This window comes from Anguilla rostrata, chromosome 5 (genome assembly GCF_018555375.3).
Source record: "Anguilla rostrata isolate EN2019 chromosome 5, ASM1855537v3, whole genome shotgun sequence".
Lineage (NCBI taxonomy): Eukaryota > Metazoa > Chordata > Actinopteri > Anguilliformes > Anguillidae > Anguilla > Anguilla rostrata.
In genome coordinates, this window is record NC_057937.1 from 1517054 (window position 1) to 1657286 (window position 140233).

The following is a 140233-nucleotide window of genomic DNA, read 5'->3' on the forward strand; positions in this document are numbered from 1 at the left end:
GCCTCTATGATAAGGGCTGCGCGGCACACGCTTCAGACCCTTCCAGTGCCCGATCTCCCAGATGATTCGTGCCACTATTACCAGGCAGGGACGCAATTTGCCAGACTAAACGACACCGGCCCGCGGTCCTGGAGCCCCGGCAGAGCCTCGATCGCGCGTGGCACAGACAGAAGCAGAGACGGACCGCACGGCAGACAGAAGCAGAGACGGACCGCACCGCAGACAGAAGCAGAGACGGACCGCACCGCAGACAGAAGCAGAGACGGACCGCACGGCAGACAGCGTAGAAACGCCCATGTGCCTTTCGGTTCTGATGATGGCCCACGGACGCACAAAGGGCTTTCGCCTTATTTAGTGTTTTGTCCCTCTGCAAAGCCAGGGTTATAAATACTGCATGTGTTTAGGAAACATGCTATTTGGCCCGAATGCATTTTAAGCCACTGTGGATCTCCAGTCTGCTGCAGCCAAAACTCTCTCGCCGCGACTGAAACAGACAGAAACGAGAGGATTTCTCTCTCTCTCTCTCTCCCTTTTTCTCAACAGATGGGCGATACACAACTGCCAAAAAGAAATGAACAAAAAAAACACACACACAGAAAATGGGCAGGGATAAATTATTAAAAACGAATGTAAAAAAAAAAAAATGTTTCGTCTTTTGTTGGATAGGCTGTAAAGACCCTGGGGTACATCCACATGACTCTTTCCGGCCATCTCTGGGGCAGACATCCAAAAAGCATATATGGCTGTTTACACAGGGAGGTTTTCCAAAAACCCTGCGTCACTACAAAAATCTCCCTGACAGGCATCCAAAAGCACTGTATCTCTACAGCTGACTCCAGATCAGTCATCATAAAAATCCTCTACCTCCATCACCGTCTCCAGATCAGTCATCATAAAAATCCTCTACCTCCATCACCGTCTCCAGATCAGTCATCATAAAAATCCTCTACCTCCATCACCGTCTCCAGATCAGTCATCATAAAAATCCTCTACCTCCATCACCGTCTCCAGATCAGTCATCATAAAAATCCTCTACCTCCATCACCGTCTCCAGATCAGTCATCATAAAAATCCTCTACCTCCATCACCGTCTCCAGATCAGTCATCATAAAAATCCTCTACCTCCATCACCGTCTCCAGATCAGTCATCATAAAAATCCTCCACCTCCATCACCGTCTCCAGATCAGTCATCATAAAAATCCTCCACCTCCATCACCGTCTCCAGATCAGTCATCATAAAAATCCTCTACCTCCATCACCGTCTCCAGATCAGTCATCATAAAAATCCTCCACCTCCATCACCGTCTCCAGATCAGTCATCATAAAAATCCTCCACCTCATCACCGTCTCCAGATCAGTCATCATAAAAATCCTCTACCTCCATCACCGTCTCCAGATCAGTCATCATAAAAATCCTCTACCTCCATCACCGTCTCCAGATCAGTCATCATAAAAATCCTCTACCTCCATCACCGTCTCCCAGAGTCAGTCATATAAAATCCTCTACCTCCATCACCGTCTCCAGATCAGTCATCACAAAAATCCTCCACCTCCATCACCGTCTCCAGATCAGTCATCATAAAAATCCTCTACCTCCATCACCGTCTCCAGATCAGTCATCACAAAAATCCTCTACCTCCATCACCGTCTCCAGATCAGTCATCATAAAAATGGAGTGGAGTGCCTCCACCGCGGCGGCCATTTTGTGGCCTTTCAGCTTCTAATAATGTTTCACCCCCTCCCTCTCTCTGTCTCTCTTTCTCCCTCTCTCTGTCTCTCTCACACCCCCCTCCCCCTCTCTCTCTCTCATTCCCTCATGCACTTATTTCCCTTTAAGAACTTCAGACACGTCTGTTGTTTATCTGTTGTTTCCTCCAGGTCAGCGGGCCTCCGTGATGGAGAGAGTGTTTTGGCGGGGGCATGTGGGAGAGGCGGGGGGGCAGTAAGGATCCATTTGGCGCTCACCTGCAGGACTCCCCCGATCCCTCCTCTCCAGCTCTCACCAGGGCAGCAGTTGTACCGGTAGACATGAAAACCGGCCAAGCAGCAAAGGTCAGGGGTCAAGTTCTCACAGCGAGGCAGCGCTCCAATGAATGCGCCGCACAAGATGGAGTCAAAGCGGGAAGACCTCGGCAGAAAAGCCTCAGTGAAAAAAAACTGTTCCTGTGAAAAGGTGCCAGTGGTCTGGGGCTTCCACCGAGACCTTCAACTCCAGCCCCCCCAGGCTGCGATGGGGAGGGGGTGGGGGGATAATGTCTGGACAGCTTCCCACTCTATGTCAGGAAATGGGAGTTATAAATGGAAGACATGTCCACTCAAATTCAATTTTCCTGTTCTTCCTCTCCGAAGAGCTCTCTAAAGACCTTATTCCCCGCTCGCCATTGATTTCTCCGCCCTGCAGCATGGCGGGGGATGAAGCCCACTCACACTCATCCTCTTCAGCGGAGCACCATCAGACCACCGTCAGGGGGATGGGGAGGCCCGGCAGACAAAAAAACGCATTTGAGAGAGAGAAGAAAAAAAAGGAAGTAGAAAGTTGCACCGGGGAAATCACTTCTTTTAGAGAAAGAACTGAGGGCTCTTTTTTTTGCCCAAAACATATAAATATATAAATGTCCAATTTCCGTGCTCCGGCCATCATTTCTGTGGTTTATTCTGTCAGTTTGTTCTTCGCTCACAGGAGGCCGGGGTGCTTGTGTTTTACAGAGGAGAGTGCCGCCGCGGACGCTTTCAGAATAAATCATATTTATTTTTCTTCCCTTTTTACCGCCCGTCCCGCGGTCCGAGCACCGCGCCCCCCTCGCGATGCCAAGGGCGACCCATAATGCGCTCCTAAATCTGGCCGTGAAAAGAAACGCCCGCAGCCCGAGCCTTTCCTGCCCCCAGAGGGTGCTAAAAGAGGGCAAAGAGGGCGAGGTCTAGCCCTGAGTGAGCGGGACGGAGGGCTTTTGAAGACCTTCTGTAGAGGCACCTCTCTGCGGTTCACCTGGAATCCTCTTTCTGCTTTTCAGCACAAACTCCTCTGCCGGAGTAATTAAGTCTCAGGTCTTTCTGGGCTGGCGGGCGCAGACTCTCTGGGTGTCTGAACGGCGCGGAATGACTTCAGCTTAACAGACAGCTCAAATGCTTCAGCTCGCATCTCCCAACGGCTGCTTCTCTTCTCTCTTTTTTTTCTTTCTTTTTGTTTTAATAGCTTGAGTTTTCTATTAGACCTTGGCATCCAAAAGATGCCAACCTTGCAGTGCTGCCTGACACCGTAGCAAGAAAAGCACTTAATGTATGTGGCTGGCAAAAAAAAATGGCACAAAAAAAAAAAACATGGCATTTGGCAGTTCCTCTCTACCGTTTATTTATTTTCCCTAACCCTCCTCACACTGAATGAGGTCATCAGAAATCCTCGTTCTCTGACGTGTTTGAGGTCTCTGTCCTGAGGGGGCCCCGGGGGGAGGGGGGGCCCGGTTAATCTGTTGCTAGGCGAAGTTGGCACCCACCGAATACCGGGGAGCGTCCTCAAGGACAGAAACACCAGACAATGTGGGGAAAGGAAAGCTGACGGAAATAATAATAATAATAATAATAATAAAATTCCATTAAGGAGGGAGAAGCTGTGTGTTAATTCCAGGGCTGAGCAACATGAATTTTGCAAAGGGAAAGAAGAAGACTGTCAGCAAAAATGACTCAAATTAATTTATGAGTTCAGATTCAGGTCAATGGAGTCCAGTTCAGTCACTTCTTCCTGCACAATGCAGGGTGGCGAAGAATGAGCTTTTGAGCAATGAGGGATTGTGGGGCTGGGGGGGCGCAGTGGGGGGGGGGGGGGGCGATTCAGCAGATAGCTTCTGTCCAACAACAGCAGCGCGGCTAAATAGCGCCTTTATTTATCGCCCGAACCCCCAGCCGTATTCACCCCCAGCGCTCAGGGGGCCTTAATTGAAATTTGGCGGGAAAATGGCGCACAGGCCGCCGCATTCAGAGGCAGAGATAATCAGGCAGACTCGTTCCTCTCTCGTCCGCGCTCGGAAGCGATTAGGACTCGGCCCGAAGCGCCGGTCAGAGAGCCGCCTGGCTGAAGGCGCGGGAGGAAACACACGAAAGCAAATTTGGCGTAATTTGCTTTGTGATGCAAATAGTTATTTTAGCAGCGCTTCCCGCCTCCGTCCCAGTGGCGATATCGACCGGTCCCGCTCCACCCCGACCCACATCCGCAGGAAGCAGTCTTTCAGTGGGGGGGGGGGGTCCTTCTTTTGTTCGCCCTTACGCAAGAGGAACGGTGTCTGTCTGGTGTCTCTCTCTTTCAGGCGAACAAACTACGATAGCAGGCGTGTTCTGTAGTCATGTCGATTTTCACGAGATTAAAGCTAGGGCGCCCAATCCTGTTCCTGGTTAGAATCTATAGCAGGCTGCCCACCTGTTCCTGAGATCTCTCCTGTAGTTTCACTCCAACCATAAGAAAGCCACACATCATTCAACAGCTAGAGCAGGGCTGCCCAACCCGGTTCCTGTAGATCTACCATCCTGCAAGTTTTCACTCCAACTTTAACAAAGTTCACCTCAATTCAACAGTTAAAGAACTGTTGAGCTGCTAATCAGTAGAGGTGTGTCAAATTAGGGTTATAACCTGCAGGACGGTAGATCTCCAGGAACAGGGTCGGGCAGCCGTGGAGTAAAGGACAGGAGCAGGTACTCCCTGTACGGGAAGTGCTGTTCAAAAGCCCCCCCCCCCCCCCGCACCCCCACCCCCGCAAAAAAAAGCTCCTTGCCAAACAGCTCTACCCAAATTTAGAGCTCATCAGCAGAGCTTCCTCTCAAACTCCTGATTTTGTTCTGTGCCAAAACAACCTTGTTTGTTCTGGAAAATTAGGTAGAGAGCAGTTTTAATTCTTGTAAATCCTCTTCAGCTAGCGGGAATTAAACACGCGCAGCGGCAGCGTCGTCTTCCGCCAACTTCGCCTGTCACCCGCCGCTCGCCGCCGCGCGCCGCCACCAACCAAATCCAATTTCTACGAGAGCAACAGGACACGTTTATTAAAACGGCGTTCCACGGCAGCTCCGGCTCGCGGAATAAAAGTTGGGTATTTTTAGAAAGGGGATCTCAGTGCGCTAATTGCATTGGGATGCTGAACAGACACCAAACCAGACTCTGCACCCTGTAATGGGACATCATGAAATATGAGGCTTTCAGCAGCCCTCCTTTAAGCAGTGGCACGTGTGTGTGTGTGTGTGTGTGTGTGTGTGTGTGTGTGTGTGTGTGTGTGTGTGTGTGTGTGTGTGGCATGTGTGTGTGTGTGTGTGTGTGTGTGTGTGTGTGTGTGAGTGTGTGAGCGCGTGTGAGTGTGTGAGCATGTGTGTGTGTGTGTGTGTGTGTGTGTGGGAGTGTGTGTGTGTGTGTGTGTGCCTGTGTGTGTGTGTGTGTGTGAGCTCAGTATTGTGGGTGTGAGGGCTGTAATGCAGGATCACTGGAGCATGTGTGTGTGTGTGTGTGTGTGTGTGTGTGTGAGCGTGTGAGCATATGTGTGTGTGTGTGTGTGTGTGAGCTCAGTATTGTGGGTGTGAGGGCTGTAATGCAGGATCACTGGAGCATGTGTTTGTATAATGAGCCGAGCGCTGCCACATCTGCCTCTGTGCAGAGAGGAGTGATTCTACATCAGGCCTGCTTCTCTGCCATTTGACATTCATTAAAGCTACTGTGTGTGTGTGCGTGCGTGCATGTGTGTGTGTGTGTGAGTGTGTGTGTGTGTGTGTGTGTGCGTGCGTGTGTGTGTGTGTGTGAGTGTGTGTGTGTGTGTGTGTGTGCGTGCGTGTGTGTGTGTGTGCGCGTGCGCGTGAGTGTGTGCGCGTGTGCGCGTGGGTGTGTGTGCGTGTGCGTGCGTGTGTGTGTGTGTGTGTGCCAGTGAAATGCCATCCAGGCATTCAGGTAAAAACCCGGGTTCATTTGGTTGAAAAGCGAATGTTTTCTAATTGAACAGGACGTAGTCTGGCTGTATCCGGGCAAAACGTGAGCTATACTGGGGTTGACCGAGTCGATTTATGTCAGAACGTGTCTCAGTATAGATTTCCACCCCTCTAGACGTCCAGATTCTGGCTTCGGCTCACTGGGGAGTAGAGGAAAGGGAAGGAAAGCACTGGTTGGCAGAACAACGAGACGCACTTCTCTCTACCGTCTCCGAACTCTTACCGAGGGCATTACAACCAGACAGCCCACGGGAAGTATGTTTAGGCACTCAGAAAATTATAATGAAGCAAACTGGGGATAAAATCAACAAGAAAAACTGCGGGTTGTTTCCCCTCTGAATTCCCCGCTGGGGTCCTGATTCCTGCGTCGGAGCCTGTGATTGGACAGGGCCTGTGGGCCGCCTGTGGTGTGGCTGAGTCCTGAGAGTGGGATCTCGGCTCAAACGCGCGCCCGATTTGAGCTACCGGGAGCTGCCACGAAACCGTGCAAACGCCATGCAAACTCTCCCCACGAACGCTGCAAACCGCCACTCCAAACTCATCTCCACGGAAACCGCTCGCAAACCGCCACGCCAAACTCATCTCCACGGAAACCGCTCGCAAACCGCCACGCCAAACTCATCTCCACGGAAACCGCTCGCAAACCGCCACGCCAAACTCATCTCCACGGAAACCGCTCGCAAACCGCCACGCCAAACTCATCTCCACGGAAACCGCTCGCAAACCGCCACGCCAAACTCATCTCCACGGAAACCGCTCGCAAACCGCCACGCCAAACTCATCTTCACAAACCACTCACAGACAGTGAGTATCCAGGCAGACACCACCCAAACTCATCTCCACAAACCACTCACAGACAGGGAGTATCCAGGCAGACACCACCCAAACTCTTATCCAGAAAACTGCGACTAGCAGACAGCCTTTTCCTCCTCGTCTTCCTCTTTACGGCGCTGCGGATTCATAAATTTCCAAACACAATGGCACACACCGTGGTGTTATTAGTATTGTAATTAAAATGAATAACGAGCAACTTAAATTTCACTGATGACAAGCGCGGACGGAAGACCACCCCGAGCTACTAATTGTCTTTTTTATTATGACTTATTGAGCAACGCTAAATCACTGGCTTAGAGAGCGGTTGCCAGGTCCAGCTCTCTGACACCCGTAGCCAATCCACACGCTGCTTAGCACTGCACAGCAGGTTATGTGCTGTTAAACCCCGCCCCCTGCATGCTTTACATTGTATGGAATGCAAAATCCATCAGGAAAGGGGAGTCTTGGAGGCCACTTACAACTGAAAAGAAATCATGGATCATGTTTACATGCACGCCATATTGCATATTCCATATTCCGATTATGCTGTTTAAATGGAACATGAAAGAAGTTCCATTATTGTGAAATTGTTTGAGTGAATTTGAATGGCGAGCTGTGGTGGCACAGGGTGTCACGTCCCAGTGGACAGCACGTGCTTCTCTCTCCTGAATCAATGACAGACACTCCAGCAATAAGCACTCAGGAGGCATAGAAAAAATAGAAAATAACTTTTTTTAAAAAGAAAGCAGGAATTTATTTTTATTTTATTTTATTTAGTTTCTGGCAAGTTTTTTGGTCTGCTGCACAGTTTCACAAGTTCGGCTAAACCAAGTTTGCGGGGGAAAAAATGTAATTAAAGTGCTCATTAAAGTCAAAATGTATAAGATGTGTTTATTGAATATGGGCCAATAAGGAGACTACAGCAATGGAAAAGAAACGGAAGACCTCCACTGTCTCCATCCAAAGGTCTACAGCAATGGAGATAGAGAGAGAAGTGCTCCACTGTGTCCATCCAAAGGTCTACAGCAATGCAGATAGAGAGAAGTGCTCCACTGTCTCCATCCAAAGGTCTACAGCAATGGAGATAGAGAGAGAAGTGCTCCACTGTCTCCATCCAAAGGTCTACAGCAATGCAGACAGAGAGAGAAGTGCTCCACTGTGTCCATCCAAAGGTCTACAGCATGGAGATAGAGAGAGAAGTGCTCCACTGTCTCCATCCAAAGGTCTACAGCAATGGAGATAGAGAGAGAAGTGCCCGCCCCATCCAAAGGTCTACAGCAATGCAGACAGAGAGGGAAGTGCTCCACTGTGTCCATCCAAAGGTCTACAGCAATGGAGATAGAGAGAGAAGTGCTCCACTGTCTCCATCCAAAGGTCTACAGCAATGGAGATAGAGAGAGAAGTGCTCCACTGTGTCCATCCAAAGGTCTACAGCAATGCAGACAGAGAGAGAAGTGCTCCACTGTCTCCATCCAAAGGTCTATAGCAATGCAGACAGAGAGAGAAGTGCTCCACTGTATCCATCCAAAGGGCTACAGCAATGGAGATAGAGAGAAGTGCTCCACTGTCTCCATCCAAAGGTCTACAGCAATGCAGATAGAGAGAGAAGTGCTCCACCCTCTCTTTTCATTGGTAACTGATCTGCAGCGGCAGCGTGATCACGCTATAGGCGCTAAGCGCTAGTAAAAGTCGCCATGTTTTTTAGGAGCCGAAACGAGTGGCGGCCTCCTCGCTCCCGCCCCACACGGGCCCGCGCCTTCGCCGAGACGGATGACGGATTGCGGCGTGTAGGCGCGCGTGTGTGTGGCAGGATCTCGGCCAATCCCGGCGCTCGGAGGGAGGGCAGAATGAGGAAATATGACAGAGGGATTGACAGCGGTGCTGCCGGGGGGTGGGGGAGGGGGAATGGCAGTGGGAGGCGGCAGACACAATGAAGATTAATCAGCTTGCGGGCCGAGCGGGTGGTGGGGGGGGGGGGGGGGGGCGGGGGGAAGGGGGGTACCCCGCACACGCAGCCAAAATTTCATTCGCCTTCCTCTGCTTCCTTTCATCATCAGAGCGAGAGGAAAAAAAAGAGACAGATTTCATCTTTCCCGAAAGCCTTTCATATTCACACTCAGAGTTAATAGATGCTTATGAGCTTTCTCTCTCTCTCTCCATGTTCACTGAGGAGCAACAGGGGGGCGGAGCATGCAGTCTGACTCCACTGCACACCACACTTCCATTTACGCTGCAAACTAAACGATGATGATCACTGCAATGAGAAGGATAAGTACCAGACAAGCCTTTCTTTAGAGAACCCAGTGTGTTTTCATATTTTATGATTTTTGAAACTGAAACACCAACACCCAACCTTAAGATGACCCTTTAATCCAGCCGTCAGATATTGATTGGATAAGCAGTTACCCTCCCGGAATATGGGTGGCCCCATCCCGTTGAGGGGATGTTTCCCGAGCCGAAAAACAGGGAAGATGTGGAGGCCTGTAATGGGACAGAGGCCCTATTGGCTGAGATGCACAGGCCCTGTAACGGGACAGAGGCCCTATTGGCTGAGATGTACAGGCCCTGTGATAGGTCTGCTGTGAATGTGCTTTAGGTACGTCACTACAAATGATCGCACAACGCAGGGCAAGTCTTCAGCCAGAACACAGAGTGACGGTGGGTATTTACCCCATCGCAGGGCAAGTCTTCGGCCAGAACACAGAGTGACGGTGGGTATTTACCCCAACGCAGGGCAAGTCTTCAGCCTGAACACAGAGTGACGGTGGGTATTTACCCCAACGCAGGGCAAGTCTTCGGCCAGAACACAGAGTGACGGTGGGTATTTACCCCAACGCAGGGCAAGTCTTCAGCCAGAACACAGAGTGACGTGGTATTACCCCAACGCAGGGCAAGTTTCAGCCTGAACACAGGTGACGGGTATTACCCAACGCAGGGCAAGTCTTCAGCCAGAACACAGAGTGACGGTGGGTATTTACCCCATCGCAGGGCAAGTCTTCGGCCAGAACACAGAGTGACGGTGGGTATTTACCCCAACGCAGGGCAAGTCTTCGGCCAGAACACAGAGTGACGGTGGGTATTAGACGAGAGACAGAGCAAGAATAGTCGTGGCATACAGCAAGGTCAGCTGCCAGGTAGCAAAATTCACTGCTCATCGAATCCAGTGCTTAAACAACCTTCGACAATCTCAGATAACCGACTTTCAAATTCACGCAGGACAATCAGAGGTCCAAGAAAAGGAGACCACTGAAAAGAGGAAGCGACTCTTTTTTTCCAAACAGATAGAATTTTAAACTGCAGTGATAAGAGCAGGTCTTCTTTCAAAAAATGCTTTTGGTTATTTTCTCTTTTTTTTCTTGTAGGTTTCTTTTTTCATGGTTGTTGTCGTCGGGGATTTTTTTTGGATGTCATTTTTGTGGCTGGAGCACCACCCAGAGGCTGAGCTCAGAACAGCGTCCAGCGGGATCCAGAAGCAGCGGGGGTGTTCCTCCTCATTTGAGGGTGGACTGCTCAAATAATTTATTTATTCCCCTTTAATTATTTATTGACCAATTTCTCTCTGTTTACTCTAGGGTTATTAAAAATTGCTTCACAAGTTTAAAGAGATCATTGTCAGAATCTATCTCTGCCTTTTAATACCTGCAATCTTCCCCGCCCCCAGACCTCAGCCCGGATGCAATTATGAAAATGCTTAATCAATTTCCAAAAAAAGAAGCAATATTTATATATATATATATAGTATTCATGCAAAGTGTAGATATTAAAGAATGTGAGCACTGCAACACACATTAAGACCCCATATGAGAGGCATATGAGAGAAGCACAGCACAGTTTTCCCTGCTCATCCGAGCTTCTCACTCTGGGCTCAGGCACCAGCATTTAATAAGCATCGATTGAAATTTTGGAAGCGTGGCTGAGTTCTCTCACCCACAGTGAATGGGTTTGACTGGGAAGTGAGGAGATTGAGCGCACCATTAGCAGTTACTCCCTCACTGAGTACAGGCTAACGCTACGGTAGCACCATTAGCAGTGCTACTCCCTCACCGAGTACAGGCTAACGCTACGGTAGCACCATTAGCAGTTACTCCCTCACTGAGTACAGGCTAACGCTACGGTAGCACCATTAGCAGTGCTACTCCCTCACTGAGTACAGGCTAACGCTACGGTAGCACCATTAGCAGTGCTACTCCCTCACTGAGTACAGGCTAACGCTACGGTAGCACCATTAGCAGTGTTACTCCCTCACTGAGTACAGGCTAACGCTACGGTAGCACCATTAGCAGTGTTACTCCCTCACTGAGTACAGGCTAACGCACGGTAGCACCATTAGCAGTGCTACTCCCTCACTGAGTACAGGCTAACGCTAGGCGGGTAGCATCCAGTTAGCTGTGCCTGTAACTTCCCTCACGAGTAGGCTAAGCTGGGCCCCTGAGTGTATCCCGCCTGGTACAGGCTAGGGATGGAGGGGTTTGAGCACATTGCAGTGCTACTCCCTCACTGAGTACAGGCTAACGCTACGGTAGCACCATTAGCAGTGTTACTCCCTCACTGAGTACAGGCTAACGCTACGGTAGCACCATTAGCAGTGCTACTCCCTCACTGAGTACAGGCTAACGCTATGGTAGCGTTGGTGAGTCGCGTTAGTCAAGCAGAGTTGTATTGACTTTGTCGTCCTTTGTAAAACTTTGCGGTCCTCTGCGAGTGAGCTGGAAGCGTGGGGCGGACTGGACGTATCCCAGCTCGTGGGATAACGCAGGGGCTGGGGAGGGGGATGGATGGGGGTGTTTGGAGAGAAGTTGGCGTGGGACGGAGGCGCTGGAGCTGATTTTTGAACAAACTGCGGTTCGCTTTTTGGGCTTGCAGACGGTAGAGGACTGAGGGCGACTGCGGCAGTCACTGTCCTGTCTGCTAATCCTGTGAGGAGCTGCAGCTGAAATGGCCGTCAGTAGTCTCCGCAGATAAGAGGCCAAGGCTTAGCAAGGCAGGAATCCAGCCACTCTGCTGAAAATTCCAGTTTAAACCGGCCTAGGCTAGTTTAAGCGGTGTTCTCCACACTTTTAGCCGGTTTTAGCCGCTCAGCTGACCAGCCTGCAGTCAGCTAGTCCACCAGTTTGGCCACCTGCTTACTCTACCAGCTTAACCAGCTTTGCCCAGCTTCACCCAGCAGAAAATTCAGGCTAAGACCAGCTGGGATTCTAAGATGGGCTTAGCTGGAATTTTCGGCAGGGTAATCTTTTCACAGGGTAGAACTGCGAATTGAATTGTTTTGAATCACAAAGGAACCTTACCAAGAGCACATGTTTTAGAAAATACTTTTTAGTTTTTCTTCACCTAACAACACCGATGAGGTTGCTTTTGATAATATTTTCCATGGATAGCTCACTAGCAGAAACATTTGTGTTACTCTATCATTAAATGTCAGTAAACACAGAGTGCAATTATCACATTTGTTTTGCAGCAGTAGGATAGACCCCAACTGCAGGCATTAAAATCTACCTAATCTTGATGCATCAGATATGTGAGACAGTATTAATATGATTGTTCACTGTGAAAGTACACATACATCTCCTAACATCTTGATTATCAGTTATTACCTAATAAATATGCAATTGCATATGAATCCTCTCCTGTCCCCCCCCCTAAGATGTTCAGGTGGATCTAGTCACACTCTAAAGGTAAGCTGTCCTCTGTTCCATCGAGGGGCAGCTGAGGAGATCACAGATGTCCAGTGAATTCTGCATGTAGGCACACCCTGAGAGGCATCGATCTGTCGCTATGGGACAGCTGAAGCTGATCGCCTCGTTGGGGAGAGATTTGCCCTCACGGCTGTGCAGCGGAAACACACTGTGTGTGTGTGTGTGTGTGTGTGTGTGCATGTGTGTGTGTGTGTGTGAGTGAGTGAGTGTGAGAGTGTGTGTGTGTGTGTGTGTGTGAGTGAGTGAGTGTGAGAGTGTGTGTGTGTGTGTGTGAGAGAGAGTGTGTGTGTGTGTGTGTGTGAGTGAATGAGCGTGTGCGTGTGTGTGTGTGTGAGAGAGAGAGAGAGTGTGAGTGTGTGTGTGTGTGTGTGTGTGAGATTGTGTGACTGTGTGAGACTGGCTTTGAGAAAGAAGGACCCCAGAAGGTAGCAGAGGACAGTATCACTGTAAGTCAGGAACACGGACAGATAGGCATTTCTCTGGCGATGTGGATTCCTTTGTTGCAGAAGAGTTTCAGATGAAGCCAGGAGACACAGAGAGACCAAACTATGAAAGGAGAAGCATCTGAACGTCTATGGTGCAACACTCCCACCTCCTGGAGAAACACTTCAGTCATTCGGTTTTTTTTTGTGCTTTTTTTTTTTGGAAGTCGACACAGAAACCGAATACCATGTTCTTTCACTTCGGGGAGCCGTAATTGTATATGAAGGAATAAAGATATTTCAGGGGCGCTCTTGGGAGCGCCGAAGACATTCCGAGCCGATTTCGGATTTCCAATTGGAAAATGATTGAAGCCGTAATGTCATTGCTTTGATCTGCTGCTCTGACGGGTGGGCGGACGGGGCTCCAAATACCAATAACGCTCAATAGGAAGAGACTTCCACCGCGCCGGCGCCCGAGTTTAATGGGCATGTGACCGCGTAGCTCCTGACTATTCTCCCGTAAGAAGGCCTTTGAGCACGTGCTGGTAGTGGGTGTGAAATGATCAGAGAGGTGGGGGGTGGGGGAGGGGGGGAGATTGTCATTAACTTTAGATTTTTTAATTATTTATTTATTTATTTTCGTCTCGGAGGGCCTGTCAGGGCAAACGGAAGCCGAGTGCAGCCGGGCTCTGCGTCACTAAGAATAACACCTCTGCATTTTTAAACCACACGTGTTGAATTCCCACGCAGCTAATTCCTCGCGTCTGCTTTGAAGAAGAGCGTTCCTAATTATTCTCCCCTCATTGTGCCGCGTTTATTCCACCGTCGCTTCTGGGCGCGGGCGCGGGCGCGGGCACGAGAGCCATCTTCCTCCCAAAGCGGCTTTTTTTCAGGACGATCTCATCATAATAATAATAAGTAGTATTATTATTGTAATTATTATTTTTTACTGGCAAATGTATATGACAACTGTATTAAGCAAAGCTGCTGGCTAGCTCTGAAAGTATTTAGTAAAAGTCAGGTACATTTATTGTTCTCGTAGCGGCTTTGAGAAGCGGCACTATAGATGTCTCCAGTGCTTTCATGGATCGTGGAACACCATGAAGAGTCCTTCGCCGTCGGTAAAAACCGCAATTCCACCAGCAGAGCACCGGCCAAACAAGCGGAAACCGCCATAGCAACTGTCTTAGCAACAGAATCACGGCAAACCTGGCTGCGGGAGGGGAACTGTCCCTCTCGAAACTTTATTAGTGCTTCCATGAGCCAATGGGCAGGCAGACGGGGGAGCCGGAGAGGAGCCGGGCGATGAACGCGTGAGAAGAACGGCGCTTCGTGAAAGCGAGCGGTTAGCGGTTAGCGGGTTAGCGGGCTCCTCAGCGGAGCCTCCAAGAGCACTTCAGGGAGCAGGGGAGGACGATCCATATTGTTCACTCCAAAAAAAAGACATGGAGGGAGAGAGAGAGAGGGGGGGGTGAGGGGGCGGGGAATCGGTTTTCCTGGTTTGTTTCCAAATGACGACCGAAGCGAAGCCAAGAGCCTGCTCATCCAAGCTCCTGCTAAACTGTCCTCGGGACGCCTGCCACCCTTAAGCTAAATTATCCCTGAGATTGGAGCGGGAATGGCGGCACGTCCAGGAAACACGCTGGCAGCTACGGGCCCTCCTCAGAAAGGGTGGGGGAGGGGGGAGGAAGGGGGGAGGAAGGGGGGCTAGCTCAAATCAGTGTGTGGGCCCAGATCAATAAAAGCCCGCAGGTGTATCAAAACCACCGGGGCCTCCCTTTGTTCTGCGATACGTGGGTAATTACTGATTACACACCGCGGATTAGAGAGGGGAAGCGAGCCGTGCCCCCACCTGCAGCGAGCGCGGTGCTCACTGGCACGCTCGCCTGCTCGTCGCCGCGGCGACGGCAGCCTGGACACAAAGCCTCTTCCGGGGTCCTTACAGTCGCTTGTTTTATCCGGAAGGGGAGTGTGGGGGCTGGGCTCACTGTACCACTGAAGCATGAGAAGGCCACATTAAGCCATCGTCATCACCATCTACATCACCATCTTCATCACCAACTTCATCACCATCTACGTCACCATCTTCATCACCATCTTTAGCATCATCTACATCACCATCTTCATCACCACCTACACCACCAACTGACAGTGGTACCTGTATAACGCTTTGATTGGTTTAAGACAGCGGTGCATCCGGACCCTGTGACTGATTAAGGTCTGCATGCATACTGTCTGTCAAAGACCGACTAAGCTTCCTGTCAACAACGTGATGTATTATTTATGATTTTTCTGCTCTTTATTCCACCATACTTGATATATATGTCAGATTAATGGTGTACAAAATCTAAATAATGACATTCATTATTAATTGTAACTCGTATTTGTTCCTAACTGTAATGACAGAACGGGTCCTGAACGTCGTTCTTCAAATTTCACCTGTGATCAATTACACCCTCAAAGGAAACGGCGTAATCATCCTCTCCAAAGGCCTCAACGTGAAATCTGCGACGCTGACATCAATCAAACAAAACAAACCTCAAAGCATATTAGACGAATATCTGAATTGATTTAAATCGTTCAAATCGGCAAGTGCAGTTATTAATTTCACAGTAGTACCTGCAAAATATTCTCTTTTACATATGTACATATACCAGCTTACACCAGCTTTACAGGTATTTAGCAGACGCTGTTATCCAGAGTGACTCACTCAGATTTTTTTAAACACAGTATCCCTTTATACAGCAGGGTATTCACTGAAGCCGTTCAGGTTAAGTACCTTGCTCAAGGGTACAACGGCGGTGTCCTGCCTGGGACTCGAACCTGTGACCCACCCTCCCGCTGCCACTGGGCACGCACAGCTTGAAAACAAAGGCGGTATGTGTTCCTAACAGCAGTTCCTAACTATGCACTCAGCTGTGCAGAACAGCATCGGTAAACACCTTTTGATTACCAGCCAATCAGCTCTCCCGGATCCACTTCCCCGTTTTAAATTTCCCATTTTCTCATCCCTGTGTCAGTGTTGCTTAGCAGCACGGAGGACCAGCTGGCAGCTTCTTTTTGAGGCAGGCTCTGTATCCTCAGGAGTTTGAAATGCCCCTTTTGGTTGTTTGGTCTTTCGTGCGGCTGTGGTTGTTTCCCCTGGCCTCCCCCACCACACGCCACACGTCACACGCCACACGCTACACGCCACACGCTACACACCGCACGCTACACGCCTCAACCAGCCTGGAGGATCACTCAGAAAGCATTCTGTCCTTTACTTCTCTTTTTTTTTGTTTTTTTAAATTATGACTGTTATTGTTCTGCATGCATGATATTTGATCATTTTAGAGCAAGTTTATGAGTTTTATGAGAGTCGTGCTAAATTAAACCAGCGTCTTCCTTATGTGTGCGAAAAAAGTTCTGAGATCTCACAGAAGCGCAGATCTGTTGCAGGATTCCAGCCGACACAGAATTATTAACGGGCTCGAAATGGAAGGTCGTGCACTGCCATTGGTGACGCTTTACAAGAAGTAAGTTTAGCTGAAAGAGAAATATTTGTAGATGAAGGACTTGCATTTTCTGAACCCGTTCCAGCTTCACAACGCAAGAGACAGGCGAGGGGCCACACAGGAGTAGGAATATCTATCGCTGATTTGTCAGGCTGCCGTCTGAGAGAGTAATTTCACCTGGTTATTAGAGAAAATTTGTCGACCCCAACTGACATCATTAAAGAGGAAAGTGTAGAACAAAAAGTAGAGCCTGAGAGAGGAGAACAACGTCTCTGAGTGGATGATGGTTTGATTTGTGTACGGGTGAAAATAAAAAGGTCAGGCTTTCATGTAATTTTACAGGCATGGTTTTAAAACTCACTCTTGAATACTCTTCACTTTAATCTATCAAGCAAAAGGTTACGTTTTTAAACCGAGTTCGAGTGAAAAAGCAAATTCTGCGGGGCGGCGCTTTGTGCTCGTAAATGGAACAGGAAAGGGTGTCAGTGACAGATGTCCCCTGCGCCCGCCACATTAATTACAGCAGCCGTCTGCAGATTTCTGCCGCATTTGTATGTTGTTTGTATTTGTCAGGCGCAGTACTGTCGCGCGCCGGGCCCTGGCGGTGCTCGGAAGCTGTGTGCGGCTGCTTTGGCCTCATCAGCCCCTGACAGCTCCGCCCGCATCACCCCGTCTGAGTCAGCACGGTATTTATCATCACGAGCAGCCCGCGCCTCTCCCGCTAATACAGATTTAATGACCCACGGAGCGGGGCAGAGGGAGGGGGAGGCAAGGGGGAGGGAGAGAGGAGAGGGGAGGGGGCTGGCAAAAAAAAAACACTTTAGAGCTTTAGAGAAAAGTACAACTTTCCAATCGTGGTGCGGCTATACAGTGTACTGAAACAAATCTGCTGGTGGGGGGAGGCGGCTGCCCTCCTGTGAGCCCCCCCCCAGGCAGGAAGAGGAGCGGGATACGCCGGCGAGCGCAAACTGACAGGCGGTCGTGGAGGGGAGAGATCAAACAGGCGCGTGATTGACAGACGAGGCGAGTAAGTGAGACAGGGATACCCCAGACTCTGCCAAAAGAAAAGAAATATAAAGAGAATCCACCTCCTTCAGCTTTCCTGTTAACTGAGATGTGTACCTCGACATTCATTAGACTAATAATCAAATTTCCATCGACCTCTTCAGTAATGAAGATGTGATAAAAAAAATTCTGCGCTTTTACATTGACAAGAGAGAATACCGGTTGGGATAACATCCCCAGGGCCCTCGAACCCTGAGCCAGGGGAACCACAGGGCCTGCTGGCCTTCCCTGTCACTCAGCGCTTAATTGATTAATGAAAGCGGTTAATTACACAGCTTACTCAGCTCTCCTGGCTTCTGGGCATCGGTGGCAGATTTTAAGGAGGGGAAACACAGAAGAGCCCCCGGTCCTGTGGACTAGGTCTTCTGTTGTTGTTGTAAGCATTCGGTGTACAGTGAGAGCTCCATAGCTGAGGGAGAGAGCGGATCGTGATGAGAAGGCTGGAATATGAGAGCGCCCGTGCGGGGATGGTGGGGAATGCGTTAGCGCGTTCGCTTCGTCGAGCGCGTCTTCAAATAACATGATTAATTGCACGCGCGGAAAAGCAGAACTGCATATCCGCGCGGACAGATGGGTCCATGCATCAGCCGAGGAGCAGACGCTGTCGGCTGAATCCTCCCGTAAGCTCCTTTTCCTCAGGAAGGACTCGCCAACACTTCAGAATCACCGCAAACGAGGTGAAACGTTTTCCTCAGGAAGGACTCGCCAACACTTCAGAAGCACAGAAAACACAACCCGGCGAGAATGAGCTGTAACCTTTCGGTGCGCTGCACGCGCCCTCAGAAAAAGCTTCAGCCTTTACCTTTCTCCCGCCCCGATGCGCTGGGGGAGAGCAGAGGCTCTGAAAGTGCGCGTGAAACACTCGCGTTCGTGATTTGCGGGCGCCGGCCAAGAACGAAGTGCCGCCGCGGGCCTCGACCGGTCGAGCCGGAGCATAACCGAGCGACGGGCTGGCCGCGTTCCCGCCGCGAATCAGCCGGGGCGGTGCCGTACCCGCGTCCCGCACCCCCGCCCCGCTCCGGTCGAGCAGCGGACGGGACCGTAGGGATCGCACGCTAACCGCACGTCGTCCTAAACGAGGCCGACGACAAACGCAGAAAATCTCCCCATTAGCATCGATCTTCTGCCAAAGCTCATCCCGGCGACGTGCGCCCCTTAACCAGCTGCGGGGCGCGGCGCCTCGTTCTTCAGCCTTGTTTTCAGTCTTAAGCAGAAGGAGGATGCGTCTGAATCAATACCCCGGCCAGAGTTAAATCCAGCGTGCAAACAAGGCCTGTTAGCATCGGGAGAGCGGGGAAAATGACGGGTAACTGCAGCACTGTGTGTGTGTGTGTGTGTGTGTGTGTGTGTGTGGGCTCAACACGAGCCTGGAGCTAGCCAGTGTCTGCTTTAATTGCACCCCAAAGTCTAATTTTGTCCGCGAAAACAACAAAGAGGAACAAAGCAAAAACATTGGAGAGGGAGTTGAAAGCCAAAAAAAAAACGTGTCACAGCTTTCTTTAATGACTAATTAACCTTCAGTTCTGTAGAAAATCAGCAGAAAATCATTTCCTGTCCTGTGTTCAAGGTTTATAATACACATCGATTTTCCAAAACACATAAAAGTCTAGGACAGCACTAGTGAGGTTATCAGGATCAAATGAAAATGACACCCCCTCATGCCTCTGAGTTTAGACCTAAGAGCAGAGGAAAGTATAGAGCTGCTGGGGGGGGGGGGGGAGTGCGTGAGCTGCTTCAAACTGCACAAACCAACCAACAGAGCAAACGACTCAAACATAGACGCTTACTCACTGCTTCAGATCAGTGATAGGAGGGGAGGTATGTGTGTGTGGGTGGGTGTGTGTGTGTGTATGTGTGTGTGAGTGTGCATGTGTGAGTGTGAGTCTGTGTGTTTGCGTGTCTGTCTGCGTGTATCTGTGAGTGTGTGTGTGTGAGAGTGTGTGTGTGTGTGTGTGTGTGTGTCTGTCTGTGTGTGTGTGTGTGTGTGTGTGTGTGTGTCTGTCTGTCTGTGTGTGTGTGTGTGTGTGTGTGTGTGTGTGTGTGTGTGTGTGCGTGTCTGTGTGTTTGTGTTTGGGGAGGATAGGAAGGGGAGGGGGAGGAGAATTGTCATGGGGCTTCCAGATCAAAGTCAGGCATCATTACACACAGCGAGCGGAGAAGAGAGGACCCCGGGGCCGGCTGTGTTTGTGCCCGAGCAAAAATGTCACACTGTGGAGCGGGAACAGAAAGCTGTCCCTCCCCCTCCCCTCCTCCCCGTCTTTCACCCAAAATGGCCGATGACGCCGCACTGCGGCGTACAGCACCGCGCAACCCATTTACCGCGCACCTGACGCTCCGTCGGACGGCCCGGGACGCCGCCGCCGCCGCGGCAGATGCTCGGGGACCGGCGGGAACGGCGGGTCCTGGCCGCGGAGTCGGCAGAGGGAGAGCGAGGCGGCGGGTACGCCACTCAGGACCCGCGCGTCGGGAGCGGGACCAGCTGTCGCACGCGCCCGGGGGCTCCCCAGCGCCCTCCGGCCCGTTCGCCGCCGAGCGGGGCGGGGTTGGCGGGTTCGCTCATCCGTAACCACGGAAACGTGGAGCGAGGCGCCGGGCTGGGCTGGCAGTGGGCTGGCGGGCGTCCGGCTCCGGCTCGATGGCGGTTTTCGCCCCAAACACCCAAAATCTCAGGAGCACGGCCCTGTGCCTGCGCCAGGGCGGGCGCTGAGAGGACGCGGGGTGGAACATGGCGGCGGCCGGCAGCGGAGGCCAGATCAGCAGCTCGCTGAGGTTTCAGAGATTTGGCGGGACTCGGGTAAGGCTCAGGGTGAACTGCTGATGGAGTTCTGATTCACACTACCCTGAACGAGTCAGTTCTCTCCGAGTCTGTCTGGGAGATCTTCAGTGCCTCATCCCTGACCTGCTTTAAATCCTAAAAGCAAATATTCTCAACTCTGTGTTCCGCCAGAGCCTAGTCCTGACACACAATGTCCCAGTGACTCGCTCTGAACCCAAAACTATGACACGACCACAAATAAAAATATTCTCCGGCATAGGCAGACTAAGGGTTATGGTTTTGGAATTGAAGGAATCCACCTATTCTATCCCTTCTTAGAATCATTCATTTTGGGACAGAAGACTCGATTGCAGCATCGACGGAAGTCCCTCATTCAGGAACGATTTAGGCCCTCCTTCCGGCCTACCACCAACATCGCCACGAACACCGAAACCACAGCTTTGTTCTGTGAGACCAGTCATCCGTAGCTAATTTCAGCTACCCACAGCAATGTTATCCTGGACCAACCCAGGGTGAAATACAGTAATTAGCACTGGAATGCCTGCATCTACATATCATCCCAAAACAGCATTTTTCAGCCAGAAACTTCCCCGGGGTTCTGAGTGGGTTCAGTGGTCCATCCACACTTGGCTGGACTTCGCCCCGTCAGAAAAACAAAAAAACCCAGCGCTCGCTGTGGACCCGGCAGAACCCGAAAGCAGAAACGCACCGCGATGAGTCACGCGTCCGCGCACATTGGCTGCGGAGTTCTGCCGTTTCTTTTTTTATCTTTCATATTTTTGTTTTCCTCTCTTTTTTCCTTCCTGCCCCCAGTGTTATTGACAGACACAGATGGGCAAAACGTGCTGTTTGGGTAACCTTGAGAATAAAAGAGGCTGGGAACCGGAGAGACTCGGTGCACGTTTGATTCCTGCCAAGCAGCTACCGCGTACATGAGCGGGGGGAGGGGGGTCGGGGGAGAGGTGGGGGTGGGGGGGGTTTGGGTTTTTGGGGGGGGGGGGGACGGTTCTGGGAGAATGCACATCTGGCAGACGTGCTCATTTCAGCTCTCTACATTTCATCTTCCACAACACCATCCCTCCATCCTCGTAGTCTTTCCCCACAACTTTCATTAACCGACAGACAGAGAAGCACACCAGGGGTGATTTTAGATCTGGGGATGGGAGGTGGGGGGGGGGGCAGCAGGGTGGGGGGTGGCGCTCAGCTGTAAACGTGGGGTGGGAGGAGGAGAGGTACCGGCTCAATCTCTCTGTCTCAGTGGCCTCTGTGTATTACCACATTTCAAAAGCAAAGAATTAGATTAGGTCCCCTGATTGAAAAGAAAAATACCGCCTTACACTTTGTCTATGTTTTCTCTAACAATCAGAAAAAATAAGAAAGAAACAGATTCAGTAACACTGCCCAGTCTTGGAAATAAGATTAAAATATAATCAGCTGCACACCTGCATCCTGTAACTAGGAGGCAGAGATCGCTCCGAGGAGATATTTCTCAGTCCAGATACACACCTGTCAATATCCCAATGTGCTGCCTTCTATGTTTGCCTTTTCTTCTTTTTTTTCTTTGTTTTTTTTTGGCAGGAGAGAGAGATAGCGGGAGCTCGCTGAACCTTTCTGGGGGGGGGGCACGGACCCGCACCTATCAATGAAGTTTGCCCAGCTGACAAAATGCTTCATACTTCACAGGGTAACAAAAGCCATCCCCTAATTACTAGCATTTATAACTTAGGTACAAAGAGAAAGAGTAATCTGCCCCCCTCCTCTCTCTCTCTCTCTCTCTCTCTCTCTTTCTCTCTCTCTCTGTTTTTGAAATACAACAGTGTCTAAAGAGTGCCACCAAGTGGAAAACCTAGAAATGGTTTTCACTTCACACTGTTTCACCGCTGCGTGATTTGGAGGGGCGTGCTGTGTGCGTTTTGTGTAAAGGGACGTTTTGTGTGTGTGTGGGGGGGGGGGTGGTTGACTGGAAGGGGATGTGTATGCATGTGTGTGTGTGTGTGTGTGTGCGTGCGGGGGGGTGCATTGCAAGAGAAGGGGTATGGGAATCGTTATGGGCTTCCATTGTGTGCGTGCATGTTTGCACAGAGGGATGAAACGCACAGCTAACCTCAGCTAAGCCCTCGGTAATCTCATTACATGGATGACCTCTCCTTAGAGTAACTTATCTATACATTCACCGCTGCCAGTTCTATGGTTTCTCAGTCCTAATGTACATTTGCAAAAATTACAGGGACCAAATTTTCATTTGCGAATTTGATGGGAATAACACAATCAGAACTATGCAACATGTACAGTTTCAGCAAATCAACTACTGAGGTTCAAGCGCAATAGATTGCTGGCCTGTCCAGTGTGTATTCTTGCCTCTCACCCAATGCATGCTGGGATAGGCTCCAGCACCCCCCTGCCCAGGATAAGCGGGTATAGATCATGGATGGATGGATGGATGTCCGATCACAGCATTCATGTCACATCTGATATCCAGTGACAGCAGATCGGCAGGAGCAGCAGGTCACGTGTTGGCGAGTTCAAAGGTCATGAGTATCTCACCCTGATTGACAGAGACTGGTCTCGCACCCTTTCCAAAACGTAATTGAAAACAATAATATCACTACATATCTAATATCACTAAAATAACCCTCTCTCTCCTGCTGCGTGTCAGGAACACAGAGATAAGGCGATTCAACCATTATGACAATTCCCTGGCAGACCACCAGCACCCTCCCTGACCATTTATTTTTTAAAATAAGCACTTTTTTCATTTAGCGCTTTACTGTTTTGGTAAAACTTTTTGCAGACTCGGCTAATACTTCTGTTTGTACCAGCGAGAGGAAAATGGAAAAAAGTAAACAACATAAAAGCCTCTGCAGCAAGACAAATTGTCGATGACACGAGGAGAGACTGGGGAGAAAGTCTCCGACAAGGACAGCTTCTTTGAAACCGCAATGCCAAGGTTGCAGGGAGAGAAACTGCACTCTTTTAAATGGCATTGCAAATGTGTGCGTGTGTTTGTGTGTGTGTGAGTCCCTGTATTTGAATGTGTGTGTCTGTGTGTGTATGTGTGTGTGTGTGTGTGGGGGGGGGGGGGGGGGTTCGGGCACATTCCGGAGTGATTTATGCCCCAGCAGAAACCCTGCCCTTAAAGGACAGAATGCGTAAAAGCAACCGCTGCTCCAACAGGGATGTGCGCGAGGCTCCTGAAATGCTTTCCATGGTAACGCGGGTTTCTGTTAACTGCGCGAGCGATCCGCGAGCTCGGGACAGAATGTCCGAGCGGGAAAAGGAATCTTCCCGAAATAGCCCCGCGAGCTCTCCGCGCTTATTGCTTACAGCGGCGTGCCACCCGACCTCTCCCCGCGTCAAACAGCGACCTGGATGTCACGGAGCCGTTGGCTTTATTATTATTTTTTTATTTCTCCCTTCCCAACTGTAATAAACGGCGGCAATAAGCCCCCGTTTACGACCAGGAATTTAAGAGCCTCCAACATTATCTTCGCGAGACAGAAGTGAGCTGCATATTTACAGGCAAAATATACCGAAAATTTGTTGCAAGAACTTGACACGCTGTCATGTAAATCCCCTGCATCCCGGTGCGTTTCATTGCGGGATGGTACAAACTCCATTTTGAGTGGAAGAGGTTGGCAATAGTTTATTATTATTATTATTATTATTATTATCATTATTATTATTATTATCAAAGCATTTTAAAACACAAGCACACTGTGGGTGTGATGAGAGATTGCTTATACGTAATTAATCAGTAATACAATGATCTTGTCACTGGCATCATTGCCGCTATGAAATAGAGTAATGGTCGTGAAACCATGATAATCCTGACCTCAAGCAGAGACTGACAGCAAAAGCAAAACATGTTAATGTGCCCAATTAGTTTAGCAAATATCTTTTTCTTTTTGTTTATTTCTTGTGGTGTAGGTGTTGAGGTCATGTGACCACCGTGAGAACAACAGAATGGAACATTGGAGGCTACTAAGATGAATTGTCGCTAAATACATATTTCATAAAAGTGATGGATGTCTTGTACAAAAACAGGTCACTGCTGCTGCATGGCCCTAGTGACATGTCTGCCAACTGCCTGACTGACGTGTTCTTTTATCAACCCGAGGTTGAGATAAGACCGAGCCGGGCTGGTCGTATTGACTTTACATTACTGTACCTGTCCCCCACCTGTACACCTCTGAAGGTAATCTGACATTAAAAGCGGTCAGCTGCTTATTGATGAGTGAGTGGTGACAGATGTGACAGATCTCTGCGCGAGTGTCACCAAATGACAAACTGTTTCTTTACTGGGGGAAACTAAAATCTGCGGATAAGTTAGGCTGTGCCAAATCACATTGTCTCTATACTTACAGGTATCATTCTTTATGCTCAGTAGCCTATATAACTGGTCATCTTGGTTAGTATATACTTGGCAAGAACCATAAATTCAATTAAGGATTAAAGCCAATTTGAAAATATTTGCATGTCATGAGAAAAGTTTGAAAAGCATTTACAGTATATGCTATTGACACAATAATTGCTCATTAATAATAATTTAATTGCTACGTGGTGAGATGTCCAGAGTGATTTGGTACCACATTCCAGAGTAGGGACCAAATGTTATCTGTTAAGAGTTGAATTAACACCGTTAGAGTTGAATTAACACTGGACATTTTACCGTGCAGGTCATGATTGTTTACAAACCTTGCAGATATTTAATTTAAAGAGCCCTCTTCATCAATTCTACGATTCTCTGTTTCACCAAAGCCGTGTGGACCGGCCTGTCGGGCAACGTGGTGAAGAAGAGGGAGTAAATCACCTGGTTGAGCGCAGTGAGTGAAAGCACCCAAACAGCCGTCACCTAAATCGCCCCGCGGCGGTTCGGACTTCCGCGGCGTTTGGGGCCAACGTCCATCACCCAGCAGCCTGCTATCGCGCGCCAGCCTGACAGCGGGGAGGACAGGTCTCTGAGATAAAGGTGAACGCTGTTTACACTTCCCGGCACAAGCAGCTGGGACGGATTTAAAACGTATTAAAAATGCTGCGCCGGTGTTTTAAGAGTGTAAAAGAGAGAGTGGTGAACCCGCACATGTGCATCTTGGCATCAGATTATACACCGAACTTTGTTTTAAAAAGGCCTGGAACAGAAGGTATAAAAACTTCAGACTTTAAACATTTTGAGCGATGAGGTCAGAGGCTCGCCTTTAAAGGCGGGTAACAGAGGAGCCAAAGATGGAAAAACAGTCCGGGAGACAGCACACAGGCCGCGCATTCTCCTATAATCTCGGCCGGGGACCGAATCTCTTCATTCACACCTATAAACGAGGCTTCCGGAAATCCTGGCAGCCGTGTTATCCGCCGACTTTACTTTTCATTTCACAAGAAAGGGAGGCTTTAGCCCGCGGCGCGGCTCGGCGCGGCGCACAGAGGAAGCCGCTCGCGCCTCCAGAAGGGGCCCCGTAAGCCGGGACACGGGCACCGGAGCGCTGCGCGGATTTCGATCCGCCCCGCCCCGCCCGCGGACCTTATCGGGGGCGTCCAGAGAGCGCCCTCCTTTCACGGAGGGAGCACAGCGCCCCGCGCCCCGCCCCGCATCATTTCCCCCGTATGAAAATTAATTTCACGGCGGCTTAGCGCCGGAGGGGGCAGCGGGACGGGGGCTGCGACGCGTCTCCCCAGATCCGTATCGAAACCCCGCCGCCCCCGTTTCTTATATTCTCACCAGCCCCCCCCCCCCCCTTTTCTCCGGTGGACAGGCGGCGGCGAGCGTGTAGAGCGTGATGGGCATGGGGATGCGTAAAAGATGGAGGACAGGGCAGACACCTGCAGCAGGGTCGGTCCCTCCCTTGGGGATTCAAATAAACTCTAATAAATTTAGTTATCTAGATATTTTATGTGTTAAAAAACTCATTGAAACTAGGATGGAACACGTGCTAGCTTCTAGCTTTCGTTTATGATTCACTTACCAGACAGACACTCTCAGCTGAATTTGGACATTAAATACATATTACAGGAGCTATGCTCACAATAAGAAAACGGGTAAGAAACAGGAAGAACAAACAGAGCTTAAACTGCAAAGATGTGCTAAAACAATATTATAAAAATCGCAAACATAGCAAGTGCCTCCTAAGAGCAGCACGCTTACTTCCTTCAAATATGCAATGTACAGCCTGACCATTATCCACGAAGGCAACATAACCTGAACTCTCAGGGTTCACCTGGAGCTAAACAGAGTCCCATGGGAGCGTTACGAATCCCGTCATCGTTTCCCTAACAACAGTCTTCTGCACGGCACTATTTCAGTTCATCTGAGAACCGAGAGAGCCGATCCTTTGGGCTAGGCATGCTGCAGGAAAGGACAGGCCCCAGAAATCAAGAAGAAAGCCCTTTCTGGCGAGCCACGCTTTGGAACATTCGGTCTGAATGCTCAAAGAGTGAACGCTAATTTCGGTGTGCACATCCACCGCACGGCAAGTTAATGATTGTGAAGGCTCAGAGGTCGCTCATAAAAAGCTGCAGGTATAGGGCTTTCCAGCGTGTTTACAGAAATGGGCCAAGGTCGCGGGAGAGGTCATCGTTTTGTTCTCCGGATTCCGTATCCACCCACGGTGTGAAAGACGGCACTTTCCCACCAGCTGGAATGCCTGGCAGGTAAAAGCAGGAGGAGTAACACGTCCAGCCCCCCATAGCTGAGAGACATTATTCAGAACAAGCCACATCTCACTTCCTGCAAAGGCGCTGTTAGCTGCTTTTAGCTCGGGAGAACGGCTGCAGAGATTCTCTGGGTGTAAAAGTTTTATCGATTCACCATCACTGTCTGTCGTTTTTTGATGATAGGGATTCAAATGCCCTTTGAAACTAAAAAATGGACATAGTATCTCGCACCTTCGGCCTCATTCAGCTTTCACCGGCAAAGAGCATTCACTAGGTTTCGTTGTGCTATCCTTAGAAATGGAGCCTCCAGCACGACCCACAATGCTTTGCGCCATTAGTAGCGCAGGTATATAATGTAAACTTGCAAGGCTGCCGTCGATCAACGCTTCCTGCCTACGATGCCCAGCGCTGAGGTTGTGAAGAAGTGGCGTGCTGAAAAACATGCTACTCTTCCCAATCGTTACCATTACATTTTATTTCTCTAAAGCTTTTTTACATTTGGCATTTGAACCACAGTACAGTGGATAATTATGCCGTCAGATTAGTATGTAACTAAGCAAAATAAACAAATTTTACTAAATGTCTGTGACAATGAATGCTATTCAATGGCTTTACCATATTCCAGGTAATGTATTCTGTAGGGCATGAATTATGTATGCGTATTTGTATAGCCTATCCATCTAAAAAATGTGCTAACTGAATACATATTTAATGCACTGAAATTACAATGATTTACAAGGGCTCTGACGCGCCGACGCTTATGTTTATGCCATGGAATATAAAGTACTGTAACTGCAAACTTGATCATCGCTTGGCCGCTTGAAAGAGGTCCCCGCTGAAGGGCATGGAAGGCTCTTATGGATGTGAGAAACACGAAAACTGCTGGCGCCAAAACATCGACCTTAAGATGTGCTTCTTTCACACGTACAGCTTCTTTCCGTATTCGCTGTTTTTACTTTTTGAAAGGTGAAAAAGTTTGCGCAGGTCACGTGTATTTTTTTATTTATTTATTTATTTATTTTTTACATATAAAATGTAATATAGTTACATTGTGATATCTCTTGGGCAATGTGCCTCCCCTTGCATCACCATATTTCAGCACGGATCAAAGCAAATGGCGAAAAGATGGGCATTGCGTTTGACACTTTTATGAGAGCTGACCCTCCGGTAATAACACCGCCACGCGCAGCGTATCTGGGGCCATGCGTGTCACTCGAAGCGACAATATAAGGCAAGACTCGCTCAGTCCCATTTCAGAAGATCCAGGACCCCATACGTTTGCATTATCAGAAAATATGCCACACTTACTGTGAGAAACAAGCGAGAAAAGATACTTCATATAAAAAATAAATAAATCCCTGATGGATAGCTTTGAAAACAATACAACCAACAACTTAATCTGTAAAGGTATCAAAATGAGTGCGCTCTCAAGTGAGTGCCTTTGTAAAACAATTTTTTTTTTTTTAAATCCTTAATTGTTTAATAAAAGAGACCCGAATGATCTCAAGGAGGATTATGATTTGAGTTCCTATCCTGATGAAAGATGAAATAATGGAGCTGATAATTACATAATTAGTTCCGTTGAGCTTTACTCATTTGGGAAGATTCTTGGGGATCTCTTTTTTCTTTTTTGTTACGGATGTCAGGAATTTAAACAATGGCTGTCATTGGTTTATTTTTGTTTCTCTAGAGAAAGGGAAATCGTGCATCAATGGATTAAATTGGCCTTTCAATCATGTTATCTGCTTAAGTTTAAAAATTCAAAACATGTTACTGAATTGACAAGTTAATAACCAATTTTAGAACTACGCCTGTGTGTGGCAGTCTGACTACTGTTTAAAAGATCGAGAATGCCACTCTTCATCTTATTGTTATCTTATTTTCCCAATAAAATATGATTTGTTCTTTGATTTACTGTAATTAAAGACAGTCTACACTTTAGTAATAAGATGCATTTGGACAAAAGCACGCTCCCACAGAAGAGCACAATTATTTTTTTTCTTTCATTATTGGCTCAGATTTTAATGTTTTTGACATTTAAACACAGTTTCCCGGCAATGCCTTTTGTTTTCTTTGCGCACTGTTAAATACACATTGGATTGATCCTGTACAGAGATACAGTGTCTATGGCCCAATCCACCCAGTGCAAACATTCAAAACAGCAAGCAATTCACAAAACCGATGACCCAGCCGACTGGCCAACTGGGCTAACAGCTGCAAATAAGACCTCGCACTGGGCTCCCAAAAAATCAGCAGTCAGCCCCTGCACCAGCACTGTTTTCCATAGGATTAAAACCTGGAATTTAAACTAAAAATATACATAATAATTATTTGAAGGTGCAGAATAATGTGAAATGTTTTAGGTAAGTTTAGTGTGGAAGTAGTGTTAGGGCACCTTTGCTGTCAGTTCACCTGAAATGGTTAAGACCCAAGAAACCAGGAGCAGAATAAGACTGGAAGTGAAAGAGTGTACGAGCTGAATAAGAGCACAAGTGGAAGAGTGTACAAGTGGAATTCGAGATCTTCTGAGACCTTTGGTATTATCATTTTACTGTGGGATATCTAGATAAGCTGTACACAGTATCCCTGAAAAATCTCCCTCGTATTACAGCCTATGGCTCTGCACATGAGCGGTGCCTCATCAGAAGATGATGTGGAAAAGTGTACGTTCATAGGTGACAGGAATCAAAACAGTGATGGTTAAATGCGTATGCACTTGCATCCGGACCGGCAGATTTAGAGAATTTCTCCCCAGTGTAGGGTTTGAGAAAAAATTGAGGGGAAAGCCTCTGGGTGCTTATGGGACCTGATGGCAGCTGGCAGCTTTGAGAGGGGGTACGGGAGATCTGTAAAGGAGTCAGCTGCAAATGGAGGTATTTGAAGAATATTTCATGGAGGATAAAAATCACGAGCATCTAGCAACGCTAACTGGAGGCTTGGAAGTTGAAAGAAGATGCTCTTGCCCAGAAGAGTAAAAGTAAATTTGTTCAGAATTGTACTTATAAACTCTGACGCATATGAACAGTACATTGTGAGATACATTTTCCATTTTCTAATTCCTTCTGTAATGTAGACAATTCTCTCCATATAAAACAGGCCAAACTAAAGGAAAACATTAAACAGTACAGTTTTGTATGTCAGTAAATACTTGTCTTTAGGTGTTTAAAAACCCCAAAGATCAGAGGTGGTATGCCATCTGCCATACACCATATGGCTGCGCTGCAAAATCAAAAATTTAGCAGATTGTAGTCTAGAAACGTTTCTCAAATAAAATATAGTACAAATTAACATGCATACGCTATTATTTAAATTCAGTGATTCACATCAATCTCACTGAACTATTTTCAACAGTTAAGTATTTCCGTGTATGTCTATGTAGGTAGTTTATAAACAGCATTTGTTCGAACGATTATATAATAATCCAAGGAATGTTAAAAACGTCTCGTGGAAGGGGCGGGACTTTGAACTTCACCCCCCAAAATCAATGGACTTTTCGCCTCGATTCAGCCCAGTCCACTTCCCGTAGAAATACGGGGGACTCGCTGTGTCCACGCGTGCATACATTCTAGTCTACAGTACTATCGTTCAAACATTTTCGATCAAGAACAGTTCGCAGTTCATAGTCAAAGTTTATACAAGAAGTGCAATTCCCCAAATAAACCACAAAATAGACGGTTATGTTTGTTGCATTGGCACAACCACCCCTACTGTAATAGTTGTTGCGATCCTTTGTGTCACGTTGTAACTTAGTCAGATGTTTGCTAACGGGTTAACTAGGCTACGTAACAAAAATAAGGTAAGTTAACTGTCAAAGAACAAAATACGTTCATGTTTTTCCGAAGAACTGGTCAATTATTGACCAAGCTGTTGTCAGTTTTGTATATAATAACAACCAGAATGGGATAGCTACATTCTCACTCAACCCACTGTCCTTCAAATTGTAACGGAAACGGATGACGGGATGTATCAAAGTCCGCGCAGATTGTGCTCGGCCCTGCTACAAAGAGACATATCGGTGTTGCGTGTCTCTGTACCGCGCTCACCGGTTAAACGATCCGGGGGCGCAAAGAATCTCTCCCTTTCCGTGAAATCTCTGTTATGTCACCCGGCTTGTGTCGAGAGCCAGAATATCACACCAGTGGCATCGAAAGCAACAACGGCATCTGGTTCTGTAGGCTCCGGAAACGGTGAGTAGGAGGAATAGCCGTTTCTACGGTGCGTTCGAGGGACAGAGGGCCCTTCCTTTTGCCCTGCATGTGATACCAATGCATTGCGTGTAGGCTAGCTGTTTTGGTTTTTGTGTTGAATGCACTTGCTTTCAACTTTAAATGACAAAATGCCCAATAACGATTCTCGCGTCTAAATTTGAGGCAGACTTCCACGTTTCATGTAGTGCCCAGGAAACGGAGCACGAAAAGTGAGCACGATGTCACCGTCCACGTTTCAAAAAGAGATTCTGTTTGTTTATTGAATTGTTTACTTCTGTCACCCTTATGTGTAGAAGGTGAGCAACATGCACCGGTTTATTTAACTTTAGTCTGTTTGCAAATACAGTCGGGCGAAGGCCTAGTCGGTTTGCCAACCTGTTGAGTCATTTTTACTGTTTGAACAAATGTTGCAATGGAAGTGGATTGCCCGGATTTTATAATATTTATTTACATAGCCTGGCATTGCTGCTTGATCATTCAGGCCTGCGTTTTAAATTCGTTTTATAGTTTCATTTGGACCACTTTCCAAAATGGGAGTTGTGGTGTTCGGTTGCATTAATCATAAATGGTAAAGCGTGTAGGAGTAGGCCTACTGCCGTGCAAAGGCAAAAAGCCGTAACTTAAATTTTGGTCGAAAATGAGTTATTGTCATTTTTGGAACATGAACAGTGTTGATCAATATAAAACAGATTTATTTACTTTTTTATTTTTAATACATCACAATCATTATAGGATCAAAATGCAATTGCGCTTGCATTCACGATCAAAATAGGAATGAAAGTGAAAGTAAATCGATTTTTAGGTAACAGCCATAGGTGTCATTTACACTGGGGACATGTCCCCACCACTTTTTGAAATGGCCGATTTTGTCCCCAAAAATGGCATATGTTGAAGACTGTTTAAAACGTTTTTTTTTTTTTTTTCATCTGAGTCCTTATGTCCCTGGTAACAGCCTACCTGCCAGCCTCGTCCGAGTCTCCACTAGCATTACTTGTCACTCCGTCACTGTTAATGCTGGCATCAGCACCCTCTCTGCTCTGTTCCTCGCTGGGGATATTGATAAATTAAGCGAATTAACACCTCTTTAAAAACACGCAATGCAACCTATGTGTCATCATGTCATCATCAACGTTAGCTAGCCATGTGATAAACAGGCTAAAGTCAACTGAATGCAGGACTGGAGGAAAGAGCGGGTTAAATGAGCTAGCTAACGGTAGCTAACTTCTTTCCACCAGTCCTGCATTCAGGTAGCCTGTTTATCGCCGCCAGATGTTAACGTTACTTGAGCTATATCCACAGCAACCTATTATTTCTTAGTATGAAAACTTTCTTTCAAACTATCTTTCAGTTGCTAGCTAACCGTAGCTAACTTTAGCCAGCTTGCTTACATAACGTTAGTATTCCCGCCTCCATTTGCTGAGCTCTGACTGGACTCTGAACTGCTCTGATCACCCTGCTCCTGCTGTGATGTTGGTTTGGTTATCCAGTTTGACAGTGATGTTCTCATCTTTCTTTCTGTATCCTGTCTTTTCATTTTTCTTTTTCGGTTTTGGGCGCCCGAAGGCTTCTTTCTCCCATCCATGATGGTAACGTTCGTTAACTATCGTTATTCTCCTAATATTTCTCCTCCTAGCCCTATGGGTTGAAATGCAGTTTGGAAGTGTGTAGCCTAACGCTTATATTGATTGTACATTCTTTACATAACCCAGGCCGTAAAAAGGCTTTGCCACGGTCAGATGATGTCACGAGATGGAAAGGCAGTTGAAATGTGATGTGTCACTAGGGGAGCAGTCGGGGATCTGTGACGGGCGGGGTTGTTTGTTTTCTTTTTTTTATTCACCTGGATTTAGTGAAATTACAGCTAAAACAGCACTGGGGAAGGTAACTTTAATATGCCTAATACAGTCCTATCCAAGCATTCTTTGTAAACAGCTAGAAGCCTTTATTCCCGCAGAACCACACTGAGAGCATGATGTTGATTCATGTTAGACTGTGTAAGACGATGAGAATTCTCTCTGGAATCCTTAATTCCGGTTTATGGAGAGCAGGTGGACCGCTCTTCATTGCACAAATGTGTTGACGGATTAAACGCTATCAGAAAGTAAACCTTAATTCATCTTTATCTGATTGATGAATCTGTTCCCCTCTTAAATTTTGGTCGGCAATTATTGCAAAGGGCCATAATCAGCTCACAAACCGTCTCAGTAAACACGAGCACAAATTGATTTGAGGGACGCTGCTGGGGCGCGATTAGAAGCAGTGAGTAATCGCTGGGCGTCATGGAGCCCGGCTGTTGTGCGGTCTTTTCTCCTTCCTCTCCGGACTACAGTGGACTGGTGGAGCGCTGGGGGCCAGAGGCTGGGGGGGACGGGTGAAGCGCTGGGGGCCAGAGGCTGGGGGGGACAGGGAAGCGCTGGGGGCCAGAGGCTGGGGGGGACAGGAAGCGCTGGGGGCCAGAGGCTGGGGGGGACAGGGAAGCTAGCACCGCCGCATACGCTATCGAATGCGCCGTCTTCGCGTGGCATCTCGGTCAGACTGAGTCTGTCGTGCCGTACCTGTGCGTTTGGAGGACCGGTCCGGCAGCCCGCGTGACCCACGTGGACCGCCACTTCCCCCTGTTCCCATGGCGACGGCCAGCTTCTCGGGTTTCCGAGCGTCACTCCCAGCTGGCCCCACGCTCCGTTCTCACTTCTCTGGTTCTGAGACGCCGGGACGGAAAAGAGCGCCCATCCGCAGATCAGATCTCCTCCCGCCCAGTGACCTCTGACCCCACGGGTGGTCATCAGTGCTCACCATTCAAAGGAAAGGGAAAGCCTGTGGAAAACATGCAGCTGTTTAGCACAACAGTCACCGAATGGCTAAATGCATGTGCACCAAATACAGGCGTCCGTCGTCTGGACGATTTGGTGTTGAAATTGCCAGAAAACGGTCTGTTGTGAAAGTGCACATGAAGACCCACGCGTAAACGCCATGGAAACCACAGACAGAAGGCTGGCATGACTCCTGCAGGACTTCAGCCCACAATGCTTTATTTAAAGAGTGAGAGCACCTAAAACCAGATCCCGTGTGACCCCGCCCAGCTGCGGTCCAATCGACACTCTCCGTTCCTGATAGCGGAGGCCCGTGGGTGCAGCTGATGCATTGTGGGAGTGGAGGTCACCGTGTGTGGCTGCGTGAGCCTGTTTTAGGGTGGATGGGGACGGAGAGTTTTGCCGGTCAAGTCAAGCGGATTCAGCCTAGATTTCTAATCTGCATTTAACTGGTGAATCAAATTGGATTTGAATTTAATTGTTTACCCAGGATGGAAATTCAAAATGACTAAGGAGGGCACAGTACTATCAGTGTAAAGTATAGATAGTCTTACTTAATAGTGATAAAGTGTCTTTTGTCTCCATTTTTGCAGTGGTTTGTAAAATCCATGGCCATGTGCCCTTTAAATGCCTAACTCAGGTATAATGATATAATAATCACACAGCATTTTGTGTAACTTGCTTCTAAGTGCTCGTGAAAAAGATTAAATATACTGTCCTCTATAACAACTCCACTAACTTAATAATTAGGTTTCATGGGTGCCCAGAGAAAGCCTAATTAAATGTGTACCAATTAGATGCTCCTCTAGATAGTGCAGCAGTATGACAGCATGTGGTGTAAGTCTTCTTTATGGCCCGGTCTGGCAGAGCCTCAGCACTTCTGTGTAAACGTAGCAGTATGTTGGGTTTTATTCAGGTCTGAACGGGCCGCACCATAACTCAGGGAAGACTGATGGCAGGCCAGCGCGCTGCTCACACTGGCCACCAGGTGGTGCACTAGTTATAGAGCCACGGTGTCTCGTGGCATTAGAGCAGAACAGCTGTGTGTCTCTCTGAGCAGATGCCCTGGAGTTGGGTGTGTCAGGGTTGAGCAAACTTTGCATCTATGATCGTTCTTACGTGGACGACGCAGAGGAAAGTTTCGACCACGTCTCGTTCTGGTAAGGGGCACTGAAGTGTACATTCTTATGAAGGCCAAGCCTGCAGATTAACCTGTGCTGCCGCTCCTGCTGAATCAATATCGTGTGTTTGCAGTGTTGAAAGGACACCACGGTAGAACTGTAGAAGGAATTGGTGGTTTATGTTGAATGAAATCCTGTCTTTAAGGCGTTTTTGTCCACACCCTGTGTGGTAAGTACACTTCAAATATTCCTTTAAAATGATCTATTTCCATGTTTTAGCTGAAACAGAACCACAGCAGTGGTGAAGACTGCAGACAGTGTGTTATATGACTGGGATTGTAAGGCACGCTGGACCAGGTTTTAGCAGTGTGTCAGCTCCTGCAGTTACTGCTTTGCACTGTTTGTATTTTTCATTGGAACACCATAACATGCATGAACTTGCAACACACTTCATATTTACACATACACATATTTACATCCATAACTCACGCTGGTTGCCCCGTTACATAACTCTGAGCTCAGCGGCAAGATATCGCTCCCCCCCTCCCCCTCCCCCTCCCCATCCCCATCCCCCACCCCCACCTCGCTGTTCCAGCAACCTGCAAGCGTGTCCTTTGGAAAGACTGGCCTGTTCTGCTAACACGCTGCAGCGGTTTGTGAGCTTTTGTGCGTAAGCAGAAATCCTGTCTGAAGGTTAATCGGCATGGTAACCACCAATGACATCCAGATGGTGTAATCCTCTGCTTATTCTCTCCCAAACCCCACACACACACACACCAGCACACCGCTGCCATTTCAACATCTGCCAGTGTAGGATTTCTCCTGTGCTTTTGAGCTGACAGACTACTGAGGGACATGGTCCATGCAGCTAACTGCTAGCAGTGTGAAATGTAGGGAGTGGACCATCTTCTGTATTCCTCTGATCCAGGACCTTGGCTGTATTGTGGTTCCCGGGCGAGCGCGGGCCAGGTGGGTTGGGGTGGGGGGGGAGAGAACACCCCAGAAATCCCATTACATTACATTACAGGCATTTAGCAGACGCTCTTATCCAGAGCGACTTACACAACTTTTGCATAGCATTTTACATTGTATCCATTTATACAGCTGGATATATAGTGAAGCAATTTCGGTTAAGTACCTTGCTCAAGGGTACAACGGCAGTGTCCTACCTGGGAATCGAACCTGCGACCTTTCGGTTACAAGCCCAGTTCCTTACCCACTGTGCTACACTCCGTCCCACTGTGGGACCGTCGTGTGAAAGCAGCACTGTTCAGAGCAGAGGGAGCCAGCGAGCTCCTCCCATTTTCAGTGAGTCCGTCAGTCCGGTGACCCTCACTGGTCTGCGTGTTAAGAGCTGGTGCAAGAGGCCTTGCGTCCCAACGCTCTGACCCTGTTCAGGGGTGTTCAGCAGAAGTGGTTGGGAGTGTTGTTCCTGTCCCGAGGGCGACACTTCCTGTACCCCCCTCCCTCTTGCGCAAGGTGCAGCTCGTGGAGACGTGCGTGTGATGCTGAACGAGCTCTCTTTGAAACAGGAAGAAGAAGCGGCTGCTTCCCTTCTAAAGAGCGATGATGAAACGCCTGACGGCACTGCAGAGCAGCGCAGAACACGCAGCGTAGCTTCGCTTTCACACACGCTCTGACAGACAAGCATCCTGGGAAATTTGAACGCTCCGCCCCAGGGTGTGGAAACGCACGCCGCGTGCGAGCTACGCACCACATCCTGCCCCGGTCACACGACTTCTGGCCCACAGGCGCACATCTGACGTCTTTTCTGTGTAATCCCATCTCTTGGCGTGACGTTCTAGGCGGGCTTGGGGGCGGTGGTCATGTGACAGAGGGACGGTAGCAGAGCTGGTCTCTAGAGGAACGCACTCGGTCTGTCCCAGACGGACTTGGGTACTCCTCTCTGCATATCCTGCACACGCACGAACGCGCACACACACCACAGCTGGAAGATGGAAGTCATTGGTGAGCTGATTGTCATTTTTACTGTTTTTGATTACAGCTTTGTGCTGTATACCCGTGTGTGGGGAGTCTTATCGTAATTTCCTTTATTTTTTGTTGTAATACAACATTGTAAACAGTTTACAGCTACTAGCATCAAGCTAGCTGTGAACAGACAGTACAGCATAGAAGATAGCATAGCAAATGAAATGGTTCAGCGCTTCGGTAAATTTGCGTCATCGTCCAGGGACAACAGAAAGAACGCCGTAAAACGGGCGAATTCCAGCGAGCACGCAGCGCTATTCGCCGTTCGCTATTCTACGGCGCGCCGTTCGCTAATGACGCTCTGCGGCGGCTAACCGCCTGGATCTGATGGGCGGCCTCGGCTCACGGACCAATCAGCGCTCGTTCGATTCAGATCAGCGGGAAGTGACACGCGGGAGTCTCGCGGCTCGGGCGTCGTCACGGTGACGCGCTGTCGCCACGGCGCCCAGGGGACTCCTGGCTGCTGGGGGGACGGGGCTCGGCTCACAGAGCCAACAAATGGGCCTAATTGGTCCGTTCTGAAGACGCCATGGAAACGGTGCCCTTCAGACTGTAGTGACTGTGTAGGGGGTGAATTTAAGTTTGGCGACCAGAGACCGTTCAGCTAGAGTCACCTGCCTGCCTGCGTGCATCACAGTTCAGTCTGTCTGCAGGAGGACATGACTGACAGGGGCCCTCAAAAAGCATTAGAACAGAATTATCTGGGGTGGCGGGGCCCAATGTGAGATCTTTTCATGGGGCCCAAAATCCCCTTGTGGCACCCCTAGTAATGCTTTTAATAAGTAAAATATATAATAACGGTAATTTGGAAATTATATCTGAACAATTCCTACAAAGTAGTCTTTAAAAAAAATTATAGGAAGAAAAATCCTACTGGCTTCAAGTCAAGCAAAAATGAACTGCCTCTTAAGTTTTTTGAAGAACTTATACTAGATGCCTGGATGATTCATAACAGCTGACTGTTCTTTCCAAGGGAACCTCTCCAAATAGAAACCACGTTATATTGCACATCACTTCTGCTTAAAAAATGGTTTAAAGCCAAAAATATATTGTATCATTTACGTTACGCTTTTCAGTAGCGTGTTTTCCGATCTTTAGAGCAGGGATAAAAGACAACTTAGACAAATGGTTTTTTCTTTTGTTGTTTTTTTAACCATTTTATTTTTTAATTGTATTGATTTTTGAAAAGTGACACCACCACAAACCCAGGTCACTGGCGTTCTCCGGAAGCTGCAGTAGGGCTAACAGACGGTGGCGTGTTTCGCAAACCAACGAGCTTCCGTTAGCTCTGGGTCTCGCCTCCTGGGGTTTTGCCAAAGGACCTTTCCAGATTTGTTCTCGGTCACGTCGTCCCGGAGACGTGGCAACAGCACGGCCCAAATCGGTTCGGAAGGCTTCTGACAGAACCAGGCGGACGCTTCCGTCTGGAGGTGACACGTTAGCGTAGCCGCTACTCGCTCAGCGCGGGTGATTTGGGGGGGGGGGGGGGCGACGCCGCGCTGTCAGGGGAACTCAGCCCCTCTGGGACACGCCGCAGAGCGGCAGGAAGCTCGGCGGACTCTGGCTCTGCACGCCGTGGCTGTCTGGGAGACGGATGGGGCCAGAAACGGGGGCCGGCGCCGAGCCTCCTGCTCAGAGGCAGAGGGAGCTGGGGCTAACAGGGGCCGGCTATCAGGTTAACCGCGCGAAGGCTCGCGACCTTCACCGTCTCCGTCAGGGTCGTCTCCTCAGCGGGCACCAGAGAGGAAACTGCACTTCTCAAAACAGCGATTTTCCCGTGACCCATAGTTTTTCTGTTCTCCGATTGGCCAAGGCGACGGGTCACATTGAGCGGGGTCGTTCTGTCCCTTTTGTCCGGTGTAATGGCTGCCACTGTAACTCTTCGCTAGTTACTCGAAGTTGGCTGACGTGACTGCGGTCCTGCGTGCTGTACTCTTTGTGGCGTGTCAGTAGTGACAAAATTCTCCAACTTTTTGTCGAAGTCTGTCCACTTCCGTCCCCGTCCAGCAGATGGCGCAGTGCTGTAGTAGCAGTGAGAGCAGCAGGCTGCAGTAAATCTTGGCGTCGGGCGGCTCTCGCATCGGTACACGTACCAGCCGACCTGCAGAGGCTTCGGCTTTACCTCCTAGTCTGCTGTGGTCAGAGCGTCTAGCTCTGCCCCCGGAGAGATTAGTGGGGTTTACCGTACCGTGCTGGGCCCGTGGGCTCAGCGGGGCCCGTCCTGGGGGGGTCACAAGGGGATCGGTCCCTCGCTGGGTAATCAGGCTCTGCCACACGGGGGATTTGGCGGGATTTGGCGGGATTCAGTGCGCTGCAGAAACCGTCCAAACAGCAACATGAGCCACGGACTCAGGAAAGGAAACGTATTCCCATTTCACATGAACACTGCTTACTCTGACTGATGTTGTGGACAGTTCATGCAGCTGAGCCCTTCATTTTGAGACTCAAGATACTTCTTTTCCAGATTTACTCACCCATTTCACAGTGCTGCTGAGGTCCAGCTACACTTCCAGAGGATGGCTCTCAAAGTGTTTGTGTTCACCGGTGTGTCAGTTCGGTTTACTTCTAATGAAAGCAATCCGGTTAATCCTACAGGAAGCTCAGAGCTAAAAAAGAGGAAGAGATTTAATTAGACTAACTCTCTCTCTCTCTCTCTTTCGCTGTGTCCGTGTGCGCGTCTGTTTGTGTGTGTGTGTGCGTCCGTCCCTGTGTGCGCGCGCATGTCTGTGTGTGTGTCTGTCCCCATGTGTGCGTGTCTGTCTCTGTCTGTGCGTGTGCCAGTTTGTCCCAGGGGCAGCAACTCCAGCAGGCTGTATAGCGCCCTGGCCCAGATGCTGAGCAGCGGTCCCATGGCGCAGGCGGAGCCCGGCCAGGAGGGGGCGCTGGACCTGGAGCCCTGCGCCCCGGAGGAGCTGCAGAGGGAGTGCGAGGAGGTGCTGCGGAACCGGCCGCCGCGAATCCAGCGCAGCTTCGTCTCCCCCGGAGGCTCCGCCCACCAGCCCCACCCCGTCCGGCTCATGCAATGGAACATCCTCGCACAAGGTAGGCCCGTCGAGCTGCCCTGGGGTGGGGTACGGGGGGTTACACTGGGCTCCCCAGATCTGGTCCCGGACAGCCACAGGGTCCGCTGGGGTCCCGAAAACTGGCATAAGCAGCATGGCTGTCCTGGACCAGGGGTGGCATGGCGACCAATGAATCATGTTTCTGACGCAGGTCCACTGCAGGTGGTCAACAGGACCGCCCTGTGATGCCTTATCTAAAGCTAGAAGAGCTACTGAAACGCAGAGTCGTTCTGTTAATGTGAAAGTGCGGTTCTGATGTGGTTCTGGTTCTGGACCGCTCGGTTCACGGCTGCTCCTCCTGCTGTGTCCCCAGCTCTGGGCGAGGGGAGGGACAGTTTCGTGCGCTGTCCTCTGGAGGCTCTGAAGTGGGCCGAGCGGAAGTACCTGATCCTGGAGGAGATCCTGCGCTACCGCCCGGACGTGCTGTGCCTGCAGGAGGTGGACCACTACCACGACACCTTCCAGCCCATGCTGGGCAGCCTGGGCTACCACGGCACCTTCTGCCCCAAGCCCAGCTCCCCCTGCCTGGGCGTGGAGCACAACAACGGGCCGGACGGCTGCGCCCTGTTCTTCCGCCGCGAGCGCTTCCTGCTGGAGGACAGCGCCAGCATGCGGCTGGCCGCCACCATGTTCAAGTCCAACCAGGTGGCGGTGGTCCAGACGCTGCGTTGCCGGGCGACGGGGCGCTCGCTGTGCGTGGCGGTCACGCACCTGAAGGCGCTGAGCGGCTGGGAGCACCTCCGCGCGGCCCAGGGCTCCGACCTGCTGCAGTACCTGCAGGCGGCCAGCGAGGGGCGCCCCGGCCTGCCGCTGCTGGTGGGCGGCGACCTGAACGCCGAGCCGGACGAGGAGGTGTACCAGCGCTTCGCTGCCTCGGGCCTGGGGCTGGACAGCGCCTACAAGCAGCTGTCGCCCGACGGGCTGGCGGAGCCGCCCTACACCACCTGGAAGATCCGCCCCTCGGGCGAGAGCTGCCACACGCTGGACTACGTGTGGTACTCGCGGCGCGGCCTGCGCGTCCACGCCCTGCTGGAGCTGCCCACCGCCGAGCAGATCGGCCCCGACCGCCTGCCCTCCTACAGCTACCCCTCCGACCACCTGTCCCTCGTCTGCGACTTCAGCTTCCTGGACCCGCCCCAGGGGCCCGACCAGGGCTAGCCTCGCACAGGGGCCACGCTGGGGACCGCGGGGCCACACTGAGGGCTGTGCAGGGGCCCAATGGGGGACTGTGCTACAGGGGCCCCACTGCAAACTCCGAGGCCACAGTCAGACCGTTAAGCCGCTCGCTTTTTCAGACAGAAAGAGCGGCTTTCTCTGGGTGGGGTGTGGATGTCGTTGAGCTTGAGAAACTCTCCGGTCTGCATGGACCGGTGCGTTCCAGCTTTAGGTGTCCCATCTCATTTCACTGTGCACACAGTGCACATTAACGGCTCCCGAGTGCAGCTTCATCGTGGCTTCATTGGGCCCAGTCCTGCCATTAAACTGGTACATCCCAGTGCCTCAGAGCAACGGGTCTGTGCTCTCCTGTTATCTGTGCTCTCCTTTATCTGCTTCCCCTTAAAGTAAAAAATCCACTCCATCGCAGGAAGCAGGAAGCCTGTGTGGAGCGCACAGCTGTCCGTTATACACGTCTAGTCCGTTTAACTCAAAATGTGAAGTGCAAACTGACCAACACTGTGAATCAGTTTTATTATGCAGACCTTGGAACCATACTGGGGTTATTATCTGGCAAAGGTGCAAGGTACATTAGCCTTCAAGCGATGGGGGTGGGGAGGAGTGTTGTTTCCAGGAGGTGAGCTCAATATGTGAAGTATTTGCTGGGGCTGATGGGAATTGAAGTCCAGGGGGTGTAACAAGGATAAGAGACATTAACCACAAAATATCAAATGTTTGGATAATATATAGCGTACATGGCGTCACACAGCTATGGAATTTCATCACCAGTGTACATGGGTGTGGGTTTTGAGCCTACAAACCGCACTGCCAGTGCTCTTTCAGTTCACACTAGGATATGAGTTATACCTACCTCAGTGCTGTACAAGTTATTTCCTTTTAGTGTTATTGAAAGAGGACTGTAAATCAAACACCTTTTTATGCAACCTAATGTATCTACCTTTTTATGTGTGTAATTAAACATTTCATTTCTCCTGCCTGATTTTTTTAACCTCACCCAGATTTTAACGAAATAAACACCAGTATTTTCTGACTTGTTTTCGCCCTTTGTTTAACACCGTTGGGCAAGGAGTGCCGTGTCCATTTGAGGTTCGCCTGCAAAGATTTGGCCTTAATTACTTAATTAGCCCTAACATTTAGGCCATAAATGTTAAGGCTAATTATGGAAAGCTACATTTTAATAAGCGCATGAATGACAACTGAAGATTGTTCCCATGTCCCTTTGTGAAAAGTTCTACTGTGCTCCAGTCTTCCCCTGAACCAGTGTTTGTGTATATAGCCAATTAGCTCATTTAGCCAGGGTAACTGGTGGAAATGAAAACCTGCACACACACGCACGCCCTAGCACCATTCCTAACACAGCCCTTCGTCCCACAGGAGTACCGGTGCGATATTACAGAGCGCAGAATCACTGGACGCTTACAGAAGGGTTGCAGGTTCTCAGCGCTGAGGGGCACAGCCGTTTCCGTACGGTGAGCTGGCGCAGCGGTTCGTACCCTCCTCACCGGAGCTCGTGGGTGTGGTCCTCCGGACCTCGTGTGGGAGTCGCCGGTGTTGACAGCGCCCGGTTCACCCAGAGGCAACGGGGTAAACCTGAGAGGGGAATTCACAACACGGGCAGCGAGAGCGCCAACTTCCTGATTAAATCTGTCCCGAAATAGGAACGCATTCCCTGTGGCTTGGCTCACGAAGTCCCAGACTGAAGGCCCCATAAATGACCCCCTCCCCCCGCCATAACCGTGACCCCCCAGCCCCACCACCACCTCCTCAGCAATGATTCCCACTCACCGTATCTCTCCAGCAGCCAGTGCAGGCTGCGGTGCAGAGGCTGTTCACTCATAAATGAAGACACGTTTGAAATCAACACCTTACATAATGGATCACAACCAAACCAGAAAGAACTACTAGAGCTGTTTCTGGATTCCATGCCAACTTCTATTCTTAATTATTTAATATGTCCAATCTTTTATTTACCACACTGTAGCAAATAACCTGATGAGCTTGTTAGAAGACTACAGGAGATGTTTATTTACTGCTGCCAAGACTACACCAGCATTGGTGTACACAGAATAAACGGCTCTATTTAGTCATTTAAATTGCTGTCATATTAACGATTCATAAACCAACACAAGGTTTATCCGAAAGAATAAAACGTGTAATTCATGAAGTGTGGAGATAAACCATGTAACTTAACATTTTTTCTTCATTTTTCTGATAAATTCAGTTGGACTGTCCTGCAGTCATTTCTGCTTCATTTCACTCTGTCCAGATCACTTAAGAGTCTGTCTTTGTTTAAAATGCCATCCCATAATCCCGACTCCATACAGCACAGGTAACACCAGTCTGCTACAGACTCACTTTGGTCACACGCTCTATTGTTTGTGCAACACTGCCCCCTGGTGGAGACATCTGAATTCTTACTTTTCAGCCTCAGTTAAAACGTGTGGATTTGATGGGCAGCGGTTCACATAGAAAGCAGAATTTAACGTAGGGGAAATAATCCCGTCTCCACTGCGCACGGCATTCTGGGCCTGGAAAGAAGACTCGTGCGGTAAAGACAGCCACAGACAGTTCAACAACAACAATCACGAGACAGAGCTGTTTTAGGTCTTTTTATATTTCAGTAAAATCTACTCGAATACACTTTGAACCAAGAGTACAACAAAATAGAATATACTTCAAATGTTGAATATACAAACTAGTTCAGTCCGAACACAAAAGTCATTGTCTCTCCCTCTCTCTCCCTCAACTAAAAAAATAAAATAAGGAAAATATGAAAGTGAAGAGCTACAATAGCTGCTAGAATCCATGCCGAGTGAGGCTTGAGAAAGCCCGACTGCTGGGTCAAACTGCTGGGTCAAACAGAAATGTCCCAACTGCTGGGTCAAACTGCTGGGTCAAACAGAAATGTCCCAACTGCTGGGTCAAACAGAAATGTCCCGACTGCTGGGTCAAACTGCTGGGTCAAACAGAAATGTCCCAACTGCTGGGTCAAACTGCTGGGTCAAACAGAAATGTCCTGACCGCTGGGTCAAACAGAAATGTCTACAGACGAAGTGGGGCGAGTCACAGCTAAAGCTTTGCTGAGACTCCTGACGAGAACTCCAAACTATAATACAAAAAACAAGTCGCCTTAGTCTTTATAACACTGTGCTTGGTACAAGGTATCAAAAAGAGCTTTACACAAAAAGCTAATAAGCATATTCTTAAAAAAAAAAAAAAAGATTAATCTAAGGCTGATTTCATTGTTTTTGAAATTTCATAAACTGTATAATCTTTATACATACAAAGTCCCTTTGCCTACCCTTGCGGGAGCGGTCCGGAGACCGCTCCGTCCTTCCGGAAGGTTCCACGCAGCTCCCCACACTAGCACCGAGAACCGGGATACTATGTGCGCACAGTGATAGTCTATCAATTTGCTGGTTTGCTCTGAAAATGTGAAAATCTTTTTATACAAAGTGTTACAAACCTTAATTCACGCACCCCCCTCCCGCCCGCCCGCCCGCCCGCCCGCCCGCCCGCCCACCCGAGATCAGTTTGGTTTCAGTAAGTGAGTTTAGTGTTTGCTGTGTTTTCAGCACGTGTGTGAAACTGTAGTGATTTGTCTTGGTCCCCAAGCTGCTCTGTTTCCTCTGTGGGTTGGACTCCTGCGCCCCGTCCCCCGACCCCCCCTCCCTACCCCGCGGGGCAGCGTGGGACGGGCGGTGAGAGGCGGGGGGGCCCCCCTGTCAGCCTCGGGGCATCTGTGCCGTGGCTCGGACCGTACCGGGCGCGAGGGGGGGGGCTCGGTTTGTGATAGCGTACTTTTTTTTTTTTTTTGAGAGAGAGCGCCCCCTCAGGGTGGGGAGGTCACTGCGGTCTCCCAAGCGGGAAGACGTAAGAAAAGCGTCCCTTCCGCCATCCAGCCGCTGACCCCACCCCCCCCCCCACCCCCCAGGCGGCCCCGCCCTCAGCAGTCCCGGGACTCCACTTTCACCGTGACGACGGCGGGGGGGTCTGCTCTGGGGGTCTGGGGGCTCTTTGAGTCCTGCTCCACCGTGGGCACCGTGGCAACGGGAGCGACCAACCGGACCAGGGCCCGCCCCCCCGGCTGCGACTGCTGCGCCGGCAACGCCAGTCTCACCACCTGCGTCCCCGGCGCCATGGAAACGGACAGCGGCGTCCCCACCAGGCTGAGGCCGGGCGTGGCGGTGCCCGCGGTGCCCGCCTTGGCCTGCAGCTGGCACTGCGCCAGCTGGGCGGCGGGGATGGTGATGATCTTGGCCAGCTGCACGGTGATCTTGTCTCCGTTCTCTGCGGTGGCGGGCATCATCGTGGGGATGGTCTGGATCAGCACCTTGGGGGCCCCGCCCCCGCCCATGGGGCCGCTGCTGGTCAGGAGGGCGGGGCTTCCCGAGTGCACCGCCATCGTGGAGATCTTCTGGCCCAGCGACGTCGTCATGACGACGGGCACCTGCATGGCCACCCGCACCGTCCTGCTCACAGACAGAGACACACACGCGCGCGCGCACAGACAGACACACACACACACACACACACACACACACACACACACACATTATTAGTCCATGCATTATGTGCAGGGATTGGCAGCATCATGATGTCTATGAGGACCCAGGAGGCAGGCCACAGATAACCTGCAGGACACAGAGGTCTGTAACACTCCTGGAAACACACTTGAGTGCGGCATGACCGCAACCTCAAAACGAACCCCCCTCCCTGCACCATGCCTGCCCTCACCTGGGCCCGGTTGCCGTGGGGATGATGGCGGTGTGGCTCTGCTGCTGCCCGGCGACGCCGTCCGTCACCCCGGAGACCGTCACCACGCGGGCGACGGCGGGGGGCTGCTGCGAGGCCTTGCCCTTGGCGGGGGAGTGGGCGGAGCCTCGGCCGCCCCCCCGCAGGATGCCCGGCCCCTTGGCCAGCAGGCTGTCGGAGGATGGCGGCACACGCTCGTACGACTTCGCCGCGCTCAGGAGCTCCTCCGCCCCCGGCTCCGCCTTCTCCTCGTCAATCACCACGATGTTCTTGGGCATCTCCTTGAACTGGTACACCAGGCGCTGGCCCTCCACCTTGGCCAGGATGCCCCTCTGGTAATAGTACCTGTGATGGGTGGAGACGCAGGGTTAGGGTTGGGGTTCGACCCCGCCCTGCAGAGCAGAGATAGCGGGCGTTTCTCGCTCTGGCGGGACAGCGTACCTCAGCGCCCGCCCCATGGTCTCGTAGTTCATGTCTGGCTTGTTTTTGTGCTTCCCCCACAGCTTGGAAACAGCCTTGGAGTCCACCAGCTTGAAGATGCCCTTCTCCCTCTGCGTCCACTTTATGTACCTGGGGCAGGTGTTCTTGTCCTGGAGGAGGTCCAGCAGGAACTCCCACAGGTACGTGGTGTTACCTGTGAACGGCAGCCATGGACCACAGGCTCAGACAGTTACACTTTAGAAAAGTACTCACCCCTTTGAATAGCACGGTTTTTTGAAAGTTCTTTTCAAAATTCTCAGTCAGTGTTCTAGAACTCCACTGCTTTCAGTCACCAGTAGTGATTGTGACATCAGCATTAGAATGTTCAGTTAAGAACATTCTAATCACATGTGTGTGACCTCACACCTTATAAGGTTAAGCTGAGTGTCTTCAGTAAATGCCCATCTGTGTATGTAAGAGAATGTGAGCTGTGTGTGTAAGAGAATGTGAGCTGTGTATGTAAGAGAATGTGAGCTGTGTGTGTAAGAGAATGTGAGCTGTGTGTGTAAGAGAATGTGAGCTGTGTATGTAAGAGAATGTGAGCTGTGCGAGTCCCTCAGAGTCGCTCTGTCGGCTGAACTCACTCACCCTTCCCTTCTCTGGGTTTCTTCTTCATGCCCAGATCAGGAGAGCCGTTGGACACTGCTGACTGATGCGTCTTTGGCTTCCTCCCCACTTTAAACACAAATGGACAGAAGCTGTACAACAATACTGAGCACTGTGGAGCCTCTCTGATGCTACAGCCTAGCAAATACATCATAATTACAGATTATTAAACATCATTATTACTTTAAACTGTCACACAACAGTGTGGTGATACCCAGCTGTACTGCTGGACCCGTTTTCTCTCAGGGGTGCAAAGTGAAGTATGTAGGAAACAAACCCTGGACACAGGAACCAGGCGCTACTGAAACGTCCTGTGAAAGCAATGATTTCACACCCCTTTTCTGTTTTTTGGAGTGTTCTTTTTTCCAAAATTCCAAGTCAGTGTTCTAGAACTCCGTTGCTCTCAGTCACCAGCAGTGATTGTGACATCAGCATTAGAACGTTCAGCTAAGAACATTCCAATCACACATGTCTGATCTTACACCTCTAAGGGAACACCAGGCAGGTGTGATTCAGCCGTAGGCCCCGCCCGCGCCCCGCCCCGCCCGCGCCCCGCCCGCGCCCCGCCCACCTTTCTTCTTGCGGACCGGCTCGCTCTCCGGGGCCTCCAGGACGGCGCACACCTCCATGGGCTCGCTCTCCTCGGTGGACACCTCCACCACCGTCTCCGTCATCACGTCCGGCCGCATGGCCGCGTGGATGAACTCGGGCGTGGTGACGCAGGGCGGCACGAACACCTCCACTGCGCGGAGACAAGACAGCGCTTTTACTGGGGGGTAGCATAAAACTACTGCAGCACCAAAATTTTAAAATTGTGTCACGTGTTATATTGTTCCACAATGCACGTAGCTTGCTAAACCCCAAGACACCTATCTATTTACCTGACCACATTTCAGCGTATCAATCACACTGATCAATCACTCAGCATGTCAGTGTCGTCATTCCAGGCAGCTGAGAATTTAGAAGAGGTCACATTACCTACGTCCACTTCCAAATATTCCCGAACGCAGACGCGCTCAGAAATAACCCTGCTGAGCACAGATGCACTCTGAACACTGAACTCGTGACGCTGTGTGCGTGTCTGGGGGACGGTCTGAGGGCTATGCTACAGTAAGTGCAGAATGCTGCTGAACATTCTCAGGTCCACCCAGCTGATTGGCTCCTGTCCTGCTGGTGTTTCACAAGGACAGACACGCCCCTGACAGGCGACACGATTTGTGTGCTCTACCCATTAGCCATTAACCAGCTGTGGGAAAAAATGAACAAGGAAACAGATTCGGGACTGGCAGTTCAGTCTGGATTACCATGACCAATGGAGTAGCATAATATACACAGTCAGGATTGCAGTGGCCAATGGAGTAGCATGATACACACAGTCAGTCAGTCACTCAGTCAGTCACTCTGAAATGGCAAAACATAGAGAAACTAATTACAGATTCATGTTCTTTTTTCCCTGTCAGTAATCTTTATTGAGACCAACACGTTTGAGCGGGAAAGTTCCAAGTCCCACCTTGCAATGTGTTAGGCCCCAGCAGGTGCCTGGTGTAACATAAACACGTGTAACCTCGCCCTGAAACACGCCCTGAACGCGGGCCCCTGAACGCGGGGGCCCCTGAACGCGGGCCCCTGGACGCGGGCCCTGAACGGGCCCTGGACGCGGGCCCCTAAACGCGGGCCCTGGACGCGGCCCCTGAACGCGGGGGCCCCTGAACGCGGGCCCCTGGACGCGGGCCCCTGGACGCGGGGGCCCCTGGACGCGGGGGCCCCTGGACGCGGGGGCCCCTGGACGGTAGTGCTAACGCCACATTGCGCAGTGGCAGGCGATAAAGGCGGTGTCGCTGCTGAGGTGCGGGTTCGGGGCGGGACCCTCACCTGGGCTGCGGTCGCCCCTGAGGCTGCTGGGAGAGTCCATGTGCAGAAGGGCCTCCGCCGCCTCGATGGTCTTATCTGAGCAGTGGACATTACTGCCATGGACCGACGCCTCCACTGAGAGAGAGAGAGAGAGAGAAGGAGGGATGAGCAGAGGAATGAGCAGAGCCATGAACAGACGGATGAACAGAGGGATGAACAGGGGGAGAAACAGAGGGATGAACAAAGGGATGAGCAGAGGGATGAGAAGGATGAACAGAGGGATGAGAGGAGGGATGAGCAGAGGGATGAACAGAGGGATGTCACACACGCACTGCATCACTCACTGAGACCACTCTGTGGCTAGCAAAACATTGCATTACAGGCATTTAGCAGACGCTCTTATCCAGAGCGACTTACACAACATTTACACAGCTTTTACATTGCATCCATTTATACAGCTGGATATATACTGAAGGAATGCAGGTTAAGCACCTAGCTCAAGGGTACAACGGCAGTGTCCTACCCGGGAATCAAACCTGTGGCCTTTAGGTTACAAAACCAGCACCTTACCCATAATACTACACTGCCACCCTGTAGGAAATTAAAACAGGTCTAACACACGCTGACCACTGCTACATTGCATAAACACAATGGGTTCAATGAATTAAAGCTTCATTTCCAGCATCTGTCCAGAATGAATAACAGTATGACTAATGTTGCATATATGAATACATTTAAAAGGCTGTTAGGCAGGAGAGCTTTTCAGAAGCACTGTCACTGCACCAAATGAAATATCACAGTACTGCTGTCAAAAATGTCTGACTGCTGGTGTCAGCCAGGCAAAAAAAAGGCACACGGTACTTTGAAATATTGAAATATTATTATAAATAATTTATATGAATGAGAGAAATATTAGAGATTTTATGTCTAAGAACAAGTTTTGGAACAGTGAAATGGAAAAAAGGATCAAAAATAAACTTGTGGTACCAGCCATTTTTTTTTTTTCATTTGCAGTTACAAGCTTGTTCATAATATCTTCTACAGTTCTATGGACTATAGATAGGACACTCAAGTCATGTCATGCATGTTTAGATTGGCTTCTACCACTTTAAAGTTACAGCTTTAGACAGCTTCTTTGTCCATTCACCATACACCCCCCCCAATCGCAGGGCAGTCGGGAGTTCTCGTGCATGCCTTCCTCTCTCTCGTGCTGGGTAGCGTGGCCACCTGTTCTCCTCAATCAGCACATCAACACCTCCGTTTAGCGGCCGCTCTGGCCTTGTTTGGTTATCTATAGCAGAGGGGCTATCTTTAGGCGAACGGCAGCCAACCACCCCCCTTCACCTACCCAGAAAACACGCTTCATGCTGCAGATAGCGCTCTCCGTAGAACGGGACACGGGCCCATTACAAATCTGGACGCGGCGCAACACCCAGCTTTACGAACCAGTGAATACAACTAACAAGTCACTATGAATATAACGAGCTAATTTAGGAAGACAACGGACCTGGCGGCTCGTGTTTTATCAACTCTTGACAGGCACCGCATGCATCGAGCTATGACAGCGGTGTGACAATTAAGCACGGTGAAATACTTAATTCTGATTTACACTAACCGTATGAGAGAAAAACAATAGATAATTAGCACTCACGGCGTTGTTAATATGCCGCTTAATGTTGTGTATTTTAAAACATGCGGCAGGGTGCATCCAGATGAAAAAGATGTACTTAAATTTTATACCAGAAGCCACGAAGATTACCTTGACAGCTGATAGTTCACAGTAAATTACAGAAACAGAAGACTGTAGGCTTAACATCGACTCTTACAACTTGATCATTCCCTTTTAAGTTCTTAATTTATTTCTATAAAACGCATCAAAACTGTCAAACAGCATCTATAATGCAAAATGATTTGTATATTATCAGAAAAGTATGCTTGGCACTATTTAACTGTACCGGGTATAGCGGTCCCTACAAAAAAGTAGTGCTGTCCCTTATGACTTCCGTGTTTACACTCTACTCTTTCCCTCCAGTTCCCTCCGAAGACACCTCCGAGCTCCCTGTCACTCAATCCCCGCCCCCAGAGCCATTGGCTAGTTTTCTTCTTTCCACCATTCGCCTGATGCTTACCCATTGGCTGTGTTACGGAATTCGAACATACGCGCGAAGCTATTGGACACACGGAGCTGTCAATCACGAGGACAACCTCCCGGGCGGATCACAGTGCTTCCGCCATCAAAAATAGCTTGCTGCAAATAGTCTAAAAATCATTTCGTTTCATTGCCAAGTGAAGTGTACAAAACCATACATTTGACCCACAAAAAAAGCAATTAAAATTTGAGCTAAGTATGTTGAATTCGAATTAATGGTTGGACAGAAAAAATATTACCTAAAAGTCCCAGGTTTCTCAGCCAGCTAATGCAGTAACGAATGCAAGCTAACGGATAAAAAAAGGATCCGCTAGCCAGCACTAAGGAAATCGAAAAATTTAAACTGAGAGTATATTCACAGTCTGGACCCGAACAGGAATGTCACATTTATTACTTCCAATATATCCACAGTGAACGGTAAAATCACATTTATTTAACCTGGGAAATCTATCTAGCTGGTGGGCTTGCTAACGCTAGATAGTTAGCGGGCTGGCAAAAAATAAAATAAAATGAACCGCAGCATTTAAATACAACAGATAGCTTTGTCAATGCTAAGACAGATCGTGCGTAATTAACAACACACAACAGCATTTGTTACTACAGTTCAATAAAACGGGACAATCAAAGCTGCACGTCCTTCTGAATCAGACAGCGTGGCAAAGACGTAGGAAAGACAACATCTCATACACTTCCTGGTTTCCCAGGAGCGCACAATCTCATTACCCGTTAGCTAATAAAATCTACAGAAGTAGAAGATACACTCTTCGGTTTAGACTGTTGACAATGCGACTGGACACGTGGGTATGTTTGTACAACACACTGCATTCTAATAACGCGCTGAAATATTTTTTATCCATCTCAGATACAGGAAAAGCAAGGAACGCCATGCAGGTTGCTAACCAAGGTGATCACTTCCTGATTTGCCCTCCATTACTTCAGACAACAACTGCACGAAAGGGGACGCGGTAGTCCGCCAAAGGCGCGCAGCAATCGAAAGCAAGCGCGTTCAGAGTAGGAAAGCGAGTACGCCAGAAATTACCTGCTCTAATGAGCAGATCGAGCTGGTTAGCGGGTCCCTCATGCAGTGAAGTCGCCATGTTCTTCCAGAGCTTCAGATTCACATTGAGTTACATTGAAATGCATAGAGGGGCACAATTGAGATCACTCCGCTGCCACAGGAAATCACCTTAAATTCGGCCAAACACAGAACCTACTACCCACACTACCGCGATCCTTCCGCGCTAAACACAGGAAATCCTCGGCTCGGAAGCACTTGCCTGCCATTCGATGGCTAACGGTGCTAGCTGAAGTAGTTAGAGAAAACGGTATTCTGTCGCCGCTAGAAAATGTGACAGTTCGACATCAAAATGTAGGCTAGCACGCATTTGTACTACCACTTTTATAAGCAACATGTGATTCTCTTTTAGACTAATATAGAGACAGAATATTTCACATCATTCAAACGAATACAATGTAGCTCGCTACCTAGAAAACTATTCATATATCGATACGTGTAGATCAACTTTAAAATGTAGGTACAACGTAAGTGAATTTTAATTAAATAATGGACGACTCCTTTTGTAGTACCTAGCTCCTGTCTCACCGAATAAAATTTCCAACCGCAAACTAGATGTTTACATATTTTAAAATTAGGCGAATTTTTGGTCGTTTTTTTAATGCATTAATTTCCGTCTGTACACCAAGCTTAAGTTGAAAAGATACAATTTCTTATAGTAACCAAAGTACGATCAACCAGACGAAGAGAAGTCCATAAAAATCCTTACGTTACTGAAACAACCGCAATGAATCTGGACCGCAACTGGACCAGATGTGATAGCTATGAATATTTCACACTTCCTGGTTTAGCCCCGTATCAAGGTCTGAATGTGCACATAAGACCAGCTGTCTTTTCACAATCACATCCAAGAACTCTGACCACATCCGAATCGGAATCTGGGTGTTGTGAACCGTGAAATAACCCCCTTGGGTTACATTCTTTTTATCTTGATAGGATCTCTTATCACTTCGTGCTGTAAAAAAAGATGCCCACGGGTAACCTGAAGTGACAGCAGTCAACTGACACTTCCTGTAACTAATTTTCACACCTTTTAGCGGGTAAACTGATGGATTTTGTGATAAAATGGCACAACGCACGTGTCGACTTCGACCGGTACTAGTGCCAACTTTAATTTTTTAAAATCCTAATAATTGAAGGAAATTATTTCTCCAACTAGTTATTTGGCAATTGTAAACGAATTACTGGGATTGGGAAAACTATTAAATTGCAGGTGACAGATATACTTTCTAACTTTTTATGTTCCGTCCCAAAGTGCTTTAGAGCTGCCGCTCTGCCCGTCAAGCGGAGTACCTTCTAAAGCACGCGGACATAAAGAAGCATTGTTGCTTAGCGATGAACGGGCTCTTTCTGGGAACACAACTGGTCGGGGTTTCTCGTCGCACCTACAGTACCTACTTGCAGCCTTAACTGACAGGCCATGGGTATATGTGCGCAGAGTAAAGATGGCGTTTGGGGGGGGGGGGGGGGATGTGTGTGCATATTTATGGCCCCAGCTGTTGCCGGGCTGGACACCTGTCAGGTGGCTTAGTCAGGGATATGGGCTTCCCTTAATTCTTTATGCCACCGTTCAGCTTGCAAGGCTAATGCTAAAGTGGCTTAAAACAGACAGAACTACTGCAGCTGTTGCACAAGAAGTGTTTGTATGTATTATAGACCCCTTCGCTCAGCACCTCAACTAATTAGGATGCACATTTTTTGTATTAAGAACTGGGCTTTTAACACAAGCCTGCAAGTTTTATTCTGAGTTGGGGCACTACCGTTGTACCCAGGGATCGAACCTGTGACCTTTCACCACCCATGCTCTGTGCTTCATGGACTAGCTGAAATGCAGTGTGTTGAGTAAGCAACTAGATGTCCTCCTTGAGCCACAACACACAGACGTCAAGTTTCACTTGATTTCACCCATAATGCCACCCTGAGAGACAAGTACAAGATTTACCAGGTGGCAGCCCTACTGAACAGCCAAAAGGTTTCCCACAAACCGATCCTAGTTAGTCAGGATTAGTCCATTATAAGGCCATGATAGTTTCACTAGTAGCTTTTTATTTAAGTGCTCAATCCATCAGATGACTGCAGTCTAACTGGCACTAGACAAATCACTGCTGAAGACTTTACTATCTAGATGCCATCAATTATGGTTCTAAATGACTTTGCTTAAGAGACAGCATCATAAAACAGTACGAGAGACCTTAAATATTTCATCAACAGAATTTACAACGGAAACACACAAATCCACCGTACCCTTCACTAATAAAACGTTAAGAATGTTGAGGATTATGCCACGCAATAATTTATCTGACAGCTAAACCAGATGGACAATAAAATTTTTTTTAAAAAGGCAGCTGATTTACATGCTGCTCTCCCATTGGTTGGAGGAGCAGTGTAGAAACTTGGCTGTGGGGACAGCCCAATCCAAGAACTGTATAAGAATAAAGTTTGCCTTGCCAATACACTGAATTGTTGCAATAGTGATTCACTTCTAAATATTTTCAAGTAAAATTCATTCTCTAAGGGGGGCTGCTGCACTCTCTGATAGGACGATGCATCGGGTAATACGAGGAGCGGGGATTTGGACGTTGTTTACAAAGACGCCTTTGTGCCTAACAGTTCTAACTGGTCATGACCGGTCGTGATCACCAGAGCTTCCCACCAGCCTAAACCAGCCTGGCTGTGCGGCTCGCTTCCCCCGCCCACCACCCCCCCAGCTGTGCTGTTACCCATCATCTGTTATTATTATTATCCATCATCGTCCTGCTCCCCCCCGCAGTCTCGAGCTCAGAATTACCACCTCTGTGGGAGGAAAGGAACGGGTCGTAAAACAGGGTTCTCCGTGTACCCCTGCAAATGGCCTCCATTATTACATTATCTGTGGTCTGGACTCACAGTGCCGTAGGTTACCAGGGCGATAAGAGAGTTACATCCTCTCTGGCCAAGTGTCCCGTATGGCTATATGCTGATGAATATTTTTATGCAGCATGTATGTGTGTCAGCATCAGCTGAAAGGACAATACCACCAAACGGCAAGGCCCCAACACAACCACACAGCCAGCTGTGCATTATTCTCATAAATGATAGATTTATGAGAATAATGCAGGCTTGGTTATTTTAAAAAATAGATACATTTAGCCTGAACTATGGAGCAAGAGCCTTTCAGTAGTGAATCTTAAAATAAAAACCCAGCTGACAAATTAAGTAAACGGATATTACAGATGACACAAATCCTTTCAGCAGAGGATGACAATGAAATCCTTAAAGAATTTCAAGTAACCACACTTTGATATCATATTTGATATCAGACTTTAACACACACACTTAAAGCTCTTCTGTACAATTCTTGGTATCAGTGAACGGGAAAAACCTTTCCTTGGAAAATAAGCATTTCTCCCTACAACGGTTTGTATTTCTCTGTACAGTCAATTGAAAAATAGGTTTGTAGTTCTGGCTTGTAAGAGTGACAAGCACATACTGCTAAATCATGCAGATAAAATACATGGCAGAAAATATGGCGAAGTGTTATTTGTGATATTTAAAGTTCTCCTTTGACACCCTATTTAAAGCGGACTGGTTTGAGAACTTGGAAATGAACTTGTGCTTCTTATGGCCACAAGAGGGAGCCCACACTCAGATGAGCTGCACAGCAGTGACTGGCTCTCCTGGGCCTGTTGAGCAGAGCCCTCTCTTACACCCATCAAGCACTCAACCCCACTCTGGATTTGACTGAACTTACTATAGTGTGGGTAGTCAGTTGCAATACGATTGCTGGAAATGTGCTTCTAACTCTAATATTAAAGCAGCAGTTAATTCAGTTGTATTAATCCATGGTTTTTATGGGTTGTATGGGGGGCTTGTTATGGATGTTATCTGTATGCATTCTGGATTTGTATTCTGGGTCTTGGTTAGCCTGCATTATTGCTTTAGTGATGCAGCATAGGCCCTCGCTGGTCTGTGGGTGTTGAGCCAGGCCTAGCACTGCTGCGTGTGTCAGTCGGGGTGGATGTGCGTGTGTCAGTCGGGGTGGATGTGCGTGTGTCAGTCGGGGTGGATGTGCGTGTGTCAGTCGGGGTGGATGTGCGTGTGTCAGTCGGGGTGGATGTGCGTGTGTCAGTCGGGGTGGATGTGCGTGTGTCAGTCGGGGTGGATGTGCGTGTGTCAGTCGGGGTGGATGTGCGCGCGTTCGATAAGAGCGTTTACAGAAGTAATGCAGCGTAGCTCCCTCCAGGCTCTTGTACGAGCCAGTAATTGAAATGGTATTCAGCGCTGTTTATTAAACATAACTCGCAGTTCAGCAGCCTGGAACGAGTGACAAAGCCAGCCCGACGATCCCGACCGCGGCACGTTATTTCCAGGGGCGGTCGTTGACGGAAACGCGCTGAATAAACGGCTCCGTTCCTGTTCTACTCAAACGCAGCGCCCACCGGGCGTTCATTTCACACCGAGTCTAAAGCGCAGCGAACGCGCGGATTTCAGCCTTAATCTACCGGCCCGATGAAGCCTAACGGGCCGAGGGGCTCGGCTGGCGAGGCCTGCAAACCTGGCGGGATTTCAGCGGCAGGTACGAGAAGCGCACCGAGCAGAGCCCTCTCAGCTTCCTCAGAGAAATCTCACAGTTTGGCAGTCAAGTAAACAACTTTAGACAATATGGAATCTTTCTCGGCACAGAAGCATAAAAGCTCACAGTGTGTACAGAGTGAAAAGAAACTGGCAGTTGTACAGAACAATAGTCAGGGAGCTGGGACTGTAACTCCAAGGTTGCAGGTTTGATTCCCAGGTGGAGCACTGCCAGTGTGGATTACATTGGGCAATCACAAGCACCTCTGCCCTAAAGCATGCACGGTAGAGGCTGTTTCCCGTTACTTCCTAGGCTTTGCTGCCTGGCCCGTCCCACCCTCTCCAGTTCCTGCGTATGCTCTGTGGCCTGTGTGTGTGTGTGTAAAAGGAGGTGTGGCCCCTCCTACCTGTCTCCACCACCTCCACCTGCGTACGCTCTACGGCTTGTGTGTGTGTGTGTGTAAAAGGAGGTGTGGCCCCTCCTACCTGTCTCCAGCACCTCCACCTGCGTACGCTCTACGGCTTGTGTGTGTGTGTGTGTGTGTGTGTGTAAAAGGAGGTGCGGCTCCTCCTACCTGTCTCCACCACCTCCACCTGCGTACGCTCTACGGCTTGTGTGTGTGTGTGTGTGTGTGTAAAAGGAGGTGCGGCTCCTCCTACCTGTCTCCAGCACCTCCGTCTCCACCTCCTGCTCCTCGGCCACGTCGTGCATCAGGTACGTCTCGTCATCGTACACCAGCACCTGTGCCGCGAAACACTGCTCCCCCCGCGGGCTGGGCACGGGCTCCACGATCACCGCCGGGTACTCCACCCCCGGGTCGTACTCCTCCTCACACTGCCCCTCCTCCTGCAGAGAGAGGCCACGCCCATCACAGCTCTGACTCCGCCCACTCACCACAGCATTGGTCAGGCCAATATGATAACTTTCATTTTTAAGTTCAATATATGTTAAATGCAAGAAATGTGCTCATGCAAAGAGTCTTTACAGGGTATTTCGGTGTATGTTCGAGTTGACTAAAGTAGTTTGGAATTCCTTCACAGAATATTTATTGAAACTTGAAAGAGAAAGGCTCAGTCCCATAATTACAGCTGCAGTGAAGGAGAGGGCAGGAGAAAGGGCTTCATTAAGCTGCGTCTCCTAATAAAACCTGCAGAGTTACTGGGCTGTGGCTGGGGGGGGGCGAGACAGCCTCTTCTGCCCTGAACTTCACTGACCTACAGCCCACACCTTCACACGGGTGACTCCAAATATATGCACATTCATTAGGAAATTACACTTAACAAATTACAATTTAATCATTTGATATGAGCTTTTAGCCATTGTGATTTACAAAAGTTTGTTTCAAAAGGTCATGAAACACCTCTAGAAATATAAATGAACAGGAAGAGGATTAGCAGAAAATCTGTAAAGTAATCATTCACACTCCCCCCACCCCCCAAAAATGAATTCTTGGCTGCATCACAGCTTGGCACATCCACAGACTGAAAAATGTGTTTCCCAAATGCTCTGCTTGCTTAGCACACACCCCATCATCCACAGACTGTTACCCAGTTTGAGTGTGATGTACTTTTTCAGGATAAGGTGGTGAAATGTCCTCATTTCTAATTTGATTCCATGAAAGCAGCGTCCTCACGACACTCACTCCAGCAGAATCTTCAGATACAAGCTGAGTTTCCACTACTAGTCCTCCCACTGCTATCCACTGCTCCACACTACCTTAAACCTTTAAAGAGCAGGTGTTCTGGAATGTTTGTTTTTTCAAAATTCAGTGTTCTAGAACTCCACTGCTTTCAGTCACCAGCAGTGATTGTGACATCAGCAGTAGAATGTTCAGATAAGAACATTCTAATCGCATATTTGTGATCTTAAACCTTACAGGGTTAAGACTGCTCAGGAACCTGCTCAGGAGAAGCCAGAAGCAAACTCCCTTTCTGATAAGCTCAGTGCTTTCTGCAACAGTCCAAACACACACACACACACACACGCACGCACACTCACACTCACACACGCATGCACACTCACATGTGCACCCGCACGCGCGCGCACACACACACACACACATCCCTATTGATATGTGTGGGCTATGGAATGCGTTGCATTGTGCAAATTCAAACTCACATATGCACACACAAAACACACACACACCCGCATGTACACCCAAGCACACACACAAACACATGTACGCGCGTGCACACACATACACAAACACAAACACGCACGTACACCCAAGCACGCACACAAAAATCCATTTTTGTCCACAAGTATGCATAAAACATACACCTGCACGCATGTATGCCAACACAGACATTGAACAAACGCACGTGCATACACGCTCACACACAGATGCTCACACACAGACGCTCACATACACGCTCACACACACGCTCACACACAGACACACTGTGGAGACGCAAGCCCGGCTTCAGGGAAACACAAAACAGGCGATCATTTCTGGGGTGTCGCTCACTGGGTCATGTGACACGAGTGAATGAGGCTCTGTGCACATGTGAGACACGGAGGGAAACAAAATGGCCCCGCTGGACCCCATCAATAGTGCCATTCACACACAGGCAACCCAATCTCTCCCAGGAACTCCACCCAGCTCACTGTGTTCTGGCGCCTATCGATTGCTTCTGCCTGGCGACGGTACCTCCCGCACAGATCTCCTTCAGATTGAGAGGGCCCTTTCACTCTTATGTCTTTCTGCATGCTAATCATCCACACTGATTACTGAAACATTACTGACCGCATAAAGGCTCACCAGCGTTAACACCAGAAATTTACTGTACTAATAATCTCCGGCTCACAAATCTGCAACTTCCACTTTTAATTTGCAAAGCATGCTGGGAGGTGCTCACTTTCATTTGGGTACATTATGCCTATTGAATCACTCACATTAATGAAAAGGCGAAGGCTAATTTCAAGAAGAGGATGTAACGCTGTTATTAGGGGCTAATATAATACAGACCGATTGCCACTGTCTGAACTGACACTGGGGGAAGAAAAGCAGAAATGGACCCAGTTTCCAAACCGATGGCAGCCCGTCTAGGTCACATGTAGCTCACTGCAGCTGCCGCCGGTGTTCTCGAACCCTTACCTGCTCCGTGGTCACATACTCCACCACCGATCCTCCGCTATCGACAAGCACCACAGAGGTCATGACGCATTCCCTTGGGAGCGGGTCGTGCTTTCAGCGAAGATTCAGCCAGCCAGCCTCCGCACCACAGCGCCTCCGCGTGTCAGCCTCCGGTACTGCAGTCCCACACCTCGCCCTGCAGGAGAAGAGCAGGAAGAAGGGGGAGGGGTTAGCATGCGCCTGTGTTTGCTGCCGGTGTCGAGTCGGCGTGGGCCTGACGATCGTGGGACTGTCTCAACGGGGACGTTGGGTGCTCCTCCTCCCCGGGAGGGGAAGGGAGACACTGCCCCCGCTTCATCTCTCCCCCCCTCGGGCCAGAGGGGAACCGAGAAACCAAACAGGAAGAGTTTCCGTCACATCACCGGCCAACTGTGACGGCTAACGCCATGGCAACCGACAACAAGCCACCCCCTTTCCTCCGACAGTGCCCTCCCTCAAAACAAACCCTGAGGAGGCCAAACAGCCCATCCGTCCCCTCCCTCAACTGTCTGCTGGGAGGGGGGGGGAAGGGGGGGGGGGTGGAATTTGGAAGCTCTGTGCAATCCAGGTCCTGTCAGGCTTCCTGGCGGTCTGAAGGATTAGAGTGCAGCAGGACTGCAGAAAGAGCGGTCCTCCGGTTGAGACCGAGCATCAGGCCTACGCAGGCTGGACCTACGCCGTGCGCGGGTTAGCGGGCTAGCGAGTTAGCGGTGCCATAGCAGCTCAGCTGCAGGGAAACGCACAACGCTGGAGAGTCCTGCAGTGATGTCATCAGCGTCTGTACCGCACGGTCCAGCACTACCGCCTGGCCAGGACAGAGGCACTGCACTCCCACCAAAAGGGTAAACATGGCCCCCGAGCAGGAGAGAAGCCTGAGTCATGAGTCACATCTCTATAGAACACACACCATTTTGCTATCTCTCCCTTAAATAAAACCTCGGAGACAGATGGGGTCGTGGCCAGAGAGGAGTGACCCAATCCGCTGGCAGACCTCCTACTGGGCGACGCCCTTGGCAACCCCCTTCATTTGAGCACAAAACAGAAATGTGGGAACGGAGAATAAAGAAAACCGGGTGTGTCTCCTGTGGAAAAAGGCCGCAGAACTGCCGATGACTAACAGGGTCCTTCCTCCCACCATCATCATCGTGGGAAGAAGAAACCCAGAAAGGGGGTGCAGCCGGGGTCACTAACGGCCAGCTGGGCGGAGCCCAGAGGGAGCATCTGGTCCAATCACAGTTAGGTACTGCCAAGCGGACACACCCACACTGCCACCCTCACTGCTGGAGAGAGGCTGTAGCTAATGAGCCTGGGGTCCCTGGAAGCTCTCTGACGCTCACACACTGGGGACAGCAAGGGTAGAAGGGAAAGGAGGGGTAGAAACACACAGGAGGACAGGAACGGTGGGAGAGACCAGGAACGACAAGAAACGCATCCTGACCGTGCGGACGTGTTTGTGTGAGTTAACGCAGGCGTTATGTGTTTGACTGAGAGTTAGTGTGTGTGCATATGCGTGCATGTGTTTGCAAGAGTGAGCGAGCATGCATGTGCATATGCGCGCGTGCGCGTGTGTGTCTGCATATGTGCATCTGTGTGTGTTTGTGTGCATATATATGTGTTTGTGTTTGTGTGCGTGCACATATGTGTGTGTGTGTCTGCATGTGTGCGTCTGTCTGTGTGCGTATGTGTGTGTGTTGATAGGAGTGCTTCAAAAGCAGTGGGTTTGAAGCTGACAAAAGACAATAAGAGGTCCAGGAGCAGCCATTGTGTTGATCTGAAAGGCTGCCCAGCGCTGCACAATGGATTCAGGACATTATTTATGCACCGAGCACACACCCTTAGCCAGAAATGAACAGAGCTGTACTTTACCCACTCACACCGCTCCTTATTTACTCAAGTAACAGGCTTAACAACGCACCAGCAGCGCTGCCTCCAGGATCTAACCCCGCAACCTCCACACTACAGGCCAGGTGTGACCCCACTGCCAACCGAAACAGAATGACGCTTTTAAAAGGGCAGATTTTGTAGTCATTCTACAGCACAGAGAGTGGGTGACAATTGCGAACACAAACGCATGATGCTCGCAGGGGGAAATGCGCAAGTCTTCCACGCTATGCATGATCTTATCTTGCAAGCTACACCTGTGTATGGAACATGCTTTGTGTGCTAGTGGTGATTTGTAGGCTATCAAATTCTAACATCAATGTGACATTTTTTTGCCAACTACTTTCATTTCTATAAGCTTACCACTTGATATTGCTGGAATAAACACAGAAAGGAGTGATTTCAGCCCAGATTTCAGTGCAGAGGAAGAGGAGGCCAGTGGTGAGGGGCAGGATTTTGGAGGGCACACACAGACACACACACACGTATACATGCACAGGCGCGCACACACACACTGAGACACACACACACACACACACACACACACACGTATACATGCACAGGCGCACACACACACACACGTATACATGCACAGGCGTGCACACACACACTGAGACACACACACACACACACTGAGAGACACACACACACACACACGTATACATGCACAGGCGAGCACACACACACTGAGAGACACACACACACACAGAGCTGCCACACTCTCGTTTTGTCTCACATGTTGAGCAGCAGCTTGGAGCACACCTTACACACTCACGCAACACCGAGCCTGAGATGGAAGTCTGCCATCGACAGTAACCGCACACAGCAACACGAGCCTGGATTCAATCCCAGCACAATGTGTTCCGTCCTCAACTCCACCAGTGAGAAACCACGTGGAGAACGAATCGGAGCCTGGATTCAATCTGAGCTCAATGTGTTCCCTCCTAAACTTCAATCTGCGGGCTTAAAGTACCTCAACCTTCTTTACGGTTCTGTCCTGCTCTTCTGATGTTCCGAGTTCACTTAAAGGCCGCGGACATTAAAGAAAAACAGAATCTGGAAGGAACTAGGCCACGGTGGTGTACGGTCAGGCTGAAACTAGGGCAAGAACACGCTCGTCTCCAGCACCAAAGCACCAAACAACATTCACTCGCCCTTTTAAGCACAAAAAATGAAAAAATAAAAAAATTAGTCTGCACTTTTTAAAGCACTCTGCAGCGCTGCGGACAGGATGAGAAAAACAAACAGAAGACGACGAGAGAGATCAAACCCGTTCTACCCACTCCTCTCTCCGCAGGCATTCCTCACTCCGGCGATATCGGCGTGCGCTACACGGCTCCACGCGTCTCTGCGGTCGGGCGACCTCGCGTTCTTCGCCCGCTACATTTCTATAACGTCCCAGACTGCACCTGTGTCAGGCAGCCCGGCGGCACCGCGCGGTAGAGAGACCAGAGTGAACGCACGCCAGCCGAGCCGCCTCACCCTCGCAGCCGCTGAGATCCGCGCGGTAAGCGCTACGTAGCGCTGGGCGGTGTGTCGCGCGGCTCGGCTCTGACCTCACACCGCCATCCTGCCTCACGGCGCTCCACCACCGCACACTCCCTCACCCGCCGTCCCGCACCCCGTCCCGTCCACCTACCGGCCAGGAGCACAGGCTCGCTCCCCCACCGCTGCGGGACCGTCCCCTGGGGTCCCATCCTGTCCTGTCCGGACCGGGCCCAGGAGAGAGGGAGAGGAGAGGGAGAGGAAGAGGAAGAGGAGAGGAGTCCAGGTGCTCTGCACTCAATCAGAGGCTGTGCTCAGATAAGGCTCTCTCTCTCTTGCTCTCCTCTCTTGCTCTCCTCTCTCTCTCCCCCTCTCACTCTGCCTTTCGCTCTCCCTAGCTTAGTTCCTCTCCCTCCATTTCTCTCTTTACTTCCATCTCTTTTTCTCCCTGTCTCTCACTCTGTTTCTCTCCCTCCCTGTCCTTCTCTCTCTTCCATCTCTCCGTCTCCCCCCTCTCTCTCTCTCTCTCTCTCTCCTCCCAGTGCAGACAGACTCCAGGCCCTCCCCTTGTCCAGGCGAAGCCACGTTCCTGTAGGCAACTCAGCAATTTCTGCAGGGGGCTGGGTCACATGGTCACATGGTCACACAGGCAGGGAGGGACGGCCCAGACAGTGTCACATGCTCCACAACAGCAGCTCTTTGTTCAACGGCAAGCGTGAGACACACCTCCTAATACACACACATACTCTAACAAACACACACACACCCTAACAAACACACACACCCTGACACACACATACTGTACCACACAAATACTCTAACGCCACACACACACACCCCCTAACACACACACTAACAAATACACACATACTGTACCACACACACACTCTAACACACACACACATACTGTACCACACACATACTCTAACGCCACACACACACACACCCTAACACACACACTAACAAATACACACATACTGTACCACACACACACTCTAACAAACACACACATACACACACTCTAACACCACACACACACATACCCTAACAGACACTCACACCCCCTAATGCACACACACACACACACTATTAAATATATAACAGACACGGTCACTGTGAAGCTTCTATAAGATCCTCTCACTTGCCAGACTTTTTTTGGAAAAAACTGAGGAGACTGAGGAAACTAAAGACAGAAGCTCCACCCTATTGTTCTCCCATTGGATAAGACAGTCCTGCTGGTAAACCTCTGAGCACATAAATCAATCAAACCACACTCATATCTGTTTCTCTAAAAGTATGCTTTTGGGCAACTGATATCCTTTCAACTGCTAACAAAAAAGAGCTCAGTAGTTATTTTAAAGATTGATCCTCTCCTGGAACACAGGAGCTTCTGCACACTGGAATATTCCGCTGGTCGATAGAAGCACTTTTGCGCTGCAAGGATCTGCCCAAAGTCTAAAGCCGGGACAGTTCAGTCTGTCTCTAGATGCAGTCCAGAGAGACAGCACCTCCTCCTGAATCTGCCGCGTTCTGGGGGAGGCTGAAGCACCCTGAAGCTTCAGCTGAACTCATCTCATGCTCATTCTCAACCAGCGTTTTCTACCAGCAAACCAGAGCTTCTGAAGCTGAGGTTTGCTTTATCAGAACCAGCCACATTCAATGCAAGTGCAAGCAGAGGAAACATGACTGAGCAGCTAGAAGAGGAGGAACAGGCCCCCAAATGCTATTAAATCCGCCCCATTAAAAATCTCTGACAAGAGCTGGAAATTTTACACATACTTTAACATTAAGTCTTTAAATAATAGCGGAATTACCCAATTATCCTTTACAGATCAGATAGTATTCCACTGCAAAGGGACAGGAAACTGTTGTACCAAACAGACAGCAGTGACAGCATTGTTCCCTTCAGTGCTAAGGCCAACGCTCTATGGTGCTCAGTCCAGTAGGTCACTGGAGTCATATCACCACGGCGACCCTCGGAGGGCTGTATCACCATGGCGACCCTCGGAGGGCTGCATCACCACGGCGACCCTCGGAGGGCTGTATCACCACGGCACTCGGAGGCTGACCCGGCGACGCTGAGGGCTGACACATGCGACCCGAGCACCGCGTGCGACCTCTTTGTGAGGCGTGTGCAGGGCCTGCCTCCCGCAGTAAGGGGCCATGGCGACTCGCGCCCGAGGCCAAGCAGAGCTGAGAGGAGACTAAACGCCTGAGAGAGAGAGAGCAGAACACGCAGCGCGAGCGGCGGGGTGGAGGGGTGCAGGGGGGCGGGCTCAGCGCTTGTGTTTCTGGCCAAGCTGATACTATTTGGATGTCTGCAGGAAGTTTACATTTTATCCTCTTCTTACTTGTAGAATTGTATAATAGAATTTCCACCGCTCGTCCTGTGATGCTGACTGTGATGATGCATCGGTCTGCTGCATCACTCGGGAAGCTGCAATGCTTCATGGGATACGAAGGCAGCAGCACAGCTGAGCAGGAAAGAGCGGGAATTTTTTGTGGTGATTTTTAAAAGTCTTTCATCATGTCATTATCTGATTATTCCAGTTTGTAAGACAGAGTTCTTCATTCAGGTCAAAATTAAACTAATACTCACATCCTGAAAATCAGCACAGAGGACACTGGGAAAGATGGCACACACCCCACACAAGCAGCACTGAGACTCAGATAATTCAGCTTTCACTTCCCTTAGAAAACAGAGCGAGCGTCTGTGTCTCTGTTCTAAACCAGCTCGACGGCTCTGAAGGCCCAGGCTGTACATTCAGTTCTGCAGGAGCACGTAGCTCAGGGCTTCAGCTGGAGCAGAGACTGGGAGATAGCTCTGCAGGAGCACGTAGCTCAGGGCTTCAGCTGGAGCAGAGGCTGGGAGATAGATCTGCAGGAGCACGTAGCAGGCTTCGCTGGCAGAGTGGGAGATAGCTCTGCAGGAGCACGTAGCTCAGGGCTTGCGCTGGAGCAGAGACTGGGAGATAGCTCTGCAGGAGCACGTAGCTCAGGGCTTCAGCTGGAGCAGAGACTGGGAGATAGCTCTGCAGGAGCACGTAGCTCAGGGCTTGCGCTGGAGCAGAGACTGGGAGATAGCTCTGCAGGAGCACGTAGCTCAGGGCTTGCGCTGGAGCAGAGACTGGGAGATAGTTCTGCAGAAGCACGTAGCTCAGGGCTTCAGCTGGAGCAGAGACTGGGAGATAGTTCTGCAGGAGCACGTAGCTCAGGGCTTCAGCTGGAGCAGAGACTGGGAGATAGCTCTGCAGGAGCACGTAGCTCAGGGCTTGCGCTGGAGCAGAGACTGGGAGATAGCTCTGCAGGAGCACGTAGCTCAGGGCTTGCGCTGGAGCAGAGACTGGGAGATGCACATGGGATAAGGATTGCCCGGGCACATCCTTTACCTTCCTGCTGAAATACTTTCACTTTTCACCCACGGGTACGAAGCATTAGCCACCCTCACTATCGCACGGGTACAGCACAGCTGACCGAGTCACAGATCTGAACAGGAAATCCCCCCCTCCCCCCCCCCCGTCAGAGCAGTGACATTTTCCCCATGACCCAACGGCCACTGTCCACGGGTGCTGTGGCTTTTCTTTAATTTAGACTGTTATGCTGAAACACAGGCGCTGTATTTCGGAGTCGGGCGTGCAGGGGACCGTGGATGTCACATGCACACAGCCCTTACACTCTGAAAGCTGAGAACAGCAGAGGGGGTTAAAGGTCAAAGGCAAACACGAGTGCCACCCCCCTAGGGCGCATTTGGGGTCAGAGAAACAGTATTCCCAGATGGACCAGGGAAAATCTGGGACAAATCTGGGAACGTCACATCCCCGGCTGACATCACTGCAGATTCGCCACCATTCCCCTGATTGGTCAGGGTCACTGAATGCAGTGGGTTTGAGTCTGAGGCCTGAAATGCATTCTCAGCGGCCTGATTTAAATTTAGCCACAGAAGCCCAAGCGGCTCTAAAGCTCTTAGCTGCGAGGGGCGAAGCACCAGAGGACTGTGGAAAAAACAACAGATGAGCATCTTGTGAATAAACAGAGAAACAAACACATCCCACATGCGGAGGGATCCTCGGGCCAGGGCGAGCCGGGTCCTATTTCAGCACCATGAGCTCAGACTCCACCCACAGCCTGCCGCTGTGCCGCCACGCAGAAGGGAAAACCAGCCGGAAGGTTCCACAAAAGGACCCTAAAAAAGCTTCAAGCCACTTCCTGTCAGTCATACGCATCTCACCGTATGAAACCTGCAGTCTGGCACACGCAGCTCTGTGTTGGCTGTCGCTATGGCGCAGAGGGATACGGTAATGATTGACCCGACAGAAGCAGAGAAAGTTTAGCCATGAAATCCTTACACATTCACTGCCGATCTGGGCTGAAATCCTCTCACATACAGGAGCGCTAAGTCAGTAGAACTCTGTCTTCAGAATAAGTATCTACACTCTGACTGCATTAACGGCTGAGTTTACTGCTTCAAAATCACAACAGCCACTAGCATGTTTATTCCACTAATACACTGCTTCTGGGAGTTATCTGAAATATGCTTTCTCACTTCAGACTTCAAACCGTGAATGCTCCGATAACAGCCAATGACGAGCTGGAAGGTTTCCAGAAACCCCTTCAGATATATAAAATATCCTTAATCGCAAATAAAAATCCTCTGGGCCGATCGAACAGGCGCACAGAAACTGAGATCAGTCCACAGATCAGGCGGAGGCAGGCTGCGCAGAAACTGAGATCAGCCCACAGATCAGACGGAGGCAGGCTGCGCAGAAACTGAGATCAGCCCACAGATCAGACGGAGGCAGGCTGCGCAGAAACTGAGATCAGCCCACAGATCAGACGGAGGCAGGCTGCGCAGAAACTGAGATCAGCCCACAGATCAGACGGAGGCAGGCTGCGCAGAAACTGAGATCAGTCCACAGATCAGGCGGAGGCAGGCTGCGCAGGCAGGCTGCGCAGGCTGCAGCCGGAGGGCTTGTTCAGAGCGGTGGAGGGTTTGGGGGACGGTGACGCGCGCGGAGAACAGCTGGCGATGCCGGAGAGCACAGCCGCCGCCCGGGGCACGCGCTGATCCCCCGCTACGCGCCGCTCGGCTCGGCTCGGCTCGCGGGAGCTCATCCGCGGCGTTGCGCACGGCGACGGCCGCACCTGGGCCGCGATAACAAACGGGCCTCTGTTCCAGAGCCCGCCGTGCGCTCCCCACGCTCCCTCTGATCTCTGCCGCCTCCTGGTCACCACGGCAACGCCCCACCCCCACCCACCCCGAGCGGGAGGGAGGGAGGCAGAGCAGCTACGCGGGCGGGGACACCATACGGCCGGGGGGGTAATGCCGCTGTAGGACTGCCCCCCGACAGTCAGGGCTGGACCGGGTCTCTCCAAGAGGATCCAGACCCTCGTTTGAGCCAGAGAGAGCAGAGCAGAGCATTCCAGGAAACAGCCAATCAGCATTCAGACACAGCTTTCCCTCTGGAGGGAGCACAACTGTGAAAACTGTACCTATTGTGAAGCATCATTTTCCAGCGCAGCATAAACCTGAATCTGTACTGGAACCTCCTTCTGAAGGAACACTGTCAATACAATGCTAATCACTCTTTTCAGGGTTAGACTAGGGTGTTCATTTTGAGTGCAAATGACAGACCTGCCCAGGAATGCCTGGGAATAAAGAAGACACAGGAACACAGAACCTGAGGAAAAACACAGTCAGCTGATCCCCACAGCACGGGGCCTGCGAGGGCCAGATGCATTGTGGGTAGAGGCCGAGCTGGGCTGGCGGTTCGCTCGCTCCCCCCCCTCCGCTCAGAGTTCAGCAGAACTGCCCCGCTCCCTTCCTGTGACGGGCACCGCTCTGCCAAAAACCGCTCCGCAGTCGCCATCGCCAGGGCGCGCGTACACACAAACACCCCCCGCAAACGGGACGCTGCCAAGGCCGGGGGGGGGGGGCGTACGCATCGCACACTGCACTGCAGGGCTCCCCTTCTCCCTGACCACCACTCTGCTCCGCACAGCTTTCATAACACAGCAGAAATCAGCAGTAAGCGCAAAACCAGCGCCTTCTCCGCTGAAAACGGAGAGAGACGAGAGACGCACGCTCCAACCTCAGCTGCTGCGCACTCCGCTCTCATTATAATTAACCTCTCGAACCGCTAGCGCTTCAGAAGGAAGCGGCTCAGTGGGTCCAGGGGTTCGCAGGTCATTTTAAACTCTCTAAAGGAGCTCTTCGGCCTCGATAGAGGCTCAAGCTGCCTGACCTGGAGAGCTTCTCCTCCGCACTTTCCAAAATATGATTGTGGCACCAAAAAAAAGACACACTGGAACAAAAACGAACAGCCACGGAGGGTATCCTGCAATCGGTCCAGGGAAGCTGGCCAGGCAGGACTTTAGCACTGTCAGAGGCGTTCAGCATATCAACTGCAACAGCGGACAGAAGCCTCAGTGCATTAGCATCAGCCAAACTGCACCCACATGTAAATCCACCTCAACTGCTAATCTGCTTCAAACAGTGAAGCCATCCCAACTGCCTCAGAGACAGAAAAAACATCCCTGCTGCCAATAAACAGGGCCTTCTACTGTGCTACGGTAATCAAGATTTAGGTCCCATTTGAGTGCTTCTCAATACACACTGCCTCCTGTTCAAAATTTTAACAACAACAAAAAAAAAGCTATTTCCTGTTTATGCAAGCAGCCCATAACATGATTCAGTTTTTTTTTTTTTTTTGGTTGTTGTTCTTAAAGGAACTTGCTCCACTCCCATGGATTTATAGTACTGCTGTAATTTCCACAGCCTAATCTGACGCAAGGCGCCAAGGCCCGCCCACGGCACCAGACCCCGCCTATCACAATTTGAGTGACAGCGCGATTGTGCGCGCCTTCCCCGGGAGATCCCCGATTATAAAGTGCGCAGGTGTCACTGTCTCAGTGCAACAGACTTTCCACATCTGGAAACCGTAAAATGTGAAATGATCCTTCTTACAGCTGAACTAACATTTATGATAGGTGGCATGTGTGGACAATATTTAATAAAGTGACATTGTGGGAAGCAGAATTGGAGCCCTCCACTACATTAGAGCAAGTAAATCATCAAGCACTTTTAAGTTACAATAAATGTTCAAAAGCGGATTATAGATATGGCTCGGTCATTGTGGACTGCACGCTTTTCAACAATTAATTTCAGCCTCAGAATGTTACGCCACGGATCACATGACTGCCCGCCAACGAAACCATATTTTGCCAAGCGTGTTAAAAGAATTTCATGAGACAAAGATTGTTCATGTTTTCCCTTCAAATGCCACGACAAGGCATCTAAGAACACACTATATTCGCGAATAGTCTTAGATATACACAGATTGCACGAGACTCGCGAAGCCTGAGGATAACGTTATTGGGTACACGGCTGATCCTTTGATGATCATCAGCAATGCAAATGAAGCGCGGCTTTACAATGCTATAAATGCTGACGGCTATACAATGCTCCCTGTCAAATTATTTCCATCAATTGCAGGTGCATTTAATTCAGTATCTTACCAGAAGTCTGTTAAATATTGACTCGTGCAAAAAGAAAACATGAGCGCACTAAACCAGTCCTGGATATATTGCTGCTTACGAACAATATCATGACTAGAGTTGGCTAACGTTACTTGATTAGCTAAGTTAGCCCTAACACTGGTTCCCTGTTGACATAGACTAATCCTGACTGTTGTCAAAACGGCAGTTGCTATACTATCAGAAAACACGGCTGACGTTCACCTAACGGCGCTATTGTTTCACCACGTATTGCAGCTGAATGAGTCGCCAGCAATAGGGACTATCGAGCTTGCTACATACACTTTAAATTGTCAGGCCTCGCTGTCATGTTTACGACCTCCCACTGCCAAGATCAAACAATGGGAAAATTATCAAAGTAGCTAACAGTTAGCAAACAGGCCGGCTCCTTAGCCATCTAACTTACATTGCTATGTAAATGAGCTGAACTCGGAACGCTCTCGTGATGTTTTAGATGCTTAATGCTTTGCTAACGCTGGATAACTTGAATAACGTTTGCTATCAAATAACAAGCTATGAAACAATGTTGCGCGGATGACCCGACCTCCGCAGACATTGCTCGGGTAGTGTTAGCAAGATAACTTTAGCCATCAAGCAAACAAGCGGGATTACAACTAGCCTAGTACTAGTTACACTGTCCTGCCAGTCACAATATAGAAATGATCCAATGTTAGCCTAACAATGATTCACCCAACCAAAGCAATATTCAAACCAACCAGTTACTCCAGCTAACGCGCAACGTTACAGCTAGTCAGTGGTCAATTAGTAATAGATGGTTTCTTTGATTGCCAGCGTTTTGGGAGGAAATGTGCTCCTACTTCAATAAATTAAGATACGAAAACCAACAGATATACGTAGCATAACTAGCAGCTAATTAATGCAGTAAGTTAACGGTGACCAATTGTGTGTTATGCTAAAAATCGCACACGACGTAGCAGGTAGGCTAAGCCAGATAGCTAACGTTAGCTGGCTAGCTAGCAAGCCATCCTGTGAACACACCGAGATGACGATCGCCATAGCTATCGTTAGCTAGGGCTGGTTCGGTGAAAAACGCCACCAACACAAATTATTAAATCAGAAAGAAATAGGAATCTTACCTTCCTGAGTTTAATATGCTCAGTGGTAGGACGGAGCCAGGCCCAGTCAATATAACACCGCACAATGGTTACTGCTCTGCAGCTATTTGCTCAATGCAAGCTGTGCTGACAGTAGCTCCGCTGGCTAGCTAACCTCTCTCCCTGAAGTACTCAGCCAGCTAAGCGTTTAAATTAGACACAGCTCGGCTTCTCCCCACTCCTCCAGCGTCCTTCTTGGAACAAGCGGTTCGTAGGTTAGAGAGATAAAACGTTAGGAATAACGTTACGATAAAGCTGGCCGCCTCCTCGGCTATAATTTGATTGTGTTTTGATATGAGCAGTCCCGTGTTTCTCAGCTTGAGATCCAGGTCAGTCTTTCGTAGCCTGCCAGAGAGTGACACCGAATCCGTGACGTCACATCGCCCAGCGGACTCCCCCTTTTCCCAGAAATTACGGAGGGCTCAGTCTTCCCTCCCGTGGGTCACAAAACAGTAAACTGTGTTTATTTGGGAATAATTTACTTACAAAAACAGATTCAGAGACCGCAAATAAGAAAATACAGATAATAAACGGCTTTAGTTTTAGATATAGACTAAAGATGAATAAATGTACCATGGATTTCCATTTTTGTAAAGTAAACATTCTCGAAGGTGCACTTGTATAAGGCGTGGCATTAAGACAACAAAATGAAATATAACCAATTTTTTTGTTTGTTTTCTTTAAGTTAATGTGTCTGAACTTGAAAGTTTGAATTGCATATGCGGTCGTACTAAATTGACTTAGCACCATCTACTGGCAAACTATAGAAGAAAACCCCGCTGTAAAGCCTTTTTGTTAAACAAGGTTCACATTCTAATAGAACAATACATTTTGTCAATTTCAGTGGCAAGAGTAAAAGTCAAAGTAAAGAGAGTGCGTAACATTAATTTTTTTTTTCTCCCCCAAGTACCACACCTCAACTACATATCCCTGACGAAATAAGTGGACCAGATAGTACAGTATATAAATTCAACGATGTTCCTGAAGTGCCTGGATACTTAATGTAAAGGAAGTTACATTTGCCGTTGCCACATCACAGTATTTCACGAATGATCACTATTGGAGGCCTATTCCACAGGCTGTCCTTACAGGTGTCGTTTTCTCCACACACCCAATTACTTAATTCTCACAGGATTAGAACTACACAAATAACAGTCACCATTTTAAGAGTCTTTATTTGTCAAAGACAAGCGTCCACATTCACATAACATTCTTGTATCTACTTTTCACAGACCAATTTACAGAATAGCTAAGAAATTTTACAGATCTGTACTCTCTTTATGTAACTTCTGTGTTTTTAGATGAACAATCGATCCACCTACTCTGCTTCATGTTTTCAATGTCTTCCAATAATGATTAAACAGAAGGCCCATTCTCTAAACATGCGTAACACAGAGCATGGTGTTGTGGGAATGATCTTTGCTTGGGTTCAGGCTTGTAACACATTTAATTAAACTATGGCGACAAATATTTTCCGTAATTCACATGTATTTCCTACTTTTGAATTATTGATGTAATGCTATTCTTTAGTACAGGACTGGTAACATTTTTTTATTACATCACACTGAGAGGACTTCACATGGAAACCTCTTGGTGTTCCACTTAATGCACACCTTCAGTGTTTCAAGAGAAGACTGTGGGCAACTACAAAATCACCCTAATTTTAATCATGAAACTCCACTATAGCACAGATTTTGACAGAACTTTCTAAAAAAAAATTTTTTTTAAATCCATCCATTTACTATGCCACTACCTCTCACCATATTCCTTTCAGATTATCAACCTGGTTCACTGTATCTATTTTAAACCAACCAAAAAACAAGGAAATTACCCTTTAGGGACTGTTATTCAGCCAGTTCTGGAGGAAGCAGACTATACTGTGGTACATCAACCTTACAGTGCACTGCAGACAGCACAGAGCTCAAATTCACAAAACTTCCTGAGAAAGATCACAAGCTGAGGTAGGGGACCATTTACGATAATATGGTCATATATTACAAATGTATTTTTTTTCTCAGTGAAAACATTGGAGCTCTTGAGAATTTTAAACAGCAGATGTCAGTGAAGAAATGCAGACATTCTAGGTGAATTTTACAGCTGTTAAGGTCTGAAATTCTGGATATTTCCATCTACATGCACAAGTTTATAACAGTGCATATGCTGTAGCAATGGGCAACTGCAGTCAGGTAAAATCTGACATTCCAAAGATTATCATTCTGAAACCATCGCTAACATAATTGTGCATCGCCCCTAAGAACAGCTTTCATTACTCAGATATATGTAAAGTTCAAAAAGACATTAATTAAAAAATATGCATCTCTTAATGCTTTCAATAAATAACTGCTGACTGCTGGAGATGAGTGCTCGTAAAATCCCTGAGCAGTGACTGCAGCCAGAGGCCTGTTATTCTCCGCTTAGCCAGTCATCATCTCTGAGCGTTTTGGACAGGAAGTAGTGCAGAGGAAGTGAGTCTCTAAATGGGCACTACTGCCGTGTCCCAGGAGATACGCCGGGAAAGGCACATTATCCGTCTCCACGGAGCACAATTTACCATCCGGGAGCAGCTTCAGTACAGCTCCTCCACTTTACTGCAGGGGGAGAAAACATGAACACAGAATTCATTTTTTACTATCTGAGACATGCTCTTTAAACTACCGTCACAGGTCTCAATCACATTCATGACATGAAAGGAGGTTGCATGGTATGAAGTACGCTGGAACTAAGTGAAGATTTAGTTGTTGATTTATAAGAATTTCAAGACAGTGGAATGCCTATCAAGAAGTTACGGTGACAAAACACGACATTTGTTAATAAGAAAATAGGTTACAGGAATATTTTTTCACCTGTGTGTAAAATGATTTCACCTGTTTTTACATTAGTTGGCATCCAGTCTTCACAGCTTTGTCAGGCTCCTCCTGCTCTGGGTGCATAAACAATAGAGATGGAGATAAATGCTTTGACTTGAATTAACTGAAATACTTTTTTTACTTGAGCATGAGACCTTTTGTTACTTTTAATGGCCCACTGCGCGGTGCATGTTGCTTGCTGTGGTATGATTATCAGGTCCCCTTACCTTTGGTTTCCTGAGACATCTCCTCCGGAGCCTCTGAAGGTTCTGTTGCTGTGGATACGATGGCCTCCGCTTCTTCAAGCACCGAGGCTGGCTCCGCGTCCTCAGACAGAGACTCAGCCTGCTGGGGGTCCTCCGGCAGAGCCGTCTCCTGCTGCTCCGCCACCGAGGCTGGCTCCGCGTCCTCAGACCGAGACTCAGCCTGCTGGGGGTCCTCCGGCAGAGCCGTCTCCTGCTGCTCCGCCACCGAGGCTGGCTCTGCGTCCTCAGACAGAGACTCAGCCTGCTGGGGGTCCTCCAGCAGAGCCGTCTCCTGCTGCTCCGCCACCGGGCTGGGCTTCACGGTGCTCTCTTCCCCCGCCACCACGTCTTCTGCAACCTGATCCTCCAGCCCAGCAGGGGGCGCTGCTTCTGCGCCAGACGCAGCCCATGCCGCAGGGCCCGCCGTAGGCTCCAGGTGCAGCTCGTGCAGGGCTGGGGAGGGCAGTGTGATGGCAAGAGTCGGCATGGCGATGGGAATGCCGCCTCTCTCCCCGCCAAGGTCAGACGGTTCCTCCGCCCCGGCTACCTCCGCTGCCGTGGCAACGGCCGGCTCTTCGGCCTGGGAGTCCTCCTCTCCCGACGGGGCAGAATCCTCGGCCTGTTCAGCTTTCTGTGCAGCCGCTGACTCATGCTCTGTCGCCACGGCGGCTAGCGTCTCCTCGGCAACCGCCTCCAGAGAGCGATGTGCCAGGACGTCGCTCGTCCCCTCCAGCAGCGGGATCGTGTCCGTGTCCTCCGAGGGGACAGCAGGCTCTGGGGCCACCTCCAACACTCCCGCCTGGATCTCCTCTCCAGGACCTTCATCAGAACCGGCCGCTGCTCCTGCCTCCATCTCTGCCTCCACCTCCACGGGTGGAGCCTCCGCCGTGGCGGGGGGCTCTGTTACTACTGTGACCTCTTCAAGGGTGGCGGCCTCACCCGCCACCTCCGCTGGAACATCCTCAGGCTGCCCCACGGGGGTAGCCACGGCCTCTGCAGGCACGACTCCCTTCTCCCCCACCTGTAGCTCCTCCTCCAGGGCCTTAGGCTCCTCCCCCACCTGCAGCTCCTCCTCCAGCACCCTGACCGAAGCAGCAATCGCACTGTCCCCCACGGAGGCAGCGGCGACCTCCACGGAGGCTACCGCCATCATTTTCACAGCACCCATCATGTCTCCCACTGAAACAGGAACAACCACCCGCAGGTCAGCCACCGCACCCTCTCCTAACTGCTCCGCAATCGCCACGACAACTTCTTCACCATTATAATATGTCAGCCCCTGTGACTCTGATCAGTATGCTGTAAAACTGGGATGACATGTTGTTCCTCAGGGATTGTGTAATTTTTGTCTTGCCAAAGCGACATCATAGTGGTCACTGCTTATGGTACAGTCAGAATAATATACATTACGGTATTGAAAATACACATTTCCGAGTGACCGTTTGTAAATATAATTTTTGAATAAGCCAACACTCATCTGCAGGTGTTATTTTCATTGTAATTTTGCCCTGTATTTGTCAAACTTTGTTTGTACGTACCAGACAGAAGCCATTTCTGCAGCACCACCATAGACGTGATCAATGCTAGAGACATTTGAAGGCTAAAATGCCCTGGGGGATAAGAAAGTGTCACACCTGCACTTACAGATCAATAAAGGAGAAATGACCGAATTCAGACGTCTGTGGTCTGATAAAATTCTGCCAATAAAAACTACCTAGTGAATGTAGTGTAATCACTAAATTGCAGGAGAGGCACTACATTCTAAAAATACCTTGAAGTACTTTCATAATGGAGTCCTTCCAATTATACTCTAGTTAGGTAATTCTGCAATTCTGCCATGATTATAAATTACACTGGTGTATCATGTGCTTGTTTCTGAAAGTTGACATTCTGAATTCCCCTTTAAATAACACATCTTGGCTCAGCTCGCATTTCTGTGATAACAGGAGTGCTTCCTCAAGTGTGCTAAAAGTATTTTGTAAAGGCACACAGAATACAGAAGGATAAGCCACTGGCACATCTATTGGCTACAAGGCTGTCACTCAGGAGGAAGGGGGAGGAGATATAGGTCCACAGTGATTCTCAAGGCCTTTCAAAGGAGAGGTGGGGAAGACGTGGCAGCACTGTCAATCAAAAGATCTCAGCCAATTAGGTGCACAATGTCCAGCGTTACAATGTCCCTTACTTTCAATTTGATTGCAAATTTATATCCATTTAACAGGGGTGTCCAATCTTATCCAAAAAGGGCTGGTGTAGAAGCAGGTTTTTTTTCTTTTAGGCCAGCATCAAGGCACAAGATTCTACTCAAGGTCTTGACTGTAGACCAGGATTAGTTAGTTGCACTGGGTGACCAGCACCCCCACCGGCCCTTTCTGGATAAGTTCAGACACACCGACACAGAGCACGACCTGCCAGTGCCCCCTGCTGGGGGTTTGTGGGATCGGCCAGGTGGTTCCAGTCAACTAGACAGAAACCCAAACAAAACTACACCCAGTTGAGTTTGAGATTTGTAAACTTTAGATGCTCTGGTTTTAACTGGAATCCCTCCCGCTCATTTAAAAGCTTGTGCTTTTAAATGTACAACTGAACCAGTTAAATTCATTAAAAAGGCATACGATTTTACTTTTTAACCCCATATTCAAACTGGATAACACTCTGTGGCCCATTTTAAAAGAACTTTACGTCCCATAACACATTTTTACCCTCCTTTGTAAAAAATTAAAACTGCAGTTTTCAGAAAACATCTACAGTGTTTTGGCTCATTTAAGAGCAAGTGGAAACAGAAACTTCACCCACGTGGAATGAAAGGCAAAGTGTGGGATACAGGGAAAAACTGGGAACGCTGGGAATAATGTGGGAGGCTACTGCAAACTCCTGGGAACTCCTATGAGCAGCAAGCAGGATGAGGCGGAGGTGGGGGAATAACTGGGAAAAGCAGGACTCTAAATTCGGTTGGATTCTAAAAATGACCATTTATCAGGATGTTATTTTTTCCTACATGGAACCAACTGTGATAAGTTTTGAGTCATACAGCGATAACCACATGATTCCAACATCAGTGAGGTACTTTGTTCAGGTAATACTGTGGAAGGACTCGTTTAAATAAAAATGAACAAACTGCTGAGAAGGTGCTTTTTAATTTCCATTTCTTGAACCAAAGCTCATCACACATTTTGAACATTGATTCATTGATCAGGTTCTCATACAATCAGATTTCAATAATTCCAAACAGGAAACACTTCTGTCACCTAATCATTAAAATGCAAACAGGCAAAGAGGGAATGCATCCATATACCCAAAAGAGACCCACAATTATGAAAGATTAAAGACAGCAAACAGTGTCATCATAGCCGTTAAGTGGCTTGAACTCCCTTATTCCACAATTAAACGTTATAGCTGGCCAAGGTAGCAACGTCAACTATGATACAAAATACATTAAAGTGATACTGCGTGGGTTTTTAAATGCAATGTCCCCTTTGCATGAGTTTCACAGTTACAAGTAAAAACTACACCGTAACAGTTCTTAGCGCATGGAAGAAAAAAAAACTCAGCCTCAGCGGGTTATCTAAAGATTTAACGAAAATGACAAATCACACGGCTCTACCAACATGGATGGATGCAGTGGGCATGGAGTACGGCAGAGAAGCACAATTTTAAGGCCTAACCGGAGAGGGCGGTGGAGGAGAGTGGAGAAGCAGCTGGTGGAGCATCAGTGGCTGGTTGTAGACAGAAATACTGAACAGTCAGAAGAACCTCATGACTGCAGGTGCAGCGTTTGGCTTCTGAGGTGGTAAGGCTGGTAAGGTTTGAGTGTTCTCTATTGGATTCTCATGAAGGTAGATTGGCTCAGGTCTGTAAACAGCTGTTGAGGGTTGAGCAACAGTTTGTGGGAGGAGGAGGAATCTGGAGTAACTGACAGGTTTTGGTCACATTTCACAATAAGATTCTGCAGAGTATTAAGGAACAGTCTCCAATGTTCTGTAAGTGTAGTGTTCATTACCATAACCTGCAAGAAAGCCTGAGGACAATTTTTATCTTTGTGGATTTATTTATTTGTTTTTGCATTTATCAGAAAAGAGGTTGAAGCACGCTCAACATGCCCGGATGGTGTGCAAACCCGTTCTCTCCTCAGAAGAGTGAGGTCAAGGTTGTACTTTCAGCAATCATGGAAATCTTACCCCCAAATTTTAACGTGTCCCTCTATACAAGGCCGCCTATCAAAATTTTCAAAAATTTTGAAACAATTTAAAATTCCCGGGCCACGGAGTAATACTTCAAACTGTACTTGAAACAACCAGTTTGGGAGGAAAAATAACACACAACTGCCTACATTGCATTGCACTAAACCCACTTTCAACAGTTTCTGATCTCCTAAACAACCGTATAAATGTAGAGTAAAGAGGCTTTCAGGAGGTCTGTTCAGAACAGGAATGAGTGGAGCCCTAAACTAAGGGTGCATAGTACTGGTTAACCTCTGCAACTTATTGTAAAATGTTACATGGGCTGGGGGAGGGGGTGGGGGGGTGGGGTGTGTGCCTCTTCTGTATCGCTGTGAACTCTGAACTCTGACCCTGGGCCCTAGGCGGCGGGGGCCTCTGTCGCGGCCTCTGGCGCCGGCTCAGGGGCCGTACCGGTGGTCTCTGCCGGGGCGGGGGCCGCCTCTTCAGCGGGGGCCGGTGCCGCGTCCGCCGCGGGAGCCTCTGCTACCGCCACAGCCTCGACCGCGGGGGTCGCCTCGGCAACCGCCGCCTCTGCTGGAGCCACCTCCTCCGCTACAGCGGGGGTCGCCTCGGCAACGGCTGGCGCCGCCTCCTCTGCAGCAAGAGGTGCTGCCTCAGCGACGGCAGGAGCCGCCTCCTCCACGGCCGCTGGAGCTGCCTCCGCAGGCGCCGCCTCGACGGGGGCGGCGGCCTCAGCGGGAGCCGCCTCGACGACGACCGTTTCCGCGGGAGCGGCCTCGGCAACCGCAGCCTCCGCTGGAGCGGCCTCTGCAGGCGCTGCTTCCGCGGCAACGGTCTCCACGGGAGCGGCCTCGGCAACCGCGGCCTCGGCCGGAGCTGCCGCCGCTTCTTCAACAACCACCGCCTCAACGACCGTCGACCCTGGAAGGGCAACAAAACAACAACACTAACCCTAGTGAGATACGGTCTGTGCTGTGGCTGACCAGGCTGCAGTGCTCTGAGAATGTCCTGCCTGGCTAAGGCTAACGTAGAGGGGGACCAGCAGCAGGTTTAAATTCCCTACAAAGTCCATTAGAAAAGCTCACAGTTAGCATGGGCGAACACTGGTCTAAAAAGACACTTAAATATAGTTTACACTTATTTTGAATCCATTTATGCTCCAAAGAATTACCTAAGTTTTATATTTCCTTTGTCATGGCATTTATAAACAGGTTTCACCCTAGCCTCCCAGCACACTACACAGCCATGTAGCCACAAGAAATAAGGCGACTGTTTCTCCAGCACTTTGAATGCACAGCAGCGACACCCACTAGCAAGTCATGAACACACTGGAATAAAACGTCAGCAGGCAAAAACAAAGTGTGAAAATTCAACTCATTACTACAAAGCGCACATGCACGTTCAAAGAAAGAAAAAAGGACAAAGTGTTTGGAGAAATTAAACCAGAGCAGTAGACATGCAAGAGTACAGACTGTAAGGCTGACCATCACCACTGAGCTACCAGTACCTGTAGTTCTAATAAGATGTGTCCAGCAATTGAGTGAGGAGGCCTAATTCCAAATTGGGAGCTTTGAACAAACGGTCACACGAAAAAATACAGAAAGAAATGTGAACATAAGAATTTTAACATAACTTGACAGGAAGGATTTCCAAAACAAGAGGGTTTGCAACTAATGCTCAGGTAAGAACTTCAATAAAGATCAGAATTTTTATTTATTTTATTCAATTAATTTTAAGGGGTCGCAGATAAAGAAGGATTTCCGCCATTTCTCTAGCAGAGTGCAACCGTAGGGTAAATGGGGACATCTGTGTACAAAGCTGAGCGGTTCAGGCGCAGGCCCACTCGCCCAGCGAGATTAGTGTATACGCGAGTGTCTGAGGGAGCAGGGACAGACCGCACGGGGGGGGCGAGGGGGAGGGACAGACCACGGGGCGGGGGAAGAGACACATCGGTGCTCTTAGACTCAGGTGAAAAGACCAACAGTGCAACAGCCACAAATGACTGTTTCAAACAGCGACGGCCAATCAAACGTGTACGCACAAACAGTCACTGTTTTTCAGGAGGGAAAAGTGCAGGGGAATTCTAGCCTGCTGAAAACCCCGTTACATATTACAGCCAGTTATGCACGGATTCAACAAAACATTAGAATGACCTGAGACACGACCCCCATCACATTTTAAATTTTGATGGCCTTGTCGTTACAAAAGAAATACCAGCACCCAAAGGGTTACTTTGGTCCATCTTCAACATTTCACCCAAAACGAATCGAAAAAGCAATTTGTACCATGTCGGGACTCAACCATTACTCAGAACAGGGCTCCACCCCAACTAAGAATGCAGGTGAGAATGATTAATGCAAAGCCTACATAAAGCTGAATAAGTGGAGTAAGTGAAAGTTCAAAAAGGAAAAGCAGTTGTGTTCATGCCAATGTGATTTACTGCCCATATTCACTCAACATCAAGCAGAGGACTTCAGACACATGCAACAGCCCTCAGGAGAGAGAAGCCCTACTCACCCTCTGCTGCACCTGGAAGAAATCAGGAGAAATTTGGTTGAAAACAAAAACTTGTTTAACATTGAGATACACGGTTGATTATTTCATAAGCCTTTTCCACCCATCCCTGTGTGCCACTGGAAATGCCCAAAGCCACATGCCCTCTGCACTGGTCATCCGGAAGTTACACAAGGTAACAGGACTGCACCTCGGATCTTTTACTGAAAACAAAACCAGCTTTGTGTTCAATTTGCCTGCAGCTCTGAGTAATAATCAAGATAATTGTTACAGTGATGCAGACTCGGCCTGCCACAATCACTTCTGCTTCAGACCAAAACAAGGACCAGAACAGAAATAAGTCCCAACATCTGACTTCTGATCCACAAGGATGTGGAAAAATATGCACTTCGAACTGGCTCAGGGAAAGGACAGGAAGCTGAAGATTAGCAGCTAAAGATAAATGTCTAAAATGGTGAAGAGGCAGGGGTGCATCTGGCTGAAAGATATGGAAAAAAAAAATGGAGGAACCGTGAACCAGCACAGAGTCCTGATCAGCACCGCGCCTCTCATCCAATCACCGGGCTCAAGAGGACGCCAAGGTGTCCACAGACCCCGCCCAATCACACCCAGCCCCCGGCCGGCATTCCAAACTGCAGGGACTCCATTTATAGAAGTCCGCGTGATTAAGGGAAAGGGTGGGGTCGTGGGGGGAGAAGTGCGTAACTGCTATTAGCCGCTAAATAAGCACAGGAGTCCAGCACGCATGGCCAAGCAGAACGCCCAGCTTACTGACCCGCTGCACACGCCGCACCCATCCCACCCCCTCCCCTACCCACCACCCCACCGCCCCAATCCCACCCCACCCTACCCTACCCTACCACCACCCCACCGCCCCAATCCCACCCCACCCCTACCCACCACCCCAATCCCACCCCATCCCCAACACCACCCCCCCCCCCTTCTTCTCGTCCCCCCCTCTCCATCAGGCACGCACATTTATCTCACATAGGCCAAACCCCCGGGGCTAATCTTTTTAAAATAAGGAAGCTTACGACCAAAGCCCTTCAGCGGCTTCGCAAAGGTGTTTCAGGCAGCGCGCCTTACGAGGAGGGGGGGGGGCGTTCAAATAAACACCACTGCTGCACGGTTTCAATGTGAACTTCATTTGTGCACGAGTAACTGGTCCTCGACACCTATGACGCCTTGCGCAAGCCTTGTTTTTCCATTTCTTTTTAGTTCAATTAATACCCGATAATAATCAAGCCTGACAGTCCGATTACTGAGTCTCTAATCTCATTCAGCCAGTTCATTCCATCCTGCTGACTTTCAGTGGCTCAGTTCCCAACCCCTCCTTGCCAGCAACAGTAACCGGCATGTTTGTGCTCGGGGGAGCAAAAAGACAATTAGGGTGGTAGAGTTACGAGTTTCGAGGCAGGCAGACTGTACCCCCATTACCACCCCCTGTACCCCTTTTTTCACCCCCGTACCCCAGCCCAACCCTGCCCAGCGCTGGCATGCCGGACTCACTGGGCTCTGCTGGACTGCTGACTTCTGCCACCTTCTCCTTGCCGCTTATGGTCCTGTAGGCCTGTGGGGAAGAAGGGAAGAATTCACCGGAACGTTCCAGACCCCTTCATGCACTGCACTGCTTACCACCTGCATATCAAACACTGTGGTATGGCCAACACTTCCCATATGCAGTACACCAGCTCCCTCCCACACGACCGCTGCATGGAGGAGGGAAACGTTGTGCTGAAACTCGAGGGACCAATAGCATTGTGCTTAGCTGGAGTTTAAACCTCAGGTTTAGACCCCCCAGACCACAGAACTGCATCACAGCTGGAGCGGCTATTCCTCATTACACAGCAATAGAACGCCGTTCCAGGTGTGGTAATGCAGTTGTGTGTTCTAGGGCATTAAACTCCAGCTAGGCGTGCTGCCGTTGACCCGAGAAGTTTGGAAGCGGGCGTTCAGTTCGGAACGCTTCCTCCGAGGTGCCAGAAGGGGGCGCCACTCACATATACTGCGGCGGCGGTGAGGGAGCCTCCGCCGATGATGTAGTACACGATGTTCTGCCCGGAGCCCCCGGGTATGCCGAAGGACATGGACCGCACTGGAACCACTGCGGGACAGAGAGGGAGGGGCAGCTTAACAGCCAGGAAGTGACATCAGGGCAGGAAGTGACACCACAGCCAGGCCAGTGCCACATTCCCAGCACAAAGCCCAATTCATATGGTTTAGTGCAGTGACCTCAAACTGCTGTGCCGGGGGGCCACAATGCCCAAAAATGCCAACAAGTTGTTAAACTATAACCACAAAACTAAATACATAATACATTTATGTACACAATGGATTTAAAATGACTAAACATTTGCATTTTCTGACCTCAATTTCCAGCTTAAGACTTTCAAAATTAAGCTTAAAAACTTTGAAAATTCAAATGGCACACCCTACCCAACCCCATGACAGAAGTACCAGAACAAGTTTGTTACTCACAAGGGAGCAGAGAAACATGGTACAATTGATCTGCTTTAACCTGTCAAGGATTCTCTGGGGTTATTGGATTGTGAAGAATGCATTTAGGCATCCATAAATACAACTGTCCAAGCTCATTGGCTTCTGCACAAACACCTTCTAATCACCGTGAAAACTCACTACAGCAATGAAAACCGTTGCCAAGTTCAAATATAAATATTACGCAAATCAATTTCATTAAAGGGACTTGACAAACAGGGCAAAGCTTCAAGTTTGCATAAAACAAACACAAATCGGTAGAACTGAGCTGCTGATGCAAAAACAGTTTTATTCCATTTTGTTAAAATACACGAGATGATTATGATTTTGGTTTAGAAAGCTCTAAAGTCCGATAAATGTAAAAATGGACTTACAAAAACAACAAAGCACTTCAAATTTGAAAATCCATTTTGTAATTAAAATTGAAAAAAATCTAAATATAAAATCAGGCACGTTAAATTTATTTGTTTATTTATCGACTAGGGTGGAATTGGCAGACCGCAATAATACTGGATTTTCATATTAGCATAAGCTAGGCTACGGTTGAAATGGAAATCAGTCGTCGGACACCAGATTTTTCTTCAGAGTGATACAGTATATTCTTAAAATGCAAGCAATTTTTTAAAATTTTCAAACCGCTTTGTAGGCTAATTGCAGGTACGGACCAGAGACTAAAAAATAGATACGGGCCTATACATCGTACAATTTATAACTGATTAAAGTAAACATGAAAATATTTAACCGAACTCATCCAAATGTTTTCCAGTCCGTTTAAAAACAACAGTAATAAATACGTTTAGATAAATAACAGTAATTTAGTTCTATTGCCAAGTGAGTGTGTCTGTGTCTTGCGCAGGAGACACGCCCACCCAGCTGAATGCGCTTTTTCTACTGAGGGACACCGGAGACAGACAAACAAAGAGTATAGCGGAGACTCATTTTCTCACGCAAATAAACCCTATCGCTCGTCTAATCGCATTCCAATAATTAGGCTGTTGACACCGTTGTTATTTATATTTGTAATCAGTTAAGCAGCCTCGGATGTCAGAGGTAGAAGACTGGGTATGTGCCGCGGCAGTGGATTACAACATGACACCTCTCTCTCAGCAGCCCGGGGATCAAATATGGCCGCACAGAAGTGTGCATTCAATATAGGGCTGTTTGCACAAGAAAATGCACGTGGAGACCCGGCCCCATTTTCCAGTTACGTAATCTCCTCAAAGATGGTTTCCAGCTCGTCAGCAGGCCACTGCCATATTCACCTTGTTGGGTCTCGGCCCAAACATTTGCTGTGCGGTCAAGACAAATTTTCAGAAATCCCACCCAAATTTATAGGCCAAACCGAATAAAATTCATTTAAAAAATAATCGAAACATGTATGACGCATGCAAGCAAACCATGTCTGCTATTCCGCACATATCCTATATAGCCCTAGCCTGTATGGTCCGTCGCGCCAGGCGCAGGATATTTCCAAAGTTTAATATCTTGAAAGTACATGGCCTATGAAACAAAATTTCATATCTGAATTATTTAGTCTCGTGGACAGCAAAGACTAGCTTCTGAAAACAAAGGAAAATGTATTTGTTCCAATTAAAACCCTCACGGTGCCAAGTTCTTTTCAGCTTTAGTACTGATTGACAAACAAAATAGAATTTCGAAAAACAAAAATGTGTGCGGGGATTGTTTGTACATTTACTTCACTTGGAGATGAAAGCATAAATGAACGCAATAATGTTAATGGGACATTAGAGTCTTTGTACTGATTAAAGTCTTTAATGCCAGGTTCGTTGTATGCGCAATCATGGTTGGATTTTGGAAACTGTTTTTCGTGTTTCCCCTACAGCAGACGAGAGAGAACAAAGTTTAAGTTTAACTAATCGAAAATTCCTTTGTCCCGTATGCAGACCTATACATTCTTTATGCTCTCTATACATAGAGCTCGGCCAACTCGTTTTCTCACACGTGAGCAACAAGAGACACTCCACCATCTTACCCACCACTTTTAACAAAGGTCATAGATTCCATTTTCTCGTGGCTATAACACAAATTTAACACATAAAACTTTACGTCTTCTAGTTAAAACTAGTAGATGCATCGTAGTACAACGTGGCAAAAAGAAATTCTGTGGAGAAAATAGCGCCTCTTTTGACCAATTAGCCAGATAGCCAACCAATTATTAATCTTTCCGCGTGTGCTAGTTACTTTTTTTGCGAGAAGCGTTGAGAACAATTTATAAATGTTAAGGTTCGACTACGTTTCCTCGGTTATATTGAGTTTCCACGGAACAGTTGTTTCTTTGTTGCAACTAGCAGCGCATCACCAGTCAAGACTGTCGTATAAAAAAATTAATAATGGTACTTCCCCTTTAAACGTGTTGTGTAACATTCAATTAAATTGTTGCAAAGCCATTCTCTTCGAAGCAAGTGCAGCATCGGTGCACAGTTATGATGTTTTATAGTAAAATAAACCTATGACCTTCAAATATTTCCTTTCTTGGTCTAAAAATCCATAAAATAAATAGTATACTATGAACCATCACATGCAATTAGGCTGCTCTTGTTTTAAGACAACTAATTATTCGAAAAAAGTATTACATTTTTACCATTTTTGGATAATGGTGTGACTGTCTTCCTTGCCAAAGGCCCAAGTCTTTGCCAGGCCGTTCTGCAGAGAAACATCGCTGATCAGTCCAGTGGACAAAACTACACCGTGCGCTTCGGTAGAGGCTCAATGAATGGTTGTCGTTTGCAACGAAATCCAGCTTTGGCTGGCTGACTAGCTGCAAGCTCGCCAACTCCCCCTCTTAAAACGTCACACAGCACAGGGAAAAGGTCATATAAACACGTGATTGTACGGCAAACATTGCGAGACTTTTCAACTTTTGACTACATTCATTTTTTTAAGCAATTAACATCATTTAATTGTATATTTTAATTGGACATTGGGGTAATGACTGTAAAAGATGGCTCGCCGTAAACATCCCAACAGATAATGTATCAAGAATTGCACAGAGCAGGGGGCGTGGCATTGGGATTATTTCCAATAATAATTCCGGGATATTGTCTTTCCCATAGTATTTTCACAACTTCTTGTCTTTTGAATTACTATAACCCTACTTTAACCGTACATCTTATGTTTCGAAGGAAAATAAGGTACTGCTTCAGATATCCTGCGTCAGAAGTAATCAGTGTCAGGCTGTTTCGTTGACACAGCAAATGACGTCAAAATGGGAAAACACTGATTTTAGAGCTATCATTCAGAGTGATCTAATGAATTTGCAGGTGTTATTCGTGTCAAATAGGACAGCGCTACTTCCATTGTCTCCATTACCTGTGACAAAGAAGAGACACGCCCCCCTGATATATTTAAGGGATTAGGGCTTTCTAGGCTACTTTAAACTAAGCAACTACTTTAAACTAAGCAAGAGCGTGTAAAATGTATTATAATTACATAAGTCGTTTTAATGACTGATGACGTTTACTGGCTTAAGGGGGATCGGAATTCAGAAGCCAATTTGGCGCTATTGTAAAGAAGAGCGAGCTCGGTTTAACAGTCCTTAACTTGCAGAAGACATGCATGCAACACCTGCATCCATTCGGTCAAGCCCTATTATCTGGCTACCGCCATTTTTATTGTTAACAAGTCCTTAGTTACCATAACTCTCTCTGGCCCTATACTCTGTCATGTTTAATTGTATTAAAATAGGACATCAGTTCTTCACACCAATGTTATGAATTAATCAAATCACAAGAACAGGACAGTGAAAAAATCAGCTTTGTGAAACACAAGAGTATTTGGTGGGCCTACTGCCTTTCCTCCCTGTTTGCCAACATGTCCACATTTATAATTTCATACCATCACACAGTGGATCACCTGGAGCTCCTGTGTGTGTCAGTGTGAAATTAATATTATTGCATCCATTTTCATAAAATACAGTTGTTTGTATGCATACATGTCAACTATTTTGTTTTTGTATAAACCTGTTGGATGGAAACTATCTTTAAAAGACTGCCTATATGCCATGTGTCCCTCGTCATCAATCATTTCCAAAACGCGATACTCACCTCCTGTGTCTGAATAAGTTGCTCTTAAATGAGCATGTTCCCAAGTATGGTGATCTTCAGAAATATAAGAAAATTCTATTTTCCCAGTCAGATGTACATGAACAGGGTTCTCTAAAACTGACACCAGACACCTAATATATTACAGCAGTAAAAGTCACTGTCAATTATACGGCGTGTAAAAACATAATTTTTCAGTTTCCTTCTGACATCTACCAAAAACAGTGGGCTTCTGATTGGTTGGCACATCCAATTGAGGCACATGTGCCCAATGCAATGACCCAGCTAGCTCCAGGATACCGTACAGAGTGATGTGCCTTAAAGTCAGGCTCAGATCCTGACCACACAGTAGCCCAGGAGATCTATGTGGCAAAGCACAGTCCATGCTATCGCCCAGAGGAAGGAGATCCAGCCAGCCAGCTATTCCTGCAATCACATCGCTCACGGGCAAACTTCTGTTTGATGGAGCTTCTGCAGCCTTTCAGTATGACCTGTGCTAGTTCTGCAGTAGCCCTGCTCAGTCACCGTGCAGCTTGGCTGGTGGACTGCAGCGTGTGTAGCAGCAAACGGGGGGGGGGGGGGTGTGCTTTTCAGAGTGTTAGGAAATGATACAATGAGGGGACGGGCCTAAAATTACCACGGAGCAAATGTAAAAAGGGAAGAAGAGCAAAAAACCTTGTCAAATAAGGAGAATGAACAGTCTGAATGTCTGTAGAGAATATATTTACAACATTTATTTAATACATAACACGGAACAGATGCCCTGACCACAAATAGCCAGCAAATATACAACAGAAAACAAATCAGGCATTCACAGGAAAACAGGCCCCTGCCACACTTTCACCTCGACACCGGGGACTTCTTTGTCCTGTAAAAAGAGGGAAAGTACAATTACCATATTCAATCCGCACTAATAACAACAACAAAAAATTAATCATTCTTTTACTGTTCATATGACAAAAAACATCATTAAGAAATCATTCTGAATTCATAATTTATGTGGTTCAAACTCACTGGAGTAACACTCACTTGCCAGAATTACTCAAGTCCATTCCTCCTTTTATACTCCTGTACGTCTTCGCTGTGCTGCTTGAAAAGCTATGGAAAATGATACTTCATGGTTATTTAAGGAACTTCCCATTTTTATTACAGTTAACAATACAAAAGGTAAACTGAATTGATGAATATTTTTGGGGAACAATGAGAACCTTACGTCAATGTACATGGGTTGCTGTCATGTATCTCCTATATAAGCACAACACTCGACCTAAATCAATCCTAAATTAAGCCTACTTGGAAACCCAATAGGAAAACCAGAGCTTTCACTTGCAAGACGTGAAATGGCTGTCAATGAGACAAGAGAAATCGTAAGAGATCACACGTGGCTAGCCTATGCTTTTACAGCCGAACTCCTCTAAAAACGTGCACTGATAAAAAGAACTAAGTAATAAAGGTCATGGTGATGCATATTGCAAAATACATAAATTATATGTACAATTTCTGAAAAGTTACATTACCAGTCCCCACAGAGCAACGGAACTCCCGAATGCCAGACCCACGCGCAACCAGTTGGGGTTGGTGTAGTCAGGCTTTGCAGCAGTGTAAGCTGAACGGGCAGCCGCTGAAAATGAGAGAAAACAATTGCACAATTTAATTATCTCTCATTTAAACGAGTACGCTCCATGTTCACACATGTGAAATGGTTAAACAGACAATACGCTAATATTTACTATTGTAAACACATCAGTTGCCCTTAGTTAGTTAGTCTACATTGATAGGCTACGTAGCTAGCGGTTGTTGTCCAGTCAGCTAATTCGGCCCATAAATAGCAGGTTTTTTGAGAGTAGGAATATCTCACGTTAGAATATATTTTCTGGTTGAGTATTCGAACAAGAAATGTTAAATCTTTTGTTTCATCTGCATGGCTTAGTTTTCAGAAGACTTTAGCTCACAAGTTCGCTAGCTAATACTAGCTTGCTAATGTTATCTAACTTTAGGCTTAGACGCCCGTTACCTTGCTATGTTATTTATTTAATTTATCTACTAGTTTACTGGTAGCAAGTATGTGCCTCAAAATCTGCAGATCTATATGTGACATGTGCATGGTTGAGAAAATATCTCAATGTAAACCGCTCGTTGATTAAAACTTAGCTAGACTGACATCGTCCCGGTGTTACATTCAGCTAGCCTGCTAGCTAGGTAGTCCCTCGTACTTTGATATTCAGGGAAGGTCAGGACTGACCGGGCCTAGTTAGCTAGCTAAGTTAGTTTGATTTTCAGTTACCTAGCAAGCTAAATTAACTGTGATGCATGCCATTCATAATGATGATGTTATACTCACTCTTGTTGGCTGCTGTTGCCTTCAACAATGCACGGGCTAGAGGCATAATTTCAAGTCTTCAGAGTGGATATTTGCTCTATCCCCTGGTCCCACTCTGCAACAATCAGCACTCGATTAGTCGGGCTGCTGCGCACAAGGATTGGTTAAGATCGCAGAATACTTCGATACATCCTGAATACAACAAAGGGCCCGACGTAACGTTACATAATCCAAAAATACCCATTCTCTCCGTGTGCTGAGTTTTTACACCAATTAATTAATATCACCAACGATGTATCATCATAAATGCGATCATATTTCAGTTCATTTTTATTATAACACCATTCGCACGGATTACATTCCAACAGTAGGCGTATTTGTAAATAACATTCCACCCTTTGATTTTATGTTTAAAAATTATTTGCCGGACGGTGGGATGCTTGACAGAAATGTAAATTAATTATGTGTTATTTTGAGCTTGGGATTTTTTCATGATTTATTAATATTGAACAATATTTGTGTAGCTGAAATTGACCGAAATAAGGGAAAATTGTGATTTAAAAAATATATATATATAAAAATGATACTGCCAGCGTTTATACAACATGTCACAAAATCAGTTATGGCACAGGTTTGCGGTCTGCATAGGTAATTAAGCTTTAAATTGTATTGATATGGCAATGAATGCTCTGAACAGCAGTCGGATGCTTCTCTTATTGTCTTTTAAAAAGAAAAAAAAGAAAAGCAGACTTAAAATTTTAAACACCTAGCGAAGAACAAACACCACGGTGCAAGTTCTGTGATGATAGGCCATAATGTAGGAAATTGAATTCAACTGAAAACAAAATGGTTGGATGGAGAACAAAGACAGTGTAATGAATTGAATAATCTACTTTAGCTGCTCCAGTTACAAAATGGAGACAATGCAGAAGGTGAGGCATCGCATGGTCCTAGCAAAATCCTGTACTGCACATTTCTAAAGATCCAGCCCCTGTAAAGGTAATTTTACTGCACACAGATGAACAGAAGTGAACGGCTTCCATTATAGATGTGCCACAACTCCAGCCAAACACACTGAAAGCTTTTAAAGTTGCGCCCTAGCCTCTGGACTTCCCAGCTTTTCGGATTCAGACAATCTGAAACATTTCAGTAGTAAACAGATCAGCTGGAGTCTGGAATGGCAATTTTGTGGAAGATCATGAACAGGAAAACCCAAATCCTCAGTCCACGAAACAGGAAAGCTGAATCAACAATTCACAGCATTGTGCCCATTGTGACTAGAATTTAAATGACTATGTATCTGAGCTGAGTGCTGTTCATCCCCTCTGCAACATTCATGATTAGCTGTCAATCATGTTTCTTAATTGCTGTCAGTCATCGCATGAAACCCTGCAACTCAAACATTATTATGACACAAAGAACCACTCGGTGATGTGAAAATTCAAATCGTAACATTGTGTTTTTTAAATTAAAAAAAGGCTTGTATAAACACAGACAAGTTTAGTGGCAGGTATAACAATACAATTTTAACAGAATAAATAACTTATAAACTAAAGTGTGCACTAGTCTATGGCCACAGCAGGAAATGAATTCAGAGCCTACTGGCAAAGATGTGTTTCCAAACTGAATCCAGCTGGTTTGCACAGCACTGCAAATGTTTCTATGGAAATGCATTTTATACCAATTTGTAATTATCCAAATATTATTAAAACAGCCATCCGTTTTATTGTAATAATTTGAGAACATTGCATTTATGTGTGCCTTTTTATGTGTTTTGTTGCATTAAGGCAATATAAAATGTGTTTTTGGACAGGACATCCTAACCAAATTACTAGTAAAATTATCGACCTTTCATCAACAAGTCTTCCAGTACTGGAAACTACACAATTTTACCCCTCGTCATGTCACAATATGAAACAATAGATGTCTTGTGTATAAAAGAAAATCTATATATTTTAAAGAATGGATGGAAAATGCTATAATATATGTACCACCATAAAGTTTGGATTTGTGATGAAGGACAGAAAATTGGGTTTTATAAGCAATAATATATTAGTCACGGCTAACACACAAATGTCTGTTTTTTAAAAACTCCACCTTTGTTTATTACTTGTATGAATGAGTATGTTTATAAAAAGTCTTAAAGTGATTTTAAAAAGGCCCAATAATTGTATAATGCTCAGTCAAGAACTGACTTTACTTAGAATATCTTGCATAAGAATGTTGTTGAAGATCACTCGCTGTTCAGAGATATTATTTTTATATGAATGTAACTTTAATTGTGCCTGTATGACAATGGAAATATTTTTTAATAAAAATTTTAAGACACTTGCAGGGGCATAGGGAAACAGATTCTGGCTATAACAAAAGGGACGGTACGCTTACATGCGCCCTCTAGTGTTAGATCAAGTGTTGGTGAATGCATGCTTCAACGCAGGGGTGCCCGACGCAGACGCAGAGATCAGCTTGACCCGGAGGAGAAGTGAATCGGCCATTTTGGGCAGAAGGGGGCTTTCAGTCACCACGTGAGATAGGAGAGCCCGAAAGGGAGCGATCGAGCCAGAGCGAAGACTCGGAGAACAAGGGGAGAGAGAGGGAGAGAGAGACTTACATAGTGGTAATTCACATGTGCTGAGCTAAAGGAAATATTGTGACCCGAACAATGCCGACAGTCACTTTGCCGCCTAAGGAGAACGCTCTCTTTAAGAGGATTTTGGTGAGTATATAACCTGGCTGTAGCTTCCTAGCCAACTAGCTTGGCCACCTTTTTGGGAGACCGCTCCACCGCCGGTACCCGTTGCACGATCCCTTGCTTTTCCTCTCGGCAAAAAACAGTCTGTGTGCAGCCGCCGGCCTAGCTTGGTATTGGTTAGCTGACTGGCTAGGTAGCTAGCTAGCACCGACAGAAGGATGATCGTGGAAATCCTGGTGAATTGTTGCGTTGATATTTGCAAAGTCTTGCTGAAACCATGAGGAGAGTAAGATGGTTCGATGGCTAGCATAAGTAGCTTGCTCAACGAAATTGTGCATTATGCTGTCGCACTGTGTGGCTAATGCCGTGGCTGGCTAACGATTTCGGGGTCTATCGTGAGATTAAAACGAGTAGGGTTTGATTGATATTAGCCTTTCATTTGTGGGCCTGGTGGTCAGCTAACCAACTGTCTATTAGCTTACTGTCCAACGATTCTCCCTTGAATTTAAATTGCGTACATAGCACATTTGCTTTGTTGCTGTGTCAGGTGCTCCACACCGGTGCGTTGGGGATGCTAGCGCTGCCGCTAGGCTAACGCTAGGTGTGCGAGGGCTCCACACAGCCTGTGCTAGCCGGCCGGCTAGGTTAGCTTGTTAGCGAGGTAGCTGTCAGAGTGAAATACTCATTTCGGCACACTTTCAGTTTTGAATTTGCTGAATAACTATTCTGCTTGTTGTCAACGCAAAAATCGCCTAGCTTGCCGACCAGTTAATCATAGTATTTTTTGGGAATACTCAGGATTGGAGTTGGCTTGCTATCTGCATGCCTTAATTGAATGGCAATTAAACTTTTGCACCAACGTATGTTGTTGCAAAAGCGTTATTTCCCTTTATTTAATCTTTAAAGTTGAAATTTAATTTTGTGGATGGAGACAGATTTCTGGGCCTGCTAGCTAGCAAACGTTAGCCACACATGCTAAATCACGGCGCGTTTAGCGACCAATCCTATTCGCGTTATGAGTAGCCTGTTAGCAAACTGCTAATCGGAATCTAACATTTTGGAAATGACAAACATGGTTTGCCAACATTAACGCAAACTTCCATAGCAAGGAGCAGTCGAGGTAACGTTAGCGAATCGCAACTTTGAGATGTCTCTCTCCGGGGCAGGTAGATAACGTTACTTGCCAAGTGCAAGAAACGCCACTTCCGAGACTGACAGGTTGCTAGCAAGGCCTGTCTTGGAAATGTCACGCAGATGCTTCCAGTTTTGTCGGAAGTCTTACCAGCAAACTTTACTGTTAGGAAAACGTACAACCTAGCTACGTTAGCTAGCTATATTAACTTGCCCTGACTGACGTCCGCCTTGTTGATAAATTGTAACCTGCCTAACTAGCGGCAAGATAGCAAATGTAGTTTACTGCTGTAATGCAAGTTGTGTCAAGTAGTCCGTGCATTTCAGCGGTACTCCTACAACAAATGTATCGATTCTGTAGTTTTTTCAAATGGCTGTCTTTGATATGGAGGGAAAGTGGGAGCTGTTTAGTAGGCACAAAGTCATTATGGCACCATGTTTTTTCCAACCGCCAATATCTGTATATATGCTGTCATGCAGCCAGCTTCCATTTGGAGATCTGTTGCATGCGGTATTCAAAATCGACTATGGTTTATGGTATCTTTTTTAGGCGACTTTATCAAGTACTGTACTCTGTTCCACGGTTTTTCTACTGTTACATGCTCTGCACGTTATACATCTAAGTAGCTGTTAAGTTGCACGAGGAAAGGTAGACTGGAGGTCAGGTGTCCACCGTTTCCTTCAGAGTTGCAAGTGCTTCACTAGTTTGGTTGCGCCAGCTGAAGGTAGCGAGCACGTGCTGATCAGGAAGTGAAGTGCGGCCGGTGGTGCCCGCTACTGTGCACTGTTCTGGTATGCGGAGTATCAGGTGCGCCGAAGAGGCACGGGGGTTATTTTGGTGTTCAAGTGCATCTGCGTGTCTGTTATTGATCCAGCACAGGGTTTTAAATGTGCATTGTTGTTCCTCTCATAACAGAAGCCATTTCATTTACTTTTGCTTACCTGTGATTTGGAAAAATAGGAAATTTCAACACAGGCCTGGTGGTTACTCCCGAGATTTCGGGTACAGGCAAAGACAATGTTATGATATTTGCATAATGCCCGCTAACATACATTCAGATTATAAAATCTGCATGTCATTTATATGTCCGAAGAGACAGAAACAACCAGTGAAGATGAGAAGTTCATGCTCCGATTCTGACATTAGCCCTTCAGTTTTTGCATTTAATAATTTCTGTTTCCATTTTGGTTGTGATATATCAACTAATCTGAAACCAGTTTTAAAATGACGAATAGTATAAATCGGCATTAAAATTAAAAGTTCAGTCTTTAAACTGCAACTCTCGCTTTGTGTAAAAGTTTAATTTAACTAGTCAGTTTTTTAACTTGTCGGCCCCTAATTGGAAAAAGTGGATTGTTCAAATGTATGATTCTTTTCACAGCAATTAAACAGTATTCTTTTCTGCACAAAGCTGTCAAACGGCAAAGTATAACCAGTGAATGTGCACGCTTTCGTTTTGAAATATAGCTGGAATCGTTGTGTTTTGTATGTAAATAAAAAATAAACAATATTATAAAGCTAATATGTGTGTCCTGCAGTACCTGAATGGCTGAAATATGGCGCGGTGGCCTGTTTGCTTATGCGTTTGTGTAGCACAAAGCCGCAGAAGCCGCTCTTTTATCACTGTGGTCTTACCAGGATTTGCAGAGCGAGGGGAGCTGACAGCGCGAGCGCTTCCACCGGGCGATCTTTGCGCGTTAACGCCGCCGATGTTCGGCTCCTGGCGCGTCGCTAATGGCTACAGATGCAAATCTGCGCCAACCTCGTTCTGATCGCTGGCCTCCCTTCTGACCGCCATTGACACGAATGTGTGAAGGCGATGTGATGAAATGTCTGCCTTCAGCAGGAAATCAAAAGGGATTTTATTAATTATTTTGTTTGTAATACAGATTTCACACAGCACGATAAAAAAAACACTGAAAGGCTCAGTTGTAAGCCAGAAAAAAATATCATTGACTACTCCTCAAATTATAGTTTTATATTTGCCCAATTAAAAAAAAGATTGGACAAATATAAAATCATTGTTTCAGCGACAGGAATGTGCCTACCCGGTATTAATGGCTTTTAAAAAGCAGTTTACCGAAACATCATCCAAACAAAAAGAAGATAAAGGTTATTACACTGAAGAGAAGCAAAATAACATTGCGTTACAGACATTTAGCAGACACTCTCATCCAGAGTGACAGAGCATCCATTTATACAGCTAGATATATACTGAAGCAATGGAGGTTAATTACCTTGCTCAAGGGTACAACAGCAGTGTCCCACCCAGGAATCGAACCTGCGACCTCTCGGTTATGAGCCCAGTTCCTTACCCACTGTGCTACACTGCCGCCCCAGCATCAGGATCAGGAATGTGCCTACCTGGTGTTACTGGCTTTTAAAAGCCGAAACAGAATGCAAGCTAAAGCTTATTAATCGTAAATATGGTAAATGGAATCGACTGCATTTATATAGTGCTTTTATCCAAAGCACTTAACAATTGATGCCTCTCATTCACCCATACATGCCAACGGCGAAAGGCTGCCATGCAAGGTACCAATCAGCTCATTGGGAGCAATTAGGTGTCTTGCTCAGGGACACTTCGACCCGCCCAGGGCGGGGGATCGAACCGGCAACCCTCCGACTGCCAGACAACCGCTCTTACCTCCTGAGCTATGTCGCCCCACTGAAGAGAAGCTGTGGCTGTAGCTGTAGCATGGCTGTAGCTGTAGCTGTAGCATGGCTGTAGCTGTAGCTGTAGCATGGCTGTAGCATGGCTGTAGCTGTAGCTGTAGCTGTAGCATGGCTGTAGCTGTAGGTGTAGCTGTAGCATGGCTGCACTCCAGACCGCGCTTTTGACACGAGGGACGAAGGCGACGATGACACTGAAAAGCCTCTTGAGCTTTACGAGCCTGCACAGGTACCTGGCCCGGTCCACATCACCTGCAGAAGGGGTGGAACGGCAGGTTTATTCTGTGCTCCGTATGTTTTATCCAACAAAAGCACAGCTCCTGATATTAACCAACCTCCACTGATGCACGCTATTCTGTGGCGGGTTTTGTCTGTCTGGCGCTTGCCACCGTCTTGTACAGGGGACTCAGAATCTTGAATCCTGCATGTAAAAACAGGCCTGAAATCTTTTCAGTCTGATTGCTGTACATTTTAAAATCGGAGGAATTAAATTCAGAGCAGTTTCATACCGAAAATGAAATTATGGCGAACTGAAGTTAGTGCACAAAGGAATCTTCGTTTAGCAGATTCAGTTGTGAAGTTCTGGCCTTTCATGGGTAAGACTATCAGCCCCACAGTTACAGTGACGTATTGTTCACTGAACGCACAGAAATTATACAGGCCTCTGTGTTTGCACTTCTAAGAAGAGATACCATTGTGTTTTATCAGAACGGTAAATGAAAAGCAAGCACATTTACACACACTGAAACTTTTCCTTCATAGTGTATCCTTTAGGCACTGTATTTAACTGTTTTATTCTGCCAGTTTCTGCCAGAGTTACCGTGTGATTCCAGCAGTTGGGCCTGTCTGTAGGTACTCGAATTAGGCATGCACTTTTTAAAGTTTTGTGTGGTTGAATCATATGGGCTGTAGAACAAAATATGGACCAAGTCACTGTGACATCACGCATTGACTCTCCATGGGCTTGGTGAAAAGTGTTTCAAAGCTTGGGAAGTGTAGTTTGTGGGCACCACCATGTTGTAGGAATTGGAGCCAGAGACAGTGCAGTAGGGAAAGGGGGGAGGGGGGGGCCTTATATGGGCATGAAGTCTGGCTGTCAACTAAGCACTAGAGATACAGTGACTTGGCAGGGACGCTGTCCTTGATTCAACCACAACATATTAAAATCATGTCCAAATAACACAATAACTTAACAAATCGGGGGAGACATTAGACAAAGAAAAAACACCTGTTGCATCTACATTTTCTTGTGGGGAAAACAAACATTGACTTTGTGTTTTGGCCAAGTTGTTACTATTGCATTACATTACTATTGCTTTACATTGAAACGCCTATTCAGGAGCCAACTGCACTGGCACTAGTGAGCAGTGTCTCTCAACAAGACCAGGAAGTGAGCTTCAGAAACGCCGCCCGGTTTTGGCAGCTTGGGCTGAATTAGGGGGTCACGTCGTGTTTAAGTAAGACGATAAGCTGTGCAGAACAGTCTTTATTCTGCTTTATATGAATTTGCTCTAAGGGTGCCAGATGTACTCTTTCCTGGTTTAACATAGAAGCAGTCTGTAATGAGCTGGGGGAAGTTGGTGCACATTTGAAGAAACTGACTGGAGTGAAAGTTGTGTGTTTATTTCTGTACCTGTATCGGCACCCCGCGGTGCAGCCTGAACGTTGTGAAGGTTGTGGATCGTTAAACCTCCGGTCCGGAGCGTTTGCTGTCGTCCTTCAGCTTTCTGAGGCCCGTGTTCGGATGTGTTCTGCAGGGGTTATACCGCTGGAGTGGCGGTGGCTTTTTATTGGTCACAGATGGCTGTGTTTGGAAGCCTCTGCTGCATAGTGGCCTCTTTCGAAGACTCCAACCTTCAGCCTCTCTCTCTCTCTCTCTCTCTCTCCCTTCCGTGCCGGAGTCAAACTTTTTTCCCCCGAGCAGTTTCCTCCCTCCTCTTTGTCTGCTGAGAGCGCTGGGCTGTGGGCCTGTTCCACGGGCTTTAAAAACGGCTTCATTGTGGAAACGGGCGGCAGATCGTCTCTCTGTCTGACGCTGAAGGCACGTCAGAATGTAGCGCTCAGTTAAATGCACACATCTGGGAAGTGGCCTGTTTACAGAATGACGAGCTGCAGAAGATGACTCCTGTATGGTTTTTTTCTTTTTGTGTTTTTTAATTGCTCTGTATTTGGTCAGCAGCCGTCTCCCTGGTTCAGCAGGGTCGGCTGAGGAGGGAAACAGACCTTCTAATAAAATGCTTCTGAAGTACGAGGTAGTTATTGATTGTGAGTGGCCAGTGCTGTCGTGCTGCCGTGATGCAGGCTGGCACCTGTACTATTGCACTGTAAATAAAGAGTTATGACACCTTTTTTTTACTGGGTGTGAAATCACCACCATAACCAACATTGTTGCCTTTGGTTTTTTTTACATCACTGCACCCACCTATCAATCAATCCCTCAGGCCCCTCCCAGACCACACCCATCTGCCCTTTCATTGGTCGTTATTGGCCGCTTTGACCTGCAGACGTTTCTTTTATTTACCGGCAACAGTTGAACGTGACGACTCGTCAGAAAGTGTCCAGGACAGACTGTCATCCTGTCAAACGGCGGGGCGAGATGGCTCAGGCTGAACGTTGGCACGTTCAGGGTGCTCTGTGTTAAGTGCAGAGTTCCAAAGCGGGACTTTTTGCAGTAAGTTTTGGAGGACGTCCCAGAGGTGTAGCTCACCGTTGAGCTGTCGTAGCCGGATAAAGGCTCAGTCCTGTGGCGTTTTTGTGTCTCTCAGACATTCGTTCTGGCCTTCCTCTGGGCAGGTGTCTGATGGGTAGGTCTGTTGGTTATCGTCTTAACTTTGTATTTATTAGAGCGTGTTCCAGTTGGCAAACATAAATTGCTGCGTCTTATAGCAAAATATGCTTACTGTTGCTGTATTCTAATGTTGGCAAGCAAACCGTTTTTAAACGGAGGTTTGATAGCATAGGCTGTTTGCTGTGGGGGTGTTGCATTAAAATAAATCTTTTCATATTTTATGTTGAGGGAGTATATTTAGCTAAAGTTATGTTTGAATATTAGTTCCTGCTGGCATAGGTATAATGTATTGAAAATGTGATTCCAGTTGACTATTGTTTTATACCCTGAATGTTGTTATGGCTGAATCAAATTGCAAAATCTGATATAACTGCAGAGGTTTGTGGTTTTGTTAGTCATTTGATGCTTTTGGTCTGTTGCAGCTTAGTCCTTGATTAATTTCAGACGGGACAGAATAAGTCTATGCTCATGATATCATGGGGTTGCTCTGCTGTTGTATTGCAACATGAGGGACAGACTCAGAGAATGAGCATAAATCTGCTTTCAGAAACAAACACGTGTTTCTGTCTCCACCGTTTCAGTGCTGACGTTGCCATGGGCGCAGTGTGATGTTTTCCATTAGTTACGCCGAAAATCAGAAGTGTTACAAGTGGGCGCTTCCTGTTGCATTGTCGTTTCTCTGCGCTGAAGCAATCCCGGAAGAAAGTGGTCCTTTCTTTCTTCTGCTTAAGTGGCTATTAATGTAGAAGCACAAACAGTCTCCCTCCATTGGAGCTTGCGGTGCCACTCCCTGCTTAATTTCCCTCCATCCGCGTGGGCCTGCGCTAGCTGCCGTTAGCCTAGCGCTCCCAGCTGAGTCTCTGATTTTGTCACAGTGCACAGGAGGGGGAGTATGGATGGAAAAAGCATCGGTTCCGACCGGCACGGCTGCCACACGTTTCACCAGACTGAGGTGGCTCCGGTCTGAACTGTCGCCTGGGCTAGGCCGGGAATCCCCAGACCCCCCTGTCCATTCGCTCCAGCCCGACTGCAGCGTTGTCCCCATCGTCTCCACAGGCGAGACCCAGGCTTCTCGTAAGACCAGGCCCATCCTGACTGGTCGTCTGTGTTTGAAATTTAAAGTATGAGGGAGCAGAGCCCAGTGTGCAGTCACAACGACAGGACCTTTTTCAGCTTAGATTGTCATTGCCTTTTACTGCACATCTTATGCTTTTGTGTCTAAGCGACTTTGACATGATATCTGTGCAGCTTTATCAATCTGAAAATGTTATTCTTCCAGGGAAAAACATTTACAAATAGTCTTGCATTCCCTGATCTCCACCGGTGTGTCCAACATGGCCGCCAAATTTATGGCTCACGTTTGAATAAACATCCTGTCCTCTGGTTAAAGTGAACTGCCTTCAGATAAAGGTCCTCTCCTCTGGAGAAGAGTTTTGTTTTTTGCCCTTTCCATTCTTCTATCGTAATCTGCCAGTCAGAACGTCTCCTTCCAGCACGGACGGATAAGGCTGCGATTGCCTTTCTGTGTTTACACACGGGTGTGTGTGTGTGTGTATTTGTGTGTGTTTCTGTATGTGCATGAATGCATGCAAGTGCATTTCATTTTGTGTGCATGTGTATGTAAGTGTGTTACTTTGTGCATGTGTGTGAGTGTATTTCTGTGCACGTGCGTGTAAGTATTTCTGTGCGTGTGTGTGTGTGAGTATTTCTGTATTTGTGCATTTGCCAGAAAGTGATCATTCTAGTTACCCAAATGACCTTCTCACAGTGAGTCTAGTCAGTCTGGGAGGCACACTTTTCATAGTGACGAGCACAAGACTGCTTTAACTGCAGGGCCAGGTCTGCCTTTCTGTGGCTTAAACTATCTGGCATGGAGCTGGGAGGAATCACGGGGCTTAGTGTAGCTTTATTCCGTTAAACGCAGACGTGTTGAGCGCACGAGTCACTTCTCTGAAAACAGTCTCCTGCGCATTACCGTTACTGACATCAAACGCCACCGGCTAGCTTTCCCCAATCCTCTTAAACCCGGAAGAATTGGCCGTGGAGGTTGTGTAACGGACTAAATTTAACTTGGGCAGAAAATGCAGGTAATTGTGGCATTAGCAGTGTGCACGCACGGGCAGGTACCGGCCTCTGAACGCTGTCAGGAAAGAGCTCGCACGCCAACTCGGCTACCGCTGGAAACTTCGGCTTAATGCGTGAGGCATCCTCCTCTATCCAAACCGCCATTAACTGCAATATCCCATCAGCAGCACCTTAATGCCCCTGCCAATGCCCGTCGCTGTGATTTTGGTCTGCACTGTACTGAAACCATGTTTGATGGACGTGATAATAAATATTTGCTGTTTTTTTATTTTTCCCTCTACAGAGATGCTACGAACACAAGCAGTACAGAAATGGGCTGAAATTCTGCAAACAGATCCTCTCCAACCCCAAGTTTGCCGAGCATGGAGGTAAAGTGTGATTGGTGGGAGACGGCTGCCCGCGGGGGGCAGTGGGGGGGGGGGTGATGGTGAGGGGTTCACGCTGGCGGAAGCCATGTTGGAGAATGGATCTGAAAGCTGTCTGATCCCAGTCACTCAGTGTGTTTTTTCCTACTGATAACATCAGCAGTGTTGTATAATGGTTAGGGAACTGGGCTTGTAACCAATAGGTTGCAGGTTTGATCCCCAGGTCGGACACAGCCCTTGTATCCTTAAGCAAGATGCTCAACCTGAGCTGCTTCAGTATGTATCCAGCTGTCGTTCTGGATAAGAGCGTCTGCCAAATGTAAATGTAAAAACAATGTAAAAACAAATCGCAGAGCAAAAGGATTTAATTCGGGTTAGTGAGTCCGTCCCCACACCCGTTGGCCGGGGTCCAGGGGCAGCAGTGGGCTGAGGTACCGATCGGGCTTCTGGGGAAGGAACCGTGCGTGTGTCTGTGTCACAGTAAACCACACTGTTCACCCCCAGTGGAGCCCCCATTCCCTGCAGCAGTCAGCGGCCTCTCAGTGGCGCAGCCCTGAGGCCTGTGCGCGTAACTGCAGGTGCTCAGTCGTGTTAATGACTCGCGGGGATGTTGGAAACGCAGCCCTGAACATCGTATACAATGTCGCAGTTAACGGCTGTGCTGGGTGCTAGCTGCCGTTTTTCTGGAGAGGAGAAATAGATTGTGCCAATAAAATAATTCCCCTCCTTTGTAGGGGTTGTGGGCTCTTGCAGAAATAAAGGCATTTTAATGTGTTTTGAATGCGAAACGCTCCAGCTCTATCATCGTCCCCATTGTGCCGACCGGCGCTAACACTGTTAGCGTTCTGTGCGCTTGATCTGTAATACCAGAGCGTGCCGTTTCACACTAATGGATAGAAAACAACAGCGGTGTTAACCGTGTTTATTATGCATGTAGCCCAGCCAAACATTACAGCTTCAGTGTGTACGCATCGGGGCTAAATGGCTTGAATACAGAACCACCTCTTTATTTGTTTATTTTGAACACCATGTCCTCGCGTCGGTGTGAGGTCACAAATATGTGATTAGAACGTTCTTAACTGAACATTCTAATGCTGATGTCACAATCACTGCTGGTGACTGAAAGCAACAGAGTTCTAGAACGCTGACTTAGAATTTTGAGAAAAGGGTTATTTGTGAGTTTCTCTCAGTACTGGAGCGATGCTCTTTGGTGTGTGTGGTAAAGCGGTTACTGCACCATTACCGGTGCCGTTCTTTCTCAAAGCTCGCTACATCACTGAAGGGTGGAGCTCTGCGGTAAGTGCTCGGCTGTAATCTGGGAAACTCCCGCGCCTCTTAAAAAGCCCTTTTATCTCAACTGCACGTTCTCTCAAAATGCTTTCCTCTCGACGGTGGGGCAGAGTACATTTCTAGCGCCTTTCTGGGGAGCGTGCCCCCACTGCAGAGAGGCCCCGCCCTCACACTGCGCCCCTCCCTCTTTCCCCCCCACCCTGCAGAAACGCTGGCCATGAAGGGGCTGACCCTGAACTGCCTGGGGAAGAAGGAGGAGGCCTATGACCTGGTCCGGCGAGGCCTTCGCAACGACCTCAAGAGTCACGTCTGTATCCTTCCCCTAACAGCAGGCTCCTCCCCCCCGGAGAGCCGGCAATGGCGCAGGCAGCACTGAGCTGGATCAGGCCCCTCTGGTGGTGGGGGGGGGGGGGGGGTACGAAATCTGCTCCGGGTGGCGATAAGGCGGCTTTATCCTGCCGCAGACTCGGGGCTTTGATGATAGCAGCTGGAACACGGGGGGGCGGGGGGGGGGGGGGGTAGCGTTACTCAAAGATAAGCCCACATGCTAAAATGCGTTTACAGTTCACCAGGGGTCCATACTGTGCTATGAATTAAAAGGATGCTGGCCCGGATACTTCTGTACTACAGACTCGGATGCCATTGGGTGCTTTGTAGGAATGGCTGTCAGACACCAGAGTTTGCATCGTTTTATCTGCAAAAAAAGTTAGGTTGCATGGACATCAGGAGAGAAAAAAACTGATCTTCCATTGAGATTAAGAGGGATTTCTCAATGCCATGACACTTTGTGGTACTGAGGTACCATAGAGGTTCTGTAGGATGCGGAGCGTAAGGAGTGCTTTGAGTTGCTTTTATATATATAGCCTAGTTGCTACTTATTTGGCCATTTTGTATTGACTGTCTTGTAGCTAAAAAGGGTCAAATCAGTTCTGCTGTTTTTGGAGGAGTGCCCTTCGGAGTCCTCCCGCGGTGTTTTGGGTTTTAGCAGGGGGGCGGGGTTTCGGGTTGCGGGACGGACGCCTTCTCCTTAACCACAGACCCCCTCAGGCTGGCACGTCTACGGCCTGCTGCAGAGGTCGGACAAGAAGTACGACGAGGCCATCAAATGCTACAGAAACGCACTGAAGTGGGACAAAGACAATCTGCAGATCCTGAGAGACCTCTCCCTCCTACAGATCCAGATGCGGGACCTAGAGGGGTACAGGGTGAGTGTCTGACCCCCTCTCCCTCCACCTGCACACCGTCCTGTTCTGGAGAACACCGTATTCGTCGTTCGGTAGAGCAGTACACCCTGGGCCCAATGGGAGTGCTTAATTTAGTCACTTTTAGTGACATCATAAAGAGAAAAGGCCCCTTTATTGTGACATCATAAAAAGAACAGGCCCTTTCTAGTGACGTCATAAAGAGAACAGGCCCTATATAGTGACTTCATAAAGAGAACAGGCCCAGATAGTGACATCATAAAGAGAACAGGCCCAGATAGTGACATCATAAAGAGAACAGGCCAGGTGGGGATCCCAGTTCCATGTCATCCAGACGTCTTGCCACAGAGGAAGGGCCCGTGGCAGTGCCATTCTCCTGGCCCCCTGTGCTCCAGCCGAAATCCGCCCCGCTGTCTGTTCACCGTCACGCCCGCTGTCCCTCTGCCGTACGGCGAGGGGCGGAGCCTGCCGCTCCGCTCAGAATCTGCCGCTCGTTGTGAAACGGGCCGTGAAGCATGTCAGCGCTGATATCAGAGCTGTGATGGGTTCAGACAGCCCAGCACATGCAGTGTGCTCTGAGGTGGGGTCGGGAGCTGTGATGGGTTCAGCCAGCCAGCACATCAGTGTGCTCAGGGTGGTCGGGAGCTGTGATGGGTTCAGACAGCCCAGCACATCCAGTGTGTTCTGAGGTGGGATCGGGAGCTGTGATGGGTTCAGACAGCCCAGCACATGCAGTGTGCTCTGAGGTGGGGTCGGGAGCTGTGATGGGTTCAGCCAGCCTAGCACATTCAGTGTGCTCAGAGGTGGGATTGGGAGCTGTGATGGGTTCAGACAGCCCAGCACATTCAGTGTGCTCAGAGGTGGGATTGGGAGCTGTGATGGGTTCAGACAGCCGCCTCTGTGTCGAGGGGATCGGAGCGTGATGGTTCAGCAGCGCTCCGTGTTCTGGTGGGATCGGAGCGGCTGTGTGGTGGCCCAGCACATCCAGTGTGTTCTGAGGTGGGGTCGGGAGCTGTGTTGGGTTCAGACAGCCCAGCACATCCAGTGTGCTCTGAGGTGGGATCGGGAGCTGTGATAGGTTCAGACAGCCCAGCACATGCAGTGTGCTCAGAGGTGGGATCGGGCGAGAGCGATCTCATCTGTCACGGATTACGCGTGCGCTGGGGGAGGAGATCGGATCTGTGCGGCGCGTTCTGGCTGGACGGCAGCGGCGCGCTCGTGTGTGTGAGGGAGATTAGAAGCAGATGTGCAGAGGCTGCCCGCTGGAAGGGAGGATTCTGGGGGGGGGGGGGGCGTGCATGACGCGGGGGGCCAGGCCGTTAGCCGGACGGGGGGGGGTGGGGGGGGGGCAGGCGCGGTGGCTGATGGCCTGAGCAGCTTTGAGCGTTTCTGTCTCTGCTCACCAAGCCAGGCCTGATGCCATGAGTCAGCACTGCTCTCCCCACCCTCTCTCTCTCTCTCTCTCTCTCTTTCTCATTTCTCTTTTTTCCTCTCTGTCACTCCCTCCCTCTACAATCTTTCTCCTTCTCTCCCTTCTCTCTCTCTCTCCAATCTCCCGTGCTCTTCACTCTCTCACTCCACTCCCTCTCTCTCTCTCTCCAATCTCCCGTGCTCTTCACTCTCTCCCTCTTTCTCTCGCCCCCCCCGCGCGTGCTGTAGCGTGCTCTGCTCTGCTCTGCTCTAGTGGGGTAATGAGCTCGTAGCGGCGCTGGACCCAGGCCAGGCTGGTGCGGCGCTCGCTGGTTTAGGAGACTCAGCAGAAGCTCTCAGAGAATCCTTCATCCCCGCTGCTTTAAACATGGAGCCAATCAATCCCCGCTCTGCAGCCCTGGGGCCCGCAGGCACACATTATGTTGCTTAGGTTTTTTGTTTTAGTTCTTTTGGGGGGTCTGAGCTTTTGCTAGATCAAGGACTTCATTTCTCTAAGACACAGTGCCACCATGCATGAGCATTTCTCCTATTTATTTATTAGCATAGATTTTATAGTTTTATGCGATATTTTCACGTGTCACTCCTTATACGTCTCACATACCATACATCTGAACTGCTTGTGAAAAAAGCGGCCATGTTTTTAAAGCGTCTTGGGCAGCGGGCTGTGGCCCACCCTGGATTCAACCTCGCGACCCCTAACAGATGGTTGTGTGTGCTGGCTCTGCAGGAGACTCGTTACCAGCTGCTGCAGCTGAGGCCGGCCCAGAGAGCCTCGTGGATCGGCTACGCAATAGCATACCACCTCCTGGAGGACTACGAGATGGCTGCAAAGATCATAGAAGAGTTCAGGAAAACGCAGCAGGTGAGTTCCCTGCGTGTGGGAGCGAAGCGTTCGTATGTGAAACCCCAGCCACGCATTCAGAGATCTGCTCTTCCCTACGTCCGCTCCGCTCCCTTACGCTGACAGGTTTGATTTTTCTTTGATCGATCACATCTGACATTGTCAACATTGGCCAGCAGAGGTGCTCAGTTTTACACTTTCCACCCCCTTACCCACGCGCGCACACACACACACGCATGCTCTCACACACACACACACACACACCCCCGTGTGAGAGTGTGATGGGGGGTGGGAGAGGCAGTGGTGAGCTGTCCAGCAGGATCCCGCAAACTCAGAAAACAGCGTGAGTCACAAACTCCCCACGCTCCCTCTTCTAATTATCACCCGTTTGTTTTCAGTTTGAGAACACCCCACCTCTCCACCCCCTGCCCCCACCTCACCCCCCCCCCCCGCCCCGGGTTTATTTATAGCTCCTTTCCGCTTTCTATTCGCGAGGTCGGAGCCACGCGTCCTGTCTGTTTATGGAGGCGGTAAAAGCGGCGTCGCTGACGTCCGAACCCTTTTCCCTGGCAGGAGAGCGCGCCCGTGGGCTGAATGGGTGCTGTAGTGCCACAATGGCGCGTCGCCGCGGTTACGTCCCCCGATAAGGGCCCCGGGTTTCCTGGAATTGTGCGGCCCAGTATTTCCCTTCAGCTCTGAGGTTCTGTGCCCCCAGATGGGCTGGGTCAGCATTGGGTCGGGTCAGGTGGGCCTGGTGTTTCTCCAGCGGTACCCCTAATTCCCTGCCCTTCGCCCCTCAGGACATGGGGGTCCTGCGCTATGATCTGTGCTGAAGAGGTGTCCTCGAGTCTGCCTGCGCCATGGCTGAATAACTGCGCTCGGGCGCTGAACTCTCTGCACAGGGTTTCCCCGCGCAGCCTGCAGGGGCTCACTGGTTGCCGTGACATCGGGTAGTGTTGTGGGGCTGTGCTTATCTCACCTGTGCGGCTGTGCTTATCTCACCTGTGCGGCTGTGCTTATCTCACCTGTGCGCTGTGCTTATCTCACCTGTGCGGCTGTGTGTGTTGCAGACTTCTCCAGACAAAGTGGACTATGAGTACAGCGAGCTGCTGCTCTACCAGAACCAGGTTCTCAGAGAAGCCGGCCTTTACAAAGAAGCGCTGGAGCACCTCATCACTTACGAGAAGCAGATCTGCGACAAGCTGGCGGTGGAGGAGACACGAGGTGCGGTACCCCTCACCCTAAAAACCCCCCCCTCCCCCTCCCCCCTCCCTCACACCGGCCCCTGCTGAACCAGGGATCCTGCACCATTTGCATACCTTCTTCCTGCCATTAATGAGTGCCCAGATCTCATACTATCGGTGGTTCACCATTTAGCATTATTCTTTGATATACACCTTAACCCTTTGAACTAGTTTTTTGGAACTTTTTTCAAAGACGCGGGTGTTTCCCAGATTACGGCTGAGCACGTACTGCTGAGCTCCACCCTTCAGTGATGTAGCGAGCTTTTAGAAAGAACGGCACCGGTAATGGTGCAGTAACCACTTTACCACACACACCAAAGAGCATCGCTCCAGTACTGAGAAACTCTTTGAAGAGTAGACTTTTTGCAGTGTTTTTCAAAATTCAAAGTCAGTGTTCTAGAACTCCACTGATTTCAGTCACCAGCTGTGATTGTGACATCAGCATTAGAATGTTCATTCAAGAACATTCCAATCACATATTTGTGATCTCACACCTCAGGGTTACATGTAAGAAGTGTGTACATATCTTAAAGTCTAATGCATCAAGCAGCCACTGAGTTCATAGCTGTCTATATTAGGTTCTGGCAGAGCCACCCTATTGGTCAGTTCCCGCTGGTCTCCCTGTGGGTGATTGTGATGTGTCTGGTGTAGTGCTGGCGGACGGGACGGTGTGTTTGATGGTGTGTTTGACGGTGCTCTCCTCTCCACAGGGGAGCTGTTCCTGAAGCTGGAGCGTTTGGACGAGGCCACAGAGGTGTACCACCGCCTGCAGGAGCGCAACCCGGAGAACTGGTCCTACTACCACGGCCTGGAAAACGCCCTCAAGCCCGGTACGCACATTTAAAAAATACCCCCCCCTCCTGTTCCCCCTAGTGCTCACCACTGCAACCTCCGCCATCGACTCAGGGGAGCGCAGACGAGCTCATTCGCGCGAATCACGGTCGCACAGACACGAGTCTGAGGAAGATGCTTCACGTGCAGCTCGACCTGCCTGAGGCTCATCAGAGCTCCGGTCCTTTTGGGTGTAGAGAGCGTGCGTGAGAGAGGGGCCCTGCGCCAGGCTGCCTTCCAAAATCTGCTCCTGAAGCGTCTGTGTAACCCTCCCCCTGCCGTCCTCTTAAAGAGCAGCGGCTCCTCACACGGCCTGCGGCTCCTGCTGCTGCACCTCCTCCTGCTGCGCCTCCTCCTGCTGCACCTCCTGCAGCTGCGGCTCGATGCAGACGTGCTGCTGTCAGAAAGCCAGCGGATGTTTTACCAGTCCTGCCGCCGGTGTTTACCGAGGAGCCCAAACAGGGGGGAGCCCCATTAATCAGCCCGCTCCGCTGTCCGGCGGGCGCCGTGGTTTCCCCCTCTCGGTGAAACGCACGGGCGCTGCGGTAGGTCTGGGTCTGAGCAGCCTTGGCCCCGCGCCGCTGTTTGGGCTCGCCGGCGGGAGAGCTCCGTCCCTCAGCGCGCAGAGGTCGTCCCACAAGGTCGCTCTGCGCGCCTGTGTTGCGTTTCCTTTGCTCCGCGGAAGCAGAGGCAGGCCTTCCTGAACGTGTGTGTGTTTTATCCTGCGGTATATTCGCTGGGATTGTGGAACTAGGAGATGGGAACGCCCATGAATCCCGCGTACAGGTATAGGCGGGAAACAGAGAGGTCAGAGGTCGGGGAGGAGCTCAGGGTCTCACCGCATGCGGCTTTACAGAATGGAGCCTCTGTGTTCTGATTGGTCCGTTATGCCGCGAATCCTGATTGGCCACTCGTCGTTCGTTACCGCCATCAACGCCGACAGCCCCTCCCATTCAGGCCACGCCCCCAGAGCTCGGTCAGCGTTAATCGAGCGTCGGCCCTTTTGTGTAGCGCCAGACAGCTGGAGCGCGCTGGAGAGGCGCTTCGACCCCGGCGTGACCCCAGCGAGGCCCCATATCCTCCATTACCAGCGCTGAGCTGAGGCTTGAGCTTCAGATGCACAGCGTCCGGGGAAACGTACTCAGACGCGAGAGAAACGATTCTTTAAAAAACGACCTGTTTTACTGTGGTAGTTTCACTCTGAGCCCTGTATCTTTTTCTCTTATTTTTAAATGGTGTAGTCTGTGGGGTTTTTTTTTTACTGCCGTTACCCCCTCCCCCTCTTTTTCCCCCCGTTTTTGGAATGGCCAGTCGTGTGTTTTTTCAGCACACTGTGTGAAATCCAGTCTGGTATCAGATGAGGACAGAGGGCTGGGCCGACCGTGGCCCACAGGGAGAGGAGCCAGTCAGCTTCAGGGAGGGAGGGTTTCACAGAGTCAGCGCACATCAGCGCCCTCTGGTGGTCAGTCAGGGCCCTGCGCGTGAAGCATGAGTCCAGCTGGTTAGCTGCAGAGCCATATGCAGGGGCTGCTGACATCACTCTGTTCGGAGGAGGGCGCAGAAGCTGTAGAACAGCTGTCTCTAACCCCCCAGGGCTTCTCCTACCCTTTCTGCTCCCGGGACCCCCACCCAGGATCAAAGGCACCCAGGGCACCCCAATCACAAAAAGGGTTACATAAAAATAAAATATTTCCCCAAATCTGTATTTAGTCATTGCACATAAAGAGTGTCCAGGGGCCCCCTACAGTAGCTTCAAAGACCCCCCCCAGGGCCCCCCTGTTGAAAACTGAGGCTCGAACCTGGTGGTTTCCTTCAGTCAGCCGATATCAACAGCCTCTGACTGCCGTCTGCCTGTCTGTCTGTCTTCCAGCCAGCGTGGAGGAAAGGCAGACGATCTACGAGGAGGCGTGGGTCCAGTATCCCAAAGGCCTGGTCCCCCGTCGGCTTCCCCTCAACTTCCTGTCAGGTGAGTCGCGTTTTTTATTTTTCCTTCCTCTGTGCGCCACTGTAATTTCATTTAGGGGAGATGATTTAGAGAGCAGGCACTATCCCCCGGAAACGCCGCTGCCGGTTTAATGTGATAAATGAATTATTGAGTGAGCTTTGCTACACTTGCGGCGGTAATGGGGGGGGGGGACGGTGCGGCTCGCTTGTTGTGGTCAGCCTTGCGGCGTCTCCAGGCCCGGCTGTGCAGCGTTTACCAAAAATACATCTGCACACTGTAAATAACCGCAGTTCCACACCCACCGGTCTGTGTGCAGTAGGAGGAGCAGGAAGTGGCTTTATACAGTTAGCCAGCCTTCCTGTTCCTGTTGTGTTGGCCTCGTAATCTTATTATCTAATTGGTTCTGTTGTTTCGGTAGTCTAAACACAACTCTTTGCCCTGTTTCAGTAGTCAAAGCCCAACTCTTTGCCCTGTTTCAGTAGTCAAAGCCCAACTCTTTGCCCTGTTTCAGTAGTCAAAGCCCAACTCTTTTTTTTCCCATAACTGGAATATATCTGCGAACTTCAGGCTGTGTAACTGCTTGCTACAGGTACCCGGCCTCTGTCAGCATCTCGGTGACAGATGAACATGTAGAGTAGGGATCGACAGGGCCCTGCGTGGCCTGTGCTCCAGGCTAATGAACGAGCGCCAGCGCAGCGTGTTTGTGTTTCCTCTGGTGCTGACCTAATCGCTCGTTTCCCCTCCCGTGTCCCGCTCAGGTGAAAAATTCCGCGAGTGTCTGGATAAGTATTTAAGAATGAACTTCAGCAAAGGCTGCCCGCCCGTCTTCACCACGCTCAAGTCCCTGTACCACGACAAGGAGAAGGTGAGAGCGCGCGCTGTCCCGCGGAATTATTACGCTTATTACCCATAACGCACTGCTTTCTGCTCAGGTTCCTACCGTCTGTAGGTACAAAGTAACATGAGAATCTACAGGCTTATCGCTCTGACTGTGGTGATGTCACTTGTTTTTTCCTCAGTGATCTGTTCAGTAGTTTTGCCTCATTGTGTTTGTATTGAGTTTCTGAGGTCTGGGTTATTGGTGTCTGCTTGTGAATACACGGGAACTCTGTGATTTATTTTTCCTGTGATTCTCTCTCTTTTCTTCCTGCAGGTGTCCATAATCGAAGAGTTAGTAGTGGGCTATGAAACGTCTTTAAACGTCTGCCGAATGTTCAATCAAAACGGTACGTGTGAGTGTGTGTGTGTGTGTGTGTGTGTGTGTGTGTCACAGCCAGCAAATCTCTTCACTTGACTTGTAAATAACTGACATGTGTCGTGCATAAATGAAATTGTCCCACGAAGAGGGGGGGGTGGGTGTGTTTGAGAAGTACTGTGATACTCAGATACTTAATAAAACCATGAACGTCACAGAATTGCTTTACGGGCAGCTGCACAGATCCATAGCGGATCATTGGTTGAGCAGAAATGGGGGTGCGCTGTACTTGGCCATGGCGGCAGCCCTGGCGTCCCGTTTCGGGGTGCGTCGGGGGGAGACGCAGGAGCCTTTTCGGGCCTGGTATCCACGGTAACGCGCGGTGCGTGCGCTGGCCTTGCAGACGACGGGAAGGAGGAGCCGCCCACCACGCTGCTCTGGGTGCAGTACTTCCTGGCGCAGCACTACGACCAGATCGGGCAGCAGACGCTGGCGCTGGAGTACATCAACACCGCCATCGAGAGCACGCCCACCCTCATCGAGCTCTTCCTCATCAAAGCCAAAATATACAAGGTGAGACGGCGTACCCCTCTTCCACGGGTCGGAGACAGGGTCCGTCCCGCAGAACTCCTTTCCCTAAACTCAGGCCAGTGGTAAACGCTTTGTCCTTTCTGAAAAAGTTAAAGCTAGTTTCAAGTTCCCTGTAGATCTCCCCATCTCTGTACAGTGATGTCATAATGTAATGCCTCCACGGTAACCTCCGTACCGTATATGGCGTTCTGTGCTGTGATGTCATAATGTTACGTTTCCACGGTAGCACGCGGGGAACATCAAAGAGGCGGCGCGGTGGATGGACGAGGCCCAGGCGCTGGACACGGCCGACCGCTTCATCAACTCCAAGTGCGCCAAGTACATGCTGAAGGCGGGCATGGTGAAGGAGGCCGAGGACATGTGCTCCAAGTTCACCCGGGTGAGGAGCGCGGGGGGGGAGGGGGGGGCCTGGAGAGTCTGGAAGAGCAGGGTGTTATTGTAACTTGCAGCACGCGATCACTAGAACACTGTGTCCTGCGATTGGCTGTATTGTGGGTTTGAGCAGTGGTCGCTGTGCACTGTGATTGGCTGCGTCGCAGGATTGAGCAGTGATCACTCCATCGCTGTGATTGGCTGTATTGCGGGTAATAATGAAAGACGTGTGGTTTGCTCTCTGTCCAGGAGGGGGCGTCGGCGGTGGAGAACCTGAATGAGATGCAGTGCATGTGGTTCCAGACGGAGTGCGCGCTGGCGTACAAGTCCATGAACAAGTACGGGGACGCGCTGAAGAAGTGCCACGAGATCGAGAGGGTAGGTCCCCGCTTAAAAAGTGCCCCTTAATATCAGGAAACGGGTCACACCCTGGAAGTGAGTTCATTCAGTGGTGAGTTCATTGTGTAATCAGCTGCTTTAATTGATCGCTTAAGTGCCAAACAAACGCCCCGCCCCGCCCTGTCCCTAAATGCCCCGAGTTTGTCCTCCTCGGCAGCATTTTGTGGAGATCACGGACGACCAGTTTGACTTCCACACATACTGCATGAGGAAGATGACGCTGCGCTCCTACGTGGACCTGCTCAAGCTGGAGGACGTGCTGCGCATGCACCCCTTCTACTACAAGGCGTCCCGGACCGCCATCGAGATCTACCTCGCTCTCCACGACAACCCGCTGACCAATGAGAACAAGGAGCTGGAGGCCGACACGGGTGAGCGAGGCCACGCCCGGTTACGGCCGGCTGTTGCGGGCTGTTGCTAGGCCGCGCCCGGTTACGGTCAGGTGGTACAGGCTGTTGCTAGGCAGAAAGCCTGTCCCCATTCTGGTTCCTGGACGTGTCATTTCCTGTACTTTCAAAGCTTGCAGGCTACCTTATTTCCTGTTCGGGGTCGTTGTGACATCACAGCCCTTCAACCGCTGGAGAACGGACCTTGCCAGAATTCTAGCTCCGGGGTTTATAAATAACATGCTTGACACCAAAAGGAAATGTCATATTTCCGCTTATAAATTTGAAAAACAGAAGTGTGTCTTTATCTAGCGGCTCACCGAATGCTTTGACTGAGAGGATAAAAGCGCTTCATGTTTCAGTATGTCTCCATTATTAGGCCCAGGCTGTAGATGGATTGTACACAGAGAGGAACTTTAGGTTGGGATGAAAGTGCTTTCAGACTGCTGGGCTCAGACCGGCTCTCTCAGATCAAAGCAGTTTTGATGGTGCTGTGGCCGGTGAAGTAGGACAGTCGAGCGAACAGTGGAACGGCTTTTCAGCAATAAAGAGGTAGAATTTGCAAGATTGGACAGACGGCTGAAGAGGATTATAAAGCCTCTATTTTGATGATTCTCGGCGCTTTAAATAGGATTTACTCTCAACCCTGCTGTCGCCTGATTTGTGAATCTCTGGGCTTGGCCATTCTGGTGCTTTAATGACTATCTGCAGTTGAGGTGAACTGCACTGTGGGTAACGATGTGTTTGAGGTGCAGTGGAGGAAGTGCATCATGGGTAACGGTGTTCTCCGTGCAGCGAACCTCTCGGACAAAGAGCTGAAGAAGCTGAGGAACAAGCAGAGGCGAGCGCAGAAGAAGGCCCAGCTGGAGGAGGAGAAGAAGAACGCCGAGAAGGAGAAGCAGCTGAAGAACCAGAAGAAGAAGAAGGAGGACGACGACGAGGAGATCGGCGGGCCCAAGGAAGAGCTCGTCCCCGAGAAACTCGCCAAGGTGGGACTGGGACTGGGGCCGGGGCGGGGGTCCAGGTCAGAGAGGAAAGACATGAAACCCGCACAGGCATTGGTGGAATGGCCTGGAGTTAATATAACGTGTCAGAAGACAACGGCGTTTCACCTACACCTTCACTAGCATGTGCTAAAGAATGCTTGGCTGACGATGCACTTGCACGATATTACAGTTCATCACCACCAAGTCTTTCTAGTTGCCATGCCAGTCATTAGGGACTGAGGGTATATTTGCCGTCATAGATGTATAAAAGACAACGAGAACATGAAAAGAAATACGTCCAGATGAAATTGCACGATCATAATAAACAAATGTAAATTTTTAATTGTTGTAAGTGCCCCAATGTTAGATCTTTATTGTGGTCTTTAGGAAACTCTGTAAACGGTTGATTTAAAATGCTGCCTGTCTGAATTCCCAGTTCATAGAACCACAGAAGACCAGATCGATGAGGAGGGAAGTCCACGGCGTTTAACTTTCCCCTCTTGTTCCGTGTCTTTCACCTCCACAGGTAGAAAATCCACTGGAAGAAGCCGTCAAGTTCTTGACTCCCTTGAAAAACCTCGTGAAAAACAAGATAGACACTCATCTCCTGGCATTTGAGATCTACTTTAGAAAAGGTAAGCGTCCGTAATGTCACAGAGTGCTGTCGAGTTGTTTGGGGGGAGGGGAGGAAGTCTATGGTACTTCAGGATCAGACATCCAGTGGATTAAGAGGCAGATTACATCTCCCAAAAGGCCTCTTCTCTGCGGCTACACCAGTACCGATGCATTTAATACTGTGCCAGGGCAAATCAATATTACAGCTTCCTGTAGAAATCATAAAATGCATTCCAAAGTGGTTGGTTTGATGTCACAGGCACAAGCCTGGCTCAGCCGATTTATTGGAGGATGGCGGATTTTACCTAAACTGATACACCAGGGTTTATTTTCCCATAATGCCTGGCGTGTGCAGTCTAACGGCTTTAACTGCTTCTCTCCCTGCAGAGAAGTTCCTGCTGATGTTGCAGTCGGTGAAGAGGGCTTTCTCCATCGACCCAGACCACCCCTGGCTCCACCAGTGTCTAGTGCGCTTCTTCAAAGGAGGTGAGTTGCTCGCAGTGGCAGTGTGGAGGTGTTTGGCTGTGTGGGAGATCACACGTGATGGCGAGCAGAATGAGGTGTGAGGGTTCTCTCCGCGGCGGTCCTCCCGCGCTGACCGTCTCCGTCCCGCTCCGCAGTGTCGGAGAGCAAGGACCTCCCGGAGGCCGTGCGCACCGTTCTGAAGCAGGAGATCTCCCGCCTCTTCGGCGAGAGCGACGCCAAGAGCTTCAACGAGGTCTTCCTCAGCAAGCACTCCGACTCCATCCCTCACAGAGTTGCAGGTGAGCACGGGGCGCTACGCTAACCTTGTCTGCTCCTCCACGGGCTCCGCCTTTCCTGGCTGACCTTTGACCTTGACCCCCCACAGCTGCCAGAATGATGTTCTACCTGGACCCCAGCACGGAGAAGAAGGCCATGGAGCTCGCCACCTCACTGGACGAGTCCCTCAACAACAGGAGCATTCAGGTGAGGTTTAGCTCTGGCCGTCACCATGGATACCGGAGACACATCCTCAGTGACTCTAAGGCGTTTCTGTAGACTCACCCCCTGGGTGTTGATTTGTGTTGCTGTGGAGATGGAGGGAGTGCCCATTACCCAGAATCCTCTTGTTCCTCCCCTCAGATCTGCACGGAAGTGTTGGCGAGCCTGCGTGACGGCGCCCTTGGCGACGGGCAGCCGATGGTGGAGGCGTACCGCGCAGAGTGTCAGAAGCTCTTCCCCTACACGCTGGCCTTCATGCCCCCCGGCCACGAGGAGAACATGAAGATCACCGTCAACGGCGACGCGTCCGGCGAGCCCGAGGAGCTGGCCAATGACATGTGAGGGAGCCGGGGCGGGGGAGGAGGGGAGAGCAGCAGCGAGAGACTCGCCGAGCCCGCCGCCGGGGCTCTCCCTGGCGCCCCCTGCTGGTCTCCTGAGGTCCGGACTGAATAACGATGGCATTGTATTTGAGAAGAGAGAGATGGTTTAAAAAAAAAAAAAAGAGAGAAGAGAATAAAAATGGCCATTTTACGTTTTTTAATCTTGCTGATGACTACTCTCTAACTGAAAATAAACAGTAAACACTCAAAAAAAAAAGAAAAACAAAAAGAGGGCAAGTCTCTGGAGACTGAACGAACAGCAGCGGGTAGCTCTGGAGGAGGCGCAGTAGCAGAGCAGTTAAGTGTAAACCACGTTCTCTCTACTTCCCGTGTTTTTAAAAGTAATTTATAAAAAATAAAAATATGAAAGTGATAAATAGAGGCGAGGACACACCGCGGGAGGGTGGGGTGTGGGGGAGGGTTTGGTGTGTGCCAAAAACCACTCCTTGAAAGAAAAAAAAAAACGTTAAAAAAAGAGAAGGGGATTGTGGGAAGGAGGAGGTCCCTGCAGTTTGGCGCTTGGTTCGAACCCTGAGCACAAGGAGAGGAGCGCGGTGGCGGGGGGGGGGGGGGGGGGGGGGTTGTGGTCCAGTCTGTCGGCCTGCTGTTCCAATGGCAGAGCCCGACACACGGTTAACGGGAGCCAAGAAAGACTTCCCCTCCCCCCCTCTGAGGTAGGGGTCAAGAAAGACGCAGTATGAATGGCAAATGCTGTTTGCTTTTTTTTTTTTTCTCTTTCTCCTGATGGGTTGCCATGTAAAAATTGAATTTGGTGATGTACAAAGCAGTATCTTTCTGGAAAAAAAAAAACAGTTATTCCTCCCCAACACCGGTATGGCTGTACATTACAGTTTCCTTTTCTCTGTCTTAACTTGAATGAGAGAAGTGTTTTTGTTTTTAGTTTTTTTTTGTTTTGTTTTTGGTTTGTTTATTTGTTTGGGAAATGTTAATAGTCCAGACATGATATATAACAGTTTCTAAAAATAAAGCAGGCATTTGTCAGTCATACTGGATTCTTTATAACGACCCACCCACACAATCACACAACAACAAACGTCATTAGATATCAGTCCATACTGCGGAGCAGCTGAGCTTTTTTTGTTTTCTTTTAAACGGTGGAAGAGAGACGGTCCGCGAGCGGTAAGATTTGTGTACAGACTCTTTTCCGGTTCCCCTGCGCAGTACTGGATCTGCCCTCTCACCCAGCGATACCTCTGGAGCTTCCTCCACATGCCAAGGTTGTTGTTTTCGGTTTTGTAATAATAAACGTAAAACACACATTTCTCACTCTGCAGTTTCAAGAAAGGCCCCAGACTTTGTACAATTTAAGAACAGGGGGGGGCCAGTTAATATAAATATATTTAAGTGTGTGTGTTTGTGTGCATGTGTGTATATATTTGTGTGTGTGTGTATGTATATATATGTGTGTATACGTATATATACACACACACACATGTACATAAATGCATATGTGCATACATACACACGGATACTTCTTTTGCCCCCAGGATTGGATCAGCATCCTTTTCAGTTGTAATGTTAATACTCCCCTTGTTGTCAAACACATAAGAGGAACCAAATATACGATGCAATAAACTGTTTTGAAAAAGTACACTGTATTCTGGTTGTGCATTAAATTTGAAATAGAACTTTTAAATAAGAGTGAATGATTTTTAAGAAACATATTCTGTAAGCAGTGGTCCATTTGCTTTGACCATGTTCGGCATGATCTTACTAAAACAGTCTGCCATGTTCACAAAGGATTTATCAAAATGCTACTTAAGTTGGAACATGACTTAAACGTATTGCAGTTAATGTATATATTTGTTGCAGGGGGGGCAGTGAAATTGAAAAATGTCCTGTGTGATCCCACACAGATTCAGTGTCCAACCTAACAAAACCGCTATTTTAGAACCCGTGGAAGTCACTCAAGAAAAAAAAAAATGTTTTACACAAAATATGTTTTTAATATCAGTGGTTTGAGGCCATGTGACTCCCTCACTGAGACTGTTTGACAGTTTTAATGGTTCATTGTCGCTGTGCTCTAGTGGCACCTTTGCCAGAGCATAGAAACGGGTGTGCTCTCAATTTTAGAATATAACACGCCGGTGCCATAGGTTTCACCTGGCATAGTCACCTGGCTAGTCCAAAAGCAGCCCAGCGTACATGAAATTTGTCCTCTTTGATCATTGATGAGGGTAAAATGGTTCTGTTCAGATGCATTAAAAGTTGCGTCCAGGTCTTGCTGCACATCGAAAGCGCTGTGGCAGAATCAATAATGTCTGTGCACGTTTTTGTTTTACACAAATGTACGGAACATTTTATTCATATGTAGATTTATAAATAGTACAGTGTGTTCAAAATTCCTGTTTCCTGTTTGAACATTTTTTGTTTTTAATCAGGTCCCGAGGAGGAAAAGGTTGAATAAGCCAGGCTCATTATCCTGCTGGTAATGTTTATCTGTTCACCCCCTTCTAAATTTGGAATGCCCAATTGCATTTTCATCCACACGCAGTGCTGTAACCTACGTGATTAATTTGGAAGAGAATGCGCTGTCCCCCGACGCACGTCAGTCACCTCTTATTATCATACTGCAGTTTGCAGATTCTGCTCACACAGACAGGATGTGCAGGAAGACACTTCGCGTACAGTTCAGCAGGTTGGCCTTGCAGGTGCACATTTGGCCAGCAGGGGTCACTGGAGTGCGATTAATCACTAATCCCTGGGCCCAGCCCAGATTCAGTACCAGACTGTGGGGCCCCATCCATGCATTAGAACAGAGTGTTAGCGTGATGGCCCCCAGAAAGCCCTATTCTGTATATAACACTGACCCATCCAGCCCTATTCTGTATATAACACTGACCCGTCCAGTAAACAGCCACTGCAGTGTGGACTTTACTCACCGGGGGCGCTGAGGTTGAAGAGGACCGGGGGGGGGGGGACACAGCCAGTGTGAGCAGTGCTTGTTCGGTTCTGGTTTCAATTCATTCCGTTTTTCTGCCGAGTCCACTCGGAGGCACAGTTGAACCTTAAATATAAGACATTTTGCAGTATTTTAGTGCTGTCAGAAAAATGTTTACTCAAATCTGGCAAAGAAGCATCAGCTACTGTATGATTCATCTTTCAAATGTAGAACAGTGACGCACAACAAAACAGCACAGAAGCTCAGCTGTTAAGATATTTGCACACTGGCTTTCCAAGGGACAGCTATTGGAATAAGTGTACTCAGTAATGACTCAATTATCAAATGATTATTCTTTAATTATGCCCTTTATACTTTAGTGTCTTTGAACTGATATCTAATATTTGAACCTATATCAAATGTTTGCCCCTCTGAAATGTGCTTGACACTATCCATCCATCCATCCATTATCTAACCCACTTATTCCTGGTCATGGGTCACAAGGGGCCTATCCCCGCATGCATTGGCCAAGAGGCAGGAATACTACACTCTGGACATGTCGCCAATCTATCGCAAGGCACGCCAGACACCGTTCCAACTGAAGCCTTTCTTAAGGAAGCTAAACCCTGGTGTCAGACCGGTGATGTCACTGAGGGAACAGGCCAGTGAGGTCAGAGCCTACAGCTGCTCCAGTTACGGGGCGGATTCCCATCCCAGAGTCCGCCATCTGCCACAGCGGAGAACACAGACGCCAAAGAGCCGCCAATCGCACGCTGTGGCTGGGACACAAGCTGTGACACGCACAGACGCTTTATATGGCTGCATACTGCATGCAGAGAAATGGGGTAAAATGTGTGTTCAGAGTTTCTGTTGTGGTATCGAGTGTGGCTTTCAACTACTGAAATGCGTGTATCACTGAGTGCTTTTCTGTTCCGATTTTCACCAACTTTCAGCCTTCCATCTCATCTATGGCTCCAGCAAAACTACTTAAACAGGATCTGGTGCAAAATCCAGAGTCCTGCAGACATCCAGCTTCATCCACTCTGAAATATTGCAATACTCAGCGATCTTCTGCAGCTGTACGAAACTGCATAAAAAAATAAGCAGATGCTTGGATGCCTTGTTGCATAGCTTGATTTTATTGCATATTTTAAATAAAGCCAACATATCTTAATGGTGATAAATAAAAAACGTGATGTGAAGAGGTTAAACACGTCAGAAATCTTCCACCCACAGCCTGCTGTATGTTTCAAATTTGTCATCACACCTCAACACACACACATGCTATCTCTCTATGTCTTTATGTGCAGTGGCTCTAAGTAACACCATGAATATCTTGAGTTACTAATCACACATTCAATCACACACATGGCATGGGCTAATGCTGTCACCTCATTTCAACATTGCGACGATGTTGAGAAAATGTTTTGCTTCAGGTGGAATTTATCATGCACAAACTCACTCGAAATAAAAGCATCTGCTGAATTTAATAGTTGAAGAAATCAGAGAAAATAGTATTCAAAAACAATGATCAGACAGGAACTTTTCAAAGCACCACTCCCCTAATATAATCTGTCACATTTGGCCGGGGCTGGATAAACGGATCCTTGGTCATGGATCGCTTCCAAAAAGCCATTTCATCAGCTGCAGGGAATGCTCTACTTTATTACCTAAGAGGTCTGACATAAATCAAAATGGGGTTTGCTGATTTAAAATCACTACGACACCATGTGCATAAAAGTGTCTATTTCTATAACATTTAGCAAGGCCAGCAAAATTCATTGACTTTATGTCCCCAGACTCAATTAAGCAAAATATATCAACTTCACAAGGACCAACCAGTGGGTTCAAACACAGTCACATCACTGAACTGGAGTAAGAATGGTATTTTTGAGATTCTTACATCGCATTCTAAGTTGCATTTATTTTCATTGCACAGTTGAGCTTAATGTTGAGTATGTAGAGAATGGAATTATTTTTAAAATCCCTTGCTTAAATTAATTACTGAAAAGGGGGAAAGCCATTATACTGAATAAGAATACATTTATTTTAGATTTTCAGAGACATCTTTTCATCTCACAGAACACCCATGCAGAAGTAGTCTATATCCAGGCTGTAGCCTATATCTGTATCACAGTAAAACTACTAAGAGGCAACAAGTGTAGTAGTTTTACTACTCAAAACGTCTACTGTCCTATTATTTGTCTGCTGCGTGTCATTTATTACACTGTTGCGGGTTGTGAACTGCTGACACTGGGGGGGTTGCTTGCCTTTGAGGAGCGTGAAAATGTCATTTGGTTTTTAACGGTCAGAAACAAACGAATACTTGACCCCTCCCATGGAGACAGTGGACAGTGATGTCACACGAGCCCAGTAGTTTTATTTATTTATTTTGGCACTTGGCATCCTGCAGCACAAGGCTCACACAACCTAGTCATACATCAAAAATATTACTGAACCAATATCGTTAGGAACTATATAGACGTGCAGACGTTATTACCCGGCCTACAAGTTCGTTGAATAATCTGTCAAATAATTAATTAGTCAGCTTGTCATCTTTAACCAACTTGGTAAGCTTGTTAATCATGAAAAATGTTCCAATAAAACAGGTTTCAATAGGCCATGTCTAATCAAGATTACGAGATGCGTGAGAAAATATAGGAACCTGACAAATATGAATACTGCAAGCATGATTTATAACGCTTGCAATGCGTTTTACTGTGCAAATGAATAAACCTACGCAATAAACATAACATGTAACCGACTTCAGATAGTTCTTATAATAAAGCCATGCTTGGCAACCCCTCTGTAACATTTTTGACGTGGTATCCGCCATGATGACGGACGCAAAAGCTGCATGCGCAGTCTTCAGTTCATGGGCTTCTCCTTAGAGATAGATCCAGAGGAATTAGCCTGCTGGCTGGCTAACGTTAGTCTACGTTACAGCCCACAGAGTCTGGGGCTAGAACGTAGCTAGCTTGCTTACCAGCTGTGTTAGCTCGCTAAAACACAACTGGCAAAGCTATTGAGTCGGCACAGCTGTTGTAAGTCGAATAAAGTTATAGAATATTGTACATTCGCGGTTGGATGGCCGGACATTTCGATCAAGTTCATCTGGGCTGTTTTTATTTGACTTTTAGCTACTGAGTTAGCCTTCCAAATCTTCCACATTGGCAGAAATGGAGTCATCTCTTGAATTGACCACTTCTTTGACTGGGACGTACCCACCATTGCGGACTCGGATCTTCAAAATTATAGTTATAGGAGACTCCGGTGTGGGTAAGACGTGCCTGACCTACAGATTCTGTGCAGGAAAGTTTCCGGACAAAACGGAGGCCACGATCGGGGTTGACTTTCGGGAGAAAGTTATCGAGATTGACGGCGAGAAAATCAAGGTAAAAGCCCGGATGCTATATAACTGGCAAACTGCTAACTCGTTGCCACTTGTTTCGTTACCATCACCTGCAAACAAAGTCAAGCGGCTTGTCTAGCTGACAAGCCGAGTTAGTGCCTCAGCTTACAGATGAAACGAAAGAACCATAAAACGGTTTTATAGTTGACTGGTACATTATCATTATCTCCCGCCTCATGAAATCGTAGCTAACTAGCTGACGTTAGCTAGCTAGCTAACGTTGACTTGCCAACGTTAAATTATAGCCTATACGTAGTCGTGATTGTTTACTAGCAAACAGCCAACGTCAGCTGTGAAATTGTCATGTAATGCCAACGGAGGCCAGATGGCGTTAGCTAATGTTACTGCAGATTTTATATGTGGCTGTCATTGCCTAACGTTAGCTGCCTAATATGAAATCAATCTGCCAATTCATCCTATTGAGGGAGTTTCCTGTTGGGCGTCTAATGGTCAAAACAGTAGCAACGACATTCTGGATAACACACACCGTAAATAACCTTATGACACGCTGTTTGCATCGATGCATTTGTACCAGATAATCGCTTTCATCATTAAATGTAGCTAGCAATCATGGGTGAAGAAAACCTGGCTTCGGGGATGAATATTTCATGCCAACCTAAACTACAGCCACTTGAGAATGCGCAGAAATCGAACAAAATTAGCCCAATTTCAGGGCGATCAGCCTGTCCATGTCTAGGTTTGACAGCTGCATTATAATGAACGCAGTCCTGTAACTACTTGGCTTTATCTAAGCTTTATAGTTTTACGAGCATTCGCTGCGCCTTTGTAGGGTACATACAATGGGTACGCTGGAATAGGTTAATTGTTGTTTTTTTCTTTTCTTTTTTTGCCTGTGGCAATCATTCAATCAACATTGACTCCTGTCTTAACTGACACTTTCCCAGTAACAAAAGATGAGCTTTACTTTGCTGCATTGCCTGGGAATAACAGCCACCAGTGCCATCATGCCTGACATAATGTAGCACAGTTAGCCGACACTATAGTACCATTGTATTATGTTGTCAAAATTGACCAGAACACTTCCCGATTTCCGCCTTGAATGGACCGCACACACTTGGGAGATATTTTCGAAAAGGCCGATATTGCACTCCCCCATCGTCCTCCATTGAAAGCTGTTAGGAGTCAGAGAGGCGCTTAGTATCAAAACTGTATTGCGTTGACAGCACAAAACGGCACCTATTTGCAGTTTATGAGACGGACAGGCAAGTGAAACTAAAAGTGTTTTCCAGATTATGCAGGCAATTAAAACGAGTAAAATAGTTGGACTTGGGCCGAGGGAAGAGTTAAGTGTCATTACGCGCTGTGCTCGCTGGTCTTTGTATTCCGCTTGATGCATGCAGTGAACTCTCGCAGTGGGGTTATTGTGAGATAGTGAACAAAATGCGAATGCATATCAAATATCTTATTAATGCACTGCCTTCCACTGCACGGGCGCGTGGCTACCCTGGAAGCCGTTTCAGCGCCCCTGTGGGTTTGTACCAAAGGAATCAAAACGAAAGCCGTTTCCTGACGTAACTGTTGACCTGCTTCTGTAAAAAATAAAAACACGCAAAAACACGAGTCTTATATAGGCTCTGTTTTATTTTGGGAACGAAACCCCAAGTTTAAATGTGCTTTTACCAGTGCCAACACTAACACTCGGGGCAGTAAGATTAAAACCGGTTGTAAAAGCTGCTTGTAGTGTCAGGGCTCGGAAATCAGTTCCGTTTATATTTATGTATATGTAGTACTTTATGTTTTTAAAGTTCAAATGCACTGAGTTGTCCAAGGAAATGTGTTAATTTTACAGACTGTTTTGACATGTTAGATAAACACAGAATTATCTCAAGTCAGCCTCATCGCATTACGCAAGCTGCATAATTGGCGTATCCAAGTGCATTATGGTCCTAGCAACACTCTGGGATGATGTAATGGTAACATTGTGCAGTAGATACTTGTACTGTACATTTAAAAAGCCTCATAGAAATATTAACCATACCCTCCACTTGGTGTGAACCTGAAACCTCAGCTATACATTGCTGTGTTGAACTTTCAATAATTTTATATTTTCAGACATGTTTAGCCATAACAATCACCTCTTCTTTTTATTATTTTTTCTATAATTCTTAAGCACTGTGGACTTTTGGCTCATTAATGAGGTGAGACTGAGTGTGTTCTTCCTCTAATCCACTGTGTTCTTCCTCCTCCTCCTCCCCCCCATCGTCTTCCTCTTACAGTAGAGCTGGTCGCACCATCGTTATAAGGCTTGCATCCTTCCTCATTACCTGCAGTAGCCCAGATTAAGCCCCTGACTCCGGATTATGAGGAGTGATCCTAATCCCCCCCCTTGGGAACAGAACCCTTCGGGGTTCTGGTTGCTAACCTGGTTCTGGGTCTGTGATGCCACGCCTCTCCCCTGATGTGCGGTAGAACTCGTAAACCGAATGACCTGCCATAGTTATCTGGTCTGTCTTGAGCAGCGGAACAAAGTAATGCTAGCTTTGCTATTGACTGTAGTTGTCCAGTACTGATCTAGAACAGTGGTGCAGTATATGACTTAAAGTAGGTGCAATACTTGCTGGAAAAATAGTAAATCCTTTGTTACTTATACTTATATCATTCACTGATGGTATTATAACACTTTATGTGATATCATTTTCTGTTTTTCCTTAATGTGCCGTTTGTCTTGTGGTCTTTTGTGATGTGTTTTGTTGCTGTACGTGTAGATGAACTGAAGACGAAAACAAGTTTTTTGCCCTCAGATTCCACATTTTGGAAGTTTGGTTGTAAATTTCACACGGTCACTGACAAACAATTAAAAGAGCAATTAAAAAAACCTAAACGTAATGTTAATTTTTTAAAGTTTCTCATTCCTGGTGTTGCACCTGCTTTATCTGTGAGGTAGTTTTTATAAAAGCAGCAGACAGAAGCGCATCCTGTGACCCTGAAACGGCGATGCTCATACGTTAGCGCTTCCCGCGTGTGTGTAGAGGTTCAGCGGCTGGAGGATCAGTGCAGCGCATCCCTGTGCACCGGAGAGAGGCAGTGAGAAGTGCATGAATGACATTCCTGTCGCATGCCGCACGTGCCCTTCTGGACCCTGAAGAATTCAGAATTCACTCGAAATGAGGCCACTCAGTCTTTTCAGCTACGCGTATGAGCTCTCAAACTCCAGATTTCTAACAAAGAGCCTGTGCTTATTTAACTGACATTATGTATATTTTAAAAAACATACGCCTATATGCACTAAAAGTATGAAAAGGATAATCACGGAACAGTGAAGTAGCTTAGAAACTTTTTAAACTGAGAGCTCATTGCAGACCTCAGGAAAAAAAGTGAGAGTTATTTTAAATTTGTTTGCCTGAAAAACATGTTTCCAGTATCCTAAGTTTGCGTAACTGGTATTTTGAGGGGTAGCAGCTCTTGCTTTGTAAGAGTAATAAATAGCCTATGACTGTTAACAGAGAGCTACACCGAAGGATGGAGTCCATCGCAGTGAAGTACTGAATGGACCCAGTCTGGACGGACCCAGACAGGAAATGCTACGCTGTGCGAAAGCTGGGCTCGCTCGCTCGCTCGCTCTGATTCGCTGGTAGATTACCGACGGGCCGTAAACGCTGAGAGCCTCTTGATGAAGTGTTCCGGCGAGGAGAGGGAGAGCGCCTGATTGGGCGGGAGACCTGGCGCCGGGCTGGAGGGCAGAACGCGCATTAGCGGGTAAAACGACGCGTGCGCGTCCGTCCGTCCGTCCGTCGTTTGGTTTTGAAAGGCGGATGAGCTCACGGCTCTCGGCATCACCCCCCCCCCCCCTCACAGAACGATGCACAGGGATGGGTTTACAGACGGAACACGGCGAACCCATCCTGCGCGCAGCATTCCGTCAGGCTTCTTCCTCAGCGCTTCCGGATCCACAGTGAGACTCGCGCGGTATTTCTGGACCCCAGAGCGTGGCTGGAGGTGTTAGTGAAGAGAGAGAGAGAGAACCCTTCACAGTGCCTCCTGGGGATCGCAAGAACTCAAAATGCAGAACGCAGCTATATACCGTCTGGTGTTACTTAATATCAGTTACAGCGTGTATCTCTCCTGTGCTGAAGTACAGAGAGAGACACACACACACACGCACCAGTGACTCAGTGCTGGTATTGTTAATACTGTTTGCTGTGCTGACACATTGTGACTAATGCTGTGTGTGTGTGTGTGTGTGTGTGGGTGTTCCCTCTGTCTGTGTCTCTCTCTGGGTGTTTGCTGTGGTGTGGGCCCTGTTGACTGTGTGTGTGTGTGTGTGTTTGTGTGTGTATTTGTGTGTGCGCGCGTGTGTGTGTCTCTGCAGGTGCAGCTGTGGGACACGGCTGGCCAGGAGCGTTTCCGTAAAAGCATGGTGCAGCACTACTACCGCAACGTGCACGCGGTGGTCTTCGTCTACGACGTCACCAACGCCACCAGCTTCCGCAGCCTGCCGGCCTGGATCGAGGAGTGCCGGCAGCACTCGCTGGGCCAGGAGGTGCCCCGCATCCTGGTGGGCAACAAGTGCGACCTGCAGCACGGGCTGCAGGTGGGCACCGAGGTGGCGCAGAAGTTTGCCGACTCGCACAGCATGCCGCTCTTCGAGACGTCCGCCAAGAACCCCGACGACAACGACCACGTGGAGGCCATCTTCATGACCGTGGCGCACAAGCTGAAGAGCCAGAAGCCGCTGGTGCTGAGCCAGGTCCCCGGGGACGGGGGGGTCCTGCCCCTGAGGAAGAGCGAGAATGAGGACGAGAAGAGCTGGTCCTGCGGCTGCTGAGGGCATCGGGGGACCGCCCCCCCCACACAACCCACCCCCCCCAACTTCCTTTCAATACTCCTTTTTGTTCAAAACTCCTCTTGTTTTCCTGTCAGAAAAAGGTGACTGTGGTGAGGTGAGAGATCTTGCACATTCCCCGGGGGGGGGGGGGCTGTTTTTATGCCCACAGTACTGGGGGGTTAAAGGAGCTCAGTCAGCCCTGTAGCTCTGGGGACGTCTGAATGCGCAAAAGATGGAAAAATGGATTCAGAGCTTCAATGTTCTTTATGTAAGGGTCTCCGTGGCGATGGTTTCCCAGCAGCGGGCCACTGTATCCGGGCTGGAGGCAGCACTGGCCCGACCCGCTCAGTCACCGTGCTTTCGATGGGGCGGTCCCAGCACCTTCTCCCTCTTCAGGTTTCTGTTTCTGAGTGCATCCCCTCGCTCGTCAGCCGGGGAACGTCGAAACCAGCGAGACGACCAGGGCATAGGAAGGGGAACTAGCTGTGCCAGGCTGATGACCTCGCTGCGTCTGTCTTCGTAATGTCTTCTGTGGTTGGTCTTAGTCTTGCATTTCAAGTGAGGTTTGACAGGGAGTTGCGGGTGGGGGGGGGGGGCGGGAGGGAGGGGTGGTACCCAAAAAAAACGAAAGAAAAAACAGGAAACGTGTTGAGCAACTGAACTTGTGAGGGCACGCTCGCGTGTGTGTGCGGCTTCCCTTGTGACGGTCTCGTGGAAGAGAGCTGGGGAGTTTTACACCATCGCCAGTTCTGACGGGCATCGCGCGGCGTGGCTTCCTCCAATGACACCACAGACGAGACCCCAGAGCCCCCTCCCCCCCCAGCGCCAGTCTCCTCCACGCGAGGTTCATCAGCGCGCCGTCGATGGGTTAGCGGTTAGCCAGCTGAGCTCAATATGGCCGCCATGACAACAGACAATCTTCACAGGGGGTCCCCCCCAAAAAAAAAAAAAAAAACTACCCTTATTTTACTGTAGTCCCCGATGCTTTACCTGGGTCTTCCAAGGGTGCGAGTCAATCAGGACCCTGGAGGCTGGCCTTGATTTTCACTCACTGTGGGACTCTGATTTTAAAACAAGACTGCAGCCATCGTCAAGGGACAGATCTGGTTCTGGACCGTTTGGTAATGGGCTAAAGTAGACTTGAAAGCGACCCGGGAAGAACACGCAGGTCTGAATGACTTCTCCCTGGGGTTCAGAGGTCGGAGAGGGACGGACATTATCGCAGGCATTCCGAGGTCTGACGGACCAGCGCACCCCAGCTCTGTTTATTTATAGCGTCAGATGGGACGGTTACAATTGGGGGCGGGGTCTCATATTCACATTTGCATTATTTGTCACGTCTTAAACATACGATGTTAATACTGTGTACCCTTTCTCCTGTGCCCACAGGAATGTCATTAATATGCCAGTGCTACGTTAATAAGCCACAAGGCTCTGGGCTGTACTGTGTTAGAGGGCAAAAGAGGGTTTTGTTCCTGTAAAATTGTTGTTGTCATTGATCTGATTGAGAGATATTAACTGCAGACTACCTACAGACAGACTGTGTGCCTATGCAGGATGTGACTTTGTAAGCAGACGTGTCGATTGATACTTTCACAGAGGAAAGAAGGTCAGTTCCAAGAGTTTATACACGTCCTGCGTGTGTGAACTCAAATTCGATTCCTTACACACAAAGCTGCTTGAATCTATTTGGCTAGAGACCCACTACAAATCAATGCAGTCATTCACAATAAGTGAAGGCTACATACATGTTTCTAGTATAGGGCATGAGAACACAGGTCTCTGAAACCAAATGGCTTTAAAACACAAATATATTTATTTGAATAAAGAAGTGCACCCCCTCACTGTCATGGATATAAATCAACAGTCTTTAAAATGACCATGTCCTGTATTTGGGATATGTTCCCATATGTCTTCTGGTCAGTCAAGGCTTTAGGATGACAGGGTCAAGCGGCATTGTGGGATTTTCTTTCAGAAAGGCTCTCTGGAGTCTTACTGATACAGTACTGTACTGCGTTTGAGGGACATGCACTATAAGGGAAACCAAACATCTTAAGAATACTGATCTGCAGAATTGCAAATAAAAAAAAGAAACTGTCACCATTTGCCAGTAAGTCTGTTAAGTGAAATAGGATTTTTTTCTGTGAAATGCATTGAGTTCAGAAACCACTACATTAAGGAATTAAAGTATAAACAGTTATGACCAACAGTTGTGTGTAAAACGTTCATGACCAACTTTGCTAAGCAGAGAGCAGGCATTATCAAACGCGAGTTACCTGTCTGCTTAAGGGTACTTTTCTTTTAAAAGGACAGGTGTAATAAATCCCCTTTAAACGGCTGTGAGCTTTCTTTCTTTCCCACTGAACCCTCACCGTGGAGTACAGTTAGGAGTGTTAATGAGGAACGTGTGTTAATTAACCTCTGTACTGGCCAACACAAGAGGACCCCAACAGGTACTGGACAAAGGTCTTTGATAACTTCAGAGATACGACACTGAAAATCCTTCCTGGACTGTTGCATAAAAGCCTGCGTTTCTTCCCCATGAGAGCAGCCGTTTTTTGTCGCTTGTTCAGTAGACACGTGACTAAAACACAGTCGGCCATATTCACTGCTTTGCCTCGCCTTTCGGGAAAATGATGGGAATTATGCGGGAAAAGGGGAACATGGATTTCTGTGTATCCGACCTCATACGCACCAAAGCCAAAAACTCTGGATGTAAACGTTATCAAAAAAAAAAAAAAACAAGGAAAAAATAAAAATAAAAACTGACAAAAATGAGAAAATAGGGAAAGTGTGGACATTTGTTCTCAGATGTCTCAAAGGCAGCACTTGTCTGTAGCATTAAGCAGCATTACCAGTAGTAAATAGCTGAATTGGCCCTCCATATATTAAAAGACATACAAATATAAAATGTATGCTATTTGCCACAGAGCAACTTAAAACAACTGATATAATTTTCAGTTATGCAGATGGATGTTTTCTAAAGAAACTCAAGTTCATTGGTAGGTTGCAGATCCTTACTTTAAGTTGCAAGATGATCGCAGTTCCTTGTCCTTACACTTTAGCGAAATGATTTGACCCGATCATTTACGTTCTGACGGTGATCCCATTTTCAATGTGCACGTGCTGATTCAGGAATTCCAGGTACATGTTGATTTTCTGGGGTCCTGTCTGGGGTTTTATCGCCCCCTGCTGGAGAGAAATGGATTCATCTGTCACGTGTTTGCGTCTTAACCACTTCATATCAAAAATACATAACAATGGTACAATCAAACATCGTTGTCTAATTCTATAATAATAGGCCTTCTCCTTAATGAAATGGTCTAACAGACTAAATTTTAGTAATAGTAATGCAACGGTCTAAATCTGAAATATACCTACCTGCCAATCTCTAAGCTTTAGTTGCTCCTAGTTAATAACAGTATTAAGGTACATATTTGATTATGTCCTTTGCCTGGGTGATTTATTTGAGTGCTGACTGGAACAGTCTATGGAAGAAGAAGACGACGAAGAAGATGATGATGATGATTAGCTGGAATTAAATAAATTAACTTGAACAAGGATTTTGTGGCGCAGATCGATACAGATGGCTACTGATGAAGTCATTCCCTGGACAAGACCCGGGTGAAATGATCTGTCAATCACTTTAACCGGAAAACACTTCCTGTCATGCTGCGGGAGACCGGAGGAAGAACAGGCTTGGGCTACAAAAGGCAATTCAGGAGGAAGAACTATGACATCACTGATGTGTGTGGCCATCTACTGTAAATCACAGTGTAGACTTACAATTGGCGAATGTAAACCCTCTAATTGATGTTCATCTATTGGTGTTCCACATGCGTACTGCGGCTCGTGCAGCCGGTTTTCTACACACGTCAGACTGGAGCTGTCACAGCACAGTTAATTCTGCAGCCGCACAGTCACGCTGTCGGGGCGTGGGCTCATAACACAACCCAAAGCTGCCCTGATAGCCTCTTTATCGCCTCCATCTTCACTCTCGGGCACTCAAAGCGCATTGTGCTCTTTAAGAAAGCTTGTCGTGCCCCCGTCAGTCTTCACAGATCATGCGTTGACCTGCTACTAAAAATAAATAAATAAACGCTATACCTCTGCTGCAAACCTCTTATGTACTGTCTCATCTTTCCTTCCTCTCCAGTCTTTCCAAACACTGCTTCCTGATATTCAGACCTCCGCTCTGTTATCACAGATGCCTCGCCGATATCCGCTCTGGGATGGCCGCCAAAGTAGGTTTTACAATTCACTTTGAAAATACAGATTTCTGCAACCGCTCAACTGTCAGCATACACGCTATGGTGCAGTTTCAAAAAGCTTCCACAAGGGGGAACCAGATCAGCATGCAAATTCATTCCAGAAAATGTTTTTTTTTTCCTGAGGGAGGGGAAGCTATTGCTCAGTATCATAAAGTAATTTGATCTGATCCAACCCCTCCTCCTTACTCTTGAAGGTAGGTCTAACAAAATCCTGTCTTCTGCGAAATAAGAGCTAGCTAACATTGCAGTATTTATCTCAGAGAAAAACATATTTCACAGCTGGGAGATACTTAAAGCAGTTCACGTTAAGTACCTCCTTGCTAAAGGGTATAGTGCGGCGGTGTTGTCTTAAGTCCAGGAGGTGGAAAATCACCTTCTTTGATTTCGGGGGCAAATTAAACAGCTTGGAATTCACAGAGTCAGACAAATGCACCAATTTGCATGGAAATGGCTGGCCACAGTTTGCAATAAAACAATATCATTACCCTAGGGATGAGAACAGAGGTCTAATCAGCCATCCAGCATGCTGCGCAATACATTGTGCACAGAGTTCTCTATCAGAAATGACTAATGGTAGCATTACAGGGGCAACAACAGCGCTCCCCTCAGTCACGGTTCACTCCTTCAGTAATCCTTTGAAAAAATATGCCGTGAATGTAGACTCTACCCCACCCCCTCTTGCATTGAACAGCCCTAAGAAAGATAAACGCCATTATGAAGAGCAAAATGAAGCAGTGGATAGCCATGGACACAGCTGAGTGTGCGGCCCTTGGACTGCTAGGTGGCTCGTCCTGTTAAAGGGCGGTTTTAGTGCGCCTTGTGGAAAGTCTGGTTTCAAATTCGGATTTTGCAAACGCTGGCTACAGCTGAGAGTCTCGCGGGGTGGCATACAGTTGGCTCAAACGTCGCCCGGGGATGGCGGTTGGTCAGGATTACAGCGGCTTATAGCTGACCGCCCCATACAGACGGTCAGACTCGGACTCACGTATGTGCGAACCTGACCTGTGAACCGCGGTGTGATAAGAAGCGGCGGCCAACATCACAAGCTTCGAGGAGACCACACGCTCACGTGCACTCTCCCGAATCTAGATATAAACGCATTAGGCATTCCGGACGGGTGAGGGAATCTTTTTTTAAAAAAAAGGTATTTGGTCCTTGAACCATATATAACGGGCGTACTCAGTGGGAAGTGGGCTACAAGCAGACCTTTCCATTTTGCCGTCTGCTAGTATCAAAACGACAAAGTCTATAAAGGACCACCTGCAGTTATTCCCCAAACTGCGGGTTTTTGCTGGTTCACTCACCGGTGGCGGACTGTTTGCCAGGTGCTGAGTCACCCTTACGGGTCTGGGCCTTACAAGACCAGGGCCCACAGCGTCCCTTGACGCTCTCTGCAGCACACGCGTCGCCATGTTGTTCAGCTGAAGGACACGAAACCTCGCGATGACCTCGCAGCGTGCCCTCGTCGCTCGCTGCGTCCACGAGACCCCTTCCGACGTCCCCCTCGCGCCAGACGACCTAAACCGTGTTTAAATATTCATTACCGCTATAGCATTTCCCCCCTCAAGTTACACACTTAACCTTTATTATTGAACACGTTATTGGTTTCTCAACTGAGTTTGAAACATTTAAAAGTTTAATTCTGGTAATTAAACAGGCATAATGAGACGCTTACTCCGCCACTTTTTAAAATCCTGCAGCAAGTGCAGCAGCTAATTCAAACAGCAGCACACCATGAAGTTGAGCTTGTTTCTTTTTTCATTTTAGGTGAAGACAGTGAGGAATAATTATATGGGAACAGCAGCCCTCCCCGCTGCTCTGAGGAGGTTAACATCATTGATGGTCGCTCCGAAAACCTGGACTGACCAGCTAACGAACGAAACTCTTTGCCGTTGGTCTTTAGATAAACTCAAACGCAGTATTTAATTAAAGCAGGAATTAAGAGGTGTCTTTTGGGAGAAGTAATGCCGGGCTGTGATTAGGGTCAGTGTGGGGCTGAAAGCACAAATGGAGCGCTGTATCTTTTATTGCAGCTGGAATGGGTTTATAAACTCCGTTAAACTAATCACAATTACACCGACATATTTGCTCCCGGCGTTCATGCACTGTAGCCCCCTGAAAATAACTTGCAGGATAAAACAGAAAAGGATTGTGTAATGGAAGTACCAGTTTTCCCCTTTTTTCCCTTTAAAGGCCATGGGAGTCAGAATCATCCCTGACGCAAGATACCCCAACCCCCATGTTCTCTCCTCACTCAAAAAAATACAGCATTGTGTTTTTAGACTCCCCCACTGGGTCTAGATGTGCAAAAAACATTCCTTTCCTTAAATAAACGACCTGTCTGTTTTGTGCGACACTTGACGCACGATCCTTTGTGCCCAGCTCTTCTGGGTGTCCTGTTTGCGGCACATGTGTGCGCGCGCGCTGATCTTTAAGTGTGACGCACCAGAGTTCCTGTGGGGCGTACAGTGGTGATGCGTGGAGAGCGAATGCGCGAGACTGCCAGGATTATTAATCGCCGGCGGTCCCGCACGCCCCTCTCCTTGGCGCTCGGTTATCTGCCTCTAGTCTCCTACAGAGAGGTGGGGGGGTGGAGGGGTCATGCTCTCAGGTGTATTCGTCTGAACTGTACTCCCCTCTCCTCTTCACATCTGTGGGTTGTAGGCACGGTGGGTGGTCTGGGGACCGGCATTCCTTGCCCAGTGCCGAGTCCCTTGATTGATTAAGCAATTTCTATCATTATTGTTGCTGTCTTCATTCATTCTTCGTATAAACATATCTGCACAATACGGTGGAACATGTTCGGGACGCATGCCTTTTCTCACTTTGAGCACTCCTAGTCCTGCACGCTGTGGCTGCGTATAACACTTGTACAGATTTATCTATGAAAGTCGCTGATCAAGAGGCATGTTGCGTGCAGCGTTTCTTATCTATATTTTACATAAATGTCGTTCCAACATGGTAGGTCTCAGCTAAGAATTGTCCTGGCAATAAAACTTATTGACTGTAAAACGCAGACTCCAAAAAAACGGGAGGCGAGAGTTGCAGCACTTGGCACAAAAAAATAAATCCCACGTAGCACAAAGTGCAAAGTCAGGCTGAGGAGTGCGTCCCGTGCGGTTTCGCGGCTGTTCTACCTGCGCTGGGGTAACATGAATATTTTTGCGGCTTCGCCAGCTTGTCTGGTTGACTGCAGTGGGGGGGGGGGGGAAGCTGTGTTTTGATTTTTCGCCTTTCAGAACGTGCAGCAATGAGCACTAACACATTTAATTGGTCTTTCCAAATTGATAGTAAAAACAGGTAAATTCAAAAAAATTATGCAAAATCTGAATAACCAAACAAAATAGCAATCAAAATGAGAGTTGTTGTGGTGTCCCCGTAGACTCAAGATGGCGATGAACTTATTTTGGAATGCGTAGGAGTTTAGATTTTATTTTTAATTGAGCCAATTAAAGACATTATACACAATTTCTGAAACAAGACATATAACTAAAAACAGTGGGGCCCTGGGAACATCCTACCTTGGCTGAAATTTCAAACATTGTACCACCAGGTTCTGTGCTGTATCTATACTTGCATAAAGGGAAGAAACTGGGCCACTTTGTCCCAGGCCCAGGACAGGGGGTGTCACCATTTTTAATTTGTTACAAAATATATTTAGGGGGCCTCCCAGTATATTTAGACCAAGGCCTAAGAATTGATAGCTGTGGCCATGATGTGCAGGATATGGTTGGGAATGCACTGAGGTTACTGCCTCGGTTTGGTAGAGGGTTCATCGTGATGTTTGGATTGCACTGACGTTTGTGTCTCGGTGTAAAGGGTTCATTGTGACGCATTGTGATTTTGTATAGTTATCAGTCAATGTGTAATAAGGACTTCTCTCAGTAAGAATGGCAGGTTAACATGTATGGAAAGTGCCAAAAATATTACTATATAAAGATAATAAAAAAATATTTTTTAAAAACCCTAAGCAATAAACAGGCTATATGTCAAATGTAAGCTAACCAATTTTTTAATTACTGAAATTAGTGCAGCCTAATTATATTGTCTGTTGGTTCAATAAAAAAACATTACGTACCATCTGTTTCCTATGACCCGACAAAAGGCGAGAAATTAAATGTAATTTTGCTTGCCAAGCAGCGATGTGTTTTCCACATATGCAAAATACAGAACGCACTTAATCTGCGCGCGAACAGATGAGCTCTTTGAGCATATTTGTTAGTGCAGATCTTAAGTGTGTTCTGTATTCATCTTGGCTATCCAGATCAGTGTGATGAAATGAACAGAGTAAGTTCAGAGTAAACTTCAGACGTCTTTGGAGTAGCTTGCCCTTGAGTTCCAGGTATTTTCAACAGATGCCTAATAATAATAATAATAATAATAATACATCAGGTCAGTCTACTACTGGCCTTCACGGAGGGCATTCCTTGGGCACACTTGAGCTGGGCGCACATACCCAAAATGTTCAGTGTTCAAGTGTTAAATCAACTCTTAGAGAGCACACATAGTCCCCACTGGACTCACGGGTAGGCTACTCTGTCAGAGTTGAATTAAAACTGGAATTTTTACTGTGTACGGAAGATTCAATGTCCCTTTCAGTAATTCCCTTAAGAGAGGAAGTTATAAATGGATACCGTATCAAATTCGCTGTATAGACTCATTTTAAATGAAGAGATCAACTTAGCAGCGGAAAAGAATCCCTCTGGCGTCCATTTATGATGAATGGTTCTGAAGCAAGTGACGACAAAATTAAAAATTCATGAAAAAGAATGAATCGTTACAATTAAGTTTCTGACACACACACACACACACACAATACAATGCTTATTCGTGCCAGAAAACAGGAATGTGGCCATAAAGGAGGCTAAACGTGGGATGTGCATATGGCTGCTCAGTATAGGATGAACGTTTCTAATGAAATGCCACCATTTTCTAATGGGGGAGAGGAGGATGTTCCCGCAGAAGAGAAACAATAGAATTTGAATGTAGAAATGAAATGAGAGCTCTATTAACCCCCGGTGGCCTCAGTAAAGCATTACCCACCGGAGAATGGGCGTCTGATCTGCATAATGAGAACGAGGGGCGGACAAAGGGGGCTTGGGAGAGCGGCGCTAATCGAGATACGGAGGTGCAGACCGGCCCAGGCGCTGGTCCCCGGAAGAGGGAGACGCGGCAAATAAGTCGAACGGGGCCCGGCGACCCTTCGCGCAGGTGACAGATCATTCATTACCGTGATTAAAATGTGGGAAGCCTACCTCGACGGCTTCAGTCAGAGTCCATTAGCATTCAAAGCGCTTGATTAAAACTGTCTGTATTAAACCGTATTTAACAACGGGAGACTAGGAGTAGATTATGTACTCTACTCCTCGGCCTCCCGCGGGAGGGTTTGGATACCCCACCCTCCCCCCGTCTCCACACAAAACATCTCGAAAAAAACCCCTCAAACATTCACAACAATCTCCCCACCGAACGGTGTCATCCTCGCCAGTGAATAATGTCGTCGTCACCCAACACCCTTTCCATTCATCATAGTCAGGAATGCGCGCGTGAGTGCGGGGACATGGCAGCGCGTAAATGAGCGCATATGAAATGATTCATTGCGAGGAGAAATTAAGCGACGCTCTTTAACATATGTGCTCTTAATTATGGAAATCGGGTGTCGTCTCTCCGAGAAACAGGAGTGCGGTTCAGTGCAACGGTTCTAAATCACTTTGATGAGAAGCAAACAAACACTCGCTTTGTGATGATAACCAGCTCTCGTCTCTCTCCGGTAAATGCGCGCGGTTATTCTCACGGCACAGATATACTCAAAGCTGCCGTCTACGCGACTTAATTACACCGAAAATCATAACTACATTACAGTCCAGTAAATCTTCGGGCTGCACACCCGTTCATCTGTTTGGCAAGTGTTAACTTCGTGCAAGCGATTATGGGTATTTGAAAAACAGTCTCCTTTTCCGTGATACAGTGGTACACGTTCAGAAGGTAATCCCTTCCGTTAACACTATTACGCTAGAAAACGAAAGGTTGGACCGGTCTGATCCGAGCATTATCTCATTAGAAATAACGAACAGCGCCCCAGAAATGCAGATTTCTGACAGCGTGCCCACGCGTATTTCTTTTGCATATAGCAGTAAAAGACGATTGTAAGACGCAACTCCGACTGCCGAAAAAAGGTAGCTGATTGCTCTCGCAAATTAATTATGATCTAAATACAATTAGGCTAGTGTAATTAATGGACTGTAATTAGGTATGAAACGAGTGCCTTCCTAACGGCAGCTGCAGGCTTCAAGGCAAGTATCTACGCTCATTTCGGAGCTGCACCCCATACAGACACAGGTGTAAAACAGCATGTGTGAAGCAGTGTTTAAGAATTTACGGTGTGGAGGCCTGAAGGTTGAGAATTTAAACGTTTGATTGGTGGAGCTCAAATTCACTAATTTCACATACTTGGGGAGATTTCTCGAGAAAGTAAAAAATGTCTAAGCCATGTAAAAATACTGTTAATTCATTCTTTGAGTTCTTGTTTCTTTTACAGATAATTGCTGCTCTGTTAAGTATTATCCTTGGCGCCCTTTCAGATCTATATGCAAGTAACAGGCACGACCGTCCACTGCGCATTAAACAGAACTAATGTGTGTTTGCGAGGTGAATGGTTCAGTCCATTTGTAAGTGTTTTTTTGCGGAGACAGAAAATTAAATTGCACGTTCAAGTGCTGTGAAATCTATACACGTTCTATTTGCATTTCCTTTGACATGTAGATTATGCATATTAATTTTGTAGGCTGGGCTGAAAGTGGATGTCACTGAAAGGCTCGTGCCACGCTCCAGGCTTGTACTTCACAATAGCGCTCCAGAAGTGATATGAACTATACATGCAATTGTGTGTGTGTATACACACACACACACACATTAATGGAAAACCATAGTACTAATATGCTATTTAGTGATACAATAAAAATGTAAAAAAAACCATGGGCTGTATTAGAGTTCATTTAATATGATCGTAGAGATAACATTCTCTTTATTTTTATCTTTTTCTGAAAAACAAAAAGGTTTTCGTAATCCTCTCGCGATAACATTTCAGAATTCTGTACAAGATAAAAAGAAGTAAGCACTGCGAAGGTACGTAGTAGAATCTCAACCTAGAAAAAAAAAAACTTCAAAATAAAAGTAAGAAGAGGTTTACAATAGAAATTAGTAGTAGGACATTGTCAGAAGTGCAATGGCATATCTTGGATGAGTTTAAAAGTGGAAAAAAATGAAATAAAAATACTTCTCTATTTTAAACAAACAGTAATTTCTTTACAGAGTAGAGCCAGAATTATCTGATGTATTTAAACCTGTAAAAACATATTTACAAATAACCATGTTTTCATATATATTTTTCATTATCACATGTACGTCAGCACCAGTACAAAATAAAACCCAAAATAAAAATAATAAAACAACAACAACAATTAAAAAGAAAAAAAAGAAGAAATATAATGTCTACATTTGACTTGGTCCCGGATCCAAAATATTTGGAAGAAGCTTTGAAGGACAGTCCAACCAATTCTTCAAGGACTAAGATGTGAGATGGCTGAAGTGGTTCGCTCTTCTTTTTTCAAAAAGGTTTGCATTTTTATCTGAAGTTGGACATACGCACTCCCTACCACCACCTACAGAACTACGGAGCATGACAGGAATATAAGCCAAGAGACGAAAGAGGAGCTTCGGAGAGACGACCCTCAGACAGGAAACAGCATCTCAGACTGTGAACGCCTGCTTGCAGCCTCCCGTTTGCACACCATGACAGGAAAAGGAAACACAATTCTGAAAAGCTGGGAGAGCAGACATTCACTGACGCGTAGTTATACATGTGGAATATATTAGTGACGTGGCCAAGTGCAGGCTTTTTGGTTTGTTAGCCGGAGACTTCTGTGTGTGACATCTTCAAGCGCTAAATATCAATTCATTTGAAGTT

At 48.1% G+C, this 140233-nt stretch overlaps 8 protein-coding genes and 2 long non-coding RNA genes across 30 annotated transcripts in view; 3 read left to right on the forward strand and 7 right to left on the reverse strand.

Moving 5' to 3' along the window:
- The first annotated feature begins 30502 nt into the window (after positions 1-30502).
- LOC135254413 (nocturnin-like) lies at positions 30503-42260 on the forward strand. 3 transcript variants are annotated; one of them, XM_064334526.1, is made up of 3 exons: positions 30503-30660; positions 39774-40034; positions 40368-42260. In XM_064334526.1, exons 2-3 carry the CDS (start codon positions 39824-39826, stop codon positions 41210-41212), a joined length of 1056 nt encoding a protein of 351 aa, XP_064190596.1. In that variant the 5' UTR covers positions 30503-30660; positions 39774-39823; the 3' UTR covers positions 41213-42260. The 3 variants fall into 3 exon arrangements, with proteins under 3 accessions (XP_064190596.1, XP_064190593.1, XP_064190594.1); XM_064334523.1 differs by lacking the exon at positions 30503-30660 and adding an exon at positions 30667-31051; XM_064334524.1 differs by lacking the exon at positions 30503-30660 and adding an exon at positions 36279-36971.
- A 1566-nt stretch (positions 42261-43826) lies between these two features.
- Positions 43827-72189, reverse strand: LOC135254414 (ETS-related transcription factor Elf-2-like). 4 transcript variants are annotated; one of them, XM_064334527.1, is made up of 9 exons: positions 71810-72189; positions 59796-59970; positions 57358-57544; positions 48944-49057; positions 47643-47813; positions 47054-47140; positions 46427-46619; positions 45968-46330; positions 43827-45702 (listed from the first exon to the last, which is right to left on the reverse strand). In XM_064334527.1, exons 2-9 carry the CDS (start codon positions 59856-59858, stop codon positions 45177-45179), a joined length of 1704 nt encoding a protein of 567 aa, XP_064190597.1. In that variant the 5' UTR covers positions 59859-59970; positions 71810-72189; the 3' UTR covers positions 43827-45176. The 4 variants fall into 4 exon arrangements, with proteins under 4 accessions (XP_064190597.1, XP_064190598.1, XP_064190600.1 ...); XM_064334528.1 differs by lacking the exon at positions 71810-72189 and adding an exon at positions 63334-63834; XM_064334530.1 differs by lacking the exons at positions 57358-57544; positions 59796-59970; positions 71810-72189 and adding an exon at positions 57184-57194.
- A 1504-nt stretch (positions 72190-73693) lies between these two features.
- On the reverse strand, positions 73694-75073 carry LOC135254415 (uncharacterized). The gene is made up of 3 exons (XR_010329873.1): positions 74901-75073; positions 74671-74747; positions 73694-74415 (listed from the first exon to the last, which is right to left on the reverse strand). It is a non-coding gene; the product is annotated as an uncharacterized LOC135254415 (long non-coding RNA).
- A 21-nt stretch (positions 75074-75094) lies between these two features.
- LOC135256022 (fibrous sheath CABYR-binding protein-like) lies at positions 75095-76487 on the reverse strand. Its single transcript, XM_064337893.1, has 3 exons — positions 76457-76487; positions 75185-76097; positions 75095-75149 (listed from the first exon to the last, which is right to left on the reverse strand). The coding sequence occupies exons 1-3, from the start codon at positions 76485-76487 to the stop codon at positions 75095-75097; spliced, it is 999 nt and encodes a 332-aa protein (XP_064193963.1).
- A 3009-nt stretch (positions 76488-79496) lies between these two features.
- LOC135256023 (skin secretory protein xP2-like) lies at positions 79497-86905 on the reverse strand. The gene is made up of 4 exons (XM_064337895.1): positions 86712-86905; positions 83614-83717; positions 83063-83183; positions 79497-80020 (listed from the first exon to the last, which is right to left on the reverse strand). Exons 1-4 carry the CDS (start codon positions 86785-86787, stop codon positions 79497-79499), a joined length of 825 nt encoding a protein of 274 aa, XP_064193965.1. The 5' UTR covers positions 86788-86905.
- A 1984-nt stretch (positions 86906-88889) lies between these two features.
- ndufc1 (NADH:ubiquinone oxidoreductase subunit C1) lies at positions 88890-90667 on the reverse strand. 3 transcript variants are annotated; one of them, XM_064334531.1, is made up of 4 exons: positions 90512-90667; positions 89688-89791; positions 89200-89268; positions 88890-89038 (listed from the first exon to the last, which is right to left on the reverse strand). In XM_064334531.1, exons 1-3 carry the CDS (start codon positions 90555-90557, stop codon positions 89209-89211), a joined length of 210 nt encoding a protein of 69 aa, XP_064190601.1. In that variant the 5' UTR covers positions 90558-90667; the 3' UTR covers positions 88890-89038; positions 89200-89208. The 3 variants fall into 3 exon arrangements, with proteins under 3 accessions (XP_064190601.1, XP_064190603.1, XP_064190602.1); XM_064334533.1 differs by having other exon boundaries at positions 88890-89031; positions 89196-89268; XM_064334532.1 differs by having other exon boundaries at positions 89185-89268.
- Positions 90668-92926: 2259 nt separating this feature from the next.
- On the forward strand, positions 92927-117902 carry naa15b (N-alpha-acetyltransferase 15, NatA auxiliary subunit b). Its single transcript, XM_064334534.1, has 20 exons — positions 92927-93206; positions 102144-102228; positions 103722-103826; positions 104563-104720; positions 106876-107010; positions 108060-108213; positions 108944-109063; positions 110935-111030; positions 111768-111874; positions 112163-112235; positions 112608-112777; positions 113022-113174; positions 113417-113545; positions 113724-113937; positions 114748-114941; positions 115465-115573; positions 115941-116039; positions 116174-116317; positions 116404-116501; positions 116658-117902. Exons 1-20 carry the CDS (start codon positions 93153-93155, stop codon positions 116856-116858), a joined length of 2598 nt encoding a protein of 865 aa, XP_064190604.1. The 5' UTR covers positions 92927-93152; the 3' UTR covers positions 116859-117902.
- Positions 117903-119781: 1879 nt separating this feature from the next.
- Positions 119782-134023, reverse strand: LOC135254420 (uncharacterized). Of its 2 annotated transcripts, XR_010329875.1 has the most exons (4): positions 133943-134023; positions 133572-133785; positions 131018-131188; positions 119782-119924 (listed from the first exon to the last, which is right to left on the reverse strand). It is a non-coding gene; the product is annotated as an uncharacterized LOC135254420 (long non-coding RNA). The 2 variants fall into 2 exon arrangements; XR_010329874.1 differs by lacking the exon at positions 119782-119924 and having other exon boundaries at positions 129790-131188.
- Positions 122638-130334, forward strand: LOC135254419 (ras-related protein Rab-33B-like). Its single transcript, XM_064334535.1, has 2 exons — positions 122638-123193; positions 127541-130334. The coding sequence occupies exons 1-2, from the start codon at positions 122978-122980 to the stop codon at positions 127994-127996; spliced, it is 672 nt and encodes a 223-aa protein (XP_064190605.1). The 5' UTR covers positions 122638-122977; the 3' UTR covers positions 127997-130334.
- A 5224-nt stretch (positions 134024-139247) lies between the features above and the next one.
- maml3 (mastermind-like transcriptional coactivator 3) overlaps positions 139248-140233 on the reverse strand; it is a 149308-nt gene continuing 148322 nt past the window's right edge. For all 13 annotated transcript variants that reach the window (XR_010329881.1, XR_010329884.1, XR_010329879.1 and 10 more), the window contains one exon: positions 139248-140233. This exon is cut by the window's right edge. The gene's annotated coding sequence lies outside the window, so the exon portion shown is untranslated.

Bases quoted from the DNA above. Each gene is read 5' to 3' on its own strand.
- LOC135254419 (XM_064334535.1), top strand. From the start codon at position 122,978: ATGGAGTCATCTCTTGAATTGACCACTTCTTTGACTGGGACGTACCCA. The intron at 123,194-127,540 runs GTAAAAGCCCGG...GTGTCTCTGCAG, and splicing joins TTGACGGCGAGAAAATCAAG to GTGCAGCTGTGGGACACGGC.
- LOC135254414 (XM_064334527.1), bottom strand. From the start codon at position 59,858: ATGACCTCTGTGGTGCTTGTCGATAGCGGAGGATCGGTGGTGGAGTAT. The intron at 47,141-47,642 runs GTGGGCGGGGCG...TTGTGTTTAAAG, and splicing joins GCCGGTCCGCAAGAAGAAAG to TGGGGAGGAAGCCAAAGACG. The intron at 46,620-47,053 runs GTGAGTGAGTTC...TGCCGTTCACAG, and splicing joins GAAACCCAGAGAAGGGAAGG to GTAACACCACGTACCTGTGG.
- naa15b (XM_064334534.1), top strand. From the start codon at position 93,153: ATGCCGACAGTCACTTTGCCGCCTAAGGAGAACGCTCTCTTTAAGAGG. The intron at 102,229-103,721 runs GTAAAGTGTGAT...CCCACCCTGCAG, and splicing joins CAAGTTTGCCGAGCATGGAG to AAACGCTGGCCATGAAGGGG. The intron at 113,546-113,723 runs GTAGGTCCCCGC...CCTCCTCGGCAG, and splicing joins AGTGCCACGAGATCGAGAGG to CATTTTGTGGAGATCACGGA.
- LOC135256023 (XM_064337895.1), bottom strand. From the start codon at position 86,787: ATGTTTCTCTGCAGAACGGCCTGGCAAAGACTTGGGCCTTTGGCAAGG. The intron at 83,718-86,711 runs GTAAAAATGTAA...TCTGTCCCGCAG, and splicing joins CACACCATTATCCAAAAATG to TGGTTCCAGTGCGGTCCATG. The intron at 80,021-83,062 runs GTACAGGGGGTG...TTGCCCTTCCAG, and splicing joins GTACGGGGGTGAAAAAAGGG to GGTCGACGGTCGTTGAGGCG.
- ndufc1 (XM_064334531.1), bottom strand. From the start codon at position 90,557: ATGCCTCTAGCCCGTGCATTGTTGAAGGCAACAGCAGCCAACAAGA. The intron at 89,792-90,511 runs GTGAGTATAACA...TCTCATTTTCAG, and splicing joins GGCAACAGCAGCCAACAAGA to CGGCTGCCCGTTCAGCTTAC. The intron at 89,269-89,687 runs GTAATGTAACTT...CATTTTCCATAG, and splicing joins CCGTTGCTCTGTGGGGACTG to CTTTTCAAGCAGCACAGCGA.
- LOC135254413 (XM_064334523.1), top strand. From the start codon at position 30,826: ATGTATCAAAGTCCGCGCAGATTGTGCTCGGCCCTGCTACAAAGAGAC. The intron at 31,052-39,773 runs GTGAGTAGGAGG...TGCGTGTGCCAG, and splicing joins TTCTGTAGGCTCCGGAAACG to TTTGTCCCAGGGGCAGCAAC. The intron at 40,035-40,367 runs GTAGGCCCGTCG...CTGTGTCCCCAG, and splicing joins ATGGAACATCCTCGCACAAG to CTCTGGGCGAGGGGAGGGAC.
- LOC135256022 (XM_064337893.1), bottom strand. From the start codon at position 76,487: ATGGTGGTGCTGCAGAAATGGCTTCTGTCTG. The intron at 76,098-76,456 runs GTACGTACAAAC...TTCCTGTTTCAG, and splicing joins GCAGAAATGGCTTCTGTCTG to TGGGAGACATGATGGGTGCT. The intron at 75,150-75,184 runs GCAGGCTGAGTC...ACGCAGAGCCAG, and splicing joins GCTCTGCTGGAGGACCCCCA to CCTCGGTGGCGGAGCAGCAG.